This window comes from Phocoena phocoena, chromosome 7, assembly GCF_963924675.1.
Source record: "Phocoena phocoena chromosome 7, mPhoPho1.1, whole genome shotgun sequence".
Classification (NCBI taxonomy): Eukaryota; Metazoa; Chordata; class Mammalia; order Artiodactyla; family Phocoenidae; genus Phocoena; species Phocoena phocoena.
Window position 1 is genome coordinate 48,403,785 of NC_089225.1, and position 144,179 is coordinate 48,547,963.

A 144,179-nucleotide genomic window follows, 5' to 3' on the forward strand; every position below is an offset into this window, starting at 1 on the left:
TGCTTCAATGTATCTTCACCAACCTTGGTCTAACTGGTAGAGATGAGTGAGGTTTAACAAGCACCATCCTCTCCAGGTCTCATTCAATACTTACTTCTGAGGCTAAAATGTTTGACTTTTTGCCAGCTGGCAAGGAAGCACCCAGCCTCTACTGCAAGATTTTCTCTCCCGGAGTAGAATTTTAATGAGAATGTCATTTGTATGTATTAATATTAATAGTAGTTCTAATTTTCAAATGTGCCCCTATTTAAGTAGTGAAAGACAACCGAAATTGTTTTAAAAAAAAACCCAAAAAACCCTTCCCATCAGTTAAAGTGCCTTTAAAAATATTTTTCCAGAATATATAATCTTAGTTTCCTTTTTAACAGCCTCACCAGTTATAATACTGTCTTCTACTATTTGAAAAGTAGCTAATAAATCTTTTCCTATTTAGATGCCAACCTTCTGACATTCACAATTAGCCAGAAACCATCTGTAGGTGTGTATCCCATTTCTGTTGCCATCTCACACTCTTGGGCATTTAAGTATTACCAAGAGATCCCTCATACTTGGGAAACTGTTAATTAGGATAATAGGGGTAATGAACTTGAGCAAATGCAAGTGTTCTTTTAGAAGATGGCTTCTATTTCTTAGTAGACTATCTTATCAACTATCTTCTAAGAATATGTTTTGGTCTCCATTTAATATATAACAGACCTCAGATAACTTCAGTTTTCTAAGACTAGGTACTTGAAAATAACCAAGGAAAAAAACCTTGTTTTGTTGGCATAGTAACCTTACATATGTACTCTACATACAGGGACAATTTGATTGAATCAAATTGATGTAATCAGAATTTTAGTCTTTGTTTAAAAATACTAAATTTTATCTTATATTTCCCTTTAAAATTTCATATTTAATTAGCATTATTTTAATGTACATTCATTAAGATCTAGAAATAAAAGCAGAGGTTATCTTAGAAGGCATAAATTATGCATTTCCAAGCATAGTTTGTTTAACCTTATATATTGTCAAATAAATTTTACAGCATTATGAGAAAGTTGAAAGGTACAGTTTAGCCTGGTACTTAAAACCGTGGGCTCAGGAGTCACCTTGGTTTAAATACCTGCCCTCTAGTGGCTGTGTGACGTTGGTTCCATTTCTAAACCTAAGCCTCAGTCTGCACATCTGTGAAGGGGGGCTAAAAATAGTGGCCTCTTTAATAGGGTTGTTGGGAAAATTACCTGACATAATTCTTGCAAAGCACAAAGTATATGAATTTAAGGCCTATAAATGTTAGATATTTATCTTACAAAAATTAAAACACTCAGATATTTTGAAGTTAAAGGTGGAATACCTCCAATTCTACACAGTTGTAAGGGATAATTTTTTCTTTCTTGTATACCAATTACAATAATCATTGTCAGAACAAGAGGCATGTATATTACTTAATTTAACTAAACCATAAAAGTAAGTGCCCTGAGTATGTTTCTTCCTTAGCAAATTGTGCATAATGATTTATCAAATTAAGCATGTATATTTGAATATATATTCTGTGTGTGTGTGTGTGTGTGTGTGTGTGTGTTTCTTAAGGAGCCTTATTATAGGAATTAAAAAAAATCAGAAACATGAAATAAACATGAGAAAATAAAGAAATAAACATTGTTAACCTATTGGTGCTAATATTACCAATATCTTTTAAACTCCTACCCATAAATATCCTTACATGCAAGTGTGTTTATACTTGTGCATATGTTTCTATGATGCAAAGGCATAAATTATTTGTGCACTTGTTTGCCAGACACTGATCATACAGTAATATTAATTTATACCCTGCCATTTCTTATTTGACAGTATCTGCTACCAGGAATTTACCCTACAGATATTCTGCAAAAGAACATCACATATGTACAAGATTAATCATTGTGTCATTGTAATAGAAGAAAGGGGTAGCTAATTATTTTGAATTTAAAATATCAAAAGTAGAGTTAGGAGCCTCTCCTTAAACATAAGCTTTTAACACTGGTTTATCATTCCTTCCTTGGTTGGATTCAAGATTATCTCCCTCTTCATTCATTCATTCGGTCAGTTTAGTGAGTCACAAAATGTTTATTATCTACTCTTTGCTGGGAATCTGCCAGGCCCTGTGGTATTATATGGTCAGTTCCTTCAAGTGGCTTATAGCCTGCCACCTGGTTAATTCCTTTTTGTCCCTCAGGTTCACTTAGATATCCCTTTGTACAGGAAACCAGTGAAGACTGTGTTAAGTGCCCACTTTTCTGTTCCCCTAGCAGCCCGTACGACCCCCTTTTCTTAGACTTATCACACAGCATGACATTGCTTGTTTGCTTCTCTGTGCCTCATACTAGCTGGTTAACTCCACCAATAGAAGTGTATATTCTTGGCTGAGGTTGTTTCCCCAGTAGTTAGCACAGTGTCAGGCACAGTGCCAGGCATAGTGGGTTATCAACAAATATATTAAATGAATCAATGATTATTTTGCCTGAATTTTGCTTTGACTTCTCCATTGTTCCTATTTATATTTTTTGCTTCACTTTTTAGTGCTTGTGTTTAATTATTTCTTCTCTGTGTGTCAGTGCTGCCTGACCCTAATTGGGTAAGACACTGTCTATTTAATCAATCTTTTTCCATGTCCAGAACAGAACAGTTCATGTGATCAAGGCTGTAGACTTGAAATAACTTGTTCTGAAATTAAATTATTTTAAGCTCAAGGGCAGGAACTACAGAGTTTTCCATTCTCTCAGACCTTCTGATTCTCTATATAAAAAGCTATTCAATAAATATTAAGTAATATGAAATGTGATTTCAGAGAAAATATTGACTAAAGATAGCAGTGGAATAGCTAACATGTCTGATAGTTTTAGAGAGGCAGTATACTAAATAGGGCTTGCATTTGGACAGGTTTGGCACCAGCCAGATCTGGATTTGAACACTGGCTCTGCCACTGACTTTGTGGTCCTGAGACTCTCTCTCCATTTTTATAAAGTATTAATAAAACTTATCTAATTAGAGTCTTACAAGGGATAAATAAGATAAAATTTGATAAACACCAGGCACATAGTACAGTGGTCTATAGTTGTTTTACTATTTTCTTTCTGACCTTTAAGAGGCTTCTTAAGATAAATAGGAGATTCTTTACATTTGTATATTATGCCTGCATATTTATTGGCTCTTTTCTTCTACAAAAAAAGACATACTTTTAAGTGCAAGTAAAAGCTTCTGGGTGTTTATAATTGTGGGTACATAGGAGTGCCTGCAGTAAACAAATGAATTCTATGTTGCAGCTTCCAGAGATGGAGAAATCTGGAGACTGGACCAGAGTGTGAAGAGGATACAATTCTGCATAGAGCCTGCTTTTAATCAGTTGGCCACTAAAAAATGCCAATTCCAAAATGAGTTGTAGAAAGTATTTATTTAAGTTAAGGAGAGTTGGCCACTTTAAACTGGAATGCAGGATATGTCACTTTATTTTAAAGGAAATGATTGCTCCTGTGATATGCTTTTCAAAGCACAATATTAAACTTGAAAAGAAATCTTTTAAAATGTGTATTTTTATTTTTGTAAAAGCAGTATTAAAATCATGTTATTCAGAGTAGAGACTGAAATTGGGAATGACTTGTTTTAAAATCTCTTTCTTGAACTGTCATTACATCTACATGCAAATGAGGTAATTATAACTCAAAATAATCTTGCACATAGTACATGCAAAAAATGTAGGCTAATTCTAGAGTTAAGATTTCTATGACATCCTTTGTTTCAGAATTCATTAAAAAATAGTGTCTGGGAGAGTTGATTAAGTTCTGCTGTTTTATTCTCTGTATGATAACTACAAATTGAGAAATCATTGTATATTTGAATCTGGGTTAACTTCTTGAAGTAAAATTTGAAAAGTAAGAAAGGGACACACACATTATATGTATATATTTAAGATTTGGAGGAAGCCAAATTTACTCTGCTCAAACACAGACACAGCTGCATAATCTCAGGTCTTTACTGGAGCAAAGCCAGCCCACAAGGGTTACTGCCACTCACAGCAAATCTGAATGTCTCTCTGGCAAGAAGACCCAGAAATAGACCCCAGCAGGTGGAAGCCAAGTTTTCATGGTTTTTTCTACTAAAACCCCTATCAGAGACATTACTTCTCCTCCCCTGGGAGGAGTAAGGAGGTGAACAGAGCCTGGAAATATTCTTTCCACACTTTGCCCTTGGGGAGAATGGGTTGGAAATTTCCTCTATGAAAACATGAGGAGCGTGTGTTTGTGTGTGTGTGTGTGTGTACGTGTGTGTGTTATATTGCCTGACACTATTAATACATTTTTAATTTAATCTTTCTCCATATGTATACATACACACATCTTTTTATCTTTAAAGTTTACATAAGTATGTATGTATACATACATACACACACATACTCCTTATGAGAGAGAGAGAAAGGGGGAAGGAGAGAATAAGGAGAAATTAGAATGAAATTTTTCTTTTTAAAAAAAATTTTTATATTTAATTTTTATTTAATATTGGAGTATAGTTGATTTACAATGTTGTATTAGTTTCAGGCGTACTGCACAGAAGGAAATTTTTCAATTGTTTCAAGTTTCAAAGTGAAAAGCCAGAGTAGTCATAAAAGTCCAGGAACATCAGCTAATTTACTGAAGATAAATTCCCATAATTATTTCTATTTATCTTTGATCTTTTCTTGTTATGATTAACATTATTGTCAGAGTATGTAATGTCCCCAAAGTCATGAAGAGCTTAAATATGATCATGACATCATTTTTCAGAAAGTAAGGCAAGTATGGGTATCCCCCGAGAAGTGCATTTTGCCTTTTCATATAGCTTAAGATCCATTTGCATATAACATTTATCCATTTTTGGTTTGTTTTTCCATGTTTTCTTTCCAGAAAGGATTGGGGTGGAATTATGTTATAAATTCCTGTGTTTACATGCTTGATTGTGCTCTCAGAATCTAGAGAGATAAAGTCTTTTTAATAAATATCTGTTTCCTTATTTAAAGGTCAAAAACTCTATCCATATTATCCACCATCTAAGTTTTAAAAAAAATACATTGGTAACTTTAGTACTATATATAGTTCATGAACCATATATGAAACAAGACATTCACAGCATTTTTATATAAGGACTTAAAATCCAAGAATGTGATTGAGTTCATTTTCTTTTAGAATTTTATTCAAGGGAAGTAGCTTGCAGTAATTAAATAATAAAATAGTTTACATGTAAATTTATTGTTCATTTTATTATTTACCTTTTTCATTTACATACTCCTTTTTCAGGTTTGCATTCTCTGCTAACGGATACAGGATGTCAACATAAACTGAAGACGTGACTGTAGATTTTCTAGACAAAGTAGCTGTGCTTAGAATTTAATGACTACAGAATAAAGGAAGAAATGTTATTTATGTCTGTTCAGACAGCTGATGTATAAAGAATACTATTAAATATCACTGACTCACATTTTCACTTTTACTTTTTAATTCTAGTTGAATTAATTTGCTCTGTTTTATAATATAAATAGGACATTTTTATAAAAGAAGAGGTTCTTTATAAGTACCAGATTTCATATTTCTATTTATGTCTGTCTTAGTCATTTTAAATTTAAAAATATTTATTTGTGCTTATCTTTCTGTACACATTAGTGGTATTTAATGAAAGATTCCAGTTACTAAACTGGTATATAACTTTCTTAGAGAATTTGTATATTTCTGTTATATTATTTATCTTGTTAGTAATAACTATTACTACTCCAATGAGATTGAATTTCATTAGAGTAGTAATAGCTTTGCCTTTATTAAACCTTAGAAGAAATAAATGGCTTTTCTAAAATCAGCTCTTTGATCTATTTAAATTTTAGCTAAGTATACAGGTGATCAAAGAGTATCCTTATTGTCCCTAATATCATTGTGTTGGGTCTGTGTGGGGCAGGGGTAAAGGAGGGGGTGGATTTGTTTGTATTCCTTTTTTTTCCCTCTCTCTTTCAATATACTAGGTCATTGCTTGATGTTCACAGCAAGCAGCAAAAGGGTTCACCACTGTGTTCCCAAGCTAGTACCAACCAGCCCTGCTGTTTCTACTCCGAGGACAGAGGATGAGGCCTCTCCTGTCTCCATGACAACCATGTGTCCTTTGGGAAGCTGCTTGTAGCTAAAGACCTTCTGAGAGCTGGGGGAGGGGCCGTTTCTGAGGAAAATCTCACCTCATTTCCCCTCTTACCAGCGCATTATGTCTCTGCATAACGCTGTACCCAAAAGCCACACACCCAAAACCTTATTTCATAAACAAAGGGCCATATCACAGGGATTTTTCTAGCATCTGGCATATAGTTTCACATCCTCTTCTCCCGTTTTGTGTTAACTTTATCTCTAGTTCCCCAATTCCCTGAAATGATTTAAATATTAATGATCATTGGAAAGCCAAACACTGCCTTAGCCTGGGAATATTGTTGCTATACATTATGAATATTTGAAAGGAAAAAAAAGTTTCTTTCTTTGCTTTTTGTTTAAACAGACTTACTAGTATAATTTAAAAATGTAGCTCGCACAAAAAAACCATTTCATCCTTAGACAAGAGATGTGTGCCATATACATTATGCAAATCTAAATTTACCAGATTAATTCATTAGGGGGTGAGCATTTGATTTACATTTGCCACAAATCTTCAGCAATATTTAACATATATATTTATTCCCTTAAATAAGCTCTGTTCCAAGAAAATGAGTTAAAAAAAATTATTCTTTTTGCCCCGTGGCTCTATCTGGTAATGGTACTGGGCTGGTACAATAACCTTCCCTCTCTTCTCTACGTTTTCTCTCAAGGCGTCTCTTCCAGTTTGTGGCTTCAACTAGCATACTGAATCAAATGAATTACTGTGTCAAGAGTGTCTTGGGGGCTGGATCCTTCCTTACCCTGGGGTGGGGGCTGCAGGTGGACCGAATTCAGATAAGCGGGAACTACGTTTCCCAGAATTCCCTTTGCGGTCCGACTTCGGCTTAGTGACGTGCACACGCAGAACCGGAGCAGCTGCCATATTTGCGCTCTGAGGTGGCGCGTGGTCGCAAGTCAGGTGCTAGAATGTGGCTGTGGTTGCCTGTCCTGTGGGCAGCACTGGGGCCTGCGACTCGCCTAGCTCCCGCCAGATCTTTTTCTCCTTACCTGGGTCGTGGACCAGGCCGGCGTGCGGCTTCGCGTTGCGGGGGGCCAGCCTCTCTGGCAGGCTACCCACTCTCGGAATCTTCGCTTTTAGCTTCTTTGAATCCTGGACCAGGTGCGTGAAGCACGACCAAATTTAAGCGTGACAAGTCCACAGTTATATGGGAGGTCTTAGCTTACTTTTCTTAGTAACTAATAGAATAAGCAGACAAAACGTCAATACAGAGATGAGTAAACACTAAATATGTAGATCCCTGTACCTCACAATTGCGGAATAGACATTGTTTTCAAAGACATGCAGAATATTTACTGAAAAAGACTATATGCCATCTCTGAAGTAAATCTCAGCAAGATTTTATTTAATTTATTTAAAAAATTTTATTTTATTACATGAATACTTAAGGAGATCTATCCTCATAACACATTTTTTTTTTTTTTTTTGCGGTACGCGGGCCGCTCACTGCCGTGGCCTCTCCCATTGCGGAGCACAGGCTCCGGACGCGGAGGCTCAGCGGCCATGGCTCACGGGCCCAGCCGCCCCGCGGCATGCGGGATCTTCCCGGACCGGGGCACGAACACGTGTCGCCTGCATTGGCAGGCGGACTCTCAACCACTGCACCACCAGGAAAGCCCCTCATAACACATTTTTAAGTGTACAAAACATTATTGTTAATTGTAGGTACAATGCTGTACAGAAGATCTCTAGAGCTTATTCATTTTGATTAATTGAAACTTTATGCCTGTTTTAACTCCCCATTTCCCCCTCCTTCAACCCCTGGCAATCACCATTGCAATCTTTGAATCTATGAATTTGACTACTTCAGATACTTCATATCAATGGCATTATGCAGTATTTGTTTTTCTGTGAATGGTTTATTTCACGTCCCATAATGTTCTCAAGTTTCATCCATGTTATCTCATATTGCATAACTTCTTTCTTGAATAGTATTCCATTGTATGTGCATACCACATTTTCTTTATCTATTCATGTGTCATTGCACATTTAGTTTGTTTTCATAACTTGAATATTTTGACTAGTGTTGCAATGAAAATGGGAGTGCTGATATATCTTTGAGATTGTGATTTCAATTCTTTTAGATAAATAATCAGAAGTGGGATTGATGGATCATATGGCAGTTCTATTTTTAATTTTTGAGGAACTTTCATACTGTTTTCCATAGTAGCTACGCCATTTTACATTCCTGCCAGCATTGTGCAAGAGTACCGATTTCTCCACATGCTTGCCAATACTTATTATCTTCTTGGATGTGTAGATTAATGCTTTTCATAAAATTTGGGAAGTTTTCAGCCATTGTTTCTTCAGATGTTTTCTTTTTCTCTTTTTTTCTCTCCTTTTGGTACAACCATTACACGTATGTTGGTGTGCTTAATGGTATCTCACATTTCCCTGAGGCTGTTTATTTTACTTCATTTTTTCCTCCCTCTGTTTTTCAGTTTTGTGTAATCTCTATTGATCTGTCCTCAGCTTTGTTGACTTTTTTGTTCTGTCAGATGAAATTCACTGTGGAACCCCTGTAATGAAATTTCCACTGTAGTTATTGTGTTTTTAAACTCTAGGTTGTTGTTATTTACTTGCTTGGTTTTTTTTTAACTTTTAATTTTTATTTATTTAGTGATTTGGGTGAACTAATTTTGGAAAGTCTATTTCCTTAGTGCAGCCTCTAATTTCCCTGCTCAGATTATTTTCCCTTATTTTTCTTTCTTAGCCTGGATACCTTGGTATTACCCTGGGATCAGCATTAGCTACTTAATTTGTCAAAGGTTCTGCTTGAGCCCTCTAGGCCAGTTAATTTTTTTACACTTTGCCATTGGATGTGTGTGTGGCTTGGAGGCTGTTATCCCAGGCCAGGGATTTTGGTTTTTGGTTTTCAGCCAGGAACTAGTAGCTTGGAGTTTTCCTCTCTGATTGCTCCTGAGGGAGTACAGTCTTGGACATGAACACAGTCTTTCAGACTGCCGGGGATGAGTATGAATTTCTTTTTAATCCTGGCCACCTAGGAGTCACCTCTGGGTCAGAAAAGTTTATTATTCAGTCAGTGTTTAGTTGGAGGTGGGGTTTAAGCCTTTCATGCAAGTGAGCCTTCTGTCCTATTTTGATGGGTTTGCCTGCAGTTCAAGGAGTGCTTTAATGTCTGCCCCATGTCTTCTTCAGATTTCTCCTGAGTGGATGAAGCCTAGTGCGTGTATACAGTCCTCTTGACCCATAGAATTGGCTATGACCTCAACAGGGCTGTTTTGCCTTTCTCATTCGTTAGTTCACTCTATTAAACTAATGACTGCTCTGCTGTTCTGCTTGTATTGTGGAACTACTAGCCTCCTCTCGACTAAAGTCCACCTAGATCACTCTTGTTTTCAAAAACATCCTTAGACATGGAGTTCTGCACTTCCTGTTCCAAATAAAGTCAGTCTTCTCACGAACTGCTTTAGAGTTTTTTCTCCTTTTGGCCTGCCTTCTCTGGATAGGAGCCCCACACCACTGCAACCGAATCAGAGTCCTGCCTCTCCCTCAGTGACATCCTTCGAGTGGGTACTCGATGGTGGGTGGTAGCCCCTGGTCTAGACATGGCATTCCTGTAGTGGAAACTCTGACCTCTGAGTGAGCTGAGGTGGGTGTAGTTCGGGCCCCAAGTACTCTTCATTTGTCAGGCCGCGGGTAGAATTTGTGCTATGCAAGTGGAGACTGGGTGGGGCAAGAGACACCTGGTCCTCTCAGGAAAGCCTGTCTGGAATAGAGTTCCTGCAGTATGTGGCTGCGGGTGGGGATGGGGATGAGAATGAGAAGTGAAGGCAGCCTGTTTCTCCTGGGACTGAGCACTAGGGGCAGAGGGAGTCCTGCGTTCTCAGAGTGCCCAGGATAAAGCTCCTGTAACATGGAACTGGCAGCAGGGGAAGACAGTGAGTTGTGGCTCAAATGCCACATACCCTTACTGTTTTTCCTGATATTTAGTAGATTTTCTTGAAGAAGTGTTTCTCCATTTGTTGTATGCCCCTAGGACAATTTCCAGAGACCTTAAATAATTGGTCTTAATAATTTTGACCACTTAAATAGTTGTTTTACTGATGAGAGAGTTCTCTGAGTTTCTTACTCAGCCATGCTAGAAGATTCATCTTTTTTTTTTTTGCGGTACGCGGGCCTCTCACTGTCGTGGCCTCTCCCGTTGCGGAGCACAGGCTCTGGACGCGCAGGCTCCGCGGCACGTGGGATCCTCCCGGACCGGGGCACGAACCCGTGTCCCCTGCAGCGGCAGGCGGACTCTCAACCACTGCGCTACCAGGGAAGCCCTGCTTTTCCTTTTGAGTGTTGTGAAAGGTATCTTGCAGATTCTCTGGCTTCTCTTCTGTTCCTCTGAAAAATATCAGATGAGTTCAACTCCAGACTATCTTCCCTTCAGTGGGCAACAGCTGAAAACCCTGGATGTTTAAGACTTAGCATGGCAGCTCTAAATCTGTTGCACATGGGCAAATTTAAGGGCTCAACCAGATTTGTATGGTTCTGTCACTTTCCAGCTGCTGTGGTTGTTTCAAACTCTATGCTCTGATTTCTCAAATTGTAAGACTGTAAATTTCTATCAAGATTTCAGCTCAGTGCTGACTGGATCCTGAACTCAGATGAAAACAGTAATAAACAGGAAACTCATCCAGTGCCATTTCCTTTTTCCAGTTTTCTGGCTTTTCGGAGTCACTCCCTATACCAAAAGATAATTGTATTTTGTTCAAGATCTACAGTTTTTATTTATCAGAACATTGGTCTGATATTATCTACCTCATCATTTCCAGGAGAGGAAACTAGAAGTTCATTTTTAAGCCTTCAAATATATTCCTAAAAGTTAAATTTGTAATTTAATTGTATCCAAATCAGAAAATGTGGTGTGCTCTGTATGACACCAGTACTTTGAAGTTTTTTGACACTTGCTTTTTGATCTGTCATTTAATGCATTTTTAGTAAATGCAACATTTGCACTTGAAAAAAAAACTGAGACTTTTTCAAATGTTGTTGCAGAGTTCTTTATGGGTCTAATAGGTAAAGCTAATTGTAATCAAAGATTACATATCCTTATAGGTCTTCCTGTCCACTTGAGCTATCAGTTATTCAGCAAAAATGTTAAAATCTTTCATTGTATGATAAATTTGTCTGTTTCTCCTTGGGATTGAATAGATTTTTGCTTTATATATTTTAAAGATAATTTCAATAAGTGCATCCAGCTTAAAATCGTTATGTCTTAGAGTTTTTTTTTTAATTGGAGTATAATTGCTTTACAGTGTTGTGTTATTTTCTACTGTGCAATGACGTGAATCAGCTATACGTATACCTATATCGCCTCCCTCCCGCCTCCCACCCCCATCCCACCCATCTAGGTCATCACAGAGCACTGAGCTGAGCTTCCTGGGCTTTATAGCATGTTCCCACTAGCTATCTATTTTACACATGGTAGTGTATATGTTTCAGAGTTTTAAACCTATTTTGTCTCTAATAATACAAATATGTGAGTATTCATTATGTTAGTATTTGCCTGATAATTTTCAAATCCTGTTACTTTTAAGTTTTCTGTATTTTTGTGTTTTAGGTTTATTTATTTTAAATAACTAGACTGTAAAAATAAACATGATTTTCTTTGCCTTTTAACTGGGCAGTTCAATGTATTCACTGGTAATTACTAACATATTACTGACATATTTTTATAGATATCACCAATGCCGTGGTGTTATATTGTATTCTATGCTGGAGTTTTTCTCTAGAGTATACCATTTTTATAGAATACAGTGTGATTTTTCCCCTGGAGTTGTGTAACACAGTTATCCTGGATAATAAAGCAGTATGTTGCAGTGATTAAGAGATTGGCTCTACAGCCAGTTTTCCTGGATAAATATCTTTATTGTGGTTCTTCCTAGCAATGCATCATTGGGCAAGTTAAGAATATTACATGTATCTCAATCTCTTCATAGTTCTTATCTTCATCGGGTTAATGTGGATTAATGTGGATTAATGAGGATTACCATGCAAAGTATTTGAAAATGACTAGATTAGAACATAATAAGCAGTCATTACATGTTGAGTATTGTTAATTTCCACCAAGTTGTTTTGTAGGTTTTATTTGTCTTATTTTTCCCTACTTTTATCTTCCTTCTTGTGCCTTTGAATTTCTTAAATATCAAGTTTTCCATTTTCTTCCTATAATAGTTTTAATGTTTTTATTCCATTTTTTGTCTTTACATGTATATCCTTAAGATTTTAGTAAGCATTTTAAGCAAAATTTAAAGTTAATATCTTTACCAAACTCCTGAACAATACGAAGACCTTAGAATTCTTTTTTTAATTGAAGTATAGTTGATTTACAATATTGTATTACTTTCAGATGTATAATGTAGTGATTCAGTATTTTTATAGATTATGCTCCATTTAAAGTTATTACAAAGTAATGGCTGTATTTCCTTATGCTGTACAATATATTCTTGTTGCTTATTTACTTTATACACAGTAGTTTGTGTCTCTTAATCCCATACCTCTTTCTTGCCCCCTCATCCCTCTCCCCACCAGTAGCCACGAGTTCTCTGTATCTGAGTCTGTTTCTGTTTTGTTATATATATACATTTGTTTTGGTTTTTAGATTCCACATATAGGTGATAACATAGAGGACTTACCCTGGTGGTAGTGTGGAGCTGTGCTGCAGAGCAGGTGGGGTAGGTGTGGGTTGGGGCATGGGCTGTGGCCATGTGGCTGCAGTCAGGGACACAGACTGCTTCTGATGTGCTGCCTGTGTAAGTGCCTGTAATGTCTGTCCCTGCCCTACTAAGACACTGCTCTGGGTCTGAGCCATCTTTGTGCTTACAGCCGACACACCCCTCGGCCACAGCAGCCCTCGCCCTGTGTGGAGTTGTGTCCTGAAGCAAGTGGGTCTAAGTGGTGCTCAGTTCAGGCCAGGGCATGCGCTGGGATGGTAGGAGAAGTGCAGTTTCAGTGTGCCTTTTCTGCCCTGTTTCAGGAAGGTGGATTTTAAGTCTCCCATTTTGTTTTGATTTCAATCATTACATTCTTTATTTCTGTAAATAGCATGATATCCTTCAAGTACGCCTCATAATTTTGTATCTCTCACTCATCGTCTTTGTTTTTTCTTTTTCAGGCAGTGTAAATTCTCCAGCTATGTTCTTTTATGTCAAGATTATCTTGGCCTTACTTAGTCTTTTGCTTTTCAATATAAATTTCAGAATCAGGTCATCAGTTTCTATAAAGGAAAAGTTTGCTTGGATTTGAGATTTTTGTTGTGATTGCATTGAAAATAATTACATCATACATGTGTATGATGTAATTTTTTTTACATTATATGTATATGTGAGATAATATATATCTCAGTTTGTATATATGACTTTCTAAAAATGAATTTTACCACGCATGATCTCTCTGTTTTATTTAGACTCTGAATTCTGGGTCTATGACTATGAATCTTGGGAGACTTTTTTCTGTAAACTAGAGCTAAGACAAGACAGTGTTCCCTTGCTAAGGTTTTCTTTCTATCTGCTTTTGCAAGGTTGATTTTTAAAAATGCTTTCATTAAATGTGTAGCTTTTTGTGGATCTTGAATTTATTCAGGATCTCTAACCCATATTGGGTTAATCTTTGTCTTCTATTTTCTGTACGCAGGCAATTAAAACCAAGCTATAGGTCACTGGGATCAATAGAAGCCCACGGAATAGCCTCTGACTTTAGTGCTAGCTTACCTTTCACTATCAGTCCTAAGGAATTTCCCTTGTTTTCTGGTAAGGCTAACCGTACATTAAAATGATCTTCTAAAAATATTTTATTCTGTTTTTAGATATTTTGTGACAAGAGTTTTAGGATAATTGTCCCATTATATGCTGGAAATATACATTCATCAAGCAAAATCCTAGTTATCAGTGTATTACCAGTGTACCTATGAGTTATTCAAGTGAAGAATATATACATGATTAAGGTAGTGAAATAAAACCTGATTATGTTTTTTTATCCATGCAGCATACATCTAATTGAGGACAACTAAGTAAAACTATTCTTTCACTGGCAGAATTAATGAAATGAAATTATTTTTTTTCAGTAGTTTTTGCTAGGCAATAGGCATTGCTTGTAAACTATAGTTACAAGGTGTACTGTATTTCTGAGATATTTTGTAATTATAGTAGTGCTTTATCTGAATTTAGATGCTAATAAATTTGAGAGTCATTCTCAGTAAGTACTGGAAAAAATTTACTGGTGGTGTTGTTTGGCACTTAAGTATTTTTGTGTTTTCCTGCAAGACTCAATTCTAGCCATGTATCTGAAAACTGGTAGTCACATACCCTGTTAGTCATTGCTGATAAAGGATAAAAGAGTGAGAAAATTATTGAGATGCATCCCATACCTTGGATATACTACAATCTATTAGAAGAGATAAGTGCAAAGGAGGTAATACAGCACAGTAGGGTACATAAAATCCTAGATGTACATTAAGAAGTCTGAGGAGAAATGTTTTGGGGAAATCTGAGGAAGCTTTGAAAAGATGATATTTGAGCCAGTTTTTGAAAGATGAGCAACAATTTGTCAGGGAAAAAAAGAGAAAGACATTTCAGGCAAAGACTGTAGCATGTGCCAAGACAGGAGAGATGTCCAAAAATTGTGTAATTGGAGACTATGTGACTCCGTGGGGAGGAGGCATGAGTTGTGGAGTGATGGCAAATGACAGAGGATAGTAGTGGGATATGTGAGGGACAGGTTATTCAGGGTTTTTTTTTTTTTTAAACTCTGTCATAAGAAAGGGAAATGGATTCTCTGAATAATGGGATGCCATCAGGTTTAGAAGATTTCAGATGTGTATTTCAGTATGCCAGCTGGACGGAATATTGGAGAGACTCTGGAGAGAAGAGGAGAGGAGAAATACTGCAGATGGAAGGACACATAGGAAGGAGACAGTTACAACAAAAGTTTGGTTGCATCAAATCATAAATGTCTTTCTCTGTGAAAGAATAAAACATTTTAGGTGTTATCATAAGAGAATGATGTACATCTTTTATTCTTTTTTCAGTAAAAATAGTGTTCTAGGGAATATAAGACTTAAGCCCAACTTCCTTAAGTTTTGTGGCAAATGTTAATGACAGAAGGAGTAAGTACTCCTGTAGTTCAAGACAATTTTACAAATAACTAATGATTTCTTTGTTTTAATTTCTTCTGTTATATATCAGGTGTTGTCTTTTAGAAATCTGTAACATCATAGAAGAGAAATAATAGCCATCCTTTCAATTATTTAAAACATTCTTCAACTTTGTCATATAAAATCTTTGAGGATAAGAAGACTTCTTCATTAGTGGGGCTAAAGTCAAGGTCAAATGTTGCATTTCTATTTTAAGTTATCTGAGTAATGTTTTAAATAGTGTATTGACAATGCACATTTTTTTAAATTAAGTATTATTCATATAAAGGAAATTACTCATTTTGAATGGCAATTTGATTTTGAACATAGAATTTTAGAATTAAAGTACTACTAGAGACAGCATACCTAATCCAGCATCCCCATTCAAATAAAGGGGGAATCTGAGGGGCCAGAATTTGGTTTGCCTGGATTACACTGCTAGTTTTATACCAGAACTGAAACTAAAAGCCAAGTGTCAGAACTCTTGGTCCAGTTCTTTTTACATTTTTCATTTCCACAAAATTGGTAAGAACTTTCTTTATGATTACTATTGAGTAGTTTGAAATGCACAAGAATGATTTTCAAGTTATTGTATTCTAGTTATTTGAAAATTAGTAAAACACGTAAATTTATATAGACATTATCTTTCAGCTACATTATTTGAAATGCAGAATTCTCATTTTTCTCTCCACACAAATGGTTTTTCTTTACTAAAGGATCACTTATTGGTAATTTAGTATCACTTATTGTTGATTTAGTATCACTTGTTGGTGAATTTAAGTTTCTTTAATTTCATGGTATTGTTATTTCTATGTCCAACTTGATTAATTCTATTTTTTACAAAATTCTATCATGAAGTTTAATAATAGAAGGATTTTTCTTGTGAAAGTAGTTATTTCAAAAATCTGTCAAATTGTATTGGCAACCCTGTATTCTGAACATTTTTCCGAATATCCTTTAGCTAGGTATATTTTTTAAAGTATTTTTTTTTTTTGCAGCTGAGACTCTTCTGAACATAAGATCATTTAGATATAATGCATATCAATTAATAGATTGCTTGGCTAATGATTATATAATAGGATGCATAAAAAGGTTAAGGACTTTGCAGAGTAATACTTGACTTCTCTGTGGTGTTGGCAAGATCTGAAAATTTACCTGAACAGCAAGAAGGCAACAAATTCCAATTAAGTCACCTCATACCGTTTATGTTGGGGAAATTATGAAATGCGTATTTAGATCCAATTCATCAAAAATATAAGCATTATAACTGGAGTTTTCTACTGAGAAGAAACATTTGGTTTTGACCTGACATAAATCCAAGGGACCCTGAAAAAAAAGTTAATATAAATTTTCAATCACTGCATCATTAATATTTTATATGTAAATAGGAGTTCATAAAATGGATTTAAATAACAAACTATGTAATATAACATTTATTTAGTGCCAAGAAATTTGGAGATTACAATAATTACATTGAGAGGAGTTGAGGTCAAAATGTTTATAGCCAAGGGAATTAATTGAAATGGATAACCATTATAGATGGCTACTATTATTGTTGTTGAACTTGAAAGTTGGAATATGTGAGCTTGATCTTTTGCACACAGAAAAGTTCACAAAAACTGCTTTTAATAGACTTTATTCTATAGTACTGCTTGGTGGATCATGCAGTAGGTTGTTATAAAATTCATGTGAACTTTTATGTATACAAATGTCAGATCAAGTACAGGTTTCATTAATTATATATGTTTTAAACTTCCAACAATAAAAAAAAAACCAGAAGCCAGGAAATTAAATACAATAAAAAATGAAATATTTATTCGTTTGGCTCAATAATGACATAGCTCACCATTCGTTTTAGTAATAGCAATTCCCTGCATGCAGTTCATCAATACACTACAAGTAAATAGTTGTGTAAAAGGAATTAACATTAATCTTTTGGTTTGTGCAAAAAACAAAAATTTATATCATGTTAGGTAATTGCACAGCTTAGCCACTATGTTCATGGCTAAAAGGGTCAGAGCCCAAGTTATATCTCTGATAGCTTTAGTGCAACAGGAATTAAAAAAATAAGACTAGTCTGCATAAGCAAATACTACAAAAGTTGAGTAAAAAAAAACCTTCCATGGATAAAGGGTTATATTGAGGCAACCATAGTTGGTAGAAAATGATCTAGGTTTCAATTTTTGACCAATGTTCTCCTACTGGAATGGTAGAAAATATATTATAACAAAGAAATCCACAAAACACATTGTTTAACTTTTATTTTAAGAAATTATCCATTGAAAATTCTTATGGATTTAAAAGTTTGGAGTTGTGATTAAAAATAAAAAGAAAAAGCATAAAGTAAAATAAATTGGCATGTCATCAACCTGAAAATAATTTTCTTATGTACAAAATGCAACAAATAAAATTGATTATATTTTTACATTATTTATATTTAAACAAGTTTTGGACATATTTTAGCAAAATATGAAGTATAGGTTTTGACAGTAGGCAGTATGCAGTGTGTTTCCTTGAAATCTAGAGAGACACCATATGACACAAGTTGAATTAAAAATGCAAAAGGAAAGGTGCTTTTAAATAACTGCAAGCTATTCTGCTTGATGTACTAGACATAGAGCTGGTTAAATCACTCTACTACCAACATGTGACGACTTCTAACCAAGACTTGTGAAGAATGGATTGAGTAAAATAGAGCAGCATAGGTAATTAACATGCATTAGTGGTAGTCTTCAAACTATTTATGTTTAATGAATGGTGCAGGATACAACCCCGTTGGAAGCTCGTAAAAGACACATACACTGTGGTACATATTTGATTTAATAGAAGTTGTTTATCAGGAGATATATATATATATATACACACATAAATATATATATATATATTCCCAAACATGCCCCACAGGATAAAATAACTATTTACATAAAAGAGGATGTGTTTAATTGACATAAAATGTCAGCTTTGCTGAGAGCAGAAGATGGCAAAGCAACACTGCATCAGAAGGTGGAACAACTATTCTAAAGCGATACTTTAGATATACTTTTCTAGAACAGATTTATTAGATTACTTTTTTTGGAAAGCATTTAACCAAAATTAAAATAGTGCTCTGGAACTTAGAATAAAATTTGCACTTGCTGAAACAGAATACTTTGCATAAAAATAATCCTTTAAAAATTAGAGGAGACTTTACAGGCACGTAACTGTTTAGATATAAACAAACATAGACTAAAACACTTTCAAAATTAAAGCCGTCTAGAAAATGGAAGTACCTGAAATTGTTATTAGATTTTTTCTTTCTGGTTTTGAGCAAGAATTTCATCTCTTGGACAAAACCCTTTGTCTGATTATTCGAGAAACTTGTGGAGTAGGAACACAGGGCTCTTATATACTTTTTTCTCAACTTAAATTTCATTTACAAAAATAGTGACATAGTATTATGAATAAACTATGAAGTAGTGACCAGGGAAATCCACTAGAACAAATTTTGTAAAAATATTGCAGATATGGAAGTTAAAAATAGAGTGGATGCAAGTACTGTACTAAAAGTGTTTGGTGTAGTTACAATGATCACTTTGCACAACTATCCCTACAGTCTAGGTAGCCATTGAGTTTCTCCTCAGCAGTGTCAGCTGGTAATGAAAACAGCAACCTCTTGTCAGTGTTGATACCCTGACTCACAGAGTTGTAGTGATGGAGAGGTCACTGTCTCGTTATAGGCACTGACCATGAGTATTTGTTAAAACAGTTTGGCATAGACCTCCTCTGGGAGTCCAGTTGACACATAAACTTTACCTTCTTAGGCTGTAAACAATTGATCACAAAGATAATTCTTTGTCCCTTTTTACTTTTGATTTTCCCTCACCTCTTTCCCTTTGCTTTCTTTTTCTGGTCTGTCTTTTCCAAACTTTTCTTTGTCTGGCTTTGTTACACTATCATAGGAAGGAGGAGAGGTGGTAGAGGAACTTCCATCTGTTTTTTCTGGGGTGGAGTTCCCATTTAATTTGTCAATAATCATATCGTCTTTTATAGGTAAGTCAATCCTCCCTTTGATTGCCTCTTTGTTATACTCACTTAATACCGTCTTTAACCTTTGCCTTAAAAGATAACATCTGAAATTACGCTGAATGATAGCAGCAGATACCTCCTCTTGTTTGCGTTTCAAAGTGGTTGTAATGGGCTCATAGGAGACTTTGGAGGGGTTTGATGCCATGAACCGATCTTCCATTTGTATTCGAAGGGCATCCATCTCTCCACTTTCACCCAAAACACGCTTTGTAAAGGCAAATAAAATGTCGAGGCAGTGGATCCTGTCCCCACTGACCATGGGCAGATCCATGGCAATGAGCTGGACTTTGTTTGGTTTTGCTATGAGAAGAGGAGGATCCAGGGCAGCTGCAAAATCAGAGAGCTTGGAGAACTCTATGAACTGGGTGGCATCAGGATCAAACTTCTCCCAAACCTCATAGAACATCTCAAAGTCGTCCTCACTCAGGGGCTCTGCACTTTCTTCAGTAGCAACACTGAAGTTCTCCAGGATGACAGCGATGTACATGTTCACCACGACCAGAAATGATATGATGATGTAACTGACAAAAAAGAAAATCCCCACAGATGGGTTCCCACAATCTCCCTTAACTGAGCTGCCAGGGTGAATTGTGTCAGGGTCACAGTCAGGTGGTGCACTGTTGAGAATAGGTGCTAGCAATCCATCCCAGCCAGCAGAGGTGGTAATCTGGAACAGGCAGATCATGCTGTTGCCAAAAGTTTCAAAATTGAACATGTCATCAATTCCAGCTTCCTTTTTAACATAGGCAAAGTTGGACATCCCAAAGATGGCATAGATGAACATGACCAGGAAGAGCAGGAGGCCGATGTTAAACAACGCAGGAAGGGACATCATCAAAGCAAAGAGCAGCGTGCGGATCCCCTTGGCCCCTTTGATCAGACGCAGGATTCGGCCAATCCTGGCAAGACGGATCACTCGGAACAGGGTAGGGGACACAAAATATTTCTCTATCAGCTCAGCCAGAAACATACCTATGGAACAATACAGAAAACAGCTAAACAGTGAGTATCTTATGCTTATATGAATGCTTTTTCTTTGCAAGGTTAATGAAAACAACAAATTTGTTATGAGTATAAACCTTTACTGTTTGGATCCACTTCCTAATATTACCAGTGAAAGATTATAGAGTTTTATTTAATAATTCTATAATGTCATAAACCAATATGGACTCTTGCAAAATCCTATAAGTTAAATAATCTCACATAGTGGTATGGCATTTTAAGATTATATACACCCAATTACTATGAATAGTTATCCTCGCATATGAAATGTGCCAACAGCAAACAAAGACTATTTCTGAAATCTTCAAATATATTGTTTTCTTTTTTTGAATAGTTAAATTCTTCAGTTAGTGGAAAATGAACAAGAGTGTTGAACTTTAGATCTATACACATTATGATTCTCAGATCTAATTTCCATGTTACACAGGTGATAGGCTTTGGGGACTTTTCCAACAACTGCACTTCTCTGTAAATAAACCATTCTTACCTACAATGGAGAGAATCACCACCACAAAATCAAAGATGTTCCAGCCTATGGTGAAGTAGTAGTATCTGAGGGAGATAAGTTTCAGCACAAATTCTCCGGTGAACAGGATAATGAACACAAGGTTGATCCGGGACAAGACTAGAGTCATATATTTGCTCTGGTCATCAGTTTCTACCATCATGGTGACCATATTGAGGCAGATAAGGATCATGATGCTGATATCAAAAACTTGTCTGGTTACAAAATCAAAGACCATTCCTTGGAATTTGTTCTAGAAGGAGAGGAAGGAGAAGGTTAATATGCATATTTCATAAATATTGATCCATAAAATTGCAGATGAAGTCCTTCTACGTATGGCCCATGGGATGTGCACCCTTCTCACATTACCGCAAACAAATTTGTTAAAAAAAGAGCAATAAATGAAAAATGTCATATGACAAAAACAAAATATAATTGTTTTATTTAGGTCCCATGGGAAGACAAAGCTGAATAAAACATAAATTGGTGGCAACTGGTTGATAATGTGCATGGGCTTTGCTTGATTTTAATAACTGATAATTTTTACAAAAAATAATGACAACTAATAATGAAGATTTACAAAGTAGGTTAATATAGACAGACTTTTAGATGGATGAATATGCCAATTCATTTATCAATGCTTTAGGGATTTTGAATTATAGCTTATTTCTGTCTGTCCATCCCTCAAAATATGTCAGTTGTTTTCTATTTAATTCTGCCTCTTCTAACTATAATATTTAAATGACATTCAGTAAAGTAGGTATATGCCCTTTTGTGTGCCCTCCCTTACATCATCCCTCTGCCCTGCTTCCCCTCCCCTCCCCACCCCCCGCCTGCACCTACTCCAACTACTCTTAAATATAATGCAAAGTGAAGTCATTTATAGGATTCATGAGACCTTGTCAAGTCCCAGTTTTGGCGATTACAGGCTTTGTGACTTTACGTACAGTGTATACCTTCTTTGGGTCTCAGTTCCTTATTCCTTACCCATCTAAGAGGATAGGTGATTTAGAATACAGCTCTGTGAACATAGTCCACCATCTTTATGACTTTCCACTATAATGAAGCTCTACAGAGTATGCATTCTGAATAAATCTTTTGTGTGTGGGTGTATTTGCTGAAACAAACTATTTTGATATACCCTTTTCCTTTCTAAAAACGTTAAAAATATTTCCTAGTCATAACAATGGAGAGAATAGCATAGAGGGAGCCCATGGGTGTAGAATGGGAAGTCTGGAAAACTCCACCTACTTAAAAGGATAAGAGGGTACCATGTAACAAGATCAGAGGAGCTGGAACCAGGTGTGTTGTTGGCAGCAGTAGGTGGCAGCAGGAGCATGAACCTGGCTTTGGAAGCAGTTATTGGGAACCCTGACTTGGAGGTTGTCAACTGACAAACTAAAGAACATTGCCTCATTTTTAAGAACTTAGTAATTCTTACAGTGTAGTAGTTGCAAATTGTGTTACACAGTATGTACTTTACAATTAGGTCATATTATATATTGATGATATCACCTAATATGTTCTGATGCAGAGCACTGCCCAATTTCATCATATGGAAATAGGGCTTTGGAATGTTAAAGAAGATGAGTAATTCTTACTGCAGGCCGAGGTATGGGTTTCTGAGGTTTCTTGGACCCAAGTTTCTTCATTGCATTGTAATATTTTTTTTGTTCCTCTGTCATAAATATGTCTTGACCTCCAAAGTAAAGACATAGTATAAAACTGGTTACAATCCAACCTGTATTACAACAGTACTTTTACAAAAGTATTTCTGAGTCTCTCCTTTAATCCTTTTTTTTCAGTTTTTAAATGGATATTATCCTGCTTCATATAGATTTATCCTGCTTTTCCTTTTTATGTGAAATTCTGAGTACCTTAACATTATGTAAAACCCATAATCACATAAAACTCTGATTAGTACAGGATTCTAATTTGATTATATTACATTTAGAAGGAGGCTCAGGAGTCTCAAATATATTTTCATGAAAGAAAAAAAACCTTAGTCATTTCAGTGTTGACAATTTTACTTCTTTATTCAACACTTTTTGAGCACTTCCTGTGTCTTAGACAGTGCACCCAGTATCAGAACTACATAGATATATAAGACACAGTGTCTATATGCAAACAAACAAAAACAACCCAGTACTGCAGAGATAACAATAATCTGTTTCTGAATCTGTTCCAAGATTCAGAAACAGGCTTTATATAGGGGAGTACCCTTAAGCTAGACCTTAAAGGATGATTAAGGGTTTGCTAGGCAAAGCACTTTAGGAAGAGAAAATATCCTATGTGAAGTCATGGAGGGAGAAGAGCATGCCTTGTTCAGAAAAGGGCAGAAAATCCATGTAGCTGTGTATGTAGCAAGTGATAGTGTTAATGGTGGGTACCTGAGCAGTAGGGAAGTGCATATAGAAAGTGTGGTGTGGAAGAAGATGAAGCAGGAAGACTGGGTGGAGATAATTCCTAAAAGCCTCTGTAAGCAAGGGTAAAGCATTGAGGCCCACTGGATGTTTTGAAGCAGTGGTCATATTTTTGAGTCAGAAAGACATTACAGCAGATCTGCAGAGGATGAATCTGGAGAGGAGCCACCAGTTAGAGGCTGGACTCCTCTGCAGCTGAACTGACCACATAGTGAATGGAAGACAATTTAAAAATGATCTAACTCCGTCATGACTATGAGTGTCCTGGTTATTTGGATGTAAAACAGACAGAACCTCAGAATGGAGAAAGGTGAGAGCTGAGGAATACTTATCTTCTTTTTCTGTTGGTTGAAGTTATCTATGATGACACCAATGAATAGATTCAGAGTGAAGAATGACCCAAAGATGATAAAGATGACAAAGTATAAGTACATATACAGATTTTCTTCATATACAGGCTGAAGTTTAACCTAAATAATATTGAAAATATGAAATAATATTTAAAAACACAATAAATACTTGAGCTAAATTAAAAATTTGGTGAGTGTTGTTACTTACTATAGAGTTATTTTTGCCTTGACCTGAGATACTGTTCTGCAAAAGCAATTCTTTTCTCAAATTAGTATGACCTAATATAATGAAAATTTGTAATTTTACGATTGTTCTTAAATCTATTTTCCCATTGTGGCTTACCTGTACCTATTCTTTAGAGTAAGTAGCAGTGGTATAAACAAGGCAAACATTTTGAACCTGTTATTAGTCTTACTATAATTTTTTTTGCAATATTTTCTCCTTGGGTTTGTAAATGCTAGCTCTTGGAGATAAGGCTTTAATAACAGAACATCAAATTCTAAGAGAAAAATTCAGCGTAAACAGATATATTCTGAGGAACTATTTTTATTCCTATTTTCTAAATTGAGTTTCCCTGAAACTTGCTTGCTTTTATCATATTTTTGGAAGCTGTTTCACAGACTCTGGTTTATCATACTCTCCAGGGATAGGGAGAGACAAATTACTTCCCCACTGAGCAGCTTTCCCAATCTTAAGAGTCTCATTTACTGGACCAATCTGATTCTTCTAATCCATGCAGTTAGATATCCTTTCATATTAGATCTATAATAGACATATGTTAACCAAAATATCATTTATATTGAAGTGAATTGGCTTAAAAAGAGAACTTCTATATGCAGTTATAAATGTTCTGATTGCTTCTAATATAAAATTCTGGGCCTTTCAGTTAAATTATCACTATGGAAAAATCTAGTAGCTATAAATAGTATTTGAATGAAACTTACATCTCGTGAATCAACAGCTGCATACATAATATCCATCCAGCCTTTAAATGTGGCCTGTAAACAACATATATTTGAATTCTGCATAAAAACCTAATCCAAGAATACTCATTTTACCATATGAAAATATGATAGTGTTATTAAATATAACTTTTTGTACAATATTATGAAATATTCTACAAAGAGATTGAAATGGATTGAATGAAGAAATGAAATTGAAATAGAACAAGATTTTATTTCAAAACTGGAACTCTTTTTCTTTGTTTGTCATGGAAGGTATTTTGTTTTTTTCTACACTAACATGTAACTAGGTGAAACTCTCATCTCAGTCTCAAATCCCTTTCAAAAGGTAAGCTCTATGATTCAAACCTCTTGTGTGTTTAAACACTCAACTGTTTTCATTAAATTCTTGATTAGTTAATATACTGTCAGTTAAGTCAAAATAATTAAATATTACACATTTTGAAATCCACTCCATAAGATTTGCATTTCCACACATAGTAGAATTATACTCCTTAGATCTTGGTACAATTATCTGTACATTAATCTGTACATTATCTGTATCTGTGTGTTAATTAATTAATACTTAGATTAATACATAGATTAATAATCTATACATTTAATTAATCACTACAATAGATACGTTATTATTTTAATACATATAATTGCTTCTTTGGCATTTATTGCTACAGAAAATTAAAAATGGTAATAGCACAATAACACTCAATAATAGAGTAAGAAAAGACAGGAAGCAGAAATATAAAATCACATTAAAACATATTAACAACTGAACACTGGGGAAACTACATTTTTAAATCATTGCAAAACATCTTCTTTAGTCAAGTCACGCTAATAGTACAGGTGTTATCATCAACTACTTTCATGCTATCAGATATTAATCACTCAAAGAACATCAGAGAAATGATTTTACTTGAAACATTTTGAAAACGTATTCAAAACTCATACAGTAGGCACTTACCACTTGAAGCAATGCGAGATAGCCAGCGCCAACATTATCAAAGTTTACTTTCACATTTTTCCACCGAGCTTTCTTGCCAAGAGCCTGACAATCACTCAAATTGTTAACTTCACTAACTTCAAACATGTTACCAGTTGTTGTGTTTACACAGTGGTAGAACTTGCCAGCAAACAAATTCACACCCATGATGCTAAAGATCAGCCAGAAGATGAGACAAACCAACAGCACGTTCATGATAGAGGGAATTGCTCCAACAAGAGCATTCACAACCACCTAGAAGAGGAGATAAGGATAAGGCAGTTTACAAATTGTTAAAATGGAAACCATTTCTTCCATTATTTATTCAATATAAAATGGGTGTGAAATGAGTTAAATAAAAATCTAGGTGGACAAGTTTGTTTCTTCTGATATTTTCTAGGACATATTCGGTAGGGGAAAACAAACAGTGACACACTAAAGAGCTAAAGGATTTAAAGAGAGCAAAATATGCCAAAGTGTGAAAAGAAATAAACAAAAACCTGATATAGTAAGATGGAATCAGAAAATGTTTGTATGCTGGGGATAAAAAGAAAAAAAAATGTATTAAATACCAACAAGAAATAATCATCATTCAACAATACCTGTTAACTTTCAGGTGTGTTCATGAATGATTGATGATTTGAAAACATGGTTAAACAAACCCATTACAAATAAACAAGTATTAATAATGCCTTAAATCTGTATCACCAGATCAAGTTAACTTTTGATGAAGATGAAGAATGGTATAAGGAATTTACAAGGTCCTTTTTCCCCATATTGATAATTCCTAATTTTAAAAAAGTATATTAAATTAGGAAATTTATCTCTGGACATAAATTACTGAATGTATTCCCATTATTATTGATCCAAATCTCTTAAATGTTCACTTCAGGGCACATTTTACTTCACCAACCCAGGCCAACCTATTTCATGAAGGAGAAATTCAGTCATCTTTCTCTAAATTCAGAAGAGATTAATGTGTATTTTCAAATCTCTAGTGATTTGTATCTTTTCTTATCTAATTAATCTAGCTCATACTGGGATTATTTTGTTAGGCACTTATATTAAATGAAACGATTGTTTTATTTTAAAATACTGAAACATTATTTTAGAAATCAACACCAAAGAATTTTAAATTAATATCAAAACCTGAAATCCAAAATTGTAAAAATTTCTTATGCTACTTGAATCTTATTTCATTTAGAAATTGTCATATATATTATACTGAAACCGGGTTTTCTTGGCTCTAAAATGTGTGTAAAATGACCTCCCACAAGTTCTCTTATCATCAAATAAATGCATACCTTTTATCATATTTTATACCTAGAATGTTAATTCTGCCAGATGACAAAATTAAAAATGCCAAACTAGAATAGTTTTCAGATTAGAGCAAACCTGGAAGTTTTCTATTTTGTTCAATAGCTGTCTCCCCTCAAAAATGAATTATTAGGGCTTCCCTGGTGGCGCAGTGGTTGAGAGTCCACCTGCCGATGCAGGGGACACGGGTTCATGTCCCGGTCCGGGAAGATCCCACATGCCACGGAGCGGCTGGGCCCGTGAGCCATGGCCGCTGAGACTGTGCGTCCGGAGCCTGTCCTCCACAACGGGAGAGGCCACAACAGTGAGAGGCCCACGTACCGCAAAAAAAAAAAAAAGAATTATTAATATGAAACCATGCAGCCAGATGAAGGCTTAAATAATGTGAGTGATGGTGAAAGATTGGTGTGGAAAAAACCTGAAATTACATAATCATTTTTATTAATTTTATCTTGTCTTGTGACTTTATCAAGTAGCAATGAAAGAAAATTATAATGTAAAAGCAAGTATTTCTTTGCTTACAGTGCATCTGGAGAGTGGTTTCATTCTTCCTGGTGAGTGAATCTCAAAGTCAAAACTGAAGTGTTTTTATCGCTTAAACAAACCACCTCCTAACATAAAAGCCCCATGGCATAGAAGAAATTCAGTATCCATGTGCATTTGCAAGCTGGATTAAACAAAGCTGGCCTTTGTGCTAAATAGTATTTTGAGGGGCGTGGCAAGTAGATGTGTATATAAGTGTGTATTTTATGTTTAGATGCATAAAATATACACTAAGGAAGAGAGCTGGAGAGGAAAATACAAGTGCTAATGGAAAAAGTGAACCTCATTCAGAATGCTCACTTAAAAGGGAGATCTATGAAACAAACCCCAGGGGTTGCCTTCAATGCTTAGTTAATTATCCTAACCCCTACTTTGGTTGCTTAGGATATATAGATTTTGTCAGAGGCTACAATTTAGTGTTGTTTTCTTGTACAACAACTTTTATTACTGATATTAATTGAAGAAGTAGAGCACACAAAAACCATTCTATCTTTCATTCATTACTGGTAATTTTTTAGAAATCAGACTACCTACTGAGAGGAAGAAAAATCTCCTCCTAGGATGAATGTCAGTAGTAAATAATTATAAAATGCATAAGCAATGAAAAGAAATAAATGGCAACACATAGGTTTTACTTGTGGAAATATCCTTGAACTGTCACCAGAAGACTTGGATTCTAGTTCTAGTTCTGCCACAAACAATTTTTGAGGGCCTGTTTTAGTTTCAGGAGGCTAGGCTCAGTGATCCTTAGGATTTCTGCTTTGAAATTTTATAATTCTATGAAATAAATATCAGAAGAGTATGGCAGCCCTCTGTATCTAAATCATTACCTACACTTAATTTTTTTCAACAACATGTTTTATTTAATTAATTAATTAATTTTTTGGCCGCACTGTGTGGCATGTGGGATCTTAGTTCCCTGACCAGGGATTGAACCTGTGCCCCCTGCGTTGGGACCTGGAGTCTTAACCACTGGACTGCCAGGGAAGTCCTTACATTTAATTTTGACATGAATCATCAGAGAACCTGTATTTTTCTTACCCTCATGCCTTCAAACCGGGATAAAGCCCTCAGTGGTCTTAAAGCTCTTAATGTCCGTAGGGATTTGATGGCACCAAGTTCTGAGTAACCGAGAGCATTGGCTACCAAGCTAACCAAAGAAACCTAAAGAAGAAACAAATATCAGTCAGTCCACCAAGAATATATCTATTCTTTAGTGCCAACCAAATAAAACTTCAGACATACCTTGGCAGCCTTTATATTCCACATAGTGTGATCATCTTACATTACCAGCCTCATATCATATTATTGCTTTTCTTATCAGTGAAACTGGAGTCTTTGCCCATTTATATAAACATCTGTAAACCCCTCCAGTTAGATATTTTACCCATGGAGCCCTTTTCAACCTGTGCATACACCACTGATGATTTGGGATTTGATTCAAAAGCCATATCCTCCACGGATCTGGGCTTAATATCATTGATTAGAAACCATGCTTTGCTTCCAAATTTATGTAATATCTTGGTTATGTGTATTGGAGGCATTGACCATGTAATAGAGTCAATAGGTTAGATATCTTCTCTCCCCTTTTAGGTCACATTAACTTTTTATGGGCTGAGATGAAGCATTTTTCTTTTAACGTTCCTAATAATGGCTGGTTGAATATGTTTTAGTCAATATATGTTGGATAAATAAAAAAAGAATAAAATATAACCTGGAAAAACATTTTATCAGACCACATAGTTTCATAGTAATGAAAAATATTTTATCTAAACTACTGGACTTACAATTTAAAATACAGTACCTCTCATTCAGAATGATAATACATCTTTCTGATATTTACACAAATGCTAAATTTTACTTAAATATATGAAAGGTTAAAGAAGGTTAAATGTTAAAGGTTAAAGTCCCTTCCTTTTGAAGGTTAAAGGTTAAAGGTTAAGGTTAAAGGTTAAAGAAGGTTAAAGTCCCTTCCTTTTGGGAGGAAGAGACTTTATTTGCTTCTATTTTCTTTCAATATAATAACATTTGTTGAAAATTTACTATATGTTAGTTTCTGTTCTGAGTGTTTTACATGTATAAATCTCAAGAAATAGGTACTATTACTTTTGCCTTTTCACCAGTGAGGAAGTTGAGTTTCCCCCACACTCCCCCCTTCAAAAAAAAAGAAAAAAGGAGGTACAGGTAGAAAGAGGTGAAGTTAGAATCCAAGTGATCTGACTTCAAAACCATATATCAACCTTTTTCCTCCATTATCAAAAATTCATTCTTAATCTGAACCACAGAACACAGAAAATGACTTGTATGATTATCTTCTCAATTCTTGCAAGGATTTTATATTACTAGTCCTCTTCTTGATGCATCGGAGAGAGGTTAATTTACTACATCCACTGGATGGCTTAAGGGTCATGGTGTAAAGGTGACACCAAAACCAGAACTGAAACTTTACAGGCAAATGGAGCCACTGTCCCCTCATTATTTAATTTAACATTCATCTCGCAGAATTGAACAGAAAAATAAATGACTTGAATGGTAAACTTCACTAGTGGCAGTATAATTTATCAAGCTATTCATTTCTGTCTAGTGTTCGCTGCTACAGAAGAGTGGAAAGATGGGGAAAGTTATTATCAGAGAACGCACAGGCTTCTATATTCTGGGCTCATTTGCCTCCGGAAGCATTCACAGCTTCTTTAAGTTTCTGGAGCTGCTTTCTGAAGACTTCCCTCATCTTCCCAACCAAGTCCTCAGACTTGGGCATTTAAAGGGAAGTGGCTGCAAATTTCTCAAGACCCTGATGTAAGGAAGCTCACTCTTTGAAAGGAAAAGAAAGGTAATGGTCAGAACCAGGAGGTTCTGGAAGAATAGCAAGTTGTGGGTTCAAAGCTGAGAGGTACCACTTGCACACTGGGGCGGCTCTGTGTGTTGCTAGAGAAGCTGCATTTTAGTGAATTGCCCTCTTTTAATGGATTTCATGTCATTTTGTGTAGGACAAAAACTCATCTTATTGAGTTAAGTATTGTGAAAAACTTAATATGCTTTAAAGGCAATTTTGAAATAAATAATTTTAAAGATTTTCAACATACTTAAAATTGAAAGATGATGCCTTATGTTGGTAGGGTGCTTTAAAACTTACAGTGATCTTTTTCACTCGTTATCTGTGTCTGAGAGTAGTCAAATGACTAGTCCAAGAAAAGGTAGCAAGGGGCAAGCGCATAACTGGAATTTCTGTTTTCAAGTCCAGTGTGTTTCCCATCTCAGCAACTTTGTCCTCGACCTTTCAATACACAGTGTTTTAATCTTAGTCTCTTATGCTAAACACAGAAGGCATTCTTCCTAATGTGTGCAAAGTGTAACAGAAACTCTTTGCCAAAAACTGAATTTTTAGTACAAATTTACATGATCCTAGATACCTTACTACCCAGAAAATATATGAAACCACAGGGGGTGGTTTAGTTGTCATCCACACCCTTCCACAGTCCTGTGGCAGTTGAGACTGAGAAGGAAGGGAATAATGCAGGAGGGAGTTGACGGTTCTGAAGAAGACCCTGGAAGTCCTGTGATTGTTTAATGAACTAAGTGATATGAATTTATTTCCCTTAAAATGGCTAAAGATAATTTTTTAAATTCAGTATAAGCAGTTAAAAGATTAAAACCATATGATCACCTCCATACATCGAGATGATACATTTCATTGCAAAGACTTGCATAATTTTTGATGGAGAAATTTAGAAGCATTCTCATTAAAACCAGAAATAAAAAAATATGTCCACTATCAACATTATTATTTAACACTTTCTGGAAAAAGAAATAAGAGCTATAACAATTAGAAAAGTGGAAGAAGCCATTATTTACATATATGTTATTGTTGACCTCAAAAAATCAGGGGAATAAAGTGAAAAACTATTGTAAACAATAATATAATTATTTTCGGTTGTAATATATTTTTTCATATTAATTTTTTAAAGTTTATATGTGTCTTTTGAAACTACACAAACTTTAAAATATTAACAAGGAAAAATAAAAGTATAAGAATAATCTAAAATATTGTTTTAAGAAGAAGAGCAATCAGAAAGGACAAATTCCACCTGATATTAAAGCTAATTATAGATCTACAATAATTAAAGCTGTCATATTAGTAGGCAAAGAAGTGAATTAAACAAACCCAAATTAGACGCAAGGCATACTGGCATACCAAGATTTAACACATAGAAAAGGGTAGCATTTTAAATGAGAGGTGAAAGAAACAACTAAAATGAGAAACCATTTTGAGGAAGATAGAATTGGAGTCTCACCTCACACCTTACACCAAAATAAGTTCCAGACTGATCAAAAATTCAAACATAAAAATGGATGAAGAAACAAAACTCAAACTGTAAAGCTGAGGGAAAAAGCATGACAAAATGTTTTAATAATCTTTAAAGCAAATGGCCTTCTAAGCATGAGAAAAACCAAAAAGGGAGAAAAAGGCTGGTAAATTTGACTAAACCAATATGAAAACATTTTCACGTGACAAAAAAAAAGCTCAAGAGACAAAAGCCCAAATCAGCAAAATAGTCATACCACATGTGACAAAATAGTAAATTTCCTTAATGTAAAAGGAGATCCTACAAATCAGTAACAAAAAGGTCATTAACCAAATAGTAAGACATACAAATTCCATCTAAACTTTCATTTTAATATATTTGTTTGAACAACATATTTATTTATACTCCTTATTGAAATTTAACTCGAAGGAAAGCAAAAGAATACAAAGAGAATGCAAGAAGAGACAAGAAGAAAGAGAGTTCTAAAAAAATTCTGGAGTTTGAAAAAATAAAGCACACCGGAATGATTACTTTCTCAGCAGAGCAAAAGCAGCAGCAGAAACCCAAGTGCCTGAAGTAAGTCAAATTGTTCCAATGGACTCTGAAAAGGCTCTGGACATGGAGGCCCTGTGTTCTTCTAAGACAGGCGGTAATGGATGGCACTGAAAACAGAATCGATTCAAAGTCTCTGTATAGGAAAGCTGGACATTCTTGAGTCCCTTCACCCACCTTTCTCCAGCCCTGCCAGAGAGCAGAATGGTGTAATACTCCTTCACGGCTTACAAAGTAAAATCTGTATTTGTTACAGAGGTCAGAACGTAGCAACAATAATCCACATTGTGGTTGGGTTTCCTTGTGAGACCACAAAAGCCGCTTTAATACATCATGCAATGGAGGGTTTTCCATTAATAGTACCATAGGGTTTAAATAGCATGTAGACTAACTCAGTATTTCCTAGAGAAGGGCACCTAGAGTTTCAGATTGCTAAGGGCATACCTCCTTCCTTCTACTCCAGAACAGTCGGCTAAGCGGCTTCTAAAATGGGGCTCAGGTGATGGTGAGGGAACAGGTACAAATCTTTCATGGAAGTGGTGCTCTTAACGAAGATGGGAGGTTGGGGATACTGGAGATGGCAGGATTTGATCAGCTGGGATGGGTAATATTTATGGTAGGAATGGAGTAAAGACCATCCAGTGTCTGAGAAGTGAAGAGCAGTTCGTATGCAATGTCAGTCAGAAATGAAAGTCCTTACACTTTTATGTAACGGAGGTCTGTAACTCAAGGCTGCCTCTTTGCTTTTGACATTCTCCTACTTTTATCTTAGGCTTTTATAGTTTATTTATTTGTCTATAACTTTTTACATGATTAGAAAATTCATAATGCTCACCAGACATGTAAAGTGAGCATCTTGGTAATTATGGTATTTGTGGCAGAGGGAAACTGGAGATAATCTAAGTGTTCATTCCTGGGGAATGGATGAGTAAATTCTGGTGGTGCATCGCTGGGGACTGCACTGTGGCATGTAGACACCATGGGTTCCATAGGAATTTCATTGAAATATTGCAGACACCATTTTTTTAAAAATGAGGACTTTGAATCAGGTGATTTCTAAGTTTACTTCCTTGCCTGGAATTCCATAATTCAGTAATTTCAAGACGATTAAAGCAATATAATGCTATATGTTATTCATGTTGAGAAGATAAATCACAGTATCTTTACTAATGGAGGCATCATCTTTAATCAAGTACTCTACTGGTAAAATACTAGTAAAAGTGCTAGTCTGATTGATAGTGAGCATGATTACTTATGGGGTATGTAATTGTGAATCTGTCCTTAGGTTTAATTATTGTTTTTTTCTAGGAAAATAGGAATTGTTTTTGACATTTTACTTAATGAACATATGTTATATAGTCACTTAATAGCTAAGTAATTACTCCGTGTCTCAGTTTCCTCATCTAAAAAATTGGGATCATAACAGTGGATACCTCAGTGGTTGTTGTGATGATTAAATGAATTAAAGCAAAGGTTAATCGTTATTAATATTATACATGAGAGCCCTTATCTGCCTTCAGTGTCACTGCTTAGAATCTTAGCAGTGATGAGCTGGTATGATATCCCATGGGAAGGCTTTTAGAAAAAGAAAGAGACATGTGGATCTTCCTAAGGGAGATATTTAACAAGGTCATGACTAGAGGCAGGGAGAACATTTATAAAGCAGCTCAGTGCTTTGTGACCACCTAGAGGGGTGGGATAGGGAGGGTGGGAGGGAGACGCAAGAGGGAAGGCATATGGGGATATATGTATATGTATATCTGATTCACTTTGTTATAAAGCAGAAACTAACACACCATTTTAAAGCAATTATACCCCAATAAAGATGTTAAAAGAAAAAAAAGCCATTGCTTGGTCTAGTTAGTCATTGTGATGTTGGTGTGTTGTTGAAGAGGAGGGTCCAGACCTCCAATTCATTTTTTAGTTGGTAATTGGAAGTAGAATTTGCTGATTGATTGACTGTGAGGGGTGAAAGAAAGGGAGAGGCTGAAGATGACATTTAGCTTAGCTTCATAAATATACCACTACCAGACTAAACAGGACATTGAGGAAGAAATGCATGACTGGAGGGAAAAAGTAATGAATGTACTCAGTCAGGAAGAGGATAAGTAGTATTATCTAGGAAGCAATTAGAAATGTGAATTGGGGTTTAAGGAAAGACCAGTATTGGCTAAAAGTCATAATCTTTTAAAAACTGGAATATAGACTTTATGCTATTAAATTAACAGGATTATCTCTTTTAACCTAGCCAGTGAAAAAATTTTCTTATTAGTAAATTGATAATGCTAAAAGAATTAAATTCTTCCTGAAAAGGAACAAAGTGAGTCATTCCTATTAGGAGACATTTGTAGAAAAAGCCAAAGCACATACTAGACTGTTTACATGGAAGTATGTTTGAAGAGAGATCAGAAATTGATATCAAATGACAATAATTTATAGCAATTCAGTTCCTTTACCTCAAAGTTTTAAATTTAATCAAATATTTCCACAAGAGCTCCAGGTGAAATTCAAGGCAGATGTGCACATATTAGCAAGGCATCTTATTGTTTTCATTCACCACCACCAAAGGCAGCCACCTTCAGAGTGTAATGTGGGAACTCTTTGACTAGTGCAACATGACATTTTACATATATCTGTGCTCTGTTGAAAAATATGGGGCAAAGAAAGAGCACAGTGCTAGACAGAGGTACCTCTGACCTAATAGCTGTGTGACATCTCTAAACCTCATTTTATCAGTAGCAAAATAGAGATAAAAATAAGAATTACATAACAGGATTGTTAAGAGGATTAATAAATACTGTATAATTAAAAAGAGATATTGATAATGAGGTTGGTAATGTAGGGGTTAGGAAGCACAGTCATTAGAGCCAGACTCCTTGGTTACAAAATCCTGCTTAGCCTCTTCCTTATTTACTGTGTTTACAAGTAACAACTTTTCTTTGTCTTAGTTTCCCTATCTGCAAGATGAGAATAATTATGGCTTCTAACCATAGAGTTTTGAAGATTAGATGAATTAACATATGTAAAGTGATTTTAGCAGCTGTTGTACACAGTAAGCATTAAATCAGGGTTACCAATTTTCTTTATTATTAGGTAAGGCTCTGAATTAGTGCTATTCCCACAGTAAGTGTTCAGGAAGTGCTAGGCATCTTATTGTGGCTACTAATATTAATAACAATTCTGGCTTCATTATTGAGGATGCTGATATGTCAAAAATAAATGTCAAGAACAGCCAGGATCACCTGATTCTAGAGGTTGATGGCAATTGTAAATACATATTAGAATCAGAAAATGTCCCTATTCTCCTTTTGTTCACTTCAGCAGAGCAGCTGATGAGGATTCTAAGGAGCCCTTGAGCAAGCAGGATGTCTGAGTAGCAGACATCAAGCATCTCATTTCAACCACATCAGCAACCTGTGCTGTCTCTAAAGTGGAAATCACTTGTGGCCAATAAATATTTCATGATGGTTGAATCTTTACCAAGAGTGTGTTTTGGAAACATTAGCACCTTAGGGTAATTTAGAACCAACTTTGAAGTTGTCATGATAGATGCTCAATGAATTTTCTTAGGGATGACACTTATGCAAAAATCCATAAGGACCATAAGAAATGTGAATTTTTTTCAATAAATTATGATCACATGCTTAGTTCAGTCTATGGATAATAATAGCATCTAAAGTATAGCTTGTATAGTTATACAGGATAGTTTGGTTTTCATATGAATATAGTATCTTTTGCCTTTGGATAGGAGAAAATAATTATACAGAGTTAGAAAAAGTGGTCCATCTAGTGTGCGATTCTGACAACAAAGGCATGGGTTAAGTTGTCCTACTTGATTCCAACCTGAATTATCATACTTGCTGTCTCTATCTCTTCACCTCCATTCTTCCTCAATCTTACCAATATTTCTAGTACTTTATCTCCATACTTCCATGAGACATCTCTTAAATATGACAGCAATGACGTCCATTCTGCCAAATCTAAGTGTCATTTCTCAGTACTCATGTCACTTGATCTCCTTGCAGCCTTTTGATCACAAAATTGATCACCTCTCCTTTGGAAAAACCCAACTATCCTCCTCTGGGCTTCTGTGATACCATGTATATTTTGTTTTCCTTTTTCTTCTAATTGCTAGTTCTCAATCTAATTTACTGGTTCCTTCTCTTTTGCCCAACTTCTAAATGTTGAAGTGTCTCCAGAGTTTGGTCTGGGCTCTTTTGTTTGTCAGCTTGCATTCTCTGCCCAGGTTCATGATTTCAAATGTCATCTCTTTCCTGATGACTGCCAAATCCATAATCAGGTGTTAGATTCTCTTCAGAACTCGAGACTTGGGTAAAACTCACCGTGTACTCTTGAATGTCTAATTGGCATCTCATAACTTAGTACATCCCTCTTCCACCTACCATCTGCTTGCCCTGTCAAGCCTGTTTTCTGATCTTATCTATTCCAGTTAATGGTTTCATCTTCTACCCATTTGTTCAGATTGAAAGAAACTCTGTTTAATCGAATTCTCCTTTTTCTTCATGTCATACATCCAGTTCATCAGTAAGTCTCATTGCCTTAGTCTAAGACATAATCTTCTCTTTCCTAGATTATTAACACAGCTCCCTAATTGGTCTCCCTGCTTTGACTTTTTTGCTGTTCCTTCACCATAGCCAGATGTGATAATTTAAAAACAGTAGAATAGATCCCTGCTCACCCTTTCTCCCTTGAGTTTCCCATTGTGAACCGTAATCAATATACATTAAATTACATAATATGTACAATATACATTAAATTACAGTAAAACATGAGTTTCTTACCATGGCCTCTAGGTGCCTTTCTGAATTTAATGTCTATTACTCTTGCCCGTGTTTCATCACACACAAGCACAACAGTTTTCCTTCTGTCTCTTAAGTGTCCCTGGCTCATACTTCGGCGCCTTGAGATTGTTCTTTTCTATTCCCTCAGGTCTTCAAATAACTGTCCCATTGTTATAGACTGAATGTTTATGTCCCCCCAAAAATTCATATGTTGAAACCTAATCCCCAGTGTGAAGGTATTTGGAGGTGGGGTCTTTGGGAGGGTATTAGGTCATGAAGGCAGAGCCCTCATGAATGGGATTAGTGCCCTTATTTATAAAAGACACCCCAGAGAGCTTGCTTGTCCCTTCCTGTATGTGAAGACACAGCGAGAAGACTGCTGCCTATGAATCAGGAAGCAGGCTCTCACTAGACACTGAATCTGCTGGCGCTTTATTCTGGGACTTTGCAGCCTCCAGAACTGTGAGAAATAAATTCTGTTGTTTACAGGTCACTAAGTCTATGGTGTTGTGTTACAGCAGCCCACAGGTACTGAGACACTATTTCTCATCATTTACCTCATCAAAGACACCTTCCATAGAGACTCTGGGTAAAACTCTCCTGCTCCCCACTCTGCAGTCATTCTCTATCCTGTTATCCTGTTTTCTTTCATAGCAGTGATCACCATCTGCTTTTATCTTATTTTTGGATTTTATTTGTTTACATCTTTACTGTCTGTTCCAGTCTCTCCTAGAGTGTTAGATCCTGTAGATCTAACAGGGCTTGATTTGTCTTGTTCATATCTTCTTTATCTCAAATAGCATGTGGCCCTTATTAGGTGCTCAAAATATTTATTAGATCAATGAATGAATGTTAACGGAGGTTGGAGAGATAACCCAATACCTTTATTTTTAGGTAGGGAATTGAAGATAGATAAATTTTATATAGATAAATTTCTCCAGGTTTAAAAGTGTATTTCTTCTGGTTTGAAGTTACTTTACTTATACTTCAGTTTTTGGGGTTTTGCTTTGTTTTGTTTTGAGCTTTCTGTGACTGCTTAGTTGGTATAGCAATCTATCTTATGGACTGTGAAACCCTTTTAAGTATGTTTTACTTGTACTTTCAAAAAGTGTTTTAACTCTATGTTTACTTTAGTTTATTGGACCCAGTGGTCTGAGAACAAGTTATTAGTTGAGGTTACATGAATTCACATATTTTAGTCCCTGCTTTGGGAAAAGAAGATAGATCCATTTAAGATTACATAACTTGCTCAAAGGTACCCAGTTCCATTTTACTAATTTAAACTTACTAAAAGGGAAGTAATTTGGGGGGCACCATTCTTTGACATTATTCTGTAGCTAACTAAGTGTCTATATTAGCTTTCTAAGGATTCAAACATGATACAAAACCTTGACAGATTTTTGCATCACATTTATTTCTTCTGTATGAGGGAAATACACGGACTTAAGTACAATGTAGTAAGTGTTTCAGTGAATGTAAATTTTTCAGTAAATGAAAATATCTTAGTAAATTTCAGAATTTTCTGGAGAAGCTCTATCACATTTTTAAGTGATCTTCATACATGACAAAAGTTTTTCGAACCAGAGAATATTATGTGTTTCGTGTCCCATCATTTCAGGGAAAAGCTGGAGATCATACATGCTGAATTCCAAAGCCAGTATGAAAATATAAATATAACATTTGTACGAGTTAGATAAGAAATCTGTAGGGTAAAGGAGCACTGAATTGAGAATTAGGAAATTAGGACACTAATCTCAACTTTGTTACTAAGTAGTTGTGCTATCTAAGGAAAATTCTTCAAACTGAGGCTTTAGTTTACAATAAATTGTTTAGAAGACTGTGTAGAATAGAGCGTAGATATTCTTTAAGGTCCGTTCAATCTGCAGAATATGAAAATATTAAACTTCCCTGTTTGGAAGCTTTTCAGGACAGTATTGAGATTCATCTCTATTATTCATTAAAGACCAGACACGGGAAGTTGGAAGTCATTTCTGATCTATTAATAGTGACCTGGCACCAGATTTCGTCTCAACTCAAAGGGTTGAACACATTTTGGTTATAGAACTTCGAGTATGTATGTATGGGAGGAAGGGGAGTAGAATTTAGATAGGCCCACACTTGTCAAAGACGATAAAAAGAATGAATGCACACATAATGACAATCATTGATTCATAGTGGCAAGCGTTAGAACTAAAAATAAAGTGCTTTATAATTGCTGGGAAACAGCTAGAGATAGTGCTTAAAGCACCTTTTTGAGGTGGAGGAGGCTGAGAAGCCTTGTGCAATGGAACATCACAGACTACAAAGGACCAGTTGACTCTCATTTTGCCCCAGTGCCTCTCCATTGCTTGGAATAAAAAAGTAGGCTGCAAGTCAGACAGGTCTTGTTATTGGCAATGTTCCTGTGACTATTCACCTCAGGGTAATCAGATTCAGAACAGGGCTTCTACACCTATCTCTTTGCATGGTAAATATTTCATTAGCTACTGAGGTATCTAACTACTGATTTAAGAATGGAAATACATTTTATTGTTTCTGTGGCTGAATGAATACAGTGAATAGGTTATTTTAACATTATTTAGTAACATACACTCTAATAAGGGATTAGAGTGCAATTCTGACAATTCCTGGCCCCAAATATGTCTTGATTTTGCCTCCTGGAGATAATTTTTTTCAATTGAACTGTTAATAAGCTAGATCTGTCAATTAACAGATTTTTAGCTATTCCTTACCTTGAGATCCTTAATTTTCAGAAAAAGAAGAGCTATTTGCCTGTGGCCTAGAACAACTCTCTCTGTGTTTTCTCTTACCACTGTCCACATTTTTAGGACCTTTTCTGCTGCTTTCCCTTGAGACTTACCTCATTTTTGCATTTTTTTGGTAGTTTTTCAAAAAGATAATTGCATAATTGTGTCAGAATTGGTGAAACTAGAGTCTAATTAAAGTCAAGGTTTTAATTGTAGAAATATATGAAATGTCAAACTTGCCTCTTTTAAGAATAATTTCATAAAAATCACTTAGGATACTTACATCGACAATCAAGAAATCTAGCCAGCACCAGGCATTAGTGAAATAGGTTTGAAATCCATAAGCTACCCATTTGAGAAGCATTTCCAGGATGAATATATAAGTGAAGACCTTGTCAGCATATTCTAGCATGGTTTTGATAGTTTTTCGTTGTTCAATGTATATATCTTCAAAAGCCTGTGAATCAAGAATGCTTTTATTTTATTTGAATGTCTTGCCTCCACCCAAATACTTGATAAAATTCTTAGTAGAATGCTTGGCACAAAGCACTAATTTGATAAACATTGGCTAGTATCAGACAAATGTGGAACCAGACGAAATCTAAAGACTAAAACTAATGGAAAATGTTGGCAAGAAAATGTCAGTATCTTTACTGATTTAGTTTGTGCTTTCTTCTCTGCCTCTCACCCCCAAATCTGTATCTCAATTACTTCTACAAAGACATGCTTTTAGAGAAGTAATATGAACTCAGAAAATATCTAGAAGTTCTGTTAACGAGGGATAGACTTGGCCTATTCCAACCTTACTTTCATCAATTCTCTGAATGATCTGGCTCATTTTGAAAGAATAAATTGATTAGACATAAAAAAATACACTTTTAGTCCATAAATATTACTATGATTATTTGGGAGAACTGGATGGGATTTGACATGGAAGGTAATGTAGTTACAGAATGTCCCTGGAAATGGTTGTCTCAGTAAGGAAAACATCTGTTAGAAAAGCACCAGATGAGAAATTGCATCTGGCTGCTCATGGTTCTAATTTATTCTGTAATGAATTTTGCATAGTTAAACCCTGGGTGCCAAGCTCTGCAAGGTACAAATATACCTCTTGTTTTGCTCCTTAAACTAAGTGTATGCTTCTGGTATTTTTGGAGATAAGCTATTTCACTAGAACCTGATTCTTGCCAATAATGCGTTACACTTACCAAAGCACCACTACTGAGAAGGATCATGAAGACAATGAAAGTCTCAAACCAGTTGTGTTCAACAATGCTATAGCAGGTTTTCCGCAGATTCCACCAGACTTTTCCTTTGCCTTCTTCTATACTTACTTGACAGAATGGAAACTTTTTAATACATCCTAAAAGATAACATTAAATATAATAAATTAGAAAAATATATTTCAATCTTAAATAGGAAGAAATAAACTTTGTTCCTCCCTCCCCAATCCTAGTCTCAGATCATCATTTTATACAGCAACTGGCTACTTCATCCCTTAGTTATCTTCAGCATCCCTCCTGTATAGTGAATCATTCTCAGACTTACATATCAGCCAGCTACCTAGAATCAAAGAGCTGCTTGAGTATAAATGGTTCCAGTCTTTAACCCTGCTTAGGATCTCTCTTTGCCTCAAGGCCAATCATGGACAAGAACATCTCTCAGGTTTGGGGAAAAACTACATATTCAAATTGTTTATTCATTTTTTGATGTGATCCTGGATTTTTACACACTTCTTTTCACACAGAAAATTCCCCTGTCTCCCAAGGTATCATCCACTGTCAGTTTTCCCAAGCTATTTATTTTCAACCTCAGTGCTTTTCTTAGTCACACCTATGACTCATCTTGTCAGTCAGTATCTCTCTTCCTTTGTCCTCCCGCTCTTAGCTTCCATGTTATTTCTAAACTTCCATCCACTCTTCTGCTCTGAGTTACTACTTATGGGATTCAATCCAATCACACGGAATCAGCATACCTTTATTGATTTGTGTGCTAGCCACTGTACTGGTCACTGTGAGAATAACTGCTGGTCTCCCTGACAAGGCTCTAGAGCACATCTATATCCCCAAACAGCTCTGGTCACAGCCCAAATTAACCACATTTGAAACTGTTAGAGATGGAGTGTAATTATTGCAGCATCTATAAATCAAATCACAACATTGCCAATGAGGTCTGAAGGGATTGCTTTATCAATAATGAGATGGTGTTCCAGAATGCCATTTATCTTCTAGGGTTCACTTCTCCACATTCTGGAGGATGAAAAAAAGGACTTGTCAAATTATCTTAATTGTCCAGGCACAGTAGCTGCTATAGTATAATCAGGAAATACAGATAAATTAACTTTTTGGAAGAAAAGAGGAAAACAAAGATAAATATGCCTTCACCATTTCTTTCTTCAAATGAGGTATATTTAGTCTCTGTAAGGAAAGAAGGGAGATTACATTTAACCATATTAGAGCTTGTTTACCTTCAGTAAAACAAGCTTCTGGCTTAAGGTCTTCCTCGGGTTCAATTTCAGCTTGTTCACCTTCTCGGGGCAGAGCAACATCAACTGTACTTCCTTCAGATGAGCTGGTTGCATTTAATTTCTGGAAACAAAACCGCATTGCAAAGATGTGATTTTTCTCCCCTTTTATTCAGCTAATTTGGAAATGCTCTGTGATGGTGTGAAAAAATGATGGTGGTAGTGATAGCATTTGACTCTGTTAACAGTACTGATAATTGTGTACTAATAATTTAACATACTTGAAGTCCTATTGTTTAAAACAATGTAACTACTAAGTTGATTCAGACAAAAAATGGTTAGACAGCATTCAATGTGGTTGATTTGGAAGGGAGTGATTTTACTGATTAACTTGTTTATGATCTCTATTTGTCTATGGATGCCATATGAAAATAATTTAATACATCAACACTCAGGCCAAATCAAGAATAGTTTGATAAAAGTTTGGTATGCTGACATTCACTATTGATTATATTAATTAAAATGCTTCAAATCAAATTGTAATTTCCACTCTTCAATGGAAATGTTCAGAGGGCAAAGAACATTACCAGTTGTCTGTAACTACTGTCCATGTTTCTGTAATTTTAGAAAGGAAGAGTGGCACATTAACATTAGTCACAGTCATTATAGTTCAACTTTGAGCTATATTTTTCTCTGCCTTACATAATTTTCTTTTTACTTTACTAGCAGAAACATGATAGATCTCTCTTTCTCTTTCTCTCCCTTTTTTGAACTGCTTAAATGAATTCAATACTTGCCAAAGAATTCTAAATGAAATGGAAATTTCTTCATAAATGACATTGTTCAAAATCTGTATAGACTTTCATTAGGAGCATATTCCGAATTCAACATGTGATCAGGCTGTGAATTTTTCCTTTAAAAAAATTATTGTGATATGCCACGTGGCTAGGAAGAGCCACTTTAGTGTTGCAAGAATAAATATCTAATAAGTACTCTGATACCACTTGGGATGACATTATGGATGTGCAATGCTTTATGAAAAGTGATGCAAAGATATGACATACAGCACAACCCAGGGAATGTAAAACTTTTAGAATGAAAGAACATGGACATGTTAATGGTTTCAAAGGACCCATTAACTTTAGTAGCTGAGTGATAGGGTCACTCTGCCCTAACCCTCTGAAAGAGTTAATGTGTTACTGAAAAATACCTGGATAACTCCTTAAGCATCAGTCATATTGGAGGAAATTTGGCTCAAAATTCTTGATTTTTTGAACTCACCATGCAAATGTAGTTTAATACTTTATAATGTGAACATGGAAGAGTAGTATCCAGATGATATTTTCTGTGGTATTACTTTGAGGGTGACGTTAACCATGTCCAATTAAATATATTATGAAAGTTACCCTAAGTCAAAATATAATTCTATAATAAAATATCTCCTAGTCTGGAGTATGTTAAAGAGAGACTAGGCCATCGATTATGGCCTATGGTTCTTAGGATCATTAGAGTACAAGAATTTTTACCATTAAAATCCTCTACTTTTTGGAAAGGTGGAAGGTAAAGACATATTTTATTCTCTCAGGATTTTTCTGCTTCTTACAGCCAGAATATCTTTATTCTTTTAAGAAAATCCCAGGAAAGCTACTGCTGGATAGAATTGCAGCAGCTTCTGGTATAACCAAGAAAATACTAGATAATTCTTCCCTTCCAATTTCATTGGTGGTTTATGGGTTGGACACTCTGACATTTGATGAGTGGCAGCAATAATATCCACTGTATAAATAAAACCAGTAAGAAACCAAATTATTTTGAGGTTAGTTATAAAAAGCTTCATGTTTCTTCTTCCTTTTGGCCAATCCAAGCTGAATAATTTCTTCTGAGCCTGGTCACGATCCACTTTTTCCATGAAGCCTTTCTTTCTTATGATTTCTCCATGCTAAATTTTATAGAACGTTTTGCCCATAATACTTGTTTGCTTTGACCAAATATTCTCATAAATATATATAAATTATATATATACATAAAATTGTATATTTATGTACATATATACATATATATTAAAATGTACACACATACACAAATATACATCTATACACCAAAAGATTCAAGCATAGAATAGACACTAAATGGTAATGTTGAATTTATGAAAAATTGAATGCATTTTGTTATTACACTTATAGAGAGAATTATAGTGTTTAGATAATTTGATCTCTTCATTTTGATATGTAACTCAATTGTGGCCTTTGCAGAAGTCTGTTTAGTTGTATTAGAAAATGCATTTTCTTAATGAATAGGAATTATTAATGATATTTTAGTGGTAAAAACACATATTTCCAAAATGTTTCTCTAAAATATTGGCAGACATTCAATAAAGAAATCTGAAGGAAGAAAGTAATAAGTATATATGTATACACACGCAAATACACATATACTTTTCCATTTGAAAACTTTAGAAAATATACTCACCCTTCACTTCTTATTTTACCACTGTTAATACAGTTGTGAAATGTTCAATGTTTTGCATTATAATTCTCTGCCATGTATTACACAAGTGTCTTATATTTAAATACAAATATTTAAAGCAAATCCTTTACAGCACAAGTGTTGGTAGCCATTAATCTGAATGACAGTTGTATCCACCGTTTACCAAGTATTGACCTCTGGATGTGTCTTTGTTATTGGTACTGTCTTTAGATTGTAAACTTTTGTGAATGTGTTTAGTATGTTAAAATACAAATAATTTCAATTTTCTAAATGGCTGTGGAGGTAATGTACATTGTAAAGCAGAGAGGGTCCGTGTGTGAGTTAGTTTACCTCTATCTGCCTGGCATTATGAAGCATAGCATGTCTTTTGAAAACAGACAAGGAAAAAATCTCTGCATGTATTCTGCTCTTCTCAAATGAGCAGAACCCATTTTACATGCGGAATTGCTTCACCGTTATCCAGGAGTTTTTCTGATTATAAGGATAAGCTCATTAACCTTATGCTCTGCAAAACTCCTTAAGGAATGTTTAGACAGAGACTTGATGAATCAAGGTTTAAAAAATAGTTGGTAGGCTAGTGTTTCTGCCACTGAAAGTGTTTTGTGGGAGGCTCCTTTTCCTATGAAAGTTGGCATAAAGTTAATTCCTGCTAGTTGGAGAGTCAGGCTTATTCATGGTGTAATCTTCATAGGCCACATTTTTGTCATAAGAAGGTACATATACTTTATCCTATGAAGTTATAAAAATATTGTATCAACTACATAAACATTTTAAAGTTGTGAATTTACCTACATTTATAAATTAAAGCTTAGACTGTGTTCTTATTAAGTTACAACAACTTACCAATTAAGATATACTGCCTGATAAACTTTAGTCACTGGAAACATAAAGAATTTTACTGCTGTATTTTAAAATTTTGAAATTTATATCCTAGAAAACTACTTAAGCATTTAAAATTCTATACATGGATATAATACTATCTTCATAATCTAAACATTTCTAATTAAGTTCAACATTTTGGCATTCATACTCTGGTAGAGGGTAGTTTGTCATACATTATATCATAGCCATACCAAAATGACTTCCAAATTTTATTTAAAAACACATAACTGATTTAAAAGCAGGTGACTGATGATAAATACAAAGAATAACTTACTTTCTTTAAATTGCCATAGCTGTGCTACTAAAATGATAAAAAAAAAAGATACCTGAAATGAAATTTTCCACATTAAGGAACTTGATGACTATACTAAATAACTAAAATTAATACTTGTTCTGAAGTAGTTATAAAAATGTAATTAGGTATATAGGCATAACAGTAGAAAGCTTCCATATAAAACCACATAGTACAAGCTCATCATTTGTTTTCTTGTACTGTTTTCTCCCTATCCGTCCAATATTTTATGGCACTTAAGGCTAGATTCTTCCATCCCTTGTAGAAACTACTGAGTCTACAGAGGGATGATGACTTATGCTCTACAAATGCACACTGGAAAGCAGGTTTGAAGATGCAACATTCTCCAGGCCTAATTCAGCCACAGGAAGCATGCCTGGCTGAAGCAGAAGCCCGGCGCAATGCTGTGGAAGCCGCACGCTGGTCCAAGAACCATGTTCTCAAAGACATGGTACATGAATGTGAAGTTTTCATGGTTAGCTGCAAATACTACTTGTAAGAAATGACAGAATCAGCACCCAGAAAGGCCATTTTCCCCTGATAACATGAACTTATATAGAAATCCCCCCTTATGGCGAATATTGCTCAATTTTTATCCAATTAAATAGTGAAATTTAACTTTCAGAAATGGAAGAGAATGTTAGCAACTGGCCTACTTCCACCGAAATGCGCTCACATTTCATTTATTTTCAGTCAGCTATCAAATGTTTTACTCTCACAAACTGCTATATGATTCAAAAGGCAAAAATAAAAGATTCAGCCATTACAGACTGCCTTTAAAATCTAGCCATTTCTTTCAAAACTTCTGGGTTTTGTCTTGAAAGTAAAAGAAGAAAATCTTTTGGTTACACAATCTATCAGGGCCTTAGTCTGATCTTTTGGATATGCATATCCATATCTTGACTTATATTTCATTTGAAGGACAGGTAGCCACACAGTGAGGTCACTGGGCTGCATATCCAAGGCAGGAGGAACACGACTAAAACCAATAGCTCTTTTTTTTCTGGACCACTTATTGAATGGTTAAAAATATAAACCATCTCTATTTAGTTTGGCCTTAACATATTTTAAATGTGTAACACCCCTCATGCACCTTTTATTTTAAAAGAGCCTTACTACGAACATAATATAGGAAACTGACAATAATTATATGGTAATTGAAGAATAAGGTAAAAGGACATCCAGCAGGCAAAAGAAAAAGCTGGTTTATGTTAAGAAGATAATACAAAAATTTCCATCTAAACTTGCCTTGATTTTTATTTCAGCAGAAGTACACTGAAGCACCAAAACCTTTCTCTAAAGGTCGAGATAGGTTTAAAATGGTTTTTCACACTCCCATCTGTGCCTCTGAAAGAGTTGTGTCACATTCAGTTTCTCAGAGAGCATTTGGAAGACACTGAGAACGTAACAGAAATGGGAAGCTAGAGGTATTCTCCCATTGCTCTCCAGATTCTGAAAACGGAGCACAGGGCCTTTTCTAGAAGGGTACGTGCTTGGGACCTTAGTCAAGCATCATTTTCAAAGTTTCCATAATGACTTTGAAAAAGAGGGAATCCTGTTATAAACATGGTGTAAAAGATAATTTTCCAGTACCATTTAATTCTGCCCTGCTTGTGAAGAAAAAATAATCAGATTTTCTTCGATGACTAATAATCTTGTTCTACTCCTAAAACTAAAAAGTCATTTTAAGTAAAATTACATAAATCACCAGGGGCTGTATTTTAGAAAAATTTTTATTTATAATTTTATGTCTGAATTTGTTTCATTTTACAGCTAATTCTCAGTTATCCCTAAAGAAGAAGAGAGTATGTATAAATTAAAGCTACAGACAAACCCCAAGCTCTAATTAGGTTTTTTTTTTTTCACCAAAAGCCTTGAAAACTGCTAATACTCATGAACTTTTCACTTTTTGCTTTTTAATTTGCCTTCAAGAGCACTCACTCTGGGGAATTCCCTGGTGGTCCAGTGGTTAAGACTCAGGCTTTCATTGCTGTGGACCTGGCTTTGATCCCTGGTCAGGGAACTAAGATCCCACAAGCCGTGTGGTGTGCCCAAAAACAAACAAACAAGAACACTCACTCTGGCTGTGATTCCAGTAACAGGAGAAAGTTGAGTCAAGAGAATAAACTAAAGATTTATTTCATCCACAAACCTACAGCAATTTTTGGAGATATCCTTTATTCCTCATAAAACTATAATCAATAAATAATAATCCAAAGAAGGAAATTTTCCAAGTCTCTTTTTTGCCTGCTCAGTTTTAGGTAGAACATTTAGGGAGAAATTAATGTGGATCAGGGAAATTTAAAAAAATGGGTACACTGAACCAATTACTTAATATTAAGATGCGATGAATTTTCCTATCCTGTATCATGATGCTTTTCATTTTTTAATTACAGTGATCACTTAGGGTTTGGCAGACACATGACTTAACAACTTCCCCAAACTACATGAAAATCCAAGATATGTGGTGCCCAAATGTATACAGACTATGGCCCTTCATATCCAAAATCTCATGATCACCTTACTCTTTTTTTTTTTAATGGAGGCTTTCCCCCAAAACATGAAAGCAAACATTTCTATCTGGAGCACATGAATTGGACGGGTTGAAAATTATATTCACAGATCTGAATATAATGATCTGAAAATGGCAACACTGTCAAACCCTGTGAGGCTCATTTTGGTAATACAGTTTACTTATAAGGGCTGAATCAACAACAACAAAAAGTTGTGGTCTTATTTTAATGAAATAAAAGCAGAAAAAAAATGCATCCTCTCAAGTTCTTAAGTGTTTTGAACTTTAAACATTTCTATCATGTTTTAAAATAGATATAAATCCTATAGAGCATGCAATTATTGCTTTTAAAAGCCTAAACAGACTAAACTGGAAAGTCATTAACAGAATCAAAAACGGTGTTGGGACTGCCCGTCTTGCCTGACCATGCTGTGATGTGTCACACGATTCAGCAGAGAGCAGCTGGGCACGTCTAGCACTTCCTTGCCATGGCAGGGGAAGGAACGTAGCTGAGTAGCATGCAGGCCAGTCAAAATTTATTTAGAAAGTGATTGTACATGTACAACTTGCTTGGGTAACCTGGGTAAAAGTGGTGGCACGAGCCTCTGGCTGGTTAAAAAACACCAGAGTTTCATTCTTGAAGGCTCCAGCTTGATTTTACCCCTGTGAGAAGTAAGAATGGTAAGCAGTGAAGGTCACAGTATGATATTCCTAGATTGAGCTTTGGAATTCAACTTCAAATATGCTTCTTAAGAGCATTTATTCTATATCCTTCACCTGGGAAGACAATGAAACCTTTCAAGAACTAAATTGTAAAAAATCCATAATTATATAAAAATGTCAAGAAATCATGTTTATATAAAAACAAAATTCTACATTATATCTTGCCATAAGATATATACAATTCCAAGGTTTTACAAAATAAAAGGATCACTATTTTGAAATTCATGCCTTCAATTTCCTTAAAATTTTTTTCATGCAAAACTTTATGTTCATTTCCATACCAGTCTGTTTATGTTACTGGTGCATATAATAGATACACATATATAAAATATGTATTACATAATATAATAACAGCAATTCATATTTTTATCTCTAAAAACTTCTAGAGATCATTTCTCCCCAACTGTGGTATAGCTAGATATTTTGAAAATGAATGGAAGGAACAGAGCGGCTAGAGTTTTCGAATACTATCTAAATTAATGACTAATTTACTGCCTCTTCTTAAAGCAGAAATGTGGTGCAAATTTTTTTTTCTTTTCTTTCTTCCTTTCTTTTGAAATGTATCGGTCTGTTAGGTTTAACTTGTATGATTTTTCACTTTGTCAGCAAAGAGAAAGGATATTTTGTGTCCCCCAAAGCACAGCCCAATGTTCTTTATCTACTTGTGTTCAAAAAACTAAGAAGTGTGAACCAATATGCCACTTTATGGATACGTTATTTTTAATTTGTGTGTGTGTGTGTGTGTGTATGAGTGTGTGTGTGCAATAGCTAATAAAAAAGAACAACCCAGCCAACATAAATGTGAATCTGATATGTGACCTGTGTTCAATGCCAGCAGTTTTCAGAAATTTCAGATCAAAACTGAACTTCGCTGGAATTTATTTAAATCTATTCTATAATGCTGATTTTTACTTTTATTTTTGAAAACAGTGTACAGTTGACCCTGGGACGACACAGGTTTGAACTGTGCAGGTCCACTTACACACAGATTTTTTTCAATAGTAAATACTACAGCTACAGGATCCTCAGTTGGCTGAATTTGTAGATGTGGGAGTGCAGATACGAAATCATGTATATGGAGGGGCAACTGTAAATTATACTCGGATTTTCAACTGGATGTAGGGTTGACACCCATAACTCCTGTGTTGTTCAAGGGTCAACTGTACTTTTAAACTTTGTGTGAGCATACGTGAGAATTGCCCTATTATTCTTCCAAGGTTTTTCTGGTACTAATTTAAAAAATCATCCACATAAAACTTACTGCTGAATTTAATTTTACTGTGCAAAATAATTTGAAATTTTATCCTAGCTTTATAAAAGTTTTAATTTTATATTTACTTTTAAGTATTTTCCCTCTAATATATCTGTATACTTTAAACAATTTTATTACATTCTGTAATTGGATTCCATGTATCCAAAACTAGCTTGGAAGAGGACAGATGATTATTTTAAAAAACCACCCAATAAAGAATTTTTGTTCAGATAATAAAATGTTTTCAAGGACTTGAAAATGAAGACATTGTATCTCATTGTTCCAAGTTTATGATTTTTTAGTCATTAAAAAAAAGGACATGACAATGAGGTAGTATTCTCCTAAAGCAATAATTTGAAATATCTGTGGACATCATAGAGTTTTTTTTTTTAACATCTTTATTGGAGTATAACTGCTTTACAATGTTGTGTTAGTTTCTGCTGTATAACAAAGTGAGTTTTTGAAGTATTCTGGAAACCAACTTTTTGGTAAAAAGAAATTAAGATATATCATTTCCATGAGTGCAGTGAGATGAAACCTATGATGTTAACATAGCAAATGTTTCTCTGCCTCTTTGGCTTTTCTATCTCTTCTTGACCCCAAGCTAGTCTTGTCCCTAGTCTTCCCTTATTTTCTCTTTGTAATTACTTCTTTAGGGAACTCCTCTATTTTCAAGGAATCAGATAATTATGAAATCTGCGTTATTAAATCTATTTTTTAAACCCTGACTGCTCATTCAGTCTCTTGTTCTCACTATATCCCACTTCTAATTCAGTATGTCCCAATTGAATTCTTTCTCTTCCCCCATAAACCTGGTAACCTTCTTAAAAAGGCCATTTCAGACAGTTGCATCACCATTTTCCCAATTTCTCAGATTCTTTACTAGGTTGGTCAAAAGCCAGTTAGTCTCAGTTCCCATACTTATTACCGTAGCCCAGAATTCTGTCACCTCATTATTATCAAATGACTGTTACCACATTCCCCAAGATAACAGTTCTCACTCTAAACGGTTTTACTTATTGCTATCAAATAAATTTTCCTAAAACATCACTTTCCTATTGCTTTTCACCTGCTTAGCACTTTATTGACTATGCAGCCAATTCCAAGCTCCTTGACTTACTTCAAAGACTGTATAATCTGAAACTACCTTACTCACCCATACATATTTTTCCAGTCTTTTCAACCAATACTTTATACATGCTGATTATTTCACTACTGCACCTTAATACTAAACTCACTCTAACTCTGGCTTTTGTTTAGTAAGTTTCTGCTTTTTGCTTTCTGTTCATGTATTTGACCCACATTTTGAGGCCTACTTTAATTTTATCTCTTCCGTTTAACAATTTGCTATGTTCTTGCTGTTCTCAATACTTGTATAATCTTGTATTCAGTCCTACAGGATTAAACTTTTTAATAGGTTTTTAATAATTTTGTGAGTTAGTATTAGCTTCCTCAAAGATGCTGAGATTTCCCTGAAGGGGGTTATGTTATGAATCTCTCCTTTAACTCTTCCTTACCCTTAGTATCCAGCAGAGTGCTGAATTCACAAAAGTGCTCAATAAATGCCTGTTAATTAATTGATGATTTTCTTAAATAAATCTATGTCAAGTGATGGAAAATAAAATTAAATTGAATTCTTATTTTACCAGAATGAGCAACACATAAATTAGAATTGAACTCTCTAAGTAGACTTTGAGTGGAATTTCGGAGAATTTCGAAGAAAGAATTTTCGGAGAAAGAATACACATTTTGTGTGTATTTTTACCGTTTTCAAAATATTTTCAAATTTACCATTATAATATATCTCAGAAGCTCTGAAATGCCTGAAAAAAAGGATCGGGAGGGTATCAGTTTTGACACTGTCAGCTACTTACTACTTATACAAATCTGTTGACATATTACTAAAAAAAGAAAGTTCCAAAATATGCAAATATGCTCACAGAATCAGACATCATTTGTCTGATTCCTGTGGTGTCAATATTTATACCCTCATGCTAAAACCTGTCTTTTATAAGCCTGTGCTAGACTTAACTTTCTGCTTCCTACTGGTATATCAGAAGTCTATAAATAAGTAATAATAAAAAATTTAGTCCTGTTCTGCACAATGCAGAATTGCAGAATTAATACCACTAAGCTACTATCATAGGATCCTATGAATTTTAATCCTACAGGAGGAACAATTTCCTTTCTTTTCTTTTAAGTAAGTAGTAATATGACAGTAAGAACAGCTTTCCAGTCTACAGTTTAACTGTAATCCTTAAGTAGAGTTTTTCTAAATAGTTCTTACTATTTCCAAGTTAATCTGGAAGACCTTATAGATTTGCTCATCCTTGACTGGGCAAAATGTAATCAGTACTACTTTTAATTTCCTAATATGTGTAAAATTTTAATAAATGAATAATACTCTTATCATAGGCAATAAAAGGTTTAGAGGAGAACAAAAAGTACACAAAACTTTCACATTAAAAAAATCATAGCAAAACTTAATATATTATAGAAAGTAAGGAGATAACACTTTAACAATGATCAATAAAATATGGTTCATTGTTATTTTTCTAAAGAGCATAATAGAATGTAGAATAGAATATATTAAATAAAATCTGTTTTTTTGAAGGCCACATCTTTTAATCAGACTTTCAAACTATCAAGAAGATGAATATACTAATTATTCAGAATGATGATTTTCTGTGGAAAGTTAGAATTTCAATGGATGGAATTCTCAAAAAAGAATATCTCATAATTTTCCAACATTACTTTATATATGACTTTCAATACACTTTTTAATAATGCATATAAGCACAATAAAAATACTAAGTAACTTGTGCATGTTTTTTATAGGAAATGCAAGAAAAGCTTTAAAAGCATTCTTACCTCTTTGCTTTCTTCTAGTTCTGACTCACTGCTGAACTCTTCAGTATTTACGTTTTCAAAGTCAGACTCTCCAACAGCAATTGGCACTGTTACAGTGAGGCTGGGATTATTTATGAATGACATATAGTCATTTTCATCGATTACATATTTTTCAACACTGCTTCCAGTACCTACACCACTGGTGGTTCCATTCCCATCCTTAAGATAATTAAGCTCTTTGCTTATTTCAATCCCAGTATTATTGGACACACAGCTGTCTATTTTGTTGCCTTCATGGATTTCTATACCTTTTGGCTTTCTGAAAAAGGTTTCTTGGAAACACTCCTGTATCTTATTTTTCACATAATCAATTCCCTTTTGCATCCTTCCTACTGCAATCTGGAGATTGTTCATTTCATTATCATCATCAGTGGCAGCAAGATTGTCTGAGCTAAATGAACTCAACAATAAGGCCAGAAAGAGGTTCAGAACCTAAAAGAAAAAAAGAAAATTTTGCTGTATTAATATTGAAGTATGCATAAACATAATGGCTTAAACAGGGAACTCATAGATCTTTGCTAAAATTAATTCAACAGCTGCTTCTTGAATGCTTACTGTATTTCAGAAACCTTGTCTTAATCACACACCATTTAAAGAACCTGAAATCTTCTACCTGCTCTAAGGACAAAATGGTAAAACAAGCACCCTTCCTTTCAAACCAAGAAGGACAACAGGAAATTGGAGGTTCTAAGATTTAAATTGTGTCTACTCAGGGTTGCCAGTGAAAAGACAAAAATCCCATTTTTGTGGTTTTGGCCAATGAGAAAAAAAAGAGATATTTTCATTTTAGTCATTTTACTGAATTTTACCAGTTTGTCTAGGGAATGTCTAGCTTCATGTGTGTAAATAATGAATTTATCTGTTTAATAGCCTGATGGATATGTGTTAAAACAACATACTTGAAATACAAATTCCATTGTCCCATGACCACAAACTTTTATAGCAGCAGAAATTACTAAAGGCGAATTATAAAAGGTTTAACACATTTCTCATCAGTATACTTTGAAATATATGTGTCCAAATAGTTCAACAGATGGAGAGAAGTCTAAAATTATTCCAGGGTTTAGGCTGGACCCATATAATATAAATTACTTTTCTTTTTACTTTTTTTTTTTGCAGAAAACATGAAGAAATCTCAGTGTATCATTTGGATACATGGGGAAAAATATTACCCAATTAACTGATAAAATATGAATAATAGAAGAAGAATTCATTATAGCTGATGCAAAATAAAATTTATTTATAGTAATATTTTTAGCTTGAAATGTAGTTACTGAGTTTCAAAATATGTTACATGGTAGGAAGACTCATGCTAAGCCAGGACCCCAGTTTGTTGCCTTATTTTTATATCAGATTTATTCAGAATCTAGAGCTTCCTTATTTACTATTCTGAAAAAATTGCATGTCCACAGGTATCCCACAAACATTCTTCTAAGCAGTCTCATTTGAAATGTACTTCTCAAAGGAAAGGTTCAGTATGATAGCATAAAGAAACACTCTGACCACACGATTGAAAAATGTAAGCATTAAAACACATAAACATACAAATTGTGCTTCTATATTAGTGCTTTTAAGTCAGAGCTAAAAGTAAGTCTTTTAAATCTGGTCAGTGTTTATACATGTGCATAACTTAAACCTCAATAATTTATTTTCCTTTAATAAAGCAAATTCAGGGAAGAATATATTTCCAAGATGTTTGGATAATTACAATACATAGCTAAAATATAATGCACTATTTCATTGAAATTTGTCTTCAAAGTTTGGTAATATGCAACTTATGCCTCTGAGTAAGCAAACAATATGAACTATGTATGTGTAAAGAACAGTTTCAATAGTCTTTTGTTTAGAATTACTGGAGATCATAATCTCATCAAAATAATAATAGAATAAAAATAATTCAGGCCATAAAAAATAATATTAGGACAAAGTTAGTCTTGATAAAAACATTTTTTTTGAAGAAGGAAAACTAAAAACTAATATTTTTGTCCCTGGACTGTCACGGGTATACCTCATGTAATCCTCACATAAACCATAAGATTTCAGTTTTGTTATTATAGTTTCATAGTCGGGGAATTTTAGGCTGAGAGAAGTTAAGCAACTTGCCCATGCTCAGAGTGCTAGTACTGGGATTTGAGTCTAGGTTGTTGATGATAAAACCAGATGTGTCTGCTGCATCAGGCCACCTTCTTAGCCACTGTCTGATATTGTTCTTAATTATGAGCATTTGTAATACATACATACCACCAGGTTTCCAATGACCATGACCAACATGAAAACAATAAGGCACATGGTTTGGCCAGCGACCTCCATGCAGTCCCACATGGTCTCTATCCACTCTCCACACAGCACTCGGAACACAATCAGGAAGGAGTGGAAGAAGTCATTCATGTGCCAGCGTGGGAGTTGACAGTCACTAGAGATCTTGCAGACACATTCTTTGTAGCTCTTACCAAAGAGCTGCATGCCGACCACAGCAAAAATGAAGACGATGATGGCCAACACCAAGGTGAGGTTACCTAGAGCCCCCACTGAATTGCCAATGATCTTAATTAGCATATTCAGGGTGGGCCAGGATTTTGCCAGCTTGAAAACTCGGAGCTGTAATCAAGTGAAAATATACTCTTAGTAGTAGTCACAATATAATTTTAAAAGTTAGTTAGACATCATTTTATCAGTATGATACTATATTGTAGTCCCACCTCTGAGGAATATAAAATCTCAAACTATACTAAAATTCAAATCCAGAAAAAAGTGTTAATAATACTGGAATTGTAAATCAAATCATAATATCATTTAAGTGCAAATATAAGCGAGAGAAAATATTTCAGAAATGATAAAACATTTCTGATTCATCAACAGATATATCCATGAAAACAAATTAATACTTTGATTACAGACATTTGTGAATTTAGCAAGCTAATGTCACCTCCAACTATATTTTAGAGAGTAAAAAGATATATTAAAAGTATGAGGTATATATATATATATATATATATATATATATATATATATATATATATATTTTTTTTTTTTTTTTTTTTTTTTTTTGTGGTACGCGGGCCCCTCACTGCTGCGGCCTCTCCCGCTGTGGAGCACAGGCCCCGGACGCACAGGCCCAGCAGCCATGGCCCATGGGCCTAGCCGCTCCGCAGCATGCAGGACCCTCCCGGACCGGGGCACGAACCCGTATCCCCTGCATTGGCAGGCGGACTCTCAACCACTACACCACCAGGGAAGCCCTGAGTTATATATTTTTAATGGACATTTATAATATAAAAGTAAAATAAATTAATTTGATAAACTTAAGGAAAAGCTTCTTTTCAATTTGAAAAATACACATTTTACTTAATTTCCAATAAAATTTTGCATATTTTAAAATAATTTTTCTTGCTAAATTCAAAAAAAATTGTTATACCATTGTCTAAAGTGCTAATGGGATCAAATATTTTCCCACATATTCCTTTAAAGTAGTTACCACTAATATAAGTAAGGTTGATAAAAAGATAAGATTAATTGGGTATAAAGTTTTTATTTATATTTCTTTAGAGACTTTAAAGCAAAAAAATTTTTTTAATGAATTTAAAACATAATTTTAGAAGCACATGTGTGTTTTTAAATGTGCCTTACATAGTTAATTATTATGAAGTGTTTCAACCATTTTTCATCATTCTTGATAAACAGTCACACTCAGCTTTAAAGAGAACATTTATATATTTTCTTAGAATATCACACATACTGGTTTAAGTTTAAAATATCATTGAGGTAAGAAGCTATAAAAACTATACACATTGACTCATTTTTGAAATAAGTATTTTGCCAATGAAAGATAGAATATAAACATAGTCTATGCAGATACCAGTCTGAACGATCTCAGTACAGACAGTCCCTCCACATTTGCCAGGCCAAGCTCCATTAAACTAAGGCTGACAATAATTCCATCAAAGATATTCCAGCCCTCTTGGAAATAATAATATGGATCCATGGCAATGATCTTGAGGACCATTTCTGCTGTGAAGATCCCAGTGAAGACCTAAAGTAAAATAGAGATCAGTACTTCAAGCATTGAAAAAGTTTTGACACTCTAAGAATTTGCAAAGAAGGTTAAACAGTTGTGAGTAAAAATATCTAAAATTTAAAGTGAAGAAATGTGACAAATGGATATACAAGTTTAGCAGTTTTTTCAGGGGAATATTTTAAGTGGATTTGTGTTAGTTAATGAATCTGCTAGATTTCCAAGACAATGCTGATTTGAAAACATTTCATTGTCCACATTTGAAATCCAATACTAAATAATAGCTACTGAATTATTGCCTTTTTTGGTACCCTATGTTTCTACCATAATCACAACCAATTTTTTTAAAGTATTGCAATAAGAACAATTTATGTATTATTGGAAGTCACTCAAAAATTACTTCAGATTGGTAAAAACCATATTTTGTTCTTCATTTTTATTTGTTTTTAAGGGACACCATCTTATTTCTATAATTTTATAAACATTCCTGAAATAAGAGTGAGTTTGCCACAAATGTTTTATAATAATTATTTCTGGATTTATGCCTCAGAATTAAGGTTAATGGATAAGTAGAGCAAGGAACTGCAGATTTAATTGAAAGCATCAGGAGAACATTCTCAGTATGCATACACCCAAAATTAGGATTAATAAATTATTTGAGTGGCTGGATGAATGTCTGTTTGAAAATGGTTTTGTTTTTTAATTCAAAACCACAGGCTAAGATGCCCAAGGACATGAAGAGCTATGAAATTACTCTTGCGAAAAATCTTTTAAAGCAATTACATTAACTATAGGTAAAAGCTGCATATTATGACTAAAGTCAAGCTTACCACTTACCGAGGTAAATCAGCCTTTACCTTGAAGGAACTTTGTCAAAATTACAGTATCAAAATTATTTGGTTTCCTAAAATATATTAATTAAAGGAAATCTTGTTCTACTCTTACAAAGTATAATTGCAGCCAGCGTCTCATTTTCCCAATCACAGAAAGACCTAAGGGAAGTACCCATACCAGAAAAGATAGCTTAACTTCAGTTCATCATTCATTCACTCAAATAGAAGTAAAATGTAATTCAAGCAAGCTTAGTATATGAAAATCCAGATATGCTGGAATGCACATTAAAAAGTGTTTTTTTTCATTTATAGAAGGACTTACCCTGGGGTATTTTTTCCCTGGTGAATGTAAAATAAGTTCTCATTTATATGAATTTTATTTCTTATATAAAGTTTTAGGAGCAGCTACTATTTGAAATAAACAGCCTGATTATAGAAATATATTAGTTAAATTGAGTTAGAAACAATCCAGGTAAATGATCTACAAATATCTCTTCCTACAGAAAATCATAAGGTGAACTTTTCAGCTCTTCTGAAATGACTAGAAGATGTCCTGCATTTTAAAAACCCATACCTTAAACTTACATTCTTTCATCTAAAATTTAATCCCAGCATGAAATTCTCTTTAAAAATAACATTTTAATTATAATTTGCAGTTTAATGTCATAGCTATTTATCTCTTTAAATGCTTTCAATTTAGGCCCTAAAAATCATTGGGATTGTTTTACATACATTTTAGTCTAGTTTAGCATTGTCAGTGATTAAGAATTTTGAAAAAATCTTTCTCATTCTAGCAAAGGTCAACTGAGGCTATTGATCATGATGCTTATGTTTATAAAATTTTAAAACTCCATCAAAAAATGCTAAGAACACAGAGAACTGCAACCCCTGGATATGTATATGGTTATGTACATAAATCCGTGTATGGTTTATAAACATACATTCTGCTGCCTTTGAATTTCTTTATCATGAAGAATTTTTAAGACTAAGACAATTAACAAAAACATACTGAATGTTTATTGTTTGGACTTAGCCTAATTATAATATATCTTGTCTTCTGAAGGAGCTTTTTGTTTTTTGAAATTTTGGATTATATGTTTCTGTAGCCATTCATTCATTAATAATAAATTGCTGAGTACTTACTAGATGTTGTACTAGGCTTTGAAAATGCAGTACTAATTAGGATATACAAACTGAGAATGCATAAACCTAATTCATTTAGGCTGATAAATTTCTTATGGACAATACATCTATAGGCTTCCTAAGCCAGCTTCTTTAATGAGGAGATAAGTTCAGTGAAAAGTTTCTAACCTATTGTACGTGATGACACAAGACAATCAGCAAAAGTGTAAGTGCTAAAGATAGGGATAAGAATCAGCCTGGGAGTCTGGACCAAGAGTAAACAAATTCCAAGCATTTTGTTTTGGGGGGCACGGGGCTTGGATGATCAAATGTTAGGGCTTAAGGTCTCAGTTCAGGGATAAGAAAGTTTCCTTACTGAGTATTTACTTAGAGAGGAAAGTTCTGTTGATACATACATTAAAAAGATAGAAATGTTAGTTCTAAAGGCTCAAGTTTGAATATTGATCAGTTTGCTCCACAGAACCTCTTCTTGTCCAGACTGACATTCCACTCTTTTGTAGTGAATTTGACATAACTGTAGCCGCCTTTCGCTCCATTACTATTAGCTTCTTGTTTTAATGGTTTTAGTTTTATCATCCTCATGCCTTTTGGATTTGTATCTTTAAATATTTGTTGTTGTTGTTGATTCTTTTTTGAAGGATGAAATTGAAATATATTTAAAGGAAAATGGTGGGACATCATTTAACATTTATGATTTTCTTTTATCTCATCTGTCAAATGAGGATAGTGAGATGATTCATCAGGTCTGTGTTTAATATTCTTGGATTTCTATCAGTATTGCTTAGCAAATTTTATTACAAACTGTAGTGTACACACAATTATTGTTACACAAGAGCTTTATTAGTAGTTGTTAGAAAGAGAAGAGAAGGCAGTTTTATATTACACTAGGAGAGGAGTTAGATGGCCAAATAGCACTTCTTCATTGATGAGAGAGGCTTCACAGGTGAGGTCTAGAATTTGGCTCCCATGGGTTTTATCTTTCAATAAACGAGCCATTTTTTTCCTTCAAAATTTATCATGTCCCTTTCCTGAGATTTTGAATTCATATCCTACACCACACCATTTAATTAAAATCATTTTGCTAATTATGTTTCTTTAGACTTTTATTTGCAAATAGCCTGTAAGATTTTTTAGAACAAGTACCATTTTCTAAGTTCCCATCTAGGTCTAGCAGAATAAAGGGATATCATGGACCTCTAATCACTGGTTAGGAGAGTTATAGTAAGAAAAATAATTAGTGTAGGAGCTACAGATCTCTATCGATATTCCCTGAAGAAAAAGTTACAGGTTAGTTGGAAATGTTTGTATGATGAAGAGGTTATCTAACCTACTATGATTGATGGAAGATTCCTTGCTTATAGAATCCCTAAGATGAGTGCATGGGTTTTATAATGGTTAAAACAAAATTTAAAAATGAAAGCAAAACAGAGCATCTTAGAGAAACTCAATAGAGATTTGAGGTCTCTTGATACTCAAATTTGATCAATCGAATCAAAAGGAAGTGATGTAATTTTTATATGCTCCAGAAAGAGGAAACAAAAAGGCACATTGATCTAAGTAAAGACTGGAAGTTCCACAACTCTTTTATGGAACATTCTTTTGTTATCAATTCAACCAAAAAACTCGATGTCCTTATTTATAAGGCAATATGCAATCATTTGCGTAGTAATAAACTAGTCCATAGAAATTTTAAATTTATTTTAATGAGAAAACTGTAAACTCCCCACAGAATATGTGATGTAACATCCATCCATGGAGTATAATATAAATCCAAATTCAGCTAAGTACCCATGCTATAAGGAATATATTCTCTCTTTTTCTTTGTGTATATATATTATATATATATAATTTTTCATATATAAATATTTATTATAAAGCTTGTTATGGGTATAAAATAAGATATGCAAAACTATGAAATACTTTACAGATATACAACATTATTACTACTACTCATAATGAGCTTTTAGCCAATAGTAACAGTCAGTTTACACATTCTCTTATTCCTAAGGTTAGAAATAGTTAAGTCTGTTCTCTGTCGTCTACACTCTCTGTCTTCAAGAGTCTTGTTTTCCCAACACTAAGCTCAGCTTATGCATGGTTCTACCACAAACAGTCAACCAGTGGTAGAACCCCACTTCCCTACTTCATTATCTCCATCACTACTCAAAGTTACAGATTTTAGAATGAGGGACATTTAGTCCAACACATTGTGCTCATGAGAAGGAAGTACTTGTGACTTTTTTAAGACCATCCAGATATTTAGCATGGACAACTGGATTTGGACCCAGATTTGGTGCTTTAGTCTAGTGCTTTTCCATTTGATTGTCCTATAATCCAATGTCTCTTATCCTGTCCCTCCATACTCAGTTGCTTCAGCATTGAAATTCTATAAAACCTCAGTTTCCTGCTTCACTCTGACAAATTTCCAAAATTTTCCCTAACTGTTCAACTTCCCTAACTGTCTAATATCCTGGGAAAAATACAGCAGCTAGAGCAGAACTATTTTCCGTCAGTATTTCAAAGAAAGGTTAATAGCATACAGAAGAGGAAGGAAATTGTTTATTGAGCACGTGCTAGATGCCAGGCACAGTGCTACGTGTTTTCACATTATCTCATTAGATCTTCACAACAACTCTGGGAGATGAGTATTATTATATCCATTTCAATAATAGAAAACAAAGACTCAGATTTTTTATCAAACTTGTCCAGATGCTTCATTATTAGTAAGGTCAAACCCAGTTCCACCTGACTCCAAACCCATGTTCTTTTATGAAAAGATGCTGCATGATGCCTTTTTGGGTAGGAAACAAGCAGTTGGTTATTTATTGAGCTACAATCATGTAAACGCTCTGCAAGATACAAAAGAAAAATGGGATGTGAGCTCTGCCATGGAGTAATTTATAGTGGATTTTTTAAAATATTCAACTAAGTTCTGTTCACAAATGCATTAGGAATTAAGAAAAAGTGTGTTTGATATGGGCTGAGTATCATATTAGAGGAGATGAGGCTTCAGTTGGACCTTGAAGAATATGAAGAATTGAGATGAAGTGATTTGAGTTGGAGTACTTTAAATGTGAAGGTAGAGAACAGTGATATACTATCCCATATGTAAGCATATAAACATTTGTGTGTTATAGTGACAAGGCTGTTCTGATAAGGCTGGTGGTGGTTGGTTAGGAACCAAAGGAAAATAAGCTGGTATAGGAAGGATGGAATCAGATAGGGAGTTTTGAAAACCAGGTAAGAGTGTTGAACCACAAATATAGGCAATAGATCCTTTAGCAAGATGAAAGCATACTGAGTGCAGAGTACTAGAAATATGATTTTAATAGTAGTTACAAGAGTAAAAAAGTTGATACCTGGGAAAAAAGAAATAATGGATCTTCATATAAAATTGTATAAATATATAAGAAATAAAGAGGAAGTAAGTCAAATGGCTATCTTCGAAGCTGGAAGGCTCTTTGAAGTTGGAAGGCTACTACTAGAGGTAATACAAGACTAAATTGAGATTTTTAGGGCTTTCAGTAAATTGTGAGAAAGATGATATTTCAGATGTCACATACTGTGTTTAAAGTTATCCTGGAGCAATGATCTGTAACTGTTGGAAATACAGGAATGGAGCACAACTTACACTATAATTGTAGATAATACCTAGAGTTGTTGAGTACATAGTAATATTGAGTGAAAAACATAGCCTTAATAGGTAAAAGAAGAGAAGTCCAGACAAGGACGCAGAGATAGAGTGATTGGAAAGATGAAGGAGAAATCATCTCCTTCCGATGAAGGAGAAATTGGAAAAAAAAAATCAGTATCACAGGTGTCAAAGATGAAGAAAGTGTCAGGAATCTGGTGGGTGTTCTATAATGCAGTGAAGTTGAGTTCTCTTATTGGAGTAGACATTTATGCAACTGTCTGCCCAGTATGCGCTTTCTTCTTTCTGTTGGGAATAGTTCCTCCACCTGTGTAATTCCTAAGGACTGCCATTTTCACATGACTCCACCCTCACCAATGCTGATGAAACCACAGGTGAGCATCTGACCCAGGTTATGCTGAATAGAATCCTATCACGAGAGTCTGAGCTGGAACTGAAAAAGAGACCCAGTCTTTTTCCAGTGCAGAGGTTACAAGATGTAAAACCAATGAGCTATGGCTGATCATGTTCCTGACCTACAGAGAAAAGATGCAATGAATGTTTGGGCTATATCCAGTTCCTTGGTTAAAGGATATCCTGAAGCCCATCCTGAAGCCCAATTGCAAAATTACCCTTCATATGTTTTGGTAGTTCATCTTTTTCTTTCCATTCCATGAGTCAGTCTTTTTACTTTCCTCTTAAGCTAGTTTGAGTTCTGTTTCTGTCTTGTGCCAAAAAAGGTCTTGATTAATAAACTATGTAAATTCTTTTCTTACTTGTTCATCCATTTCAGATTCTTCATATACATTTAGGAGGAAATGTACAAGTCAGCATACACATACACAGATGTCTGCCCAAGTAACTTGAGCCAAAAATGTGGCTAAATTACAAATGCATTTTTATCAACTATTTCTTCTCTTCTGTGAATTCTACTGAAGCATTTTATTAAGAAGTTCAATTTGAAACAGCTATGCCCTCTTTTGCTCAGAAATCAATCCTTATATATTCCCTTCAGAGAACATGATTTCTTCAGAAGCTATGTGTGCTAAAACTGCATGCTTGTGGAGCCAGAATTAGACGTCATTGTTTCTCTGGGCCTATATTTCCAGCAAGAATGACAGTAAAGATTTTAACAAGTTTACAAAGGGTAAGACACCATGATCAGTCAGCACAGATGTTGGTCTCAATAGTCAGCATTTATACCTTATCACTGAGAATACCTTCAATATTCCTTTAAATATTTCTTCCTATGAAGAAAGATGGTATAATTAGGGGGTTCCACACACAAATGGATTTCTTCTTTGGTCTATCTGCCCCATCCCTGACAAAGTAAATAAGTAAACATCAAATGAACTCACCAGGTTTCCTACAGTCAACACACTACTGAATTGACCAGTCATTGGGTAGTGCTCCATGGCCATGAAGAGGGTATTCAAGACAATGCATATAGTGATGGCAAGATCAACAAATGGATCCATAACAATTAAATTCACAAGATGCTTTACTTTTAGCCATGGATCACAGCAGTCCCAGATCAAGAACACATTGGCAAATCTATACCAGCATGGTGGACATTTCTGCCTAGATTCTTCAAGCTCTGGAGGAACAATAAAGAGTAAAAGTAGTAAATAACAATAAAAACAAATTATTGTTGTTGCAGATTATACATTATTTGATAAAATTGATGCTTCTACTTGGGGTTGGAAGTTCATATTAGTTTAACAGACTTGAGAAGACAATCCCATTAAATATTTTCACAATATATTCATAAAAAATGTCAAGTAAATAGACTTTCTCCTTTAATTAAACAGAAAATAAATACTTAGAATTTAATATTTTGCCTCAAACTAACTTATCTATTAAATTGCTGTATTTTCTTTATCAAAACAGAATTTTAAAGTAAGCTTTTAGAATTATTAAATATATCAAACAATTATTCTTTTGAAAGACCTTTTTAAGAATACTGTCTAAAGCTGTGATCCTTATTAATGTGTGTGACCCATTCTTTCCTCTCTCTCTCCACATCAGCATTGATCTTCCACACACTGAGAATGTAGTATGCCCTTCTTTTTTTTTTTTTTTTTTTTTGCGGTACGCGGGCCTCTCACTGTTGTGGCCTCTCCCTTGCGGAGCACAGGCTCCGGACGCGCAGGCTCAGCGGCCATGGCTCACGGGTCTAGCCACTCCGTGCCATGTGGGATCTTCCCGGACCGGGCACGAACCCGCGTCCCCCCCATCGCAAGCGGACTCTCAACCACTGCGCCACCAGGGAAGCCCTGCCCTTCTTTTTAATATAGATTTAGACCCAAATCTAGTTCTGTTATTCATAATTACTCATATTTTTCAGAATTTTAGCTTAATATATTAAAAAGGCACTAGTAATTTAATGGGTGAAACCTATTATAATTATTATATGCCCATTTGTATATCCAGTACGCCAATGGGATAAGATACATGTAATTGAAGTTTTCTAAAGAATTCATATTAGATATGACTTATAAATGATTTATAAAATTGCAGTACTAATATAATATTCCTCCAAACTTGAAGAAATGGGGACTTAATGAATGAACAAGGAAATAATTGTTGCTGCCCATTCCTGTGTATCAAAATCAACAAATATTTGTGTCAGCTGTTCATTGGAGGAATGTAATGGTTTCTGTGTATGTGGAAGATGGAGGAAAAAATCTTTTTTTAGGGTCCCTGTCGAAGTGGAGCACAGGTTTTGATTCCTCCAACTTATTCATATGCCTCCCCAACCCATCACTACCTCCATGCCTGGACAACAGATTGAAGCTTGAAAGAGATGTTTCCTTGTGCTTCTAAAACTTAAAAAGGCAAGTTTTTAGTCTAATTGCTTAAGGATAATATAACATAAGGATAAATCCTCACTGATGAGGTATCAAGTGGTGAAATATCACTCTTCAGATGAGAACCAGAATCAAAAAGAAATAAGGACAATATTAGTTTTTGTAATCAATGTGATAATAGTGTATTCCATATATTATCTACTTAGGTCTATTATACAGCTTTGATCTTGGGTAACTGACTTTCATAATTCTATGGGAATAAATAATAGTTCCATAAAGTATATAATCATAGGAAGCTGACTATCCCATGACCTTCTTCTTACCCTCCATTGTGTTAGTCAGGATGCTGGCTATGCTCATGGCTCTTTGTCTTCCGGAGGAATCCTCTAGCATCTCCATTGAAATCTGGTAAGAACTTAGCCTTCTCTTTCTGACTTCTGTTTCATTGGTGGTACCCTGCAAACCAAACACTGCTGGCTCAAACAACCCTTTTCAATGAATAATACAACACAACGTAGCATTTCTCTGGAAAGGCATGCTACATGCAGTTTTCCCAAGTCACAATTTTCAAGTAATAGTAAAATACTAAATTTATTATTAAGTTATAAATACTTTAAAAAATCACAGATGGTACCCTAAAGGGTTAAAACAAGAATTTACTAGTTGGATGCAATTATATAAGGCAATTACGTTGCAGAAATACTTTAGTTTACCTGTTGGAATTTTCAGGGAAAATTTTCATAAGCATGCCAAAGTCATATATTATTCCATTTCATTCAAATGCAAGGAATTTTAACTTATCTCAATGATTAATAATCAGATCAATCTTCCCCCAAAACAAATAATAGTATTATATAGTCTTCAGGCTGAATTATTATCTTTGAGGCTATATTGAAAATATTGACATATATGGGCCAGTTTTTTTCCATGCACAAACACAGATGTACAATGAAATGTGTGTGCTTTCCTGAGATTTCTTTAGTTATTTCTATATGCCATCCTGTAAGAAATCAAAACACTTTAGAGTCATTTAATAGACATCAAAACATTTTAGAGTCACTGTAATATTGACAGTTGTATGAAAAGTGCCCATTATCAATATATTGGTCATTACAATATTTAATTTTAAGTATATGAAATTTCCAGAATATGAATAGATTATTATACAATTCTGGGTCGACAAACATCTATAATAGCAATTTGGTTGTCAAAGCGCCCATTATTTTGTGCTGGTAGGTCGACTGAATTTGCAGATACGAGTTTCATCCCAGTCTCTAAAAACTGGGCTCTTTTAACCTAAAGCATTTGGAAGTTAATGGTCCCACACAATTTAGTTGGTTCTAAAGATCCTATTGTTTTCCATTCAATAAATCATATATTATTTTTAAGGACTTTCAGTTTGGGGAAGCAGGTTGGTATAACAGGCTAAAATGCCCAGGCCTTGGTTATTTTAAATTGGTATATAATGTCAGTAGAGCTAATTTATTATCTATTATCACCTCTGGTGGAAGTTGTCCAGTAGGTGAGGTTAGAGCTGACGGTCCACCCACCAAGGAAACCACACCATTGCAATCCACAGTGCTGTGCATCTTCCCATTTGCTGGAAGCCCTGGCACCATCCTGGATGACATACTGGCCTGACTAACGTTACTGTTGCGTCGCTCTCCGTGTCTGTGTGGCACAAACAGTGAGTCTCTCCTGCTCTCGCTGTCTTCAAATGTACTGTGTTCATCATCAGCAAAGTCATTTTCAGAACCAATATCCTTTGCCCGACCTCTGAAGCTGAAAATACTCGTTTTGCTATTGCGTCGTGGGGAAAACAGGGAGCCACGGATACTTAATAGAGACTGAGGAAAGAGCAAGGAAGAAAAGAATTGGGATGGGGGACACAACTATTTAATAAAAGTCTTAATATTACAGAATCTATTTGCTTTTGGGTTAGAATAGTCTTGCTCTTAAACACAGGTAATCAAGTTTACAGAGAACTCATATGTTTTGATATTTTTATTAAAGACCACAATGTAAATTTAAGTATAAAAGAGTAGTTTTTCTGATTAAGAATTCTGATATGCACTCTACTAAGTGCATGACCACTTCATTTAATCTTCACTCTAGTACTGTGAGGTGGATTTTGTTACTGTAATATTCTAGGAGCAGAACCTGATGCTGGAGAGGACAAATGATTCTTTTTGGTAGGTGGCTTTCACTCCTAAATGCTATGGTCTGAAAGGGTACACAACTTGGAAAACAAGTTATGGTTCAAGTGAGACTGTTGGCTTAAATTTAAAATATTTGTACCAATATGTTACTTTTGGATAACGATTTAAAAACAAAACCATTATCTCTCCATTCTCTTATTTTGAGTTCTAAAAGGAAATTACTCTTTTTTTTCTGGACTTGCTTGTCTCTATCCACATGGGCATAAAAGTCACAAAACTTAACCTATGATGCTGTCTTCTAAATTTGCTAACAGTTTCCCAAATGGCTACTAATGATTCACCTGTTTTGAGGGAATATATGTCATAGCAAACACAACAGAGAGAATGCCTAAATTGCTGTATAAATTACTATTCTTACTTAAAATTTAACACTGCCTTAAAAAAGTAAGGCATTTATACATGACTTTACCAATAAGGGTGATGTAGAAGACAGCATATCCTTCTAATCTCAATTTAACTTTATTAAAAGGAACTGGATGATTCAGAAACTTTTAAAATTATATTTGTTTGTGAATAAATCAAGCAAACAGTTTCTGGTACTTGAAAATGAGGATTTAGCATGAAGCCCTTTCTTCCACTTTTTCAATGGACTTTAAATCAGCAGCATCAAATAATTCTGTGTTTATTTTAGCCTTGGTGAGTTTTCAAAAACATCTCTATTCTCTTGCAGAATCTTTGTTTACTACCTTCCTCATTAACAATGACATTTCCAATATTCCCCTCACCCCCAGCAGTTTCTCATGGCCTGTTCTATCTCTCTGCATAGCCAGGGTAACGTATATACATACATACACATACATATGCATACATATCCATATGCCAGCAGGAAACATGCCTGGACTTTCCCTTTCTCCCTCCAAGCTTCGGTGTAAAACCAAAGAAAATAATTCTAGTGGAAAAAAACGTAAGAAAGGCAGACTCCCTCAAATTTATTTTTGGTCCCTCTGCCTAATTAGGTCATGCTGATTTTCTTAGGCCCCATTTTTAGTTTTATTTTTATGGCTTTTCCCTGCCTGCAAAGCACTAGAATAATCTTTTTGCCGTCTGTCTCAGTGATGTTCTGGAAAGATACTATTCATTGAGAAATGTGCTATTGCTTTGGATTTGGTTAGAAACATTCACAGGAATTATTGACTGCCCAGCTTATCTAGCCTGAGACTGTGTGTATGTGATATTCAGTTCATGCAGCAGGTTTGTTTACCCAATGTCAGTCGGTAGTTAGACTGATTTTCCAGTCATCAAAGTGATCAAGAAATTAGACGTTGTGAAGACATTAATTCAGCCCTCAGTAATAAGGAATGGTAATGTTTTTAATCTCTTCAGACTCAATTTAAATGATCAATATGATATTTGTATGTTCAGACTCATATTTGAAACCTTAGTGTGTAGTTTTAGGTCCCAGCTTTCTGGAATTGGGATTCAGTAAACAGGGGGTAGGACTCTGGAATCTCTGAGTATTCAACATACATTCTAGGTGATTCTAATGCAGGTGGACCTCACCCTACACTAAGAGGAATACCAACATTGTCTTACACTAATTCCTAGGATGGCTCAATACAATCATCTTAATATACCTGTGTTAGAATACTGTCTTTGGAAACTGAAAATCTGTATACACAGTATTGGTTGGGAGTATGTGGTATGTGTGTACATCCATAACATATCTGGTACATGCCTTTAATTTGCATGTTTTTATGTCAGGCTGTTTTCAAAGGCGTTCCAGATCCTTGGGTTTATTTGAAACTTCTATTCACTCTTTAGAAAGTATAATAATGGGTGTGAGCACAGCTTTCAAGGCAACAGAAACTGAGAAAAGAAGATAGCAAAAATAGTATTGAGAGAAAATAAACCAAAAATAACACACTAGAAGATGCAGCAGAGTGGAGGGAATACCCACAGCTGTGGCAGCTCTTTCTCTACGGAAAACAAGCTTTTATGTTTTGAGGACCTAAAGGCCATCTTTCTTTGCCTCAGGCGTGCCAAAGTATAAATTCCAGGCATCTTTTTCTTTTGCCTTGTTTCAAGAAGGTAAATCTGAACTCTTTTTCTTAATTTTCAGTAACAAAAGGGAAAATAGAAGAATTTAGGTGTGTAAGACACAATCCTGCATGTAGGGACTGAACCTGAAGTGGAATGGGATGTCAAAATGGAAGATGCAGGGAATTTGAAGATGTTCTAGTAGAAGCATGTAAAGTGAGTATTTGTTGGAAATACTCACTTAATAGGATTTCAAGTTAAATATATGTAGCTTATCAATGTTTTCAATAAGTCAACAACTACACTTGGTTCTAGCTATAAAGATTCTGGTTTAAAATAGTCTCCTCATGTCCAGACAACATAGATAAAATCTTTGGGGGGATTCACTTTCCATTGTATGCCTTTAAGTACTTTTTCATGCTGTCTATGAACATGTATTATCTATTTAAGAATAAAATAATATAATAAATATAAAATAACATGTAAAGTTTATGTTAGTAGAGGACAGGGTACCCATTATTTATGGCTTCTTGGCTTTAACATTGTTAGAAGATATGTTTGTGTTGAACATTATGCCATGTCCATCTTATGCTTCCTATCCCCACTACCTCCACTGATTCTCTTACCTTTTAGAGAGTTTGTTTATACAACCAGACACTGTAAAGTGCTTCTGGTATATTTTTGCTTGTGAGTTGTGGTGATGCTCTCTGCCTGTCTTTACTGGGATATGTAATTATCAATGCTAATAGGCGATTTCTTTTTCTTTTGCAACATCTACTATCTATCTATTTCATCTATCTATCTATCTATCTGTCTATCATCCTATCATCTCTTTCTCTCTCTCCCTATCTATGTCTACGTATGTCACTATCTGTCTATTTACAAATATGAAATGAACTACATATAACGTATGTATATGCCAATTCTGTTTTTAGTATTTAAACTCTGGCTTTCAGCTAACTTCCCTGTGCTGTTCCCTCTCTGTGGTTCACTCAACAGAGGCCTTCCAGCTGCTTCTTGAACATTCTGGGCATATTACCACATCAGGGCCTTAGACTTGCTCTTCAGTGAGCCTGAAATGCTCTTTGATGAGATAGCCTCTCCCCTTGCCTCCTCGAAATCTTTGCTGAGATTTCTCCTTTACAGTGAGGGCTTCCCAACCCACCCTATTTAAATTCTTTTTTTACCACCGGTTAGTGTTCTTAATCCCCTTTTCCCGCTTTATTTTTTTTTCCATAGCACTTATCACTTTCTGACATAGTCTATAACTTATTTTGTTTATTGTCTATCTCTTCCTTTAGTATAAAGTTCCATGAGGTCAGTGAATTATATTGTTTTGTTCATTGAGATTTTTTTCTAGAACTCTTTCTTCCACATAGTAGGTGATCATTGTGGATTGGCTGAGTGAACTGATCCACAAGCTTTTGGCTGAGTGAACTAATCCACAAGCTTTTATTTGAGCATTATATTATGAAACAATGATGGAAATAGTGCTATTTTCAAAACACCTAAATATGTTCATGTAATTATTACTACTATGTGTATACATTTGTGATAACTGAAACTACTCAAAAAATTTTAGTTTTCCTAATTTGTAATTCAATGACCCATTTTAACTTAATAAGAGCTCTACTATTTGTCACATAGGGTTTCTATATATTGCTTAATATATAGAACTCTTTAAGAACCCACAGCTCTTTAAGGTAGACATTATTACCCCATTTTACAGAAATTTTACAAAGTACAAGTGACTCAAACAAGGTCACAGAACTAATTTAGAGTGGAGATATGAACATAAGCCTTCAGTCATTATGCTATAATGTCAAATATTCCTAATCTTAATGACTCCTAATGGTCTTAATAATGCTAAAATATCAGGAGTGAAGTTTAAGCCAAAAAATCTAATCTGAGAAATTAACTTGGCCTATTGAGCCTCAGGTTAATCCCAAATGTATTATACTCATGTAATACCATACTTTATATTTGTACTATGCAAGGTAATAGTTGGATCTCTTGATACTGGCATTATCTGTAGGGAAATGGTTTTTGTCTTATAAATTTTTGTGTGTGCATATATATTTTGTCCTAATATGAAAATTCAAGTTATAAGTTATTAATATAGAGTTTATTTCTTTTTAAAATTCTTACTTACATATTCAATATAAACTATAAAATAAACACCCATTGTTAACTAGCATATGCATTTTCCTCAGCCAAGAGCTAAACACTATACTGAATTTTGTGTTTATCACTCCATTTTTTCAAAAATATTTGTTTTTTATAAGACCCCTTGGATGATGTACAGTTTTTTGATTTAACTTAATTATATAGCGTGTCTCTCAAAGCAGTATCTTTAGGACATAATTCTGACCCAGATTAATATAATTAGAAGAGTTAATAATTCATAGCCCATGAAATTCTAATGGAACCAGATAGGGTTCAAAGCCATAATTGTACTTATCACAGATTTCATAACTATTTACTCTTCATTATGCAACTGATAAAACTTATAAACAAAGAGTTGAAACTATTTTCCCTCTTTGACTTGAAAATATGCTGAAGAATTGGGTACTTGGCATTAAATCAGAGCAAAAACAGACTGTCTTTAATTTAGTTCTCTTCGAGAGCATTTAGGTCATAACTTCATTCTAATGTATCAAGGCATGACACCATATCAGCATAATGGAAGCTCATGAGAGTACAGTTCTCATATCAAAAGATGAAAGCAGGGCTTCCCTGGTGGCACAGTGGTTGGGAGTCTGCCTGCCAATGCAGGGGACACAGGTTCGAGCCCTGGTCCAGGAAGATCCCACATGCTGTGGAGCAACTAAGCCCGTGCACCACAACTACTGAGCCCGCATACCACAACTACTGAAGCCCACGTGCCTAGAGCCTGAGCTCCGCAACAAGAGAAGCCACTGCAATGAGAAGCCCACGCGCCATAATGAAGAGTAGCCCTCGCTCGCTGCAACAAGAGAAAGCCCACGTGTGGCAATAAAGACCCAATGCAAACAAAAATAAATAAATAAATAAATTTATTTTAAAAAAAGATAAAAGCAAAAATCCAGAGATATTTCTTTTCAAAATTCATACATATCTTGCATCACAACCTCAGATAATAAAGGCAGAAACCCATATGCAAAAAAAGTAGGTTCATCTGAGGTCTCAAAATGGAAAAGGTAAACAAGGGATTACAAAACTCTCTCACTGAAGAAAATAATCTGATAGATAGTTTTCACTCCCCCACTTCCTAAAAAAGCTGATTAAGAAAATGGTCTCAAAATAGTGCAATGCTTAAAACTGATTACCTTAAAATAAAAGTTATTAATGATTTAATAAAAGTCCCTTTTAAAGACAATTTAGGGTATAAATTTAAATAATCGTATTAAATGTTAGTTCCCTGTCCCTCATTTAAATCAGGTATTACAAAAAATATACCAAAATACAACAATGACAAAACAAACTGGAGCACTTAGTAGAAAACCATACCTGATGAGGGGAGTAGAATTTCTTGTCACTAGTCAGTCGATTTCCATCCATGGAGAAAAGGAAGCTTCTTTTGACACTGTCCTCAGATACAGATTTGGGAAACCTGTTTCCCGCTCCTTTGTTTCCTTCAAGATGCTCCCTCTGTCTTCTTTTCTTTCTTCGGTTCCTCCACTCCTTAGCACTTTTAGAGCTTAATTTTGATACTTCTGAAGAGCTTTCCAAGAGCTCTCCTAACCCACCTATTCCACTGAAATCTCTTGAAGCAGCTGCTGCTGCTGCAACTGCCTGTTTAAACAAAACCAGGCATTATTTAGAACATACTACTTTGGAACAGTTGAAAGTGATACAAATGTTGCTATTTAAGACTATTAGCTATATGTGAAAATGATGTCTTCTGGTCATTTCATTGTGTTTTACTACAAGAGAGTTTACTTAATAACAATTTTAAATAGTATAAAGCAATATGTTAGCTTATGCATTAAGACTAGAAAAGTCTGGTTTGGCACAGCTTCTGAAGAGTCTTTTTTTTTAAAACTCTGTTGAGATTAGCTTCATTTCAGGGAACAACTGCTCTCTTAAAAATATCTTCTACACTTTAAAAGCAAATGTTCTCTAAGTGGTGGTTCTTGGTCTGATTACTATTCCAATTCCATCCATAGGTTTATTCCTCCCACTTGTGATTGTGAACAACCTAGTGGTATTTTTTCCTTCTAAATCTAGGACAAAAGTCTTTTTCTTTTCTTCTTTTGTGAACTCAAAGCATTTAAAGTGTCTACTCTTTTACCTCTAGATGGGAGTAGTGGGAATGTATTGGCTAGTTGATCCTCTTCCTTTATTTGAATCACATTCAGTGTTTGTTCCCATTCCTGGGGTCATATTAATCTCACAGTTTAACATGATTAATTTATTAGATAGCACTTTTAGCTTTAAATTTTAAATGTTTATATATTATTTATTATTATTATATATAGTAACAAATGATTAACATAGCAGTCAGTAAGTACCTGAAATAATCATTCAAGGGATTATGAATACTTCTTGAAATACTTTCTTTTCGTATTTCATCACTAAATATACTTAAGCATTTTGAATTTCTGTACCTACTAAAGAAACACAGCAGGTCTGAGGTGAAACATGGCATGCCAGATGTTTTGTATTTTTATTTATATGAATAGTAGTTTTAGATGGGAATTGATCTAACCAAATTGGAGAAGATATGAAACTCAAAGCTGATTTCTCATTAAGTATATTCCTGTTTATAAACATAAATTATTAAATTATGAGAATATTGGCTCAACTCTTTACATATGTCATTACTGAATACAAACAAGTCTAATATAGCTACCATTTTGTTCTATCTTCTCCACTTAGACTCTAAGCTAGTTAGGAATTCTGTCATTTGTGTGTGTGTGTGTGTGTGTGTATGTGTATGTGTGTGTCTGTGTGCACATTGCCTCTTCTGTCTCCTGACATAAAAAAAGACTCAGTAAGTATTTGGTGAATTAAGGCAAAAAAAGACATCAGTTGTTGTTACATCAGTTGTCTTAGACACTGAGTGAGGGTGGGGGAAGAACAAGACATACTTAGACTTGACTTTTTAAGATCTCATAAAAACTATGTGTCAGAATGGTCTGTATAATAGAAACATATTTTAGAAAAGAAGATAAAACTCATATTGAATGCTTTGACAACATGTTGTGCTTTACGTTTCCTCCTTCTTGAGAAGCAAACCTTCCTAAGTAGCTTCCATTTCTGAATCTCATCTCAACTAAAGATTTTAAAAAAGGTTTAAAACTAAAGGTGCTGTGATACGAATTCTCTGAGATTAACATGACACCAGGGATGGGAACTATAGCATTACATATAGTACTAAATATGTGTGTTAGGCTAAGCAACACATAAAATCTTTATATTGAATACTATATTCATCATGGAAACCCAGATCTAAGACTCGATATAGGACAATGCCTAACGTTTAAATCAAACTTTAATTCAGAACTTACAGAATTGCATATAATCAGATAACCAGATTATTTTATTGAATTCTTGATCATCAGTATCACTTTTAATATCATCAGTAATGAAAGATGAGAAATATTAAGGGCCCTTTATAAATATGAATGTTTAATATAAATGTGTAAAATAAAGTGGATAAATGAAGTACTAATCTGTAGCAAGTTAAATATGGTTGCATAGTACTTGATACATAGGAGATATATAATATACACCACTCCTTGAAAGAATGAATATATATATATATTTCTTTTTATCCGAATAAAGTCAGTTCTCCTTTCCATTTTGTATAGGCAGAAACACACAACACATAGTGCTAATAATTTATTGGCTTGTTTGTCGTCAGGAGCAAAGGACGTGGAAGTGGTGGTAATATTCCCTTGCCATAATTCTGAAACTCAGTTCATTTAAATCACTTCTGGAATTTGTTTTGCATAAGACATGATTTCCCTACCTATCATGGGTAACAGTTGGAGTAACTCAAAACCATACAGATTTGTAAGGCAACAACGGTAACCTCCCAACACAACACATTTTCTGTGTCACTCGTTAACTCAAATTTGTCACTTGTTCCACTTCCAGGGATTTGCCAATTCCCTTTCAAAGGCAGATGTTTCCTGTCACCTCCCATGTCTGTGTACCTGTTTATACCCATCTCTGTGACATGGCCAGTGTCCTGTTTACTTAGACTAATAGGGTTACTTTCACAACTGCCTTGCTGAATTCCTCTTGTAACAAATAACAAATATGTGCTAATATTTCCACAGGGAATAACATTTGCTTTTTCTTATATCATTTCTGTGTGATTCAAAATAGGCTCTATAACTTACTATATCTGTGTGTCCTTAAAAAATAAAACCACATGACTATGTGTGATTATACTTCACTGTAAACATAAGATCCAGTTTTAAAATCCCCCAGTTTTAAAACTACAAGACATTAACTATACTTATTACAATTCTACCCCTAATTATATTGGATCTCTTAAATGCCACTATTTCTAATTTTGCCCCAAAGCTTACTCCTAAATTTTTCCTGTCAGACCAATATATACTGCTATGGAATATGCTATGTTGGGCACTATTAGATGTTTAAAGATCACAAATTAAATGCCAAACACAAATATGACGGTATAGGACAAAGCATTTCTTTCTTTGTTGGCTTTTCTCTCTCTGTCTTTTAAAGTTGTACTTGGTTTGTGAATCCACTGAGCTGAATATGAAAATTTTTTTTCATGTCTAAACAATGACTAGCACTAGGAGGTCCTTTAACAGTTATTAAATAAAAATGGAAATGATGCTAGGCTTCATGAAGTCATTAGCTAGATAGTAGCTTTTGAAGAGTCAGAGGTGGTTAGCAAGACTCACATTACACTGGAGCACCAGTGATCTCATGGGTGGACTAAGTCCACCCCCCCACCTGCCTCCACTCCCTCCTCTCCTTGAACACTGGCTATTTATTGGTCATTACCAACTGCATTGTCAATAAGGAAGTAAAATTAACTTAGTCCTGTGCCATCCCAGTCAATATTAAAACACTGGGATAAGATACCCTGGAATCAGTATAATTTTTTTTTATGTATGAAGCTAAAGCTGAGTCAAATCATGATTTGATCACTGTAATCCAATAACTGACTTTTAAGTGAAAAGAACTGACATTTTTTTAGCTGACCTAATTAGGATAGAGATAATTAAGTTCTTTAAACTTCTGTTAGACATAGTGCACTTTTACTGCTAAATTTAAAAGATTATACTCTTTTAATTGATGCCATATTTTCCCTAAAGTGGCTGAATTTCAGAGTACATTCTTACCCCTGTACTGTATGTCTGTTTAGTATTTTCAAGCACATCGCTTTGTCTGTTTTTATAAATGATAATAGAATAATCCAATGCTTTAAAATACAACTGTGCATTATCTATCTATATGTATACATGTATATTATTTCCTATAACATTTATTTAAGCTTCAAAATGAAGAAATTCTTTGCCCTGCAAATAGCTATCTTATTTCATTATCTTACAATAATGCTTCAAATATTTGGAAACATCCATCTGAAAAAAATCACTATGCACAAAAGTTATTTGGACTTCTGCTTCTGATCAAGATATAATAACAGCTCAGATTTGCTCTTCCTCTGAAACAACCACTAAAACAGACTAAATACATGTAACAGTGGTTTTTAAGACACTATATGAATGGGCCATTGGGTAGAATTTTCAGAAGGATTTTCACTTAGTAGTAGGGAATAATTAGCCTTAGATAAAATTCTAAGTTCTCCTAACAATTCTTCAAAGGTTTGAAGATGGAAAGGATCAAACTGTTTATAAATAATTTAACTATGCTCCCAAACAAGGATTGAAAATTTTTATAGGAATACAACAATATCCAGCACCCCAAAAGGTAAAGTTTCAGACGTCCGGAATTTAATTGAAGATTGTCAGAAATGCAAAAAAAAATCAGGAATATGTAACTAAAAATGAAGAATAAATTATGAAAATTGACCAAGATCTGACACAGATGTTAGAATTAGCAGACAAGGACTTTAGGACTCTAAACAGTTATTATAACTGTATTGTGTATGTTCAAAATGTTAGCTGTGTGGGAGATATAAAAGAGATGCAGATCAAGCTTTTAGAGATGAAAACTATAATGTCTGAGATGAAAAATACAGTGGATGGGATTAATGGCAAATCCAGTGTTGCAGGAGAAAAGATGATAAATTTGAAGACATAACAGTAGAAACTATCTATACTGAATTGACAAGCTGATTCTCAAACTCATATGAAGCTATATATTTTTAAAATATATTTGACCTGGAATAGTCAAAACAGTCTTGAAAAAGACTATCTGATTTCAAGACTGTAGCTATTAAATAGCTACAGTGATTAAGAGAGTGCAGTTTTGATACAAAGAGAAGCAAACAAATCAATTGAATAGGATAGAATCCAGAAATAGACTCACTCACATATGGACAATTGATTTTTGACAAAGGTTCAGTGGCTGTTTAGTGGAGCAAAGATATTTCGTTCAACAAGTGGTGCTGGAATAATTAGATATCCATATGCAAAAAAAGCCTCAACACATAAATCACACCACCTTACACAAAAATTAACTTAAAATGGGTCATTGATCTAAACACAAAACATAAAACTATAAAAATTTCAGAAGAAAAATTAGGAGAAAATATTTATGATTTTGATTTGGCAGAAATTTCTTAGATGCAACACCAAAAGCATGATCAAAGAAACGGAAAAAAAAGTTTGATAAACTGTACTTCATCAAAGTTAAAAACTCTTACCTCGGAAAAGTACAGTTAGGAGAATGAAAGACAAATTACAGACTGGGAGAAAATATTTGCAAAGCATAGATATCATGAAGGACTAAAGGACTTATTTCATTTATATATTAAAGCTACTCAAACTCAATAATAAGAAAACAAACAACCCAGCTAAAAAATGGGCATAATATTTGAATATCCACTTTACAATAGAAGCCATACAGATAGAAAATAAAAACATGAAAAGATGCTCAGATTCCTTAATAATTAAGAAAATGCAAAATAAGACATCAGTGAAATACCTAGTAGAATGGTTGATAAGACTGATCATACCAAATGTTGGTGAAGACATAGAGGATTTATAATTCTTACTGAAGTGAATCGGATTTCGCTTTGTCTTCCCATGACTTTCACCTTCAATTTATGTTTTTTTCTTTAAATAAATACTGTTTTTCTCTCTCATTTCCTCAAGACATGAATGCCCCATTCACTATGGCCCTAGCCCAAACGTCCTTTCATATTAATGAGAATTTAAAGTTGGAATCTAATAGCAGATGCCTTCCTGATATCCTGTTGTGCTATAGAAATTCCAAAGAATGGTTAAAGTTAGGTATGCATAAAGTTTTCTTGTTCACATTTGAGATCAATCAACTATAGAATAAAACTTCAAATGTTGTAATTAGGGGTAAAACAGGAATAGTTGGAAATATCCATTATGTATATTTTCTACATTAAACTGAAAATCAAAATCTCCCCTGAGTTTTCATGTGACAATTGCATATTTAACCTTATTCTGAATATGTTTTCTACCCTGAGCTAATTTCCTTATCTATAATATCTAAAAAGCTACTCTGACTCTAACTTAGGAAACAATTTTATGTTTGAATAGCTTTTTCTTTTCTAATGACAATGCCTGTATGCCAAATGAAAAGCCAGTTCCAGTTTGACCTCTATGGTACAACAATATTCCTACTTAAAACTAAATAATAATAACAATGATAATAATAAAGAAGCTTTGCTTATTATCACTTAGTACCTGAGCTTCTTCCTGTTGCTTTTTAATCTGTTCGAGCATTTGCTGAAATTCAGCCTCTTTCTGTTCTGCCTCTTCTAAGGTGGCCTGATTCTGTTCTTCATAGGCCATGGCTACCACAGCCAGGATCAAATTCACCAAATAAAAAGAGCCCAAGAAAATCACCAGGACAAAAAATATCATGTATGTTTTTCCAGCAGCACGTAACGTCTAGGGAAAAAAAAAAAAGATAAATTTCAACAATATTTTATAAAATGTCCCCAAATAAAGATCGGATTAGCATCATTAGACAGTCAGAAGACAAGTGCTTTTTAGCATTCAGTGTATTTTGACCAAGATTTTATTTGGTGTTAAAATGCACACACACACACACACACACACAGACACACAAATAATAGTTAAATTATTTGAGGCTTGATTGTAGTGTCATTTGATGTAAGCATACACATTTCAAATTAGTATATACTGGATATGTATTTGAGCACTACTAAAATGCTTTTCTTAGAGTCTATAATGTGGGGCAATATTACAAGTAAGGACACTATTTTTAATTCCTTTCAATGGAGTTACTACTCTCCACATCATCTAGAGATAACATCTTTCTTCCCTCCTCTCCTAGCTCCAATTAACCTTAGGTTTAATTTGAAATTTTTATATAATTGAATTTCAAAATCTTTTCACATGTTCTTGTTAAATCCACAACTATATTATAAACTCAAAGTCATGAACATTCTCTGCATCCTCCATAGCCCCTAGCAGAATGCCTGTCATCAAAGAATCTCAATATACATGTACTGAGTGAATGAACAGTTGGGATCCTAGGCACACTTGCTTTATGCTGTACCCTTCTCTGTATTCTAGAGTATTATAAACAAATATCTATACTAGTCATTTCATATATGTTCATAAATTTAACTTTCATGCATGTTAGTTTGAACCTTTCTGCTGTGCTCTGAATGTGTGTGTCCCCCACCCCCCGCCCAAATTCGTATGTTGAAATCCTAATGCCCATTGTGATGCTATTAGAAGGTGTGGCCTCTGGGAGGTGTTTAGGTCATGAGAGTGGAGCCCACATGAATGGGCTAATAAAAAGAGTGCCTAATAAAAAGAGACTCCAGAGACATCCCTAACCCCTTCCTCTGGGTGATGACACAGCAAGAAGATGTCAGTTTATGAACTGGGAAGAGGGCTCTTGTCAGAATGCGATCATGCTGGTGTCTTGATCTTGGACTCCCCGGCCTCCAGAACTGTGAGAAATGTATTTCTGTTATGGCATTTTGTTATAGCAACCCAAAGGGACTAATACACTTACCAGCTGGTAAAGGTTCTCCCAGTAGTCTTGAGTCATGAGTCGAAATAGAGACAAGAAAGCCCAGCTAAAAGTGTCGAAGCTTGTGTAGCCATAGTTGGGGTTTCGACCAGCCTTCACACAGATGTATCCTTCCGGACACTGGCTGCAAGAGAGAGAAATGGAGCTGGGGTCAGCAGAGCATTTATAGCTATTTCAATCCATATTAATTTATAGGAATTGTCAAAACCGAGAGTTGCTGTCTGTGATGAATTTGCTTGCCTTCATTTCCAGAACACTTTAGATATTGTTCACAGTGAAACTGTTATCAGATGAAATTTATTAGGAAAATCAATAGAAAACTTAGGTGTGAGGAATCATTTATAGACATTTAGAATGGCAGAGAGGCAGCAACCACACATTTTTTTGCCTCTGACACCTTTCTTTTCAAAGTAGCAAGAATCAGTGATTAAAAATGAAAAGTCAGGGCTTCCCTGGTGGCGCAGTGGTTGAGAGTCCGCCTGCCAATGCAGGGGACGCGGGTTCGTGCCCCGGTCCGGGAGGATCCCACATGCCGCGGAGTGGCTGGGCCCGTGAGCCGTGGTCGCTGAGCCTGCGCGTCCGGAGCCTGTGCTCCACAATGGGAGAGGCCGCAGCGGTGAGAGGCCCGCGTACCGCAAAAATAAAAAAAAAAAAAAAAAAAAATGAAAAGTCAGAAAACAACCAAAAGGTAGGGAACAACTTAATGAGTTACTTCATTAGTCACTTCTATAAAAATTCCTAAAATAAAACTTACATTTTAGAATAATTATAGATGTGCAGAAAAATTGCAAAGAGAGTACAGAGACTTCCCATTTATCCCATGCCTAGTTTCCCATATAATTAACATCTTATGTTGGTATGGTACATTTCAATCAATATTGCTATATTATTATTGGGCTTCCCTGGTGGCGCAGTGGTTGAGAGTCCACCTGCCGATGCAGGGGACACGGGTTCGTGCCCCAGTCCGGGAAGATCCCACATGCCGCGGAGTGGCTGGGCCCGTGAGCCATGAGCCTGCGCGTCCGGAGCCTGTGCTCCGCAACGGGAGAGGCCACAACAGTGAGAAGCCCACGTATTGCAAAAAAAAAAAAAATTGATATATCATTATTAACCAAAGTTCATAATTTAGTCATATTTTCTCCGTTTTTCCCTAATATCCTTTTTATGTTCCAGGATCCCATCCAGGATGCACATTACATTTAGTCATCATGTCTCATTAGGCTCCTCTTGGCTGTGACAGTTTATCAGACTTTTCCTTGTTTCTGATTACCTTGACATTTTTGAGGAATACTGGTCAGGTATTTTGAAGAATATCTTTCAATTGGGATTTGTCTGATGTTTTTCTCATGATTAGATATTGAGGTTATGGATTTTTTGGGAGGAAGACCACAGACGTAAAATATTATTATCCTTACATCATATCAAGGGTACATGCTATCAGTATGACTTATCACTGTTGATGCTAACTTTCATCACCTGACTTGAGATAGTGTTTGTCAGGTGAGATAGTGTTTGTCAGGTTTCTCCACTGTAAATCTACTCTTGTTTTTTCTTCTTTTTCCATACTGTACTCTTTGGAATAAAGTCATTATGTGCAGCCTATACATAAGGTGCAGGGAGTTATGATCCACCTTCTTAAGAGTGGAGTATGTACAGAAATTATTTGGAATTCTTCTGCATGAGATTTATCTATTATCTCTCATTTATCTATTTATTCAATCAGTTATTTATATAAGTATATACTCATGGATATTTTATACTTTGAATTATAATACAATTTTATACTTTGAATTATAATACAATTATATTTATAATATAATTATTGTAATTTTTTGCTCAAATTGTTCCAGTTTTGGCCATTGGGAGCTTTTTCACTTGACTCCTGTATGTCTTTGCCGCAACACATGGAGGTGTGTGTTTTGTTTTTGTTTGTTTTTCAGCACTTTCTTACATTCTGGAACTACAAGATGCTCCAGGATTATCTTTTATATTTTCTGCCCCAGTCCTAGAATCATCCATTTCTCCAAGGAGCCCTTGCTCTTTTATTGAAGAACAGCATTAGAAATTATGATTAGTGTGTGTATGTGTTTGTGTATACACATATATCTCCTCGCTCTGCCAGCTGAGGGCCTAGAAGCAATGACACTGCCTTGGTAATAAACACAGCACCCAGATCTTGTTTTCTAATACCATATGTATATATTTTTGTATGTGCCTAGATTAAGCTAAATATATGGTCATACTCATTTCTCCAACTTTATTTCATTACTATGGGATCATTCTGGATTGATCCTCCTCCCTTTGCTTATCTGTAACCCCTCACTCCAAAAGTGAGAAACCTGGCTTCTGTCATCTGCTATCTATATACTTAATTGTTCAGTACCAGTATACATGTATAATTGTTTCAGTATTGTTAATCCACATTATCATGGAAAACAGCTTTATCAAATAGAGTACAGTTCCTTTTGCCTTAGTCTTACAGGCTCCATTCATTTCTAAAGTTTCTTAGATTAGCACCTGTTCCCCTCCTTCAGTGAGGTTATTTTATATTTTAAAATATATTTAGATACCTTTGTCACATTCTGTGTTTCAACCTGGGATCCCTAAACCTCACGTAAGATTTTTTTTTTTGCTTATACTGTTCAGTCTTTGTGCTGTAAAGTTCTATGAATTTGACAAATGCTTAACGTTCACCATTTCAGAATCATACAGAATAGTTTCTCCACCCTACAAAATCCCCTATGCATCAACCAGTCAAGGCCCTACCCTGAACCCCTGGAAAACATTGATCATTTTATCATCTCTATTGTGTATCTTTTTCAGAATGTCATGTAATTGGAATTATACAGAATGTAGCTTTTTCAGATTGGCTTTTTTTCACTTATTAATATGCATTTAAGGTTCATCAATGTTTTTATGGCTTGATAGCTCATTTCTTTTTATTATTCAGTAATATTTCATTGTATGAGTATACCACAGTTTGTTTACTCACTTCTTGAGGGATAACTTGATTGCTTCCAGTTTCTTGTGATTATGAATGCAGCTGCTATAAATATTCATATCAGGATTTTGTGTGGATATAAATTTTCAAATTAATTAGCTAAATATTTAGTAGGGCAGTTGCTGAGTTGTATGGTAAGACTGTGTTTATTTTGTAAGAAACTGCCAAATTGTCTTTTAATATGGCCGTACTATTTTGCATTCCAACCAGCAATGAATGAATGAGAATTCCTATTCTGCATCTTCACCAGCAGTTGGTATTTTCAGTTTTTAAAAAAAATTTCTGTCATTCTAATAGCTATATAGTAGTATATAGTAACTCATTATTGTTTTACTTTCAACTCCCTAGTGACAAAAGATGTTGAGCATCTTTATATATGCATATTAGCTATCTGTGTATATTCTTTTGTAAGGTGTCTGTTCAGAGTTTTGCCCATTTTTAAATTGGGTTATTTGCTTTCTTTTTTGAGTTTTAAGGGTGCTTAGTTTATTTTGGATACAAGTCCTTTATCAGATATGTGTTTTGCAAATACTTTTTCCCACTCTATGGCTTGTCTTTTCACTCCCTTTACAGTGTCTTTGCAGAGCAGAAGCTTTTAATTTTAATAAAGTCCAACTTATCAATTATTTATTTCATGGACTGTGCTATTGGGGTTGCATTTAAAAACTCATCACAAATTCCAAAGTCATGTAGCTTTTATTCTATGTTTTCTTAAAGAATTTTAATAATTTTGTATTTTACATTTAGGTTTATGATTAGTTTTGAGTTAATTTTTGTGTAGGGTGTAAAGCTGTATCTAGATTCATTTTATTGCATATGGATCACCAATTGTTTTAGCACCATTTTTTGAAAAAATTTTCCTGTCTCTATTGAACTGCATTTTCTTCTTTGTCAAAAACTAGTTGACAACATTTTTTGTGGTCTATTTTTTTGGCTGTCTGCTCTGTTTCATTGATCTGTAGCTACTATTTCCCAATACCATATTGTCTTAATGACTATAGTCTTATAGGAAGTATTGAAGTTGCATAGATTTCTTTAGAATTTTATTTGACATTTAACAATAGAGTGATGGTCAATTTTACCATGTAAATTACCTGACCCATAGCAGGTACTCAATAAAGGGAAGGGATTAGTATGGTTTAGTAGGGATAAAGTATGCATTAACCAACCTTATCCAAAATTTCATCTAGGTTTTTAACCGTAATAATAAAAACAATAGCTAACATGCAATAAATGTTTTTGATGGACCAGGTGCTAGTCCAAGTGATTTATATGTATTAAGTAATTAATCACCATAATAGCCCCAAGGGAGAGATGATATTACTCTCTTCATTTTAGAAATAAATAAACTCAAATACAGAGAGCTTTGGACACTTTTCCAAGGTCAAAGAGATTTTAAATGGTGGAGGTAGGATTTGAACCCAGGTATACATAAACTGTAGAACCTATGCTCTTATTCACCATGTTCTCCTACCAAAGTTTGAGAAAACTATCAGGAAAAAAAATTTCCCCCAAATTCCATCTCTGTGACTGGTATATGGTTTCAGTAACCCTCTTAAACCTTTATGAACACACCAGTTTCCCATTTTCTAGGATGACTCAAAATATGTTCTGTGTAAGTTCTGTGATCTAAGAGTCACTTACTATTGCTATCCCTTGGCTTCTAAGAAATTCACTCTCTACCCTGATTTAAAATTAATTTATAATACTCTTGGCAAAATATGTTAAGTATGAGAGACTAGCAGGATAGCTAAGACATTACAGCATCTCTTATTGTAGAATGTGAAAAAAATCTGTAAAATATGCAGATGCAGACTCAAACATGCCTTTGACATACATCTGCCATGTGGCTTCCTTGCACACAGGATTTCATGCTATTTCAAGAATACCTAAGTCTCTCAAAGCAGTTTCCCAACTGGGTTTGCACCCTGAAGACCATGTTACAGTCTGGATCATTTCTAGCCACAGCAAAACTTATCCCATCAATACATCCTCACATCAATCAAAATGTACCCATCTTATGTTTCCTTCCCTGTAATTCTTAAATGGCTCTGATGGGTTTACAGACAAGACAGATGCTGGGCCTTCACACTTGGAGCAATAATTCAGGTACATCCTAACTGTCAAATTCTTGATGACAGTTCTTCACCCAAAGGGATGATTTTAATGGCTGTGAGTTTAGAATTGATACCAATCCAATTAAGACAGAGAAGGTACTTCCTAGGTAGGCAGTACCACTCTTTATTATACACATGTAAGGCTACCCCGGTATATTTTTCCTATTTGCTTTTTTTCCAAAGTGTTCTACATCTTTAGAAAAAAGTTATCCTTACCCTGCATCTGAGCCATTTCCACAGAGTAAAGGGTCTTTTTGTCCATCCAAAACATAAAAGTGACCTGTTAATATAAAGAATAAACTGTTTCATTTCATATCAGTCCTATTGCCATCAGGAACAAATGAGAATTTGTTTAGTTCAGTTATTTCCAAAGTGGACACCAATTTACAAAGATGGCTTCAAGCCCACAGCCTCAACTATTTATAGTTGAAAACTCATTCAGCAACACTGAGATTAACAATGGAGCAATCTTGCTTACCTTCCTCTTCAATGTAATCCTTCCAGTTAAATGTGCTCATTGTTACATTAACAAATGTCCCATTTGAATTCATTGTGCCATTAAAGAAGGAGGTGGTGTTGGTTTCAAAAGCAGAATTGCTTGGGGGCCATTGCAAACATTTATTCCGCAGGTTGCCCATGAACAGCTGCAGACCAATTAGAGCAAACACGCTCAGACAGAACACAGTCAAGATCATGACGTCAGAAAGCTTCTTCACAGACTGTATCAGGGCACCCACGATGGTCTTTAAACCTGAGGAGAGAGAAGGATAGATCAGCTGAGGAAGAGTGTCATAAGCCACAATGTCTTCTTAATAGTCATACACATTCTCTTTCCCCACAAACAATTGTTTGTCTCTTTAGACACCAAAGCTTTATGGACAGCCAGATGGTTTGGGAAATGGATGAAGAGCAGATTTTATTTATGATCAGTGTGATTTCTGGAGGTTTAAAATAAAGGTGTAAATATCTAGGCAGGAGGTTTTCTTAATGTGTGGTTTTATGTGCTGCCACGAACATGTAAAGGCAAACTTGCAGTTGTTTTACACTTCAGATTTTGTGTTTCATGAGGCTGTTTCTCTCCAACCATTTTTTAATACTAGCTTCCAAGTAGCAATGATTTAGAGGAGGAAAGAATTTTAAAATAATAAAAATCCCATGCCATGTACATGCTGTTCAATAATAATCTTTGCTCCTTTATAAGAGGAGATCCACTTTCAAAATAGATCTGCGGTAAATGGTAAAATCTAAATCAGTTAGTAAAGCCATGGTAGCAAAGCTTTTTTAGAATGTAAGAAAAAGAAAACATTGCATCGTAAATGCAAAAAAAAAGTGGGTGAGAAAGAGAGCAAAACCAGTATTTTTTATAGACACCTCATGCAATTCTCTGTTAAACTCAAAGGCTGACTTTATAAATAAACATGCAATTTCATTTGGCATTCTTGAAGATGACAAACAATAAACAACAAGGCTAATGTTATAAGTGTAATTTCAACCTCAATATTATTACAGTGTATTTAAAGTCAGCCTCGGTGTTTAAGCTAGCTCTCACCTGGAATAACTGAAATTGTTTTCAGTGCTCGGAGAACTCTGAATGTTCTCAACGCTGAGACATTGCCCAGGTCCACAAACTCTGTCACATATCTGTAATAGGGAGTTCACACACAAACACAATAACACAAAAGAAAAGTTGGAGATATAAGGGGCCTACCATCTTACACCAGTTTCTTCTTACCTGGGATTACAGAAATAGTTTTCAGAGCTCTCAAGACTCTGAAAGTTCGAAGGGCTGAAACATTGCCTAGGCTTACAAATTCTGTTACATACCTGTAGAATTAAATCAGAGTTACTGATAGTTTTGGAAAAGTTTATACTAAATAAAGAATGAAAAGTGGTTTGGTTTGGCATATAGAGCCCCTTGAGTTTTATGGAAATGCTATAGACTTCAGGGTGCCATGTGCTAACAGCTGCCTTTACGGAATAAAATATTGCTGCTTTATTTCAATGCAGTTTTCACTAATATGAACAAGTTTGTTTACAAAACTAATCAAAGTACAGTTGGTGGTATTAAATTATAGTCAATGAATAACTTCACTTTGATGAAGTAGAAGACTATATGGCATGAAGGTAATTCCACTTATTGCTCATTTACCAGATATATTTACCTTGCAATATATATTCTAATATGTATTCTCAAAATATATGAGGCATATAGTTAATTTGGCTTATAAGCAAACTCTACTTTAAAAATATGTCACAACTACCTGATTTATGCTGCAACTATTTTCATTCCTTTGAGCTTAACATGTTTTCAAAAATACTCACGCCATCACAATGACACTGAAATCCAGCCAGTTCCATGGATCACGAAGGAATGTAAAATCTTCTAAGCAAAACCCTCTTGCCAAGATTTTTATAAGTGACTCAAAGGTATAGATTCCAGTGAATGTGTACCTAGGAAAAGCATCCAAACAAAAATTAACTGCTTCGTTTGAACTGTTAAAATATAGCAAATCCTATCCTTTTGCGGTTTTTCACTTCACTAAGGCCTTGTTCCTTATTTCCACTTACAAAAAAAACCTGCTAGTTTAATCTTATGAGCTTGAGTAAAGGGTTAAACTGAAGAGATAATATCTTCCACAAAGAATCTGATCTTGTTTAAATATTTAGGTTTTAGAATAATAGTTTCATGTGTTTTATGGATATTTATCAAGCTTGATCTGCTAGAGTAACACTGTCCAAATGAAATATAATACAAGCTACATATGTAGTTTTAAAATTTCTAGTAACCAAATAAAGTAAGAAGGAATGAGTAAACTTAGTTTGCATATTATATTTTATTTAAACCAATATATCTAAAATGTTATCCTTTCAACAATTAAGACTAGCCAAATTTCAAGTTTCAATAGCTGCATGTGGCTTATTGGACATTATAGCTCATTGGACATTATAGCTCTAGAGATAACATTTCTTGGATTTGTTTATTTATAATAAAATATTTCACTCAGATTTCTTAATGATTAAAATAATTTGGGGGGATATTTTACATGTCTAATCTAGAAAATGTACTTCCCCCCCTTTTTTTTTTTTTTTTGCTGTACGCGGGCCTCTCACTGTTGTGGCCTCTCCCATTGCGGAGCACAAGCTCTGGACACGCAGGCTCAGCGGCCATGGCTCATGGGCCCGGTGGACTGGGACACGAACCCGTGTCCCCTTCATCAGCAGGCAGACTCTCAACCACTGTGCCACTAGGGAAGCCCTACTTCCCCTTTTTATCCTTAAGATTCAGGCATAAAGTTATAAATCTGCTTTTCTCTCTCTCTCTCTCTCTCTCTCTCTCTCTCTCTATATATATATATATATATATATATATACACACACACACACATATATTCACCAAATATATATATATATATCTATATATGTATATATACATATTCATTAAAAAACTTCCAGTGCATTAGTATTTTCTGTGTGTGTGTTTACACAATTACCAAAATTACCAAAATTCAGGGATACCAAAATTCCTGAATCTAACCTCTCATCAGTTACTATGCAATTGGGCCAAATCATTTAAACATGCTCAAATTCAAGTTTCAGCCTCCAAAATGGTGAAAGACTTTTCCATTTGTTGTTTGGTAGTGAATTTCTAGCCCTCTCTGCTTTGAGTGTTGACAATACAAGTTACTTCTGTTTCTTCCAAAAATAGTTGGGAGAGAGTACTTGTTTTTCAACAGTGGATTCTTTTTAAAAGTACAATCTAAGTTTGTTCTTCAGATTACTCCTCTCAAGCCACAAAGATTTAATTTACTTTCATTAAAATTCATTATCTTTTCTAGCCTACTAGTATTTTATATGTGAAAAAAGTTAAGAGAGTTATTTTCGCATTTTTTTTTCTGTAGAAATTTCTCTCTTATGAGGGAACAAAGAAATCAAAGGAAAATGTATGCAGAAATCTTCACGTCTAGTTTTCCTAAGTCTTCCTTTTTTAAACAATTCAATTAATTTCATGAGGAGTAAGTATAACTGCTATCTTTACTTATTATGAAGTAGCTGACTTTATTGGGAAGACATAATTTACAATGTCAAGCTTATGGTTACTTGTGTTTTGGTTTGGATCTTTGTGTATTACATATAATCACCATGACATTTCTGTTTGGAGAGTTACCTGGCATTGCAAAAGGCATGAGACAGCTCCCATGTATGTTCTGTTTATCCTATTAATGGTTAGTGCCCTGTGGTTTATGCTTAAGCAATTCTAAGTTATCTACAGACTAGAAACAAGATTAAAGTCCCTGCTCCTATTCCTGTTTTGGAAAAGGAAGAAAATTTGTGGGGACATTTGGAGTGTATGGTGAGTGTGATAGCTATCCAAGGAAGAGAGGTCTTAGAACTTAACATCTGAGACAGCTCTGCACAGAATGGGTGTTCAGATGTACCTATTAGCAAACTAGATTGAACAGGTCAGTGAGAATCAAGGGGATCTTGATTTTTCTTGGCTGTACCCCCACTAGGCTCTTAATCATATTGTTGATTCTGTCCATTTTACAAGGTGTTTTATTTTCCCCTGTAATTTTGATGTCCATAGCAGTGCCTTGCCTTACACAACAACCTTCACTATACAATATGGTCCTCAGGCCTTCTGAGTATGCTACCTCTTTGTACAGGGACGGTTTCTGCTATCAGTGACTTCTATTTTCATGTCGGGACTGACTTCTCTTTGCATTGCACTCTGTTTTTTTGTGTGGTTTTTTGTTTGTTTCTTTGTTTTGTTTTGTTTTTTGGCTGTAACCACTAATATTTTGCTTGTTTTCCTGCTGCCTTGCTGTCAACTGACTAGAGATAATTGATCAGAAACCTGTGCAAAGTTTTCCAACTAAACCGTGTAAGTCAAAAGCTTTTGTAAAGCTAAGACTTTTCATAATGGATATAGTCATCTCTAAAAATGACTTTAAAAAGAGAAAACTGCATATTCAAATAATAATATTTAAGTGTCCCCTTTACCTGTCTCTCTTCTTTTTAAATATCTTTATTGGAGTATAATTGCTTTACAATGGTGTGTTAGTTTCTGCTTTATAACAAAGTGAATCAGATATACATATACATATATCCCCATATCTCCTCCCTCTTGCCTCTCCCTCCCACCCTCCCTATCCCACCCCTCTAGGTGGTCACAAAGCACCGAGCTGATCTCCCTGTGCTATGTGGCTGCTTCCCACTAGCTATCTATTTTACATTTGGTAGTGTATATATGTCCATGCCACTCTCTCACTTCATCCCAGCTTACCCTTCCCCCTCCCCGTGTCCTCAAGTCCATTCTCTATGTCTGCGTCTTTATTTCTGTCCTGCCCCTAGGTTCTTCAGAACCATTGGTGTTTTTTTTTTAGATTCCATGTATATGTGTTAGCATATGGTATTTGTTTTTCTCTTTCTGATTTACTGCACTCTGTATGACAGACTCTAGGTCCATCCACCTCACTACAAATAACTCAATTTTGTTTCTTTTTATGGCTGAGTAATAGTCCATGGTATATATGTGCCACATCATCTTTATCCATTCATCTGTCGATGGACACTGAGATTGCTTCCATGTCCTGGCTATTGTAAATAGAGCTGCAATGAACATTGTGGTACATGACTCTTTTTGAATTATGGTTTTCTCAGGGTATATGCCCAGTAGTGGGATTGCTGGGTCATATGGTAGTTCTATATTTCCTTTTTACAGGACACATCTGTGGTGTTTTAGCACACATCCTCTGTCTAAATAAACTATGTGTCGAAATATAACTAAACATCAAAGTAACTTAAATACCTAAATGTATTTTTCCTAAATGCAATGATATAACATATAACTGAAATGCCTAATATAGTAATATAGAGCTAAACACCTAAATCTATTTTATCAGAATATAACAATAATAGTAATATACTAGAATAAAATAATTTTATTTATAAAATTATTCAAATGGTAATTATATTTTATCTAAAGTGCATAACTGTGATTCAGTCTTAACTTTTATGCTAAATGATTGTTTAGTTTACCACCTAGTATATACAATTAATAATCTTTCTTAAACAAATACTATCCTTTGTCAGAAGAAATACCTACCTCATAGGAGAAAAAGTCCCCTAAGAACTTGCTCTATTTTTTTCATATTATGGAAATAACTTTTTCTTAAAAGTATTTAGCCTGACTTCAAAAAAGTGGAAACCATGAGTCAGACCATAACTATAAGGAGATTGCTAGAGAATTTGAGTGTGTATTTCTCATTCCAAGAAATTATTTCTACTTACTCCACATTCTTTGTCCAGTCTGGAGGATTACTCAGGGTCATAAATACACAGTTGGTCAAAATAGTGCACATGATAAGCATGCTGAATAAAGTAGATTATAGTTAAGGAATAAATGCTAGTACAATGTCATGGCCACTTAAAAATGATCCAGTACAAAAAAAAAAAAATCAACACAAGTTACCTGTAAAATTAACCTTACTTATTTCTTTTAAAACAATGGCAAAAACAATAAGAAACTTCAAAGTCTGTCATATACTCTTGGTCCATTCTTTTTTATTTTACATCATTTTCTCACAAAACTGAATTCAATAGAAAGAGATCTCTGTTTGAAGCAAATGGGAATTTTGCATTTCAGTGAGTTGTGTGAAACTGCACTGCAGGGGAAATGACCATTCTTTAGTAAGTTTATAGTATAAGTCTAAAAGTTATACTTCAGGTATCGTTTACAATTTCTACTGACAGAAAAAAGGTTAATGAGTGCAATGTAATACACTTGAGAATGAACAGCCCCATATATTTGAGGATTACACTGATTGAGAATTCCACTGTAATTAGAAACTCTAGCAGTCTTATAGTGATGTAACTTGTTTCTTTAGCGTTTACAACGTAAGAATAAAGAGAGAGACAATTTTTTGCTAAAGAGCTAGTATTATTTTCTAACTTTCTATTTTCACTTGAGAGTGTGGGAACTTTGACTACCTAGCTATCTTCCTGTATCTAGTCCACACCATACCTAAACAAACACTGTTTTTAAACCTTCCTAAGAATTACATATGGTAATTTCCCTTAGGATCTCAATCCAGACTTCACTCTAAGGAAGTTTATGATTACATATTTTGAGGTAAATCTTTTATTTTAAAGCGTAAATACTTTACAGTATCAAACCATAGAATGGGAGAATTCAAATGCACTTCAAAAGGTTATCAGTCCTATTTCCCCTGTCTCTAGGTTAACCCTGTCTCTGTTGTCTCTCTTTTAGTTTTTATGTTAGCCTGTTTTGAATCTGTATAAGATGCCGATTCTTGAACACTGCATCTGAAGATCACCTTTCTATTTTATTATCATGTGTTGAGAATTTTCTTGAAATCCACCCCTATTATGTCATTTTACATATACATTTTGACTATCACTGTAAGTAGTTTTAAGTTCAATGAGTTTTAAATATGTATTATCAATCAGATACATAGGCACATAGTAGTTTAAAAAATATTTACTAAAGGAAGGAAAGAGGGAAGAAAGGAAGGAAAGAGGGAAGAAAGGAAGGAAGGAAGGAGGGAGGCAGGAAGGGAGCGAGGACAGGCCCAGGTGATGAAAATACAGAATGAATTAAGGCACAAAAGTTTGAACATTTGGTAATATAGATAATAATACTAAGCACCATAGACTATGTTTCTTTAGTCGTGGTTATATATGGTCTAATTGAGGTTAATAAAAAGTTTGAAGTCGATTTGCTGTTATTCCTACTACACAATGTGTTTCATTTACACATTCACTATCATGGTAGCGTTTTTACTTCTAGAATCATAATAGTCATTCTACAATAATCTTGTTATAAATAGCAGAAAATCAATGAGTAAAACAGATTAAACAACGTTACATTAATCCCAAAGAAATTTTATATATATATTTTAAAAAGAATGACATTTTTTGTAAAATCAACTACTAGAAACAGCATTTAGACAATTCACATGAAAAGGATATGAATGTACCAAAATCTTAATAGCAATTTTCCTAACAGGGTTTAGCGGAGTTAAAATATACAAGGCAGAGGTGGCACTGAATCGGAAAATTGCCTTCCCTTTATTCAATACTATAAAAGTCTGAAAAAGAAAATATGAGAAAAAAATCACTAGATTAGACATGTGGCTTATTTGAAGAGCTTATACACATAAAAAAACTTTTTACCTGATTTGTTTGAACTTGTTTAAGCCAGTTTGTATATCATAACTATAAACATGTTAGATGTTTCTCCCTTAAATTAACATATAGCTACAAATAAAGATATGATATACTATTATCTAATCTGTCTCTCAGGTATCAACTTCCTGATACAAATTGATGATCCTACACAAAATTTTTACCAAGATGTAAGGTAACTTTATGGACTCTTAAGTCTATCTAAGCCTTACCATCTGTCTCCAGTTTTGGTAACTTATCAGATTATTCTGTACATACTGCTATTAAAATAATCTTTTATAAATATTTTAATTGCATCAAGTCTTTTAACTCCAAGGTTTATGAAGGCTATTTTCCCTCTGGTAGTTGTCCTAGTTTAAAATGTTCAAACAGGCTGAATAAACTGGTTTTGCTCATTCTATAGATCTGCTGGTAATACTGAGAAGGAACAGCTGCATTAAGAGTTAGGCTGAACTACATCATTTCAAAGGGCATTCCCTGAAACCTATAATCTTCAATTTACCATTTAAGCTGTACTACCCAGTGATTACCTAGTAGGTCTCTCTAGGATCATCTTTTATTTTTTTCCCACCAAAGCATCTCTGTTCCAGCCAATTCAATTCACTTGCCAGTTCCACTCACTGTCAACTTCTCCCTCTGATTCTGAAAATGAGTGTCATAGAATCCTAGAGGAGGGAGGCACCTGAAAGGTCATGTAATGCAAACTTCCTACCGTTTCAGGTCCGTAACAGACCTGACAATAAGGTCCCACCTACAATGACCCACTATTATATCAAAGGTTCTTAGTCCTGTCTACATGTTAGAATTTCCTGGGGTGATTTTAAAATCGCCAGTATATGGGATCCACGTGAGAACAATTGAATCAATTTCTGGAGGATGGGCACAAACAATGGTATGTTAAAAAATTTCCTCACGTGATTCTAATATGCAGCCAAGGATTGAAAATTCCTACTCTCTGGGAATGTCCTCAGCTATCAAGATCATCTCCTCCACCATGTCTTTCCAGATAAATCACACTGCCTTCTGATCACTCCCTAATTGTTTTCCTTTTCCAGTAAGTCTTAGTACATTAATATATGCACATTGGCATGTTGCTTGTAATTAGAGTCAAGTAGCAATTTACATGTAGAGTTCATTCCACTGAGGACTAGCTTAGAAGTTGTTATAAATCATTGAACATAAAGAGCCTGTTCACTACTTTTTCTCCATTTTTTCCACAGCATTTAATAGCCTGGTTTGCAAATAAACACTTGTTTTAATTAAATGTGGGTTTATCTTTAAGATGCCATTTACCTTTAAGACATCTATTCTGTATAACCAGTTACTTAATAATATGTTTTTATCCTTTAAGTAAGAGCTATATCCCATACATTCATGTTCACTGACAACATGCTCTGTTTGAATAGATATATTGTGAGTATAATATTTATATTTTATAAATATAAAATATTTATATTGTAAGTATAAAGGGTAGAGAAAACAACTTCTCTTCACATTGGCCTTTTGTATTCAAGACCATGGACCTCACCAACCATTTTCCATGAACTGTACTCTATAAATTTGAACAATTCTATGACAAGGGCAAATAAACTGTTCTTTACTAGCACTGAGATTATCCACAAGGGACAGTGGACATTGGGAAGAGTGCCCTTGAAGCACAAATGCATTAAAGGATTTTTTGAATTCACAGGATTAAATCATGTAATATTATAGCCAAACAATCTAGATCCATTTAAACATTCAATGACAGCAGTAACATGTAAAGTTTACCATAGTTTAAGGTGCATTTACTCATGCTTTTTTGAAACAATATCCCTGAAAAAACCACTTGTAACATTGAGAGGATTTTATTTTGAAAAATTCTCCAAAAATAGAGTGAACAGGAATGAACTGTCCCTTAAAACATGGAATCCTCTTCTCTTCCCACAAGATTGGCCTTTGTAGTACTAATAGGATTAAAAACGACATGCCAAGGGCATCTTCGGTGAATTTACTGATTCTGGAAAAAGCAGACCTTAAGAACACAATACCAGTTTATTTCTGGAGAACAGCCCCTAACACAAAGAAAACTCTGAGTTCTGAGAAATTAAGAATAAAACGTTAATGTCCTGTATAGTGAAAAAATTTCAGGAAAGGCATTTGAAATTTGGGGCTCTTATGTTATTGAGAGATATATCTAAACTGAAAATTGACAGAATGACACGTAAATAGAAGAGAGATAAATAGTGTCAATTCCAAAATCAGTCCTTTAAGAAATGATAAGTATTGATGTGACTTAAAAAAATAGTACTACTTATTGCTACTAAGATGATGAATGTTATATCCGGAAGTATGTTAAACTGGTTATTGTCTACTCTGGAATGCTGCCTGCTTCTTTTTTCCAGGTAGATGCACATTTTACAGGTTCACTAAAATTTTTACTACTTGAGGCAAGAATAAGTTCTCTGAGTAGAACCGCATACATCAGAGAATTCAAAATTATAAAACCAATTTTTAAAAAAATTTTCTTTTCTTATATTAATAAACACCATATGTAGTTTTGCTTAGTGGTTAAGAGCTCTGGTTCTGGAGCCTGACTGCCTGGGTTCGAATCCTAATCCACCACTTACGGAATGTGACTTTGGGCAAGTTACTTAACCTCTCTGGGCTTCACCTTCCCATCTATAAAATGAGGTTAACATAGTACCTGCCTCACTGGTTCTTTGAATATTAAATAAGTTATACCAGTTAAAGCACTCAAACAGTACCTGACAAAGTATGGGCATAACAAATGTTAGCTGTTATTATTACTGTCACTATTCTTAAGTTTTATCTGTTCAATTTGAATGCCATTAAAATACACTGTGATGTTGCTCATATGATTAAATTAGGTATGTAAACTGTATCATTAATTGATGGAAGCAAAGTTACATAATGCTTTACAATTTTAAAATACCTTTCACCTGCATTATTTCATATAATTAACAAGCTCTATACTGTATTTTAAATTCCAGAACTTCTCCATTAGCTTCCTATATTAGCTCCTTCTATCCTAAGAACCACAAACTACCTTTTTCTTCAATAGCACCTCAATCTTTATCTTTATGGACACTTCATAAAGGAAAGCTGTGCAGACAACAGTAAACAGTCTAGATGTCTCTCAAGATGGGTCATGGCCATTATGAATAAATCAGGGTTCAAGTCTTGCTGTCAGACAGGAAGGCAATAAAAACTGACTTTGTCAGCACACAGAGAATAATTCTGTTTCTCAGCAGCAGACTCACATTAACCAAACTTTAAAGCCTGATATAAAATCAGAATGCCAGTCTACTTATATACAACCAGTTATATCACTGTCACATGGGCTGAAATAATTGCCATAGCACAACCAGCACATTCTTTTCTTTAAGCAGATCTATGGGAAGACAAATTATAAGATATTCTTTGCTGAGGGTGGAGTCCAAATAAGCTGACTTAGTTAAATAAAACATATGTTTGATGACATCTTGATTAGGTAGTACAGTGTAGCCCCTTTACAATGAAGTGACTATCTGGGAGGAATATGCTTTCAGGGCTACTACTAAAGATCTGTCTCCCTGGGAAAATGCTAATGTTTGTCTCTATTATTCTCCTTTTTCCCCCTTAATTTTACCAGTTCCCTTTCTTAAGGACACTTCCTTTCTTTAAGTAGAAAATACTTTTAATCATGTCAGAGTATCAGTCATGCCCCTGTCTCTTGAAGGTATCTTTGCAAATATATAGTTTGAATCAATAATTTTCAGAGGAGAATTTTCTTCTAGTTTCTTGGGGAATGCCTCACTAGCATCATCATGTGTAATAATACAGTAACTAAATTTCAAAATTTTCTTTATCAATTCCATGGTAAAGTACTGGAATAAATTATTTTTAGAACTATATGAATATTTATTATCTGCCATCTTTCATGAAGCTAGTTTAAAAGGAAGAAGAAAGGACCTGTTTATTTAACTTTGTTCTGTAACTTTAAATAAAGCATTTTAAAGCTCGCTACTCGAAGCATGGCCCATGTACTAGCAGCATGAGTCTCACTCGAGGGCTTGTTAGAAACGCAGGATCTGTGACCCCACCCCAGATCGATGGAATCAGAATCTGTATTTTAACAAGATCCCCTGGTGATGTGTATGTACATGTAAGCTTGAGAAGCAGTCCTTTAGAGCAATAGGGCTAGTTCCATGTCTGAATGGTTGTCAGTTCCTTTAACCATCATTGATCTTATAAATTGTATGCTGCTTAAAGAATGCAATTTCTTTCGCCATTCCTTGTAAAAGGGCTGGCTTCGGCTAGTAAAAGTGCTCAATATCTCCTTTAATCTGTAAGCGAGTGGCTCATGGTGATATTAATTTATCTTTAGTTTCTACATGGGCCTGTTTTTATGCTTGTGAACGTGAAATATAAATTGTGGTTGTAAGGTGTCAAAATACCCAATTAGAAAGCATAGAATCTATCATCCGTTTTTTATATTTCCTATAAAATACTGTACAGCTGGTTTAACATCAAAAACTAGCTAATTCTGACAGAATTATGTGATTATTATAGTATTAGGAAGGCACAGTCATAGCTGTTGATTTAAATCATATATGGATGGAAAAACTTGAGGTTTTTCGGGGGGGGTTTGCCTTCTGGTCTTGACATTTTTTTCTTGGAGTGATTTTTTAACAATATGTAAGTGTTATAGAATCTAGCCTGTGACAAATTAAGCTTAAGAGAAGCTCCCAATCATATTCCAGGTTAGTGGACCAAAAACATGTATCTTTGGGTGAACATGCTTCTCACTGTATATCTTCCTATAGGAGGATGCTAAGTAAAAGCTTATTTATTGCCCTCTAGAACACAAATCTATTGTGAAGAAACCTCAAGCCAAATAAGAACTAAAAAATAGTTATATGTACCCCATAACTCTTCTTTCACATAGCTACTGTTCTGTTGTCTACCGTGTGCTTAAATATGTCGGCAATAACAGATATTTTGCTTTGTTGATGTCAGTTTTAATTTTGACAGCATCGATTACTATGAAATTGTACAGATTGTTCATTTCTTTATATCTCTTCACTGTGGCCAGATCTTGACTTCATTTCTTATAAATGTTTCTGCTTATTATATTGTGCTTAAAAATAAGTGGAAATAAAAACTATAAAACCTTTAACAGTAGAAAAATTATGGTGTGGTATATATATGAGCCCCAGCAAAGTATATTAAAGTTGAGTTAAATTAAAGACTTATTGGAAGGATAAAATCAACACTCACTTTCTTATTGATATAGTATGGGTCCAGGTCCTCCAGTGGCTCTGACACCATCCCTGGAGGGATGTCTCCGTAAATAAATGGAAGGTTCTTTCCAGCTTCCAAGTCACTGTTTGGCTTTGGTTTGTTCTCGTCATCGTTGTTTTGTTCTCTCTTGGGTTTCTTGGCTTTCTCTTCTGCAGCACGTTTTTCGATAGCAGCAAGAGATTCTCTAGTAAAAAGGCGGAAGCTTTCAGGTCCTGGGGGTACCGGAAGTGCCTGTGCCATCTTTTCATCCTGCACATTTAATTACGTTTAGCTTCTTGCATAAGAATATCCTACAATTTAAAAAAAATGCATGAGAGATAGGAAACCAAATGAACAAGAGGGATTAAGAAAATCAACCAAGATGTCATTTAATGTTTCTTCTAGTAATTTTTTTAAGTATAAACTTTAAGTAGTGCTTTTCATGCTGCACTCCAAATTTTAACTTAGAAGCATCATTCAATCTAATTTTCAATACACCAACTTTATATGTCCTTCAAAAGTCTGTTCTGATACCTTTGCACCAAAGTATAGTATATGTTTGGTAAAGAGTAATGCCAAGAATGCTTGTCAATAAAATTACTCAAGGACCCATGATTTCTCTCCCTCCTCCTTTTATCACATCTTACTAACTTTCCAAAGAAAGAAATCCTGGTGACAATGCAGTGGTATATCCCTGACTCATAAAATCTCAGGATAGGAAAAGAAGTTTTGCCTAACCCAGCCACTGTTCTGATTATCAGCATCATTGACCACTGGTTGTCCAGACAAGGTCTGACCGTCAGCAGGGACAGAGAAGTCAAAACTGTTTCTGTTTAGCTTTTCACCTTGGATCCTTCTGAGGTATCTTCTGAAGCAATGCAGAATATATTTACTTCCTTTCCCAGTCTGCTGCTCTTTAAGTATTCCAAGACAAGTTTCATCTTCTTCCTGAATCTTCCATTTGGTGTAGTGTGGTAAAAGCATGGACTATGGAGCTAGACTTCTTTTGTTCTAAACCCTGGCTCTGCCACTGATGAGCTGCATGACTTTAAAAATGTAACCTCTCGGTGCTTCAGTCTTCATCTATAAAATGGGGATAACATGAAAACTGACCTCCCAGGTTATTGTAAGGAATAAATGAATTAATTTACAGTAAATGTTTAGACTATTTTCTGGAATTAGCAAGCACTGTACTAGTGTCAACTATCATAACCTAATTATCTTCAGTTCCTCCAGCCATTTCCTCTGTTGTGGTTTCAAGCATCCTCACAATTCAAGCCACTCTTCTTTAAATAAGGTCTTAACTTGCTGGAACTACAACTGACTGTGGAGGTTCAGGAATGGGCTGGGAATTGCAGAGTACAGGGGCACCTTCATTCATGCCTACCACCTGGCTGGGAGAGGAATGGAGGTAAGGCAGACATGTGGAGTGGACATGTTTAATTTCCCAGGGAAGGGAAAACATTCTATCTGCTGGAAATGTGACAGAGCTGTCAAAAATACAGGAAATCAGCTACATAAATTTTGAAACATAAGTTAACAGTTAAATATTATTTTGCACTGTGCCAAGAATCTCATTATAAAAATCAAGATAGAAGATAGAAAAAATAACAAAAATACAATGAGTACACCAGTCATCTTGTAGAATGATCTACAACCTTGGCATCAAAATAATCATCCAAGTCATCTATGACATTTTCCCTATCTGCAACCACCCACCTGTCTCTGCCCTTATTCTAGTCTCCATGGTAGTTTATCCCTAAATGGCCTTCTAACTCTTGGCAGTTGATTGCATGGCTATACTGACCTTCCAGAGAAGCAGAAACTCTAGATCTTATAGTAACATAAGAAAAATGATATAGGTTATTATATGTTTTTTGAGTGTATATCTGAGTTACTGGTTCCCTGGTCTGTTCCAGTAACAAAACATATTTTAATACCTGTGTCTTTTCATAGAATTCATACTCATAATATGACATTGTTATTATATTTCCTGCTATTATGAAGGTATATTCTAGATAAGTTATAAATTATCAGACTTGTCAAAAAATTGTGCCATTTTTGCTACTAGTTCTGAAAATGAACTTCTGATTTGTGGTGGGACAAGGCTCTTTTTTTATGCTCCATCAACCAGTATATAAATCAGAAGGTTTGGGAACAGTTATTCTGTTTTACTTAAAAATCAATCAATCATCTATTTTGTGCCTTCTAAATTCATGGTAGACAGCACAAAGTAGAATTAATAGTTTCAGCCATTTTATGTCATTTCAATGGCGACATAGTCACTCCAAACGCTAGGCTGCTGTGGAATAATCACAGCTTTTATACTTTTCAGTGTGGAAAGAGTTTGTGCTTAACTGCAAACCTTAAATACCCAGGGATGTGTAATCCACCTGTGTCTCATCACCTGTCATGAATTAAATGGATAAGGTTCTTCCCCAGTGCTAAATGAAAATGACACAGCATGAGAAAACTTTCTTTAAAAATTTCTGTGGAACGTGGTTGCTTTCTTAAGGGAGAAGAAAGGTTACTTTTGTATTTGAGCATTTACTTGCACTGATTTTGGTTTCTTTACTGACAATGGAATGAAAACCATGCAGCAATTGGTATCAGAGATCTAGATTAGTATTGAGTCTGTTACTGTTTGTCATTGAACCTTCCTCAACCTCAGGGTCATCGAAGTACCTTATGATGTATGAGGCAACACTTTGCCATAAAGAAATAATTATACTTATTTAATTGGAGTCTTCTGGTTCCTAAGTTTTAAAATGAAATTAGTTTAAACATGTAGAAATCTTTCAGTAATCTTTACAGATGACTTTGATTTCTCTGGGATGACATGGAACAAGGAACCATCACAAATCATGGAAATTTATTTAAAAATAAATAATCCTTTACCTTCTTGTTCACTTATCAAGGGCTAGAATAAAAAATTTGAGTCTTGGTCAAAAGGAAGTAAAGAAGTCTCTTTGAAATTCCCATGCTGCTGTCTCTAAATCCTGAGAAGACAGGCCAGTTCTAGACTCTCAGATTTTTGTCTGCAAGGGGAACTAGGGTTTGTTCAATATTTGGATAGGCTGAGACATTAAAGATTATAGTGAACAAGAGTTTCTCGGGGCTTCATCTACAGCATTGCTGTTTAGAAACCTCTCATAGTTCTTTGGCAGTTCTATTTTAATTTTTTTCGTCTTCTTTCTTGTTCTTTGTGAGCTTATTATACAGAGCTCTTACATAATTTTATATTCCTATTAGGGCCAGACTTTACAAAATTAATTCCTACTGATGCCTTGGTGTGGAATATATATTATTAATGAATATATGTGCATTATAATTTATTAAAACACATCAAATTTAACATACCAAATTTTCTCCAGAACTGTCCTTGCAAGGACAAAAAAGATAAAAGACTGAGGAGATGATCTCTTTGATTAAAAACTAAAGTGTTTTTGTGTGTTAATGTGTGTGAGTAAAACAAATACATCCTTCTGTTAATCAAGAAAGACTGTGGTTCAAAATATCCTATTGTAGGGGTGGACGACAGAATGTCAAGCCTGGAAGGAACCTTAGGATCATTTATTTAGGAAATATTAATTGAGGGACTACTATGTATCAACACTGTGCTTGGACTAGGTACCCATAGTCCCTGCCCTTAAGGAACTGACAATCCATTGAGAGAGACAGATTTCTATACTAATAATTATAATACAATTATATGTAACTGCTTATTGTCTGAGGCCCATAAAAGGGAGCAATTTATTCTGCCCAGAGAGGTATGGTTCAGGCAAGTTTTCCTGAAGAAGTGATACTGGGGTGGGTTTTGTAGACAGGTTGGGATTTGACCAACTAGTTGTTGTGGTGGTAGTTGGGGGAGGGTTGGTAGGAAGACATATCAGTAGAGACCTACTTGGTAGGCAGGGAGGCAGCATGTATATGAACCCAGAAATAACAGAGAGCATGGATTGTTTGGGAGGAATTATAAGCAGTTCATTATGGGTGGAGACCAACCTGCCCAAAAGGGAGCGGAAAGAGAAAGGAATGGAAATTTAGGCAGGATATAGATCACCAAAGGCCTCATTCAGCACAGTAAGGTAAGCTGTGGGTGGGGAGTGGCATGATCATTTGGAAGGTTGGAAAGATGGTGGTGGTATGAAAGGCAGACAGATAGGGAGTGATCCGAGAGCAATGGTTTTCACACATTTTGGTTTCAGGATTCCTTAATACTGCTAAAATTATAGAAGACCTCAAAGAGCTTTTGTTTAAGGGGAGGCTTATCTATCCATATTTACTGTATTAAGAATTAAAATAGAAAATTAAAAAACATGCTTTAATTAACTTAATAACAAGCCCTTGTATGTTTACATATAAAACAGATTTTTAATGAAAATAACTTATTATCCCAAAGGAAAAGAATTGAGTAGAAGAATGAACTTGTTTTACATTTGGGCAAATCCCTTTCCTGTCTGGCTTAATGAAATACACCTAGATTCTCACATCCTCTTCAGGGTTCCATCTGTTGAGATTTGTTGTTTTGATTCAAGTACAAGATGAAAATCCTCCCGGGACTTCCCTGGTGGCACAGTGGTTAAGAATCCGCCTGCCAAACCTGGGCTTCCAGTGGTTTGGTTTTTGTTATTTTGTAATTTTGTTCTTGTTTTTCTTCTACTGTTCAGCTCTGTTTCAGATAATTGCAGTTGATACATTTCTTTGTTCTTTAAATCTTAGATTGAGAACTATTTAAATATTTCTTGCTAGAAAATGGGAATTCAAAATCAAGAACAATCTTGAAGTTAAGAATTTGATATTTTAAACTGTTACCTTTATGTTGTATTCAGCTAAATGCAATTATTCTTTTTTTAAAAATATTTATTCTTTTTTAAAAACAGATTTTTAAATTAATTAATTAATTAATTAATTTATTGGCTGCATTGGGTCTTCCGTTGCTGTGCACGGGCTTTCTCTAGTTGCAGCGAGCGGGGGCTACACTTCGTTATGGTGTGAGGGCTTCTCATTGCGGTGGCTTCTCTTGTTGCGGAGCACAGGCTCTAGGCGCACAGGCTTCAGTAGTTGTGGCATACGGGCTTCCATAGTTGTGGCTTGAGGGCTGTAGAGCGCAGGCTCAGTAGTTGTGGCGCATGGGTTTAGTTGCTCCACAGCATGTAGGATCTTCCCAGACCACGGCTCAGACCCATGTCCTCTGCATTGGCAGGTGGATCCTTAACCATTGCACCACCAGGGAAGCCCAATGCAGTTATTCTTAAGAGCTCATATATACAAAGCAAAAAGTTGCAGAGTATAAAATTAAGTTCATGGCATTTTAGAAATTACCTGGAGTATTGACTCCCACTGCTTGTTTCCATGATAAATAAAACTCAAGAAACACACACACACACACACACACACACACAAAGAATCCACCTGCCAATGCAGGGGACACGGGTTTGATCCCTGGGCCAGATAGATCCCACATGCTGTGGAGCAACTAAGCCCATGTGCCACAACTACTGAGCCTGTGCTCTAGAGCCTGTGAGCCACAACTACTGAGCCCATGCACCGCAACTACTGAAGCCCTTGCATTCTAGGTCCTGTGCTCTGCAACAAGGGAACCACCACAATGAGAAGCCCGCGCACTGCATCAAAAAGTAGCCCCCGCTCGCTGCAACTAGAGGAAGCCTGTGGGCAGCAACGAAGACCCAACACAGCCAAAAATAAATAAAATTTTAAAATAAAATAAAAATTTTTTTAAAGAAAGGAGAAAATCCTCTCACATATATGTAACTGGAAAATAGGGAATATTTTAATTTCTTTATCAGACAATTGGGATTATTATTCTTTGATAAATACCAAAACTCTACAAATGGTACTCTCTTAAATTAGTTTCAATGTGGAATCAGTGAACTTTGGATTGATCTTGCCCTTTGGATGGATTTTGTACCATCATGCAGGGATCATTTGGGAAATATCAGCACATTATTATGCAGATTTTTCAAATTTTGACAAATTTTATTATATAACATTCAAAAATCACATTTGTTAATATCACCATTGATCTCTTGAGAAAAGTCATAATGTATTGGGAGACTGTCAAGCTCCCAGTGTCAGATAAAAGTTTTCCAAAATTCCAATTTACACTTGAAAGCTCCAATTTTAACATTGGCAACAAATGCTGTCATTTGCTTTCCCTGAAATGACAAGTTTTTCCTTTGTTCATTTTTGAGAAAATATCTGCCAGATACCCAAGTCTGAATAACCATAGTTTGTTAGTTCTTTCTTTCAAGTGAAAATGGGGTTCCATGAAAAAAAAAGTGGTATTCGGCTCCTGACACAATCACACAAGTGCTTTTCCTTGAGACAACCATGGTGCTCAGTATGCAGAAGAAATGCTTTATGTATTCTTTCCCTATCGTCATACAGAATATTAAAAATATGTGTTCTTTAGGGTCAAGATTTAATAGTTAATAATATTTACTGCTTCATCAAAGATGTTCTTATGTGAACTGGTATTTTTTTCTTACTGAAAGTGTTTGGTGGTGAAGAAAACAAGGACTCCTCCTTCAGTATGACGCCACTGCCTTGATTCCCACTCAGGCATTAGCAGTTTTACCCCCTGACTATAGCACTGTCAATGCAAATGTCAGAACAGCGAAGAAAAGGCAAATGACACCTTGGTATTGTTAAGAAAATAATAGTTTCTACCTCAGAGCCCCTCTGAAAGGGACTCAGGAATACCGCATTGTCTGCAAACCACCCTTTGAGAACAGCTTCCTTAAAAGGAAGCAGATGGACACCAGTGGTCTAAAGCAGAGGGCAAGAGAATTTGACTGTAGCTTTATTATTTAAGGGCATGGACTTGGCAATTAGGACTGCATTCAAGTCCTGGCTCTGCTACATTCTAGCAGTGTGACCTTGGATAATTTTTTTTATCCTTCATAATCTTCAGGTTCCCAATCTACATAGTGAAGATAATGATAGCAATGATAGCACATACTTCATAGAGTTAATGTGACCTTTAAATGAGAAAATGCATCTAAAGGTGAGCAGGTGCCTGGAAAATAGTAGGCAGTCAGTAAGTTAGAGAGAAAACAAACCATGGCCCGAGGACTGTACTCAAGGCACAATTAGGAAGAGAAGACCAATAAGATTTTGTGATGATTTGATAGGGTGAAGAAGAGTTATGGGGTTAAGTTCATTTCCAGATTTCTGGTTTAAGCCACAGATTTAACCCAACCGAGACATGGAGAAGGTTTATAGGGCACAGTAATGAATTATGCTTGAGTTTTATTTAGTTTCAGATGCCTGTGAGACAATTGGATGTGTAATTAAAATATGGGTCTGAGACTCAGGAAAGCTGCCTGGGCTGGGAAAATGTTGATTAAGCAGTCACCAGTTGAAACTGAAGAATATGCAGTACATTATTTAGGAAAAAATCGGAAGATGAAGAGCAGGACTCTTGTGACTACCAATTTTAAGGAGAGGGAACACAGAGGATATTAGACAATGAAATTAGAAGAGTTACATGGATGCCAAAAGAGGAATTTCCAAGATGCTAATTAAAAGGTATGCATTAGATGTGACAATTAGTTGAACTTCCTGCCTTTAAAATAAATGAGGAACAGGCACAGAGAAGCAAAGTAATCTTCACTGAAGTGTCTATTGACAAACACAAATTGTTGCTCTGAGGCAAAACATTTTCCACACAGTCTGTTCTTGACGGATTTTTCCTACTGTTGACATTTTTTATCTTGAGTCTTACTATTGTGGGATTTGATATTAAAGATCTAAGCTGTATATTAATAACTACAGAAAAATTGATTCGTATACCTCAGTTCAGTTTTCCAGGCTCACATATCTGTATGCTATGATACTAACATAAGCTGCTGAAACTATATGAAACCAACAAATAAAATGAATACAAAACTAATAATTGTTAATGAATCAGAATCTAAGAAAAGTGGCACAGTAAATATTTGGGATATGCAGTGGCATTATTGCAGCAAAGGCAAAGTATTTTTTCCATTAGTCATTTAGCCCGTGAATTCTCATCTTGCCTGATTTTCCAGAACAGAAGACAGTATGTTGAATTGTATTGGTTTATAGCCTGTTAGTATCAATAGTCTCTCTCTCTGTAGGGATTTTTATAATCATGTTACAGACAAAATCAATTAGTTCTGGTCTGTTCCCATGAAAAGAAAATTATGTCAGAGGCAGTAAGTTTGCCATCTTCAAGGATAGAAAGTTGCTCTGTGTCATGCAACTTGAGAGATCAGGGGGAAAAAAAAACATCCAAATGTATTTTCATGTTCTTGATGACAAGGGAGGGAGTTGTCAGGGAAAGACTGGGTCCATTACTAAGGAAAGGATGCTGTCTGTGTTTTCTTGGTATCAACAAGAGACTATTATAGAAAGGGTATAATCTAGAAGACAAAGTGGACCAATTAACTACTGTCCTACTAAAGAAAGTTATTATTTTTTTCCAAAGGAATTTTCATTTAGGGCTAATGATTGTCGAGTATTTGCTATATATCCTCAGGTAGCATGTGTGACCAAGAGCATATTTTATCAAAGGCATACACACAGCATTCAGCACATTATAATAATAAACACTGGACACTCGCCAAGGCAGAATAAAATATTATTTTCCATGTTTTAAAAGAGTTTTGAAATAATACTTTGTTGGTGTGCCTACCAAACCAGGTGGCTTTGAGGATTAAATAATATTAATAGATAAACATCTGTTGAATGATTACTATGTCTCAGACACTGTCATTTAATTTATGCACACTAACTCATTTCTTTTCTTTTCTTTTCTTTTTTTTTTGTGCGGTACGCGGGCCTCTCACTGCGGCTACCTCTCCCGTCGTGGAGCACAGGCTCCGGATGCACAGGCTCAGCAGCCATGGCCCACGGGCCCAGCTGCTCCGCTGCATGTGGGATCTTCCCGGACCGGGGCACGAACCCGTGTCCCCTGCATCGGCAGGCGGACTCTCAACCACTGCGCCACCAGGGAAGCCCCACACTAACTCATTTAATTGTCATTTTAATCTTATGAGATTAGTACTATTATTATTATTCCCATTTTACAGATCAAAAGACCTAGGTGCAGGTAGGTTAGATAACTTGTTCAAGTTACAAAAGTAATAAGGAGTCAGGATTTGAACCCAGATAGTTTAGGAAAAGCTGGGCCCCAAGCCTGCAAAATGAGAAGAATTTTAGTTCATGTTTTCAGAAATGGAATTAGGATGAGTCAGCTACCTTATTAGGAGGTTATTATGTATAGAGCCCCATGTTAGGAACGGGGTGGTGCAGCCTAAGAAATATAGCAATATAGTCCTCACCTTTGTTTTAAAGTAGAATACAAAACAAGCAGGAATGAATTAATAAAACTACCATCTACTAGATACCTGCTTACATGTATGTTAAGCATTTTGGAATTATTTAAAGGTAAATTAAATGCTTAGGCTAGCTGCTTCTTCTGTGTAATGGACCTCTTGTTCTTAGTGTGATGTCAAGGAATTCAATATTGCTATTGGTTTGGACAAACCTACTGAGAAAGTAACTGTAGTATGGATATCACTATGCCATGGCCAAATACAAATGAAATGTAGGCTTTCTCTACCGTTGTTTCTTTCCTGTTAGCTTAACACATGATTGTCTATACACAAATATAATTATTGACTTACTAACTGTTTAATAAAAAAAACTATTTTTGCCTTTCTCTAATGTCATGCCTCTGAAAAAAATAGCTGAGTGTGAAAGCACAAGTCATCGCTGTCTTCAGAACAATTTTTGTCTTGGAAATAATAATCATCTTCTAGGAGATGAAGTTCCCTGTGACTTTATCTTTATCAGACAGCTATAAGCTTAGAGAGACAACTGCTCACTAATAACAACAATTAAGCCAACGTTGTAATAGATATATCAGCATCATTGGTTTCATCAGCTCCTGAGTTTTTCTACTGTATGTTTGCAAACTGAAGCAGATTTTGTGTTCATCTCCCGTGACCATTCCACTTTGACACCTCCTCCAAGCCCCTTGCCAATCATTGGTTAAGGATTAGGCACTTGGTCCAATTCTGGCTAATAAAAGATGAGGGGAAGTCTGCCAAGTGGGTGTTTGTAAAAGATTTCTTCACTCAAAAGAAAGAGACCGAGGAGGAGACAGAATTCTCTGTCCCCTGGACCTTAGCATCCAGGTATGATACATGGCACTACTGCAGGCACTTACAACCAGAATGGATGCCATTGTGAGGGCAAAGCTGACAGACTTTGGGTGGCAGATCACAGAGACAGATCTACCCCTGGGCTCTTGAGGGATCGCTCAGCTCTTGGACCCAAACAACCTCTGCACCGCTTGTTATGTTCAATAAACATCCTTCTTGACTTAGATAATTTTAGAGAGCTTTTTTAGTTAATTGCAGCTGATACACCAAATAAATAAACACTCCTCAGTAGGTTCAAAAATTTGGCCAGTCCAGAAGCCAGCTTATAATCAACTTCTGACCACATGTTTTGTTGTCCTTTATCCTATACAGAGAGGTGAACTATGGAACCAATTACCACATAAATATAATAAAATTCAAGTAAATACAGTCCTAGGTAATACACAGGATGAATGTCTCTTTTGAAAGAAAAATAAATAAAAAGCTGGGTTAGTTTCTCTTTCTTACATCAATAGCCTTTATCATCATTCCACTCCCTGAGGTCATCTCTGCCATGTCTCTAAGTGTTTTTCTCTTTGGAGGAACAAACTAGCAAAGAGGTAGGAAATCACTCTTCTACCTTCTTTTTGCCCTGAAACTGCTACCACTGTTAGCTAATAAAGATTTTAGTTTACCTTCCGCAAACACAGATTTATACCCATTAGCAGTTTAGGTACCTTAGATAGTCACAGCACCTTTTTCTGGAAAAGCTCCAGGCCGCTTCTGGGAATTATCTCATTTGTTCTTACACTAGTCTTACAAGAGATTTTTTTTATTCCAGTAAGCCACTCTACCGCAAGTCCTTGACAGGTATCTCATCCCTGATGAATTCTGATGTGGCTTGACATCAGCTTTCTTGCTCCATGATCTGTGTAGAAAGAGAACACAGGTGAAGTGAGCCCAGCATCTTTGGCATTTGGATTGATGTGAGTGCTCTGGTTCTAGGTCTGGGTTTTTGTATTTTGTTTACTTACAGTCCTAGATCAAGGAAGCGGGATTGACACAAAACAGGTTGTTTGACCCGTGTGAGAAGCATGCCCTTGTGTGCTCAAGGAAGGATGGAGCCTGGAGCCACTGTCAGGATCCTAGGGTGGACATGGGGCTCACTTTCCGTCGTTGGCAGCCCTGATTCAATCACCCCTTCTGAAGCCAGGCTGGAGCTCTAGAGCATCTTCCTGTTCTTCACCTCCTACTTCCTTCCTTCCTCTCCCCTCTTTACTTCCCCTTTGTTTCTTTTCTTCAAATACCAGAAAGGTCGAAGAGGTAGACCAGTGGAGCATGTGGTCCACATGGATGTTGTGGGTTATTATTCCAGTTCCTTTTCAGCTCCTTTTCCTCTCCACCTAAAACCATTTGATTGGCTGACTAAGATAAGACCAATAAACTTTATTCAGTGGCTTCTAAGAATAAATTTTATAAGCAGGGGTGAAAAAAACAGCATGTTAAACCTAGGCATAATATCTGATGTCATATTCCTTCCAGCTATAACCATTAGCAATGGCTAAGCCCAGTTAAACCAGGATTTTTAAAAGGACAATATATGTAATTTTTAAATCAGCAATCGACATTTAAAAAAATATTTCAGTTCACTTATACAAAGCTTACGAGTCAAACTGGTCTGAATCCTCACTAACAAATCTCCTTTTACAATTTACTATGACAAAAAACCATTAAATGTCACCTTTTTATTTAATGCACAGTCTTTTACCATCTTTGTTTTCAGATGAGAACTCATTCCTAAGCTACCAATCTTTAATCTGTCATCAGAGTGATCTTTCTAAAACATACATTTTACCCTTATTAAAATTTGTCAGTGGTTCTCAGTGACTTATCATCACTTTAGCAAAGTGTGCCGGTGCCTTTATGATCTGGCCTCTGCCTCTCCTCTCTTACCTTTCACTTGGTAACAACACAGACCTGGCTCTGCCACTTGCTAGCTGTTTGACATTGAACGTGTTACCTAACCAATCCAATTTTTAGTTTCCCATCTGTTAATGGAGATTATAATACACAGTGAAAGAGGGTTGTTGTTAGAATTAAATGATCTCACGCACACACACATGCATGTAAAGTCACTTGTACAATAGCTGGTATAAAGTAGGTTTTCCATAAAAGCTGGAGGTTTTAGTAGTAATAGAAGTAGCAATAATAGTAATAATAGTATTATAGCTATTATTACATTAATAATACCCATCAGACAGATCCGTGCATCAGAGCTTGAACCATTAAATTGTTAAATAAATTTATAGTCCTTAAATAAATGTTACTTCCCTCTACTTTACAGCCACAGCTTAATAAATGCTACTTCGCCCCTTCACAGCACATAAATAACTGGGTTTTAAATACCGTGATCTCCAGCCTGACATATAATGAGCGTGACGTTAAATAACCAAAATAACAATTTAGATATTCCAAAGTATTTGTAGTCTTTTCTCTGAGGACAAGGAGGGGGGTGGGTAAGGAGGGCTGAATATCAAAGAGGAACTAAGAAATTAAGGAGGAACAGAAGAGTGGAGTTTGAGAAAGCATGCCAGCTTGAGTTCTCTTTCTTTAACCTTCCCTTATGAAAATCACTGATTCATGGATCAGAGAAAATATATCTCATGGCCTGGGCTCCAAATGCGAGAGATTTTTTCAGTCTCAAGTACACATGGGAAATAGTGATTTCAGCTCCAATTTAGGCCTCATACTGTAAGTTGTATTATGTCCTAATAAGATCTCTATCTCACTCATCTTTCAAAGTAGACCATGGCTTATAGATTAATCATAAGATAAAATTGGACTACATGAGTTAAGAGGAGAATGAAGACGCTTTAAATCAGTTCTGAACTTCAGTGAGCATAAGAATCATTTGGACTACTTGTTAAAGTTGCAGATTTCTGGGTTCAACCTCTGGAGATTCTGAAAAAGTTGGTCTAGGGCAAGGCCCAGGGAACTACATTTTAATCTAGCTCCTTAAATGAATTTGGTGGAGATGGCACATGGATTACAAGTTAAGAAGTTTGTACTGAAGGAAAAGAGTAGAGATTACTATGAATATGAGATGGTTACTTTATACAGTCAAGGCTGGCATTTAGCGCTGTTGTTCCCAGTAGGTAAGAAAAAGTGGAAGCACACTGGGTCACATGTATTTGATTTTATTTTAGGAAACAAAACCAAAAACAATTCTTAAAGGCTATGTATAAAAAGACAAACTTTCTCTGAGAACTAAACTGAGGGAAGTTTTGTTATCATAAGGGACACTAGGTAACATGCTTAGCAGATGTCTTAAATTTAATTTCACAGAAGACCCATACAAGGTTTAATCAAATAAGACATCTAATGATGGCTAAAATTAGTTAAGCTCAGTGAATTCCATTTAGATGGTGATGAGATAAGATGATTCAGAAACTATACTTTCAGATTATTTAATACAAGTATTGGACCTGGAGATCCCCCCAGAATGGATAGCCTACCTTTGAAATTACCTTAATAGAATTTTAGCAGTTTGGAAATTAAGGGGAAGTTCTTTATACCACAAATGAGGAAGTGCTTGTTCAAAGAGTGTAATAGAAGCTTTACTCTGAAAAGGGTAGGTGTCACCAGCTGAGGAACTTTGGACAAAGTTGCTTTAATTTTATTTTTGTTAACTCATTTCTATTTTTACTATTAATAATTTTAATACTAATGCCAACAAATGTATTTTGTAGAGATAAATTTATTTATATTTCCTTTTGTGTTAGTTTATCCTAACAATTGATTTATCATTTAATATCTTTAAAGTCCAGTGTTTATTTAATTTTTGTCTTACTCCAGCTCCATTGTTTTTAACCATTATTTTGCCTCTTTAGTTTCTCCATTAGCTACTTTTGGCCACTTATGCCATTTTCTTTCCTTTCAATCCATTTTATCTTCCTTTATGCTGATGTGATGTAACTGCTTCAGAATTTTCCAGATCAAAACCATTTCTGGCAGGCATTAGGCTGTAAAATTCTGGGACTCAGCTCTTTGTGCAAGGGTTGAAGCAAATCCAAAGCCGCTCACTGAGTAGCTCACAGATTTTGCCAGCAGGTCCCTGGCAGCGTTTCCCCATGGGGAAAGGGCAGCCTTCCATCTGGATGGGATCGCTGGTTGGCCCTTCAATGTCTGTAATAGCCCTATCCTACCAGCTGCTCATTTGGTTTTAAGTCTTGAGACTCTTATCAAGGAAATAACTTCACATGGTCAAATCATCAAGATATTGTGAAGTGAAAAACTGGAAATTTGTCTAGGAAGCAAAACCATGCATCTACTTCTCTGTGTACTCCAGAGATTCTCCTGGAGCAAATTTGACCATTAGAAGACTAAATGGGGGTCTAGGTTAGGTTGACTTAATAGCTGGGATTTCTTTCTTTGAGTTGTATTAAATTCATTTCTGCCTTACTCTAAAAATGTTGAGTCCAGGAGGCTCAGAGCTAAATGTACATTCTAAAACAGTAACTTCATTAATGCACAATCTTTAACAGATTTATCATCTACACTTTCTCCATTTTCCTTGTCTTCAACTGCCTAGTGCATGTGGATTTTGAAAAAATAATATACCGCTTTACTTAACTTTTTTATAAAGAGATGGAATATAATAAATAAAAGTTAAATTTCTCTAAATACATGATTTAAAAGATTTACTTGTTCTTAATCATAAGTCTATGCTTCTTATAAACAAATCACTTTTCTCAAGGACTATACTTAATTTTACAATGAAAATAAATGTTAAACACTGAGCTTGGAAAGCTCAGTATCCCAAAATTGAAAAGGATCTTTCAGGCCATCTGGTTTTCACCATTAGAGTTTATAGCAGTGGTCCTCAAAATTTAGCATCAGAATCACCTGTAGGGCTTTTATTAAAACACAGCTTGCAAAAAAAAAAAAAAAAAAAAAAAAAAACACAGCTTGCCAGGCCCCACCCCAGAGTTGCTGATTCTGTAGATATGGGTAAAGCCCCAAATTCTGCGTTTCTAGTAAGTACACAGAGGATGCTGATGATGCTGGCCCAGGAATCACATTTTGACAATGACTGGCTTGTAGACTCCAGAAGTGCTTTTTTTGTTTGTTTTGAAGTTAAAAACATATGTACCAGTCATACTGCTCTCATTTTTATGATTTCTCAACGATGACAGTCATAGCTTCTTCAGTGTCATTTGTTCATTTGTTTAATGTCCTGTGGTGTAATTCTTCTGAACCTGGAACCTTGAAATGATTTATGGCAGTATTTCACAGAAGCCTGCAATAGCTTCCTAACCATCTCCCTGCTTCCAGTCTGATTCCCACATAGCCTATTTTCACCCAGAAGTCAGAGTGATTTGGGAAAAACAGAAAGCAAATCAAGTTATTCCTCTGTGCAGGAGCCTATAGGAGCCACCCAGAGAAAAGGCCAAACTCCTTACAATTGCCTCTCAGACCTTATGATATGGCGTTCCAGTTACCTAGCTGAACTCATCTTGTGCTCTCCTCCTTTCTCACTCCTCCCTAGCCAAATTGGCTTCTGGCTGTCCTCTGCACCTACCAAACACACGTATACTGTTCCCTCTCCCATGAGTGTTCTTTCGTCTAGATGGCCTAACTTTCTCATTTCTTCAAGTCTTGGTCAAAAGTTTACCTTTTCAAAGAGACCTACTGTGCTTCCCCTCCAGCTGCTTATCCCACTTTATTGTTTCCAAAGCACTTATCACCTTATTATGTACTATGTAATTTACTTACTTATAATGTTTATTGTTCATTTTCTATTTCTCCTGGGTAGAACATAAGACTTACAGGGGCTGGAATATTTGCCTTTTTTGGTCCATTTTGTTCACCAATGAATCCCAAGTGCTTAGAACAGTGCATATAGCACATACTGGGTGCTCAACAGACATTTTCTGAATAAATGAATTATTTAATTTTAGTTTCTCAAAAAGATTTAAACATTTTACTTAGACTTACTATTTAGAAGTTCAGCCTACAAGTACTCTTTAGAAAGTCTTGTATTCTATTTAAGGCAGTATATATATATATATATATATATATATATATATATATATTTATTTATTTATTTATTTTTAGCGGTATGCGGGCCTCTCACTGTTGTGGCCTCTCCCGTTGTGGAGCACAGGCTCTGGACACGCAGGCTCAGTAGCCATGGCTCACGGGCCCAGCCACTCGGCGGCATGTGGGATCCTCCCGGACCGGAGCACGAACCCGTGTCCCCTGCAACGGCAGGCGGACTCTCAATCACTGCGCCACCAGGGAAGCCCAAGGCAGCATATTTTATAACAGCAAAGTCTGGGAAAAACCTGAAATATCTACTAATAGGGGATTGTTTAGGTAAATAAAGTAACTCAGTTTTGTATCATACAGCCATGAAGATGATAACACATAAAAGAACAACAAAAGCTAAATTCTCTATAGGTACAATATTTCTGAATTATGTTGTCCTATTTAACCTAGACCAAAATACATACATTCAGGTCCTGTTTACCTCAAAGATAATTGACTAAGTAAGCTAAGTTTACCAGACTCTCTTTAAAACAAAGCAAATTGAGGACTGAATGTTTTACTAAAAGAATTTCCCATTTCAAAATATCTTAGAGAAGTAATAGTGGTGATAATAGAGGACACGGACTAAGCACTTGCTCTGTGCCAGGCACTGATTAGCTCATTTTATCTTCACAATAACCCTATGAGATAATGGTGATTATTGTCCTCATTGTGTAGGTAAGGAAATAATAGGGTTCAGAGAGGAGAAGTAACATGTCCAAGGTCACATGGCTGGTAAATCATGCCACCAAATCCAGTGTCTTTTTTTCTTTAGAAAAAGTAATAATCAGAGACTCTCTCTAAAAAGTATTTTACTAATCTGCTTCTCCAGCTTCATCTTACATGTATGCTCCTCTGCAAACTGATCTAGTTGCCATTCCCTGAAAGCCCCTAGTCTCTGGCCTCTGGCTTTCAAAAACATTCCCTCTTCCTGAAATATCATTCACCTCCAAAGAAGACATGCAGATGGCCAACAAACACATGAAAAGATGCTCAACATCACCAGTTATTAGAGAAATGCAAATCAAAACTACAATGAGGTATCACCTCACACCAGTTAGAATGGCCATCATGAAAAAATCTACAAACAATAAATGCTGGAGAGGGTGTGGAGAAAAGGGAACCCTCTTGCACTGTTGGTGGGAATGTAAATTGGTACAGCCACTATGGAGAACAGTATGGAGGTTCCTTAAACAACTAAAAATAGAACTACCATATGACCCAGCAATCCCACTACCGGGCACATACCCTGAGAAAACCATAATTCAAAAAGACACATGCACTCCAATGTTCATTGCAGCACTATTTATGGGTTGGCCAAAACGTTCATTTGGGTTTTTCCATAAGATGCTAAGGAAGAACCCAAATGGCTTTTTGGCCAACCCAATGCAATAGTCAGGACATGGAAGCAACCTAAATGTCCATCAACAGATGAATGGATAAAAAGATGTGTTACATATATACGATGGAATATTACTGAGCTGTAAAAAGGAACGAAATTGTGTCATTGGCAGAGACGTGGATGGACCTAGAGACTGTCATACAGAGTGAAATAAGTCAGAAAGCGAAAAACAAATATCATATATTAACGCATATATGTGGAATTTAGAAAAATGGTAAAGATGATCTTATTTGCAAAGCAGAAATAGAGACACAGACGTAGACAACAAATGTATGGATAACAAGGGGGAAGGGGGGATGGGATGAATTGGGAGATTGGGATTGACATATATACACTACCATGTGTAAAGTAGATAGCTATTGAGAACCTACTGTATAGCACAGGGAACTCTACTCAGTGCTCTATGGTGACTTAAAAGGGAAGGAAATCCAAAACAGAGGGGATATATGTATACGTATGGCTGACTCACTTTGCTGTACAGCAGAAACTGACACAGCAGTGTAAAACAACTATACTCCAATTAAAAAAAAAAAATCCTACCTATACTCCAAGGCTCATCATACCCAAATTCTGAGTCAGAAGTGATTTTGCCTTCCTCTGAACTCCAACAACATGCACATATTGCTTTAAGAATTCATATACTAATTATAATATTCTGGCTTCTGCTTTTATTAAGGATGTGTCTTATTGCTTCTACATTTTAAATTCCTTGAGGATAAGGATTTTATTGCTTACTTACCATAGTAAGCAGGATGTTATTAGATATCTGTTGAATATAATTACCTAAAACAAATTCTGCAAATACCCTGTCCAATGTGGTAGCCCTGGTCACATGTAAGAATTGAGCACTAAAAATGTCGCTAGTGCCAAATCAGAAATAATATTTTGGGTATATTGGCTTAAAAAAAAGCATTAGTGGGCTTCCCCAGTGGCGCAGTGGTTAAGAATCCACCTGCCAATGCAGGGGTCATGGGTTTGAGCCCTGATCTGGGAAGATCCCACATGCCGTGGAGCAACTAAGCCCGTGTGCCACAAGTACTGAGCCTGCGCTCTAGAGCCCATGAGCCACAACTGCTGAAGCCCGCTGGCCTAGAGCCCGTGCTCCGCAACGAGAAGCCACTGCAATGGGAAGCCCATGCACTGCAATGAAGAGTAGCCCCCGCTTGCCGCAACAAAAAGAAAGCCCGCGCGCAGCAACGAAGACCCAACACAGCCAAAAATAAATTTATTTGAAAAAAAAGCATTAGGAACATTAATTTCACTTGTTTCTTTGTCTTTTTTTATGTTAGCATCTAGAAATTTTCAAAGTACATATGTGTCTCATTATATTTATATTGGCTACTGCTTGTCTAGTGTATGCCTTTCCCCTATTCCTTCACCCTCCACCAGGTGATCAAACCCATATACAAATGCGTGAATTAAGAAAGGGGGCAAATCCCTCGTTGTGAGATGCTCTAAAAGGGAGGGGCAGGCTCTCTCTGGATTGACAATTTTCCTGTTTTACTTGGTCAGATTTTGTTATTAATTCCTAGGATTTTGGGCTGAGAAACAAATGTGAGCATTGTGTGTGTGTGTGTGTGTGTGTGTGTGTGTGTGTGTGTGTGTAATGCATGCACGTGTTTCAGGAGCAGAAACCACATTTAAATCACAATATAACCAGAATTATAGGAAGCCTTCTATTTTGAAGTAAATTGGCATCATGGAAAATAGAAAGCAAAGTTCTCAGCCCAATAAACGATCCTTGATCCATATTCCTATCGTAACATCAGTTTTGCTTCAGCCATAATAGAGAGCCCTCTGAGTTGCCCTCAGCCACGTCTCTCCTACTGCTTGCTGGTGACTTGTGCTTTAGCCAGTTTCTTTCCAGGCAACCACAGACTGTTTATTTACTGTAATCAAAATGACAGTGCACTGTTTTCACAACAGGGTGTTAAGAGTTGATTGCCTTTTTCACTTGGCAACCTCAGGGAACTCGAGGTACAACTTGCATTACTTCAAAATGGTGGTGCTTACTTCACATGTTACCTGTACTCCTTTGAGGCTTAAAATACAGAGGATTGAGCTTTATCTAGCCTGGAGCAGGGAAGCTGTAAAATCTGCTCTCAGATTAGTGCTAGTGGTAAACTCCACTGGAGCACAGACTGATTTAGGTGGGGCTGCAGTTCGGCTGTCACGTGATTCTTCACCAGCCAGAACCCAGCCACCTGAGTGGCTTCTCTGTTAAGCATTTTCCCTCGCTAGATGGTTATAATGCTGTGGAGTCTGATTACCCTGAAGTGGTGCTGCAGAAGACAGTGTAATATAATGGAAAAGCATGCCCTGCCCCATCTTTTTAGAAACAAGGTTTAATGAAAAGATAAGGAAGAGAGGGAGGAAAACAGAAAGAGGGGAATGTACCTGCGATTCAGGTAACCTGTTTTCTAGGCTTATCTTTGACATCACTTGCTGTGACATATTGAACACTCAGTGTCTTTGGTGTTGAGTGTCCACATCTGTTATAGCGAGGGAGTGGAGGAAAGTGACTAGTTGATTTGTAGTGCCTCTTTTATCTCAGAAGCGCAGGGACTCTGCACTCGGTGTATTCCAACATTCATCCCTTCTGAGAGACAGTGATCTAAGGGTATAGCAGTCGCCTTATACTCTGAACAAAAAGGGTCATTGAATATTGGACTAGTGATGTAACTGGAGTTGGCTGTGTTATACCTATTAAAGTCTGCCTTCATATTCAGAATACTTCAGTGAACTATGTGCTTGCTCAAATTCAAACTATGTTTTTTGATGAGTCAACACTATGAATGGCTTGAGAAGAGCATAGCCAGAGAGTTGGTTTCTGAAAAGAACTATCCCTTGAATCCTTTCTAGCTTTAGATATTCAATTCTGTATACATGATTTCTTCATGAAATTGGTAATATCAAAAATCTTCTCATCTGAGAAATTCTATACAAATAATAATTTTTTAAAAAATGACAAAACTTGAAGTCTAGTTTTCAGTGAAATATGACCAGTCGCTAAAGAAACTGAAAATATCATCCCTAGGATCTGAATTCAGGACTCAGAGAGTCTATGTTTTTCCTTCAGCCATTTAGCACATCACTGGCACCAAAATAGAGCAGGGGCCTGTGTGTACTGCCCTGATTTAGGTGTAGATGTTGCCACTTATTGCAGCGGGAACACACAGTGAAGGGTCTCTGCATGGAAAGGCAGGAGGAATGCTGTTCGGTGCTCAATTCTTTTGAGGCTAAAGGAAAGCCAGAATGCCACAGGTAAGAGGAAATTACATTTGATGCAAAACTTTATTTCTGACAGATTGCAGCAACCAATGTGCTAATTAGAGAAAAGACAGGCATAGCCTATCTGGCCCTTCCCAGGATGGAGGATCTAGCAAGTAAGACCACGGCTAGAGAGGGCAGCGATCATGAGGAGAAAAGTAAGAGCTGAATAGAGAAGATGCTGGGAAGGACAGAACTGGAATTTGTGGCATTTCTACAATGTTCCATGTGTGCAACCTGAACTAACTCCTCAAGGACATGGATAATTTAGGATTCTGATCAAATTGCCTGTGCAAAGTTGAGCACTGAATTCAGTTATTCTTCAATTGTCTTTCCCCTTTTAAAAAAACTTAATAGACTTTATTTTTGTAGGGCATTTCTAGGTTTACCAAAAAATTGATTAGAAAGTTTAAAGACATAGAAAACAAACTTATAGTTGCCAAAGGGGAAAGGGGAGGGAGGGCTAAATTTAGGAGTTTGCAGACACAAACTACTATATATAAAATAGATAAACTAACAAAGTCCTACTGTATAGCACAGGGAACTATATTCAATATCTTGTAATAATCTATAATGGAAAAGAATATGAAAAAAAATATATGCATTCATACATATATATATATATATATAAAAATGAGTTACTTTGCTCTACACCAGAAACTAACGCAACATTGTAAATCAACTATACTTCAATTTTAAAAAATCATAGAAAAAATAAAATATCTATCAAATGTTGAAAAAGAAAATTCAAAGAGTTTCTAAATCAAGTGTGCCTTTTTATGTCTTAGATATTTAGTTTTAAAATTTTTGTTCAGGAAGAAATTAAGAGAATAAATAGAAAATATTTTGTCATGCATAAAAATTGCCCAAATTTAGCTTTCCTGAGGGATATGGATTGTTGGAAAAAATGAGTATTATTTTATGGTTAAATTGGTCTCAAAGAGTGTTGTTTGAAACCTAGCACCATTATAGTACATTTAATGGATATTTAAAAGAAATGTGTCTTACACAGACTCAGGATAATTTTGAGACAGAGTAAACAAACCTAACAAATGTATGAGAGAGCTTGCTATTGTGGTTTCCGTGGCGTATTTTAACTCTTGTGCTAATTTGCATAGAGATCTGCATCATGATTTGGATGTGCTCTGCCACTTTTCATTTACGCCTAAGCATTACCTTTTCCCTTTGCAAAATATACTTGATGCTTTTGAATAACAAGTTGGAATTCTTTTCCCCAAAGAATCAAGTTAGTTCTCACAGTTGTCACTGTGTTGGTGGAGGGAATGCTTTAGTCAACAGTAAATTTTTTGCTCTCTACACTGACTAATTTAAGGTGATCCTTCATCAAAAAACATTCTTTTTGGTTCAGGCTTTCATACTTATTAGTATTTTACTGGTTTGTTACTTATATTTTCATTGTAGACTACCAAAGTACTTTGTGTATAAAGCTAGGATGTAATTTTTTCGAAAGTCAGTGATCCAATCCCAGTTTGAGAACCCAAGCACCATTTCATAGACATCCATCATAAACTTAGCCTCAAATATAATATAGTATTCCTTCTGTTCACTGTGCAATCACCAGCCTCCTGATTCAAAATATGTATATTCTTATCCTGAGATTTAACAGATCTTTCATACATGGTGATAATTGTGGTGACCTGGTTGACAGAATGGTAGAGGTCACAAAGAAAGCATAGTTCGGTAGTAATATTAAAGGATGTTTCTCCAGAGGAAAGACTTTAGGATATAATCTGCTCTGAAGGATGTAGAGGATTGTTTTAGTAGGGGCTACCACAGTCTCTCCCCAGTCGCGGAAAGGACTGTGGGAAATCAACATGGAAAAACAACTGTGGTGTTAACCCAGCAAATGTCTCCTTAAAGAGTTGAAAAGGCAGACTCACCTTAGTAATGGAATTCCTTTTTGGAAACTCAATTCATTATTAATTCCACTTAGCTATTAGGTTAATTCATTTCTTCCTCAGAAATGCCACTTGAATTTTGGCTTTAAAAAATTTGTTGGTTTACATATCTGCTTTTCCTCTAAATCTGCCACAATTGAAGTTTCAGTAATTACAAATCAATGTTTTGTTTCCAGCTGAATGACCTGGACATTCAAAGAGTATCTTTCAATGGACACTCTTATTTGATTTTTTTTTTTTTTTGCGGTACACGGGCCTCTCACTGTTGTGGCCTCTCCCGCTGCGGAGCACAGGCTCTGGACGCGCAGGCTCAGCGGCCGTGGCTTACGGGCCCAGCTGCTCCGCGGCATGTGGGATCTTCCCGGACTGGGGCACGAACCCGTGTCTCCTGCATCGGCAGGCAGACTCAACCACTGCACCACCAGGGAAGCCCTCTTATTTGATTTTAAGACAGTTTTCAAAGGAGCAATCTATAAGGTACAGAATAAAAAGAGGGCAAATCTCTGGTTGTATAAATTGAAGTTAATGGATGCTTATTTCTGAGTGTGCACAATTGTTTATATTGTTAGTTTGCAAAATATACCATATCCAGCAGCTGGGTCAACTTTCAAGTAGAGGTAAGGGTAGGAAATTAACAATTTGAAATATAAAACTGCTTAAACATATAGAATAAATACCACCCTTTTCAACCAAGGGAGAAATGCATTTTTTGCTATTTTAAGTATTTGCATAATAGTCTTTTTACTTAACATGCACCCACTTGTTAGAATTTTGAAATTATTCTGAAAGTCATTTCTCAGTTGTCTTTCACTTCTCTGGCCAAGCTTTCATTAGCTTCTCTTATTTTTCTCTGTCTTCCTTTAGTCAGTTGCTTTTCAAACCTGGCTGCCTATTTGAACTATGCTTGCAGAGCTTTTAAACAAACATGGATACCCAGGCTTAGCCCCAGAGCATCTAATTGAATTGGCCTAAGGTGGAGCCAGCTTTGCTCTTTTTTTAAGCTTCCCAGGTGATTCTAATGTGCAGCCAGCGCTGTGGGCCACTCTCTAAATAAGCTCATCATGTTTTACCTCTTTCCATTTTCTCTCAGATGTTTGCATATCTATTCCCGTTCAACTGTTTTTTTTTTTTTCTCCTGTCATTTTTATTAGGAAGTTTAAAAAAATCTGACTTTTTTCATTTTGCTTTTTCTTTCTGATTTTCCATAACGGCCAAGAAGTTCTCATTCTAGGCACATGTATTTGATTTTTATTCTTATCTAATACTACCAAGTTTCATATCAATGAAAGAGAATGCAATATATTTGTGAATAATACTTTTGTCTGTTCTTCCAATGCTAATATAATAATATACTTTAATTTTTGCTATAGATATATAAAGATTGATAATAGAGCCCAATAAAATTGTTGAAAAATAATATTAAGAATGGATTTACTTGAACTGTAATCAGTATTGGTTATGATTAAAGATAGTTTAATAAGATATTTTAAAACTTTGAGACCATATGGACATATAAATATCCTACTAATAATATTTTTATCTTTTCACAGCTAAAGGACATGTTTGCCCTACAAATTTCAGTCATTTCAGAACAGTGCAGAAATGGGAATATCACATACCTCATCAAATAACATATCAGTAACAAGATATCCACAGCAAGGGGAGCATTAATAGCAACAAAAAAGGGGAGAAAAAAGATCTATGAAGACAAAGTTCAGTGATGTAATTAGCAGCACTATAAACAGAAATGTGGGAGGGAATATGTAGAACATTCAAGGATTTGAAATGAAAGAGATAGAAAAATGGTGGGCAGTTGGTTGGACCTGGAGGAGCAGACAAGAAATCTGAGCTCTAGTGTAGCAGTTCCTCCAAATACAGTCAAGCCATTTCCTCTCCATGAAGTTTATTTTCCTTCATTGGTAAAACTTCTGGTTGGATTGGCAAAAGGAAAAAATACCTGGCCAAAAATCCCTTGGCCATATCCTGCCTGTAGGTATGCTTTGTTGAATCTATCCAGTATTGTAAATAATTTGAAATAGATGACAACATTTAACAACAGAGAGGTTTCTCATAAAAATCTAGATTTTAAGCTTCATTGGAAAAATCATTTGATTCAACAGTCTCCTAGCCCCTCTTTAGAAAGTACATGGGCTATGGAGTTCCTTAGTCCCAGCCTGACTAACTTTACTCATTTTTCTTACCTGCTTTGTGCATGTAGGAATTTGGGCTTATTTCTTGGAGAATTTATTCTTAAGGTTATGTCCAACCATGATATAAGTTCCATGAAAAGAAATTGCTTAGAATACTTTGTTTAGTCTACAGCCATACCACCCTGAATGCTCCTGATCTCATCAGAATACTTTGTTTGGGTACAGCAAAAGTAACCTATAAAGAGAAAAATAAATGTCACAAGCAAAAACATCAAGGACAAAGAGAAGCTAACAAACAGGTCATCAGTTCTCAAATAAAGGCTTGAGCCCATAAAACGTGTCCTATTAATAAGCTCTGTGCAAGAATATTTGGGGTTCTGGTTCAGAAGCACAATGTCACTTAACAACAAGAGCTGGGATTTAATGAATTATTCCAGTTCAAGCTCTTGGAAAAAGAAAAGGACAAAGTGTTCTGTACAACCCAAGTAAGAATAAAGTATCTTCTGAATATTAGGAGATTAAAATTCCCCAAAGTTAGCTTCTTGGCAGAAAATGGCCAAAGTTATTTAAAGAGTGACTTCCCATCTTTGAAATCACCCATTGAATAAAACAATATTAAACCACTGTTTAAAAATTTAAGGACCATCATTTCTTTCACTTTCCTCCAGCTCAGAGCTTAATCACATGCAGGGCTCCCTATATGCAGTCTCCAAAAGGGTGAAAACCTAATTCAGTTATTACAGAAATAACTCCAGACTTTTAAAAGGTTTCTCTGAACTAAAACAACCCCTGAGAATTCCCTAATACAACCACCTAGCATATGTTATATGCACTGTATTTGTGTTTAATATGTATATTTAATTTGTAAGCATGCTTATAAGTTACTTTGCCGCTGTTCTCTATTCATATATCTTGGGCAGAAATTTCTTTAATATTCTCTCTATAAGGTCCTTTATCATTTCAAACCCTGGTAAAAAGAGGTGTAGGATTATAAGAATCACTCAGTAAATACATATTAAAACTTCTGTTATCCAGTTGAGTAGGTATGCATATAAATTTTAAAGAACTCTTCTGTTGTGGCTAATTATATGTCTGAATGTAGATTCAAATTTCAGATATCCAAAGAGCTGATGCGCATCAGGCAGTTCACAGAGCAAAGCACATCTTTGCTTAGCAAGAGAGCAAGATTCTCTTCATTAACTTATTTTCAAGTAAAATTAACAGAAAATTAACATTACTCTGCTTTTAAATCTACCCTTGTTATATCCCATTAAAGTGCATCCAAAGAATGTGTTAACTTCACCCCAGTGTGAAAAATATTATCAGGTAAAGCTGACCTGAAAAGGCAGCTTCCTAATCAAAGATAAATATGTGAGCTTGCAACCCAAGGGACAATAAAATTGGCTTTTATCCTTCCCAAATTTTATAACTACCTCCAAGAACAATCTACCTCAAGAACTAGTAGTTTGTATACCAGGTTCTACACTGAATTGCCATTAAAGGTGTTTATGGATAAAATTTAAGTGGAAGTAAAGATAATTTAGGATTGAAGTTAATAAAAATTTAAAAACAGATCCCCAGTACAGAAGTGTACTGTTAATACCTTAAATTATATTTCAGGGGTAGGTGGATAAATTAATCCTCATAGTTTTGGAAAACTGGTAAAATAACCATTAATATTAAGGTGGAAAGAATATTTTTAGATGACAAATTAAACATTAATTCCCAGCCTTCAGTGAGTTCATAGTGTTCCTATACATGAGTGATGATGAGAAAAAAGTAATCTGCACAGCCACCCATGCAAAGAAATTTCACTGTCTAGTCACATGTTCATTCCTTGGTGAAAAAAAGTATTTGTTTTTATGTGCTTACACTCATGGGTGCTTTCATTTAACCCCTAAAAATAAGGAATCAGAAGAGCTGGGAGTGAGCCAGAGTCAGGGAGATGGACTAGTTACAAATTCCAAGCAGAGCATTGTCTAATTGAGAAAACTTCTGCTCATGTCTTTAAGACTCTCAAACTCAAGGCCATCTCAGATCTGTCTAATCATGAGCCCATTAAGTCATCTTGGCTGCCATGAAGATGAAACTGACAGCACAGTTATTTGAGTCAGTTTAAAGAGGCCCAGGGTGGTTGAAGGGAAGGCTTAGGAGGCCTGGGGTGCTGAAAGGACATCCCAGCTCTAGCTCCCCAAGATCCCAGTAGCACACAGCTGTCAAGAGCACGAAGCTGTATGTAGAGAAACCCTTTGGAGGGAAGCAGGGATTTTGCCGTATGTCAACAATTTCATCAGGCACAATTTGACTTTCCACCTTTCATTGGACCATCAATATGATTTAAACAGTAGACAGTTTGTGAGTTGATTGCATAGCCAACACATGCAATGATTTCTGGGATTCAGGTTCTGTAATTTGATGGTCATAGTAGAAATTATTTGGCATATAAATGTGGTTCTTGGTGAAATCTAGATTTTCTCTGTGAATCTTCACAAAGCCTTTTGTCTAATAGGTGTATCTCTTAAGGTACAAGTGAAATAAAGTCTTTTGCTCCTATTTTCGTTAAAAAGAAGCAAGCCTTTGAAGTGGGGTCTGTGATAATATATCATTGGGCAAAAGAGTAGTCTTCTATAAGGTATTATGAGAGTTCTATAAACAATCCAGGAAATGGCCAGATGTTAACACTAATTGATATTATTATAGGGAGCACATGTTTTGTTGTTGTTGTTTCAGCAAGGGCATGCTTCCAGGATGAGAATTATTCCCTTTTCAACTACAGAATTTCTTGGCAGTTTCACTCTGTTCTTCCTGTTGTGGTGGAAGATATATTACCATCACCAGTATTAAAATGATATCTGTTCCTTTTGTCAGGGGTTGGGGAACAGGGGAGGAGGGGAGGGTGGGCATTTAATCATATCCCAGGATATATAATAAACACTGGACAGACAATATTTATTTACACAATCCTTCAACATAGGCATCATCATTCCTATTTTATAGGTGATATAATAGAGGCTCAGAAAGTTTCAATCTTTGTCAGTTAATAGTGGAGCTAGGATTTATTCTGCCAGACCTTTCTCTTAACCACTTCTCCATATTGCTTTCTGGTTGTTTCCACCACAGAGAAGCTGGCCAAGGACCTTTAAAACCTCTCTATTTCTCTATCCTCATGTTTAGCACACCATTAATGGTAACAAACAACTCAGTAAAAGTCAAAGATGCATCAGATTACTATTAAGCGGAGAAATAAATTGGAGAAAATCCAGATAAATTAGAATTAATAGAATTTTAAAATGAAAAGTGTCCTTATATATCCTTGATTCCAATTCCCATCTTTTACAGGTATCTCTTCTGAGGTGACAAAGCTTATTAGTAGCAGAACTTGCATCAGAAATCAAGACTTCCAGCTCAGTGTCCAACCTATTTTTCTCTGTCACACCAATAAACTATAGTTATTATTCTGGACCTTACAAATGAAGTCACTATTAGTTCTTTAAAAGAATAAGATACCAAACTTATTTGATATATCATTTAATCAAAACAGGTTTGATTTCTAAAAATTTTCAAAGAGCACATTTAGTGAAGAACTCTGTGTACATTTGTTCTTCACATTGTGACTACATATACAGACAAAAATTAAGAGATTCTTGCAACTATACCGATAAAAATATTGCTAATTATCAGGGCCAAAATGTAAGCATCCATTCATAAATGTAAAACAGTTCTGAAAGACCAGCTCTGGTGTTTACACAGAACAAAGTTATATTCAGTCCCCTGTAAAGAAACATGGAGTGTACAATATGCTCAAGCCAATTAGCATCCATTTCTGGGAACCCCTTTCAAAGAAACAGTTTTCTCTATATCCTATGGTAGGAGATCTCCTGAAATACATAAAACCTAGGGCATTTCTCTGAGGCAACAGCTATTTTGTAACATTTTTAGGGGTAGTATTATTGCTACCCATGGTAAAATCTTGGGTGAGAAATCAATATTTTTCCATATTATTAGAGATTACAGTTGCTTTTAAAGCTGAGGCCTCAAGTTCTGTTTTTAGGCTGATTTGACCAGTACTAACTAGAAACCCAGGTTGAAATCAGAGGTCTTTATTCCACACAGGGCACTCACTACTTGGACTGATTGTGATGAAATGTTTTCATGCAAATTCCTATAAGCACGTATGCCTTTATCTTTGTCCCCGTATGCTACATTACACCACCTGTTGTATTTTTTAAAAAGCTTTATGATTTTTAAAACTCTTCTTTAAATTAATACCTATAGATTTTCTGCCAATAATTTCCTGTTCTAACTATGTGATTGCTAATTGAATAAAACATTTATGATTATTCTATAAAATATTTTAAAGAAAACTACAGAAAATACAGATTATAGATAAAGTAAATGTTTTTTGTCCAAGTGGCTCTCCCTAATAATTAGTAATAATAATAATAACCAGGTATTAAATACACACAGAAAAAATACAGAAATATATGAAGCTTATGAGACAACTCATAGAAGGTACAGTACCCTTTACATCAATAAATAGAATGGTAAATATTTAATATAAAATGTATATATTAAAATAAAGAAACAACACATACTGGAGTATATAGGGATCATTTTATTACTAGAAGGTTAAATCTCATTTTAATGATTGGTATTGGTGCGAATAGATTATTTTAGAGACAAATGATAATGTTTTTCAAACAGCTATATACCTCTGTATTGTTATCACTCCCTATAGGGATGGCCTCTCTAAAGCTGTTAAAAAAAAAAGACCAAAGCACGAGAATGACAGTTCCAATTTCACTATACATTTATGTTTAAAAAATACTTGGCACACTGGACATTTAAATAGATAAGGTGCAGCCACAAAATCAATTAGGCTAGCTCTGTGTAATAAAAAAATATTTTCTCTGACTACAATGGATCATAAGCATCTACATGTTTCAAAAATACAAGCTCAGTAGTGCCTAGTCTGTACCATAAGTCACCATTTCTAGACAGAGGCTCTATTTCCTTTGAGATAAAGGAATAGTAAGCAGTTTACACATCAGATGATGCCTTTGGTTCCTGTAATTTACATTAAAACAACATTAGGTTAAAAATAGAAGCATGAAGATCATTTTAAAATAAGAAAAATGATCTGGTGGCTAGATTCTATGGTTCAGATAATTAAATGTTTTGCCAGCTTACCTGATAAACCAGAGCCTTATGGATCACAGCGTAACAAAGACCGCATCCAAGATGGTTAGAGTATAATGAGCCTCCTGCAGTTGTTCAGATTTTTGGCCACAGAGGTTTACATATTAACTACAATTTTTTTTTCTTTGCTTTCTCTGGGGACAAGAAAACAAAGAGACCTTTCCAGAATCCTCTCTGCTTATGCCTCGGCTTCCTGTTCTGAGGTTCACTCTGTGGTACCCAACATATATCAGAAAACAGCTTTGAGGAGAAAAAAAAAAAAGCCGACAGCACTCAACATGGTACCGCCATCTACTGGCAGACACATAAAACTGAATGAAAGGAAAAACATCCCCATTATTCTTTATCATGAGGTAAAATGTAACCTATCCCCTGCATATGAGTATGTACAAAAATATTCTTTTGCATACTAAATTACTTGAGTATGCACATTTTCTAATATTGTATATTTTTCTAAATTTTATAAGTTTACAAAGTTGTTTCAACCATAAATGACTACAATTAAAAACCCTCCAAATTTCTGTTTGAAAATTAGGTTTTTAGATTACCTTACACCTTACATGTAGAATTTTGTAAAATCTCTCTTGTGGCCTGCTCTAGCCTTCTGAAAACTTTATCTTTGCACAGGATGAATTCTTTTCTGAATGAGTAATCTGACTCCTTAAAGAACAGTGTAAAACTGATAGTCATTTTGTATTGCTTTTTGATAAAACATTTATGAGAAATAATATCTGGGAAAGTATTTTAAACTTAAGTGAGGCCTATGTAACTTAGATTTATGGATTATTTGGTCTGTATATGACACAAGGAACAGGTGAAATTTATCTTACATAAGATAATTCAATCAAAGGTTATATACTATTATATCTATGTAGCTAAAATACTTAAGAAAACGTGGCTTATAAGGATATTGAAGCTCACAATACATAAGAAAAATGAAAATGATTTTATCAGTTTATTAAAAGAGATTTCTTAACTATAAGTGCTATGCATTTCATTTGACTATCAATTTACTTTAGAGAAAACAACTATAATTTCATTAGTTTATCAATAATTAATTAAATATGTTCATATTGATGGAGCACCTTAGTATATGTCAGGCATTATATTAGCTTTGAAAAGACAGAGATAAAAACACACAGTGCCTGTCATCAAGGAACTTACGTATAATGAAGAGAGAAATATAGCGGGTACCGTATTTTTATGCCATGTGCTCAAGGAGTGTTATTTACTTAGCTTTTAAATTCTAGCACCCATTTTGCCTAATGGTAGAAAAATAAATCCTGTCAATTCCAGGTGGACTGAATCACTTGAGGCTTTCTCCAGTGATTTCAGGTTTATACTCTTCTCACGGGGACTGATCTCAGTCAGGAATACGTATGGAGAAAAGCAGAGTTTGATCCCCAGCCTCCCACTTTTCTATGTGGGAATCCAGTGACGTGTGGAATTCTCTCTGATCCCTGGGCATCGTCATCCCTCCATGCAGACATCTACCAATGTGGCTTCATTCCTGTTTGGCCCCAGAAACACCATCAATTCAGTTTTGCATGGCAGCATCCCCTCTTCATGACCATTAGTTACCTCAGGTTTTGTCAGCTCTTTCTCTCAGGTAACTTGTGTTCCTGTGCTTAGGGGAAAAGGGAAAACAAGCAAGTAGCGACTTTCCAGAGTCACTCTGGGTTGTAATTGGCTGACGTAAGTCCCATGTCCCGGGCACCCCACATGGCCATCTCTGTTCTACTGTTTCCATCCCATGGAGCATAATGTGTTCTGTGGGCTTCAGACAAATGAGGCACAATCCCTGCTACATTAGAATATTTCAACTTCTTATCTTTCTGCCTTTTTAGCTACTACTGAGCAGCAAGCTATGTAGGGTCCCCTTATTAGAGACCCCAGTTGGGTTGGGTTCCCTTGCTTCTTCACAAGCTTCCGTTCCAGCGCCCAAAGAGTTTAGCTTGACTCTCTCTTCCTTTTGTGCCAGTAGTAAACTGAATCCACAAGTTTTCCTCTGAAATCTTTCCTGTCTTATATATAATGTGTTAGTTTGCTTGGGCTGCTATAAGTATCACACTGCGTAGCTCACACCAACAGAAATTTATTGTCTCACAGTTCTGGAGGTTAGAAGTCCTAAATCGAGGTGTCAGCAGGGTTATGCTCCTTCTGAAAACTGTAGGGATCCTCCCTTGTGTCTTTCAAGCTTCTGATAGCCCAGACATTCCTTGTGACAATATAACTCCAATCTCTGTCTCTGGTCTTTCCGTAGTGTTCTCCCTGCATCTCTTCATATTGTCTTCCCTCTGTGCACACCTGTCTCTGTGTCCAAATTTCTCCTTTTTATAATGACACAAGTCATTTTGGATTAGGGTTGACCCTAATGACTTCATTTTAACTTGCTCACCTATATAAAGACCTCATTTCCAAATAAGGGCATATTTTGAGTCACTGGAGATTAGGATTTCAACATATTTCTTTTCTGAAAGTGTGTGGAAACAATTGAACTCATAACACTTAGATTAAGACCTTTCTTTCTTTCTTTCTTTCAACATCTTTATTGGAGTATAATTGCTTTACAATGGTGTGTTAGTTTCTGCTTTGTAACAAAGTGAATCAGTTATACATATACATATATCCCCATATCTCTTCCCTCTTGCGTCTCCCTCCCTCCCACCCTCCCTATCCCACCCCTCTAGGTGGTCACAAAGTACGGAGCTGATCTCCCTGTGCTATGTGACTGCTTCCCGCTAGCTATCTCTTTTACATTTGGTAGTGTATATATGTCCATGCCACACTCTCACTTTGTCACAGCTTACCCTTCCCCCTCCCCATATCCTCAAGTCCATTCTCTAGTAGGTCTGTGCCTTTATTCCTGTCTTACTCCTAGGTTCTTCATGACCATTCTTTTTGTTTGTTTTTTAGACTCCATATATATGTGTTAGCATACGGTAATTGTTTTTCTCTTTCTGAGTTACTTCACTCTGTATGACAGACTCTAGGTCCATCCACCTCACTACAAATAACTCAATTTCATTTCGTTTAATGGCTGAGTAATATTCCATTGTATATATGGGCCACATCTTCTTTATCCATTCATCTGTCAGAGGACACATAGCTTACCTCCACGTCCTGGCTATTGTAAATAGAGCTGCAATGAACATTGTGGTACATGACGCTTTTTGAATTATGGTTTTTTCAGGATATATGCTCAGTAGTGGGATTGCTGGGTCGTATGGTAGTTCTAGTTTTAGTTTTTTAAGGAACTCCATACTTTCTCCATAGGGGCTGTATCAATTTACATTCCCACCAACAGTGCAAGAGGGTTCCCTTTTCTCCACACTCTCTCCAGCATTTATTGCTTGTAGATTTTTTGATGATGGCCATTCTGATCGGTGTGAGATGATATCTCATTGTGTTTTTGATTTGCATTTCTCTAATGATTAATGATGTTGAGCATTCTTTCATGTATTTGTTGGCAATCTGTATATCTTTGTAGGAGAAATGTCTATTTAGGTCTTCTGCCCGTTTTTGGATTGAGTTGTTTGTTTTTTTGATATTCAGCTGCATGAGCTGCTTGTAAATTTTGGAGATTAATCCTTTGTCAATTGCTTCATTTGCAAATATTTTCTCCCATTTTGAGGGTTGTCTTTTCGTCTTGTTTATGGTTTCCTTTGCTCTGCAAAAGCTTTTAAGTTTCATTAGGTCCCATTTGTTTATTTTTGTTTTTATTTCCATTTCTCTAGGAGGTGGGTCATAAAGGATCTTGCTGTGATTTATGTCATAGAGTGTTCTGCCTATGTTTTCCTCTAAAAGTTTGATAGTGTCTGTCCTTACATTTAGGTCTTTAATCCATTATGAGTTTATTTTTGTGCATGGTGTTAGGGAGTGTTCTAATTTCATTCTTTTACATGTACCTGTTCAGTTATCCCAGCACCATTTATTGAAGAGGCTGTCTTTTCTCCACTGTATATCCTTGCCTCCTTTATCAAAGATAAGGTGACCATATGTGCGTGGGTTTATCTCTGGGATTTCTATCCTGTTCCATTAATCTATATTTCTGTTTTTGTACCAGTACCATACTGTCTTGATTACTGTAGCTTTGTAGTATAGTCTGAAGTCAGGGAGCCTGATTCCTCCAGCTCCGTTTTCCTTTCTCAAGATTGCTTTGGCTATTTGGGGTCTTTTTTGTTTCCATACAAATTGTGAAATTTTTTGTTCTAGTTCTGTGAAAAATGCCGTTGGTAGTTTGATAGGGATTGCATTGACTCTATAGATTGCTTTGGGTAGTATAGTCATTTTCACAATGTTGAGTCTTCCAATCCAAGAACATGGTATATATCCATCTGTTTGTATCATCTTTAATTTCTTTCATCAGTGTCTTATAATTTCCTGCATACAGGTCTTTTGTCTCCTTAGGTATGTTTATTCCTAGGTATTTTATTCTTTTTGTTGCCTGGTAAATGGGAGTGTTTCCTTAATTTCTCTTTCAGGTTTTTCATTATTAGTGTATAGGAATACAAGAGATTTCTGTGCATTAATTTTGTATCCTGCTACTCTACCACATTCATTGATTAGCTCTAGTAGTTTTCTGGTAGCATCTTTAGGATTTTCTATGTGTAGTATCATGTCATCTGCAAACAGTGACAGCTTTACTTCTTCTTTTCCGATTTGGATTCCTTTTATTTCTTATTCTTCTCTGAATGCTCTGGCTAAAACTTCCAAAAGTATGTTGAATAATAGTGGTGAGATTGGGCAACCTTGTCTTGTTCCTGATCTTAGTGGAAATGGTTTCAGTTTTTCACCATTGAGGACGATATTGGTTGTGCATTTGTCATATATGACTTTTATTATGTTGAGGTAAGTTCCCTCTATGCCTACTTTCTAGAGGGTTTTTATCATAAATGGGTGTTGAATTTTGTCGAAACCTTTCTCTGCATCTATTGAGATGATCATATGGTTTTTTGCCTTCAGTTTGTTAACATGGTGTATCACCTTGATTGATTTGCGTATATTGAAGAATCCTTGCATCTCTGGGTTAGACCCCACCTGGTCATGGTGTATGATCCATTTAATGTGCTGTTGGATTCTGTTTGCTAGTATTTTGTTGAGGAATTTTGCATCTATGTTCATCAGTGATATTGGCCTGTAGTTTTCTTTCTTTGTGACATCTTTGTCTGGTTTTGGTATCAGGGTGATGGTGGCCTCGTAGAATGAGTTTGGGAGTGTTCCTCCCTCTGCTATATTTTGGAAGAGTTTGAGAAGGATAGGTGTGAGCTCTTCTCTAAATGTTTGATAGAATTCGACTGTGAAGCCATGTGGTATGGGACTTTTGTTTGTTGGAAGATTTTTAATCACAGTTTCAATTTCAGTACTTGTGATTGGTCTGTTCATATTTTCTATTTCTTCCTGGTTCAGTCTCAGAAGGTTGTGCATTTCTCAGAATTTTTCCATTTCTTCCAGGTTGTCCATTTTATTGGGATAGAGTTGCTTGTAGTAATGTCTCATGATCCTTTGTATTTCTGCAGTGTCAGTTGTTACTTCTCCTTTTTCATTTCTAATTCTATTGATTTGAGTCTTCTCCCTTTTTTTCTGATGAGTCTGGCTAATGGTTTATCAATTTTGTTTATGTTCTCAAAGAACCAGCTTTTAGTTTTTTTGATCTCTGCTATCGTTTCCTTCATTTCTTTTTCATTTATTTCTAATCTGATCTTTATGATTTCTTTCCTACTGCTAACTTTGGGGGTTTTTTTTTGGTTCTTTTTTCTGTAATTGCTTTAGGTGTAAGTTTAGGTTGTTTATCTGAGATTTTTCTTGTTTACTGAGGTAGGATTGTATTGCTATAAACTTCCCTCTTAGAACTGCTTTTGCTGCATCCCATAGGTTTTGGGTCATCGTGTTTTCATTGTCATTTGTTTCTAGGTCTTTTTTGATTTCCTTTTTGATTTCGCCAGCGATCTCTTCATTATTAAATAGTGTATTGTTTAGCCTCCATGTGTTTGTATTTTTTACAGATTTTTTCCTGTAATTGATATCTAGTCTCATAGCGTTGCAGTCAGAAAGATACTTGATAAGATTTCAGTTTTCTTAAATTTACCAAGGCTTGATTTGTGACCCAAGATATGATCTATCCTGGAGAATGTTCCATGAGCACTTGAGAAGAAAGTGTATTCTGTTGTTTTGGATGGAATGTCCTATAAATATCAATTAAGTCCATCTTGTTTAATGTATCATTTAAAGCTTGTGTTTCCTTTTTTATTTTCATTTTGGATGATCTGGCCATTGTTGAAAATAGGGTGTTAAAGTCCCCTACTATGATTGTGTTACTGTCGATTTCCCCTTTTATGGCTGTTGGTAGTTGCCTTAGGTAATGAGGTGCTCCTATGTTGGGTGCATAAATATTTACAATTGTTTTCTTCTTCTTGGATTGAATCCTTGATCATTATGTAGTGTCCTTCCTTGTCTCTTGTAGTAGTCTTTTTTTTTAAGTCTATTTTTTCTGATATTGCTACTCCAGCTTTCTTTTGAGTTCCATTTGCATGGAATATCTTTTTCCGTCCCCTCACTTTCAGTCTGTATGTGTCCCTAGGTCTGAAGTGGGTCTCTTGTAGACAGCATATACACGGGAGATTAAGACCTTTCAAATTTAAAACACAGGAATCTGATGATTCTTTTTTCTGTTTCCCATGACAATTCCACTTAGGGAATAATAGCCTTGATATCTGGCCAGAATTTTGGGGGAGGGCTGCAGGAAGAGCCTCTGGTAATAGTGAAGAAATTTAATAACAACAATAAAAAAATATTTCTTTAGTACTATGTGCCAGTTGTTGTTTTATGCATTTTGCATATATTCATTTAACCCTCACCCATAGAAGGTATTATTACTTGCATTTTACAGGTGAAACAATGAAATATCGAAGGAAGTAAAAGCACGTCAGTTAGTACTTCACATATCTTAACCACACAGGCAATTATAACCTAGTAATATAACTGCTGTGATACAAATGTGCACCAAGTGCTGGAGGAGCATAAAGGAAATGAACTTCTACTAATTTCGTCCACTGCTACTCACAAATTCAGTTAAAATTCAAGACAATTTACAGTTTTGCTGTGTAAGTTTTCTGTCATGAGATATTTCTATTTTCTAGGAACTTTTACCTTTTTCTCTTGTCACAGCCAAATTATCCCTTCACTAAATGCTCATTACTCTGCCTGTCCTTAGCGCTCCATACTAACTTCTCCACTAGTAATGATACTTAGAAGCATATTCATTCTGATGCCCACTTTTGGGTATCCACATGCTCAAGAGAGTTCCTGGTAGTATTTTCTGGGGAACTGAGTTTTTCAGGTGATTCTAGGTTGTGTGTGTGTGTGTGTGTGTGTGTGTGTGTGTGCTTTAAAGTATAAACTTTTCTTAGGACAATGAGGGATAATTATCATGGAATGAAATTGGTGGAAGAAAAAGAAAAGCAATTAAGTTCTATAACAAATAAACAAATGGAATCATAACAAATTTAACAGAATTATATAATTATAATAAGTATGAATTACAAATATGAATTATACTAAATTTAACAGATAGAATTCATACGTTATCATGGAAATATATGTCTTATCTGATTCACATAGTCATTGCTAATATTTTTAATTGTTCCAGTAGATCTGTCAACGAGTAACAATTATTATTCCAAATATCCAAACCTGATTTAGCAATTCTCTTTTAAAGTTTCCTAGATATCTCCCTCTCATTACCTTCCTCCCCTACCTTACTATTTGGAATGGTGGTTCCCTGGGCCTAGACCAAACATAAAAACTAGACCAAACATAAAAACTAATAAATCTGAAAAATCAAGACAATGCATGGAGCTAAGATAAATATGTGAATACTATATTTAATATCCTAGATGCATCTATGAAGTGAGAGTAGGATACCTTGGGGGAATAATAAAATATATAAAGAGCTCTCATAAATTATATACATCATAGATAAAGCAGGGGAAAATCATTCAACAGTTTGGAAGAAAATAAAGACATCTTTTAGAAAGTTGAACAAAACACAAAGATATAAAATGTGATAGAAAAAAAAAGTTAGAGTATCAGTCCCTAAAGTAAAATAACAAGTAGATATATAGTACAAGACAAATTTCCAGAAATGAAAAGGCTCACCAAATGTTCACTTGATGAAGAAGAGCACACATTGAGATGCATTATAAAATTTCAAAACATCAAAGATAAAAAGAACAAACAAGAATCAGATCACCATCAGACTTATTAACAATAACTATTGGTAGGAAGCAAGGAAGAAAGGCCATCAAAACATGTAGGGATATAGTTTTATTCCCAGCCAAGCTGGAAAATCAAGTAAATCTTGTATGAGAAGCAAAAAAAGGTATTTCTGATTATCTAAACTCTGAAATTTTAACCGCTCTATATCCTTTTTTAATAAGTTATTTGAGCATACAATCCAGCCAAGAAAGAAAAAAAAGAGAGAGGGAAGAGAGGAAGGAAGGAAGGAAGGAAGGTCAAGGAAGAGAAAGACATGACATCCAGAAAACATCCATGAATCTGCCTAGTTGGGTAAGAATATCCTATCCCAGGATAACATTTTTGTGGAGGCTGAAAATGCTATTAGTCCACGTTGTAAGATGGAAACAAAGAACATCCACAAAAGAAACCTAATTTAAGTATCCAACATAAATGGGATGATTAATTCCTTTTTGTTAGCCTGTTGCTGTGATGGATTGCATTAACTGTTTTTTTTAAATGCTTTTTTATTGTGGTAAAAGTCACATAATATAAAACATACTACTTTAACCATATTTAACCATACAGTTCAGTGGTACTAAGTGCATTCGCATTGTTGTGCAAGTCTCACCATCATCCATCTCCCGAATTTTTCACTTTCCTAAACTGAAACGCTGTCCCCTTTAAACATTAACTCCCCATTCGCCCTCCCCCGCAGCCCCCACCCCCCAGCCCCTGGCATCTACCCATGTACTTTCTGACTCCATAAATTTGACTATTCTAGGTACCCCATATAAGTGGAATCAAACAGTATTTGTCTGCACCTAATACATATTGGAATACATTTTGCATTAATTGATTTTTGAATGTTGAACCAATCTGGACCACATTTTAATGACTGATTTGAACAAAGTGAGGAAAACAAATGATAATTATTGTGGCAATATACCTCATAGCAAAGAGAAAATAAATGAATATCCATGAAGAAACCTTTACCTTTTGTTTCTAAAGAAATTCTTTTATGTGTGCAGGTTTATCATTTTAAATACAAAAAAGAAAAAGGAAAAGTGACCAGAAGGGTGGTATCATTTTCTATAATTCTAAGCTTCATTGTGGCTTTTGGGCTTTCCTTCTGCAGATGGAATGACAGATGAACTTCAGGTCTTCAGGAGGTGGATCTTGAGGTTTAGGTGAAATAGATACTAGCTACAAATATAGGGCTTCTGGAACCTCAATGGTATCTGACCATGCTTTGTAAATATATGTGCATATTAACTGTGCATAAATCACAAAAGTTCAGAGTTAGAATAGAGCTATAACCTTCAGTTAGGACCTTTGAGTTGGTCTCTATTCCTTCAGCCTCTAGTTCCTCGAGATCTTTGGAAACTTTGTGGGTAGAACTATAACTTTACTTGGCTCTAATTTGATATCATAAGCATCATAGCCAAATAATGCTTTTTCATAATATCTATAAACTTCATGAAAAAATTCACAGACACAAGCCTTATTTTCCTGTTTCCTAGACCATTATTTTCAAAACAGTGTTTAGAGGAACACTCTTGTCCTGCTGGTACCACTCTATACCCACCAGAATGGCTAAAATTTTAAAAGGCTGCTAATACTAGTGTATTATAGCAGTATATGATCTGTAGTATATGAGTGTAAACTCTCATATACTGCTGATCAGAATGTAAATTACTGTAGATTTTTGGCTTGTGTTTCCCATGAGGTTTTGAGATAGCAGTCTGTATATGTACAAGATTGTTTTAAGTTCCTGGTCTCTTAATTTCTAATGCATTCCCAATATCCTACATTTGTACTCTCCTCATGAGTTCTGGTTTTGATATATTTATGTGTGGATGATTTCCTACCTTTACTTTATGTTTGCCTTTACTGATGAGCTTTCTCATTCATAATTTCCGTGATTCTAGTTTTGGCCTTTTCTTTTCCACCTAGAGAAATTTCTTTAGGATTTGTTGTAAAGCTGGTTTGGTGATGCTGAAGTCTGTTAGCTTTTTCTTGTCTGTAAAGCTTTTGATTTTCTCCTTCAAATCCGAAGGCGAGCCTTGTGGGGTAGAGTATTCTCGGTTGCAGGTGTTTCCCTTTCATCACTTGAAATGTATCATGCCACTCCCTTCTGGCCTGCAGAGTTTCTGCTGAAAAATCAGCTGATAACTTTATGGGCATTCCCTTGTATGTTATTTGTTGCTTTTCCCTTGCTGCTTTTATTGATTTTTTAATTTTTTTTAACATCTTTATTGGAGTATAATTACTTTACAATGGTGTGTTAGTTTCTGCTTTATAACAAAGTGAATCAGTTATACATATACATATGTCCCCATATCTCTTCCTTCTTGCTCCCTTGCTGCTTTTAATATGTTTTCTTTGTCTTTAATTTTTGTCAGTTTGATTAATATGTGTCTTGGCATGTTCCTCCTTGGGTTTATCTTGTATGGGACTCTATGCTTCCTGGACTTGAGTGTTTCTTTTCTCACGTTAAGGAAGTTTTCGGCTATAATCTTGTAAAAATACGGAACACTTCACAAATTTACGTGTCATCCTTGCATAGGGGCCATGCTAATCTTCTCTGGATTGTTCCATTTTTAGTATATGTGCTGCCGAAGCAAGCACCAAAATGTAAATTAGTATATCCACTTTGGAAACCTATTTGGCATCATCAGCTAAAGCTGAGCGTAAGCATACCCTGCGTGCTAATGAGTTCTGCTCTTAGGTATGTACTTGATAGACATGTGTGCAGGTATACAAGAATGTCTGTAGCAACATGAGTGAAAACAGTTCCAACAAGAAAGAATCCAAAGAGCCGTCAATAGGAGAATGGATAAAAGAATTACAGTATGTTCTTGATCTGTAATACTGTACAGAGATGAAAATGAAAGAACCACAGCAACTCCCTGAAACCTAATGAATTTCACAAATATAACATTGAGCAGAAAGACGGTAGACACACATAAACAAAACATTTTGATTCTTATTATTACATTTAAAAACAGATAAAATGAACACTAATATTAGAAGTAAGAATAGTGAATCCTCTTGAGATAACGTAATCTATGGCAAGGATTAGTTGAGACTGGGGCCATTCTGGAGGCTGGTAAATGCTGTTTTTTGATCTGGGTGGCAGTAACACAGGAATTCACTTCATAATAATTCATTGAGCCGGACATTTATGTGTGGTATACTGAAATTAAAAAAAAGAAAAGATACATCAAGGGTTTGACAGCTGTCATGTTTCAGGGGAAGAAGGGAATGAAGGGTAAATGTATGGATATTTAGGATTTGCTCTGTATATTTCTGTTCTGTTTGAAACTTGTACAATTATATATGTGTGCATTAGTAGTGCAATTTAAAAATACATTTAAAATATTAAAAGTACACTAAATGTGTACCTTCATACTGTTTATATTTATTTATTCCTCAGTTGTTCCCTTTTAAAGTTGAGTTTAGAATAGATCTTTCTGTTATTCAAAGAGATCCTGGAATATGTCTTTTTCCAAAAGGCCTTATTCATGCTGATACTCAGCTTCCATGCTTCTGTCTTTAGTCACCTTAATAGTAAAGTTACCTACCACTGTGCTTGCATTTATTTTTATTAATTATTATTTTATCAAAATGTAAATTAATTTACATTTTGTTTTCTGTCCCTTTACACCTCTGTAGTCCATTTTAGATCAGAATCTCCTGCTAATAAATACTGACACAAACTCAGTTTTACCCAGTGCTTGATATATATAAGGTGTTGTAAATTATACAAAGGAATAATTTCTTTGTTCTGAAAGAAAATAATGAAATACTTTCATCTGGTCCATCTTTTTTTCTTTATAATGTCTCTAAAAGTTGAGAAGTGTAGATATTTTTCACATCTTTTAGCTGAGAAAAATTGGTACAGAAAGACAGAAATTACATGGTGGTAAAAATTGGTCTAAAAAACAGGATTATTGTCAGTTTCAAGTCTACTCAGTAGACAATGTGATTTTATATGAAGGGCTCAAATATTCCAGATATAACAGCTGTCAAAATATTACTTAGGTGTGCTTCAGTTCAGGAATATTAAAATATTTTTTATCTTTATTATAAAAGAATAATGCAATAAAAAATTCTCCATTTCCAGGTGGTTTCCAAATATAGATTACCCTTCATGTTGTCGCTATACAGCTGTGTAATTACAGTTTTCTAAAAGTATCTTGGGCCACTATGCCATTTTAATTGCTCTTCCCTCAGCTTGAAATTACTTTCCATTATTGCTTTTTTCATACCCATTTTCCTTCCAACACCTGCCCAGTTGCTATTTATTCTTGAAGACTCAGTTAGGATAGTGAACTTGATATCCTGCTCTGTTCTCCCCCAAAATGACTTATATACCCTCCTCTGCATTCCCCAGATTATGGGTAGCACTATATTATATGGTTGTACTATATTATGTCATATTATATCGTAGTATTTTTCATACTACACTATACATTTTGGCTTATTTGTTTCCAATCATCCTCTTCAACACTCTCCTAAACAGACTATGAGTTTCTTGAGAGCAAGTACTCTACTTTTTTATATCCTTTTCTTTGTTACTTGACACAATGCCTGGCAGGGAGTAGGTATTCAATAAGTATCTGTTATGCATAGGATGGTATTGTGTCACTATGTATAAACTGGCGTATCATTTACCTCTTTCATTTAGAAAGCCAGTAATGAGAAAAGCTTTGTCATCTAATACCAGAGTTAGAACAAGAATCTACTCTATTTTTAGAGGGTAAGCAAATTTACTTCACCTCACCAATAGTAATAACTTGTGGGAACCTATACTTAAGTGCAAAGTATTAACTATAACCTTTCAATATTACCATTCATACTGCTATACACATTGTCAGAAGTGAGAATGTGTCATCCATTCAGATGACTAAATATTCTTAAACACTTGTAAATGCCCATTATTTACCAGGGGATTTCATTGGGAAAGGACAGATGTGAAGCAGATAGGGTCAGGTATTGGAGATACGCTCTGCTTCTCTCAGGAAAGATCGTTGGATAATCTGTTTAACCATATGCACACATGCTTTCTGCTCTAGGGCTTTGTGACTAAGCAACAGACCTTTTTTTTCCTACACAAACTTTGTTAGTGTGACACTGTCCGACTATGGGATCCCCTAAGCTAAAGGGAAAAATACATTGTTGTTTTTTCCATGAGACCTTAGCATCTGTTGCTGATTATAAGCAAGCAGTTAGACAATTCACTTATATAATTTCTCATTCTATCTTCTAAAATTTGGTACATGTGAGTAACTATGTCCCAATCTATGCAGGATTAGGTTAAGATAAGAAGAATTATATTTTTGATTTAATATACTATTTTTTTATTTTTTGAAAATATTACTTGAACTTACATTAAACTTTTGCTGTCTGTTTAGCATTATTTAATGCTAGCACAATAAGATAGGAAATATGCATAGACGATACGTCTAAGTCTAGAGGGTGTAATCCTTTATAAGCTTGTTTTGTAAGATATATTTTTATTTAGTTTATCTGTTTTAAGAAGTGAATTTAGCTGAAAAAAATAACTCCTCGCAGTTTGAAAGTTCACTTTATTAGTGGAGAAAAGAAACTAGAGTTAATTTTTAGTCAAACTAATCACAGTTGAAATTATTGTGTTTATATTTCAGAAAATAACTAAGTTTACAAAGATAAATAGGTTAATGAAACTTTCCAATGTGCTGTGGGCAGAAAGAAGGGTCATTGAAAACAAGGTGAAGGTCAGGGGGTGTGGGAGGAACTGGGAGATGCTGATGAAGGAGAAACTGCAAAGGAAGCAAGGAGCTGCATTCTTAAGGTACTCCCATCTACTAGAAAGAAGCCAAGAGGAAAGGCAGGGAGAAAAATGACGTGTTATTGTTGTAAATCTGGGAAAAAGATGATGATATGCATAAGTCAATGGAAGTGGAGATAGATAAAAGTATACAGATTTGAAATATATTATAAAACTTACATTGTATATATGAATCTTAGTCTATATGCAGGTGTATG

The 144,179-nt window shown here is 35.3% G+C and overlaps 1 protein-coding gene and 1 non-coding gene across 12 annotated transcripts; both read right to left on the reverse strand.

Annotated features, from left to right (window-relative positions):
* Window positions 1-19,157: 19,157 nt before the first annotated feature.
* Window positions 19,158-100,006, reverse strand: LOC136125942 (sodium channel protein type 3 subunit alpha). Of its 11 annotated transcripts, none has more exons than XM_065880945.1 (26): window positions 99,743-100,006; window positions 94,265-94,383; window positions 92,564-92,653; window positions 88,595-88,723; window positions 87,822-87,913; window positions 86,751-87,023; window positions 86,489-86,552; window positions 81,137-81,278; window positions 79,828-80,034; window positions 73,502-73,786; window positions 67,463-67,663; window positions 66,140-66,272; window positions 64,365-64,603; window positions 57,244-57,417; window positions 55,629-55,985; window positions 53,349-53,819; window positions 42,333-42,453; window positions 41,074-41,228; window positions 40,149-40,322; window positions 28,502-28,624; window positions 25,583-25,855; window positions 24,607-24,660; window positions 23,644-23,781; window positions 22,490-22,594; window positions 20,871-21,141; window positions 19,158-20,353 (listed from the first exon to the last, which is right to left on the reverse strand). In XM_065880945.1, exons 1-26 carry the CDS (start codon window positions 100,004-100,006, stop codon window positions 19,158-19,160), a joined length of 5,850 nt encoding a protein of 1,949 aa, XP_065737017.1. The 11 variants fall into 11 exon arrangements, with proteins under 11 accessions (XP_065737017.1, XP_065737010.1, XP_065737016.1 ...); XM_065880938.1 differs by having other exon boundaries at window positions 67,316-67,663; XM_065880944.1 differs by having other exon boundaries at window positions 67,367-67,663; window positions 73,502-73,773; window positions 79,821-80,034.
* A 40,664-nt stretch (window positions 100,007-140,670) lies between these two features.
* LOC136126201 (U6 spliceosomal RNA) lies at window positions 140,671-140,777 on the reverse strand. Its single transcript, XR_010656090.1, has one exon. It is a non-coding gene; the product is annotated as a U6 spliceosomal RNA (small nuclear RNA).
* Between the last annotated feature and the right edge of the window lie 3,402 nt (window positions 140,778-144,179).

Bases quoted from the DNA above. Each gene is read 5' to 3' on its own strand.
- LOC136125942 (XM_065880935.1), bottom strand. From the start codon at position 100,006: ATGGCACAGGCACTTCCGGTACCCCCAGGACCTGAAAGCTTCCGCCTT. The intron at 81,279-86,488 runs GTAAGGATAACT...TCTCTCTTGCAG, and splicing joins GGAAATGGCTCAGATGCAGG to CCAGTGTCCGGAAGGATACA. The intron at 21,142-22,489 runs GTAAGAATTACT...CTCTCCTTCTAG, and splicing joins AACCCATACCTCGGCCTGCA to AACAAATTCCAAGGAATGGT.